The sequence below is a fragment of the Xyrauchen texanus genome, chromosome 24, assembly GCF_025860055.1.
Source record: "Xyrauchen texanus isolate HMW12.3.18 chromosome 24, RBS_HiC_50CHRs, whole genome shotgun sequence".
NCBI lineage: Eukaryota > Metazoa > Chordata > Actinopteri > Cypriniformes > Catostomidae > Xyrauchen > Xyrauchen texanus.
The window spans coordinates 16,758,276-16,902,454 of record NC_068299.1 but is presented as its reverse complement, the minus strand read 5'-3'; the positions used below and the strand labels follow the sequence as shown (position 1 = coordinate 16,902,454).

The window sequence follows — 144,179 nt, the reverse complement described above, 5'->3', positions numbered from 1 at the left end:
CATTGCTCTTTTCATGTCTTTTATATGCCCTGTCAAAGTTAGACAGATCTCCAAACCCCACTTTTGACCAAACAACACATCCGTGAGATGGTTTCATCAAGAGGCATGGCCAGCAGTACATTTTATTTGTCACAGCACTTCCAGTCAGCCAGCTAACTTTGTCATACCAGGAGAGCTGAAAAGACCTGTTATTTTTCCCTATTTTTTGCACTAAATCAATCTTAGGTGTTGATCTGCCCTGGTGTTTAATTCTAATTTTTTCTTCGTAAGGAAGACTTTCAAATGGCTTCGCCAAAATCAGGTCGACAATATTAGCACCGTCTGCCATCGTGCGCAGTTTCACCCGTACGACGCTAGCCTAGCCTACTGTATGAACGAACGAACGCTCTAAAACAAAATATATTAAACTTGGTAAAACTGAAACAAGGAATGTGGTGTATAATTGTGTGAAATGTATTATGCAAATTGACTAGCAATTTCACCAAACAAATATAAAGAAATAGGTTGCAGCAGTTTGTCTTTCGACTACACTTGAGAAATCCGCGATGGGACTGAGCGCGAAATAGCTTCAGTGACTTCTTATAGTACAGATTCGCTGTCAATCAAAAGGAGATGCAGTCTTTCGAGACTGAGCATCCGTGGGCGGGACATAATCGCAGCATTTATCCAATGACCGTCTATTTTCGGAGCACTGAAAAAAACTGTTCAGAGCAGCCCCATTGAAGTCAATGGACGCTCGGCTTCAACCGGGAAATGCACTGACGCTACGGGAATGTATGAGAAGTAAATCGAGTCAGCCGACCTGCTATATGTAATGTAGCTGATTCTGAACGAACTCATCTTCGAGATGAACGTGTTCTAACGCATTTTTAGTCAATAAATTGTTTACACAATAGTACATATTTGACCATTATTTTTTTGACATTATAGGGGAAGCTGAGCTTCCCTTGCAGTCTTAAAAAAATCCCCACTGGTATATAAGCGGGTACAAAAACACAATTTCTCAGAATTTTCTGACTGAGGGGCAAAGAGCGTATCGCTTGAACTTCAAAAAACTCTGAGTCTGTAGTGCGGCCAGCTTACGCAATGTCACATTCCCTTCATCTCAGGGAACTGAGGTTACATACTTAACCGAGACATTCCCTTATTACAGTTCACTCAACATTGCGTCAAGCTGATGGGGAACAGATTCCCATCAAGCCACACTACTCGACATAACTCCCCCAGAAGTATATTACTCGAAAGACCATGACGCCGCAGTCCTGCGGGACGGCGACTGACATGACTATGCCGCAAGTGTATAGTCCTCATGGTGAGCCAGGAGGGGAGCACTTAGAATGGATATTTGAACTATAGTCATATAGTATGTATTAAACCCTTCACGAACCCAGTCAGGAAGGAAGTTTTAATTACAATAAAAGTGCTTGTAACTTTATGGGAAATTACAACAGTCTGAATGCAGGCTTGTGTAAAATGACAGAGGAGTCCGTACTTAAAAAGGGGGAATAAGTTTAAGTTTGGCCAACTGTTACGTGTATGTAAGTATATTTTGATATAATTAATTCATATTTATTTAATACCAAGAAGAGGAAGAGTGCTTTTGCGTGCATCTGTTTCTCCATGTCCATGACTTTTCTCTTGTCTTGTTCTCTGGCTGTAATCATCCACAGGAGGGAACACTAACGAGGTATGACCTGATTGGCGCTGGGAGTGGCTGCTTCGGCATATAAACCTTCTGAAGATCCAGAATCACTGGCTTCCCAGTTGTTGTGTAATACTAACTGATTGCAGTGTTACTTTGTGTGTGCGCGCAGTGTTTATAGTGACTATTGTTTTCAACCACCTCTATGTTGACCACTGCTGTAGTTGGGGCATGGTAGGGAAGTGGGTGCCTTTTGTTTGCTGGCTGTTTTTTTTTTCCTAGGTGGAGGGGAGAGAAAGTAGGAACAAACAAATTATGGAGACAGAGGTTGGTTAGTTTCTCTCCAACCCTACTGTAGAGCAATTTGATATGTTCTGTACGAAGGACCTATTACTGATTGCTGAAGATTTAAATATTACTGTGTCAAGTTCAACAGCTAAAAAATTTATTAAAGCCGAACTTCATGCCAAGCTGGTAAAGCACAGGTTTTTTTTTGTCCAGGGAGTGTCATTCAGACAGTGAATCTGAAAAAATGTGAGTTCTGAGGAAGCTGCATAAATGAAGTGTTTAGCTCATGAATCGTCATTGACTAAGTCAGATCCTTTACTTTTGCTCAAATTAAAGGAACTAGAATTGCAAATTAAACACCAAGAATATGAGACTTGTATGCTACAGTTATGAGAGGGAAAGAGAGCGTGGAGTGCTTACAGCTGCTCTACCTACTTGCACTCCAGCACACACAGTCTTTACTCCTGTTCAGTCTGCAGATGGTACAAATCGTATGCCTGTGGGAACCATTCCATTTGATCCAAGCAAGCATATTAAGCTTGTGCCTCCTTTTAGAGGTCGATGCCTACTTCATCACTTTTGAGAGAATTGCTGCTAAGCTTAATTGGCCAAGGGACATGTGGGCATTACAGTGTAGCTTAGTGGGTAGGGCACAGGAGGTCTGTCCTGCCCTGCCTATTGAAGATTCCCTCAGTTATGATTTAGTCAAAGCTGTTGTCCTTAGGGTCTATGATCTCGTCCCTGAGGCATACTGACAAAAATTTTGTAGCTAGCCTACAGCAAAACAAGAAGACAAACCTTTGTAGAATTTGCCCACGATAAAAGAGGGTTTCCTGGAGAAATGGTGTACAGCATCCAAAGCAACCACGTTTTTAAGACTGTTTCCCAGGAAGTTTAGTGATCTATCTAAACGAACAGAAGGTAAATTCTCTCTCCGCTGTGTCCCTGTTAGCAGATGAATATACCCTGACACATAAGACTGTTTCCTTCTGCTGTTCCTCACAATCAAAGTGCGGGGTTGTTTTCCTGCGTTTAGAAACTCCTGGTATTCACTCGTTCTGCGAAAGCTGCAGCTGTGAGGAGGAGGGTAAGAGCATTAAGAATAGACAAGAAAGTTTTTATTGTTTTGATCCTAATCACCTCATTGCTGAGTGTAAATCTTGGAAAAGTATGAACGCTGCAGCAAAACCTAAAAGCGTGGCGCATGCTTTTCTTAAGCCAATATTAGAGGTGGAAGGTCAGGTTTATTCGAATGCCTCTGTGTTTACACCCTTCATTTGAAAGGGCTGTGTGGCAACTTCTCCTCATTCTGCTGCCAAGACAATCTCCATATTGAGAGATACTGGTGCTGCACAGTCATTTATTCTTGAGTTTATTACCTCACTCAGATGTGACTTATACAGGAACAGATGTACTAGTTCGGGGAATTGAGCTAGGCTGTGTAAAATTCCCTCTTCATACCATTTTATTCTGACATCTTATTTTTGGGACAAGGGAATCCTGATATGTCTCAGTGTGCGAAAGAGGTTATGTCCAACTTATCAAATAATGTTTCCTTCCGGTTATCGCTCAGCAATTCTTAAAATCTCCCATGATCATACTCTGTCTGGTCATTTAGGCAGTACAAAGATGTTCACGTGAGTTGGCAAGTATTTCTACTGGCCTGGGTTAAGATCTGCCATTTCAAATCATTTTTGCTTGTGTCATGTCTGTGAAATTGCTGGTAAACCGAATCAGATCATTCGACCTGCTCCCTTGCAACCCATTCCGGTGATGGGGGAGCTGATCCAGTGACTCATTTTGGACTGTGTTGGTCCCCCGCCGAAATCAAAAGCTGGGTATCAATATGTGCTGACAATGATGTGCATGGCTACGTGGTTTCCTGAGGCGATACCGTTACATAACCTTAAGGCTAAAACTATTGTGAGGGAGCTTATAAAATTTTGCTCTGTTTTTGGCCCGCCATGTGTGATTCAAACAGACCAAGATACCAATTTTACATATATACTGTTTGAACAAGTGTTAAGTGAAATCTCTGTTAATCATTGTAACACAGTTAAAGATGGGCAAGGAGGAGGCGAGAACCGGCTTGTCAACATAAATCATAATTTAATGAGGACTTAAACCAAAAGCATAAACAAACACACACGACAACGGACATGCCCGTAATTCTCTCTCTCTTGAACCATCGTCACCGGCCGCCTCGATATTCCGACCCGGCCCCGCCCCCGTCCGCTCCACACTCCTCCCGGCGTTATCTATCCTATCCCTGGGGCGGGGTGTATCTTGCGTCCCGTGTGGTCATCCTCGCCTTCCTCGCCCTGGGAGGAGACAGGAGGGGAAGACAACAACAACAAAAAATAACTACAAAATAGGCGAGGGAAAAGGCCAACACGGTGGGACAGAGAGAGAGAATTAGAAGAAGAGGATCGCCGCCAAAAAACGAACAGCTTCCTCCAGCGATGCCGAGCGGTGGCACTGGACCCACTCCGCCGTTTTCCTGGGCAGCCGTTGGGCGAATTGTTCCAGCACCACCTGATCGATCACTCCCTCGACGTCGCGATGTCTTTGCAGCATCTGTTTTCACTGTTGGGGCTGTTCTGCTTCAAGAAAGTGAAAATGGAGTGGAACATATGGTTTGTTATTTTTCAAAAACGTTTTCACCATGTAAACGCAGGTATAGCACTATTAAAAAAGAAACCCTTGTGTTGCTACTTGCGTTGCAACATTTAGAAGTTTATTTGGGGGGGAAGTTCCTTTCCAATTGTCGTTTTCACTGACCACAATCCACTTGTGATTTTATCCAGAATGTGTAAGTCAAATCAATTCTTAATGTGCTGGTCGCTAGTAATTCAGGAGTTTAACCTTAACATCCATTAAAAAGGCACTTAGAATACTGTTGCGGATGCGCTGTCCTTGTGCTGAAACGTGAGGTGATGATATTAAGTACTTGCGGTAGCTAAAAACATCAGTGTTTGTTTCTTTTGGTGAGGAGGTGTTATGTGCAAGTATATTTTTATATATTTAATTAATGTTTTTTTTTTAAATACCAAGAGGTGGAAGAATGCATTTGTGTGTAGCAGTTTCTCTGTGTTGTTTTTCTCTCATCCTGTTCTCTGGCTGTAATCATCCACAGGAGGGAACACTAACGAGGTACGACCCGAGTGGCACTTGGAGTGGCTGCTTCGGCATAAAAACATTCTGAAGATTCAGACTCACTGGTTTCCCGCTCTCTGGATTTCTCTCATTTCCCTTGTTCAGAAGTTGTGTAATAATAACTGAGCGCAGTGTTACTTCGTGTTTGTAGTGATTGTATTGTTTTCTACCACCTCTATGTTGACCACTGCTGTAGCTGGGGCATGGTAGGGAGGTGGTTGCATTTTCTTTAGTTACCATGTTTTCTCCTGTGTTGGATAGTTAGGGAGGTAAGACGCTGTAATTTTCTATATTGTTTGAAGTTCTAGGTAAGCGTCCTAACTCCGTTAAAACTGTTTTGTTCTTTATTTTGGCCTTGCTCCCTCCCAAAGAGATTGCTCCTTATATTGCTCCTTATGCACTTGTTTGTAAATAAATTGTTCTTTCCATGGGGAAGTAGAGAGAAAGTCGAAAGTGAGCACAGGAACTCCTGGGGATTTTTAGGGAACTTATTGAACAATTCCATCCTCTGTGTTTTGTTACGTGTTTGGTTGTGCCCTAGACTAAAAACTCATTCGTAACACCAATGCTCTAGACAGAGAGGACTTGCGAAGAGAGAGACATTACGTCTAGGTTGTAAAACCTCGCAAATGTTTTGAGAAGACCAACCTGCCGCAAAACATATGTCTTGTGAGGACACACAGTTCGTCCATACCCATGAATAGGCCATGCCTCTAGTTGAGTGTGCTTTAACACCAATTGGGCAATTCGCACTCTGCGACTCATAAGCTAGGGTGATCACATCAACTATCCAGTGGGAAAGTTTTTGTTTGGAGAAGGACATTCCTTTTATGCATCCTCCATAGCACACAAAGAGTTGGTCACAGAGTCTGAACTGCCAGGTCGCTCAATGTACTGTATGTGTTCATAACCAACGGAGTCAGTTCTGGCACGTTTAGTGCACTCTATTCAGGGGACACACATGCAGGTTCCACAGCTTGGGCTGGGCATGCCAGATTTTGCCCTGCGCTTGTGAGAAGAGATCCCTCCTCAGTGGTATTTCCATTCAGAATCTCGATCATTTCTTGAAACCAGGACTGATTGGGCCACTTTGGTGCAACCAATAGAATCATTTCCTTGTCCTCTCTGACTTTGCATATGACAGAGTGAAGGAGGCACACCGGGGGAACACGTATTTGCATTTTGAAAGCCATTTGTGGGCCATTGTGTTCACTCCTAGCTGAGCTTGGGACTTGGAGTACCAGAGGGGTCAGTGGGCATTTTCAACGGAGGCAAATAGATTAATCTCTGCTTTGTAGAATATTTACCAAATTCTCAGGACAGTCTGAGGATGACATCTCCATTCACCCGGCATCGCTCCTTGACATGACAACAGGTCCGCACCGCAATTCAGATGCTGTTGTGCATGCACGCTCCTCGCCCTCGCTGGGGGAAGGGCTGGTAGCATCCTCCATTGACCACTTGCCAGTGAGATGCAGTGAGAGACATATCATCATTCCTAATGTCGAACACCAAACGTGACGAGTTTGTGCACCCTTGCACAACTAGCTCATCATGCACATACTGCAAAGACGCAGTACATGGAGATTGAGGAGCTCGCATGTGCTGGCATTAGGTCCACCTCAAATTCATCCTGCTCGACTTTGCGGCCCCACCATGCCTCCCCATGTGATCCTCTGGAGTCACAGAAGAGGCGGGTAGGAGGGCGCAGGAGGCCGAATCATCCTTCAGAACAAGGCAGATTTGCAAGTGAAGTGCCTTGAGACTCATGTCCTCACAGTGAGGGCAGTCTGTCTCCATGAGAGCTGCTTCTGTGTTGGCACGGCCCAGACAGCAAACGCAGCTCTCATATTGACCTAATGGCGGGATGTGCCCCTCGCATAAGGAACACTTACAGAATGACATATTTAAAAAGACGCGAACATGTAAATGGCTCTTTTAGATATATTAAATATAGCAGATAGCAATAAAGGATACTCAGGCCAAAGTGCTGCGTGGAGTAGGTGTGTTGCTGAAGCAAGGACCCAACAAAGCGTCTAACAGCGAGGTGTAGAATGTCCACCGGAATATTGCAGGGGAGCGGAGAGTCTTCTAAGCTTGGAAAGATTCTGTCTGCTAGCTCATGTATTTCGACTGCAACGAATGTAGAGGGCCTCTAAAATGAGAGATTAATTTCTGTTTTGAAGGAAGAAAATTCTGAGAAATTGTCTTTTCGCACCCACTGCAGATGGTCTAGGTCATCGGAATTTCCCATATGCGTCAGCTTGACGCAATGTCGAGTGAACTGTAATCGTAAGGGATCTAGATTTCTCATTTTCAGTCAAGGAACTTCATATTTCTAATGGATATGACGTTACTTTGAAGAACCTGCAACATTAACTGCAGATATTGTTGACATTTGAACTTTTACACACTCAATTTGCATGGACCAAATAACATCATAGATGTTTTGCATCTGTGCATCAATGCACATATATGTACACAGGTTTGTTCCATGAGAAGTCACATTGAGTCTTGTTTTCTAGAAATATTCCAGGTATAATACAAATTAAGCTCAATCAACAGCCTTTGTGGCATAATGTTGATTACTAAAAAAAACACAAAAAAACGACACATCCCTTCTTTTCTCAAAAAAAGCAAAAATCGAGGTAAAAGTGAGGCATTTACAATGGAAGTGAATGGCCCAATTTTTTGAGGGTTTAAGGGCAGAAATGGGAAGCTTATAATTTTAGAAAAGCACTTACATTATTTATTTTGTCCAAACTTATGGCAATTCAAACAACAGGGCAAATAATACACATTTACCATTGTTTTAGGGTTTAGGGCTTACTCCATTGCATTGTCATGGCAACTATGTTACACAGCAAAGGTTATTAATCTATTTTATCAGTATGTTAATGTTTACGGATTGGCCCCATTGACTTCCATTGTAAGTGCCTCACTTTATTCCAATTTTTTCTTTCTTTCTTTTTTATTTTTTTTTAAGAAAAGAAGATTTTTTGGGTAATCAACATTATGCCACAAAAACCATCGACTGAGCTTAACTTGTACTGAACCTAGAATATTAAGTTGTCACACACTCTGCTCAGCGCTAAATACAGCAGCACATATTTCACTGTAAATTGTCTCTCCTGATGGAATGAGTGTTTGTGTCCTGTAGGTCAACAGGAGGAGAGGATGCTGGGCTGATTGGCAGCAGAGGAATCTACAGTCGCTCCAACACCTGTCACCACAGGCTCAACTCCGCCCCCTGGTGTCCAAAAAAGGCACGGTGGGGGGAATGTCCAGGCCTGAGTGTGAAGGTATTATAAATGCAAATTATGATGCTGCAGTATCTTTTCCGGTGTTTTTAACATGTTTCGTAGCCATCAAACCATACATTTAGTAATAAACATGTACACAATACAAATAATCTACACACATTTTATTAATGTATTTCATGTGCAGGGTGTGATTGCAAAAAGTACCTAGTTTTGTGTCAAAGAGCAACATTTTGTCATAATGACAATGGCAAGAAGCATGAGAGTATTTCAGCGCACCCACTCCCACTGTCACCTCATAAAGAAACAAACACACACAGTACCCTTGCAAAGAAGACCTGCTGCTCTCTCCAACATTTTAATTAATGACAACAGATTTCTCCTCATAAGTGCTTTAATGTGGCTTATTGCTGTAGCAGTCCCCTTGGCCGTGGAAATATTATGTTGACGGATGTGCTGTGTCGCTGGGACTCCCTGGATGGAGGCAGCTGTCAAGTCAGAGATGATAACATTAAGGCGAGGGAAAGTGATGACAAATGCCTGTTATCAGCGAACAAGGCCAGTGACAAATCGAATTGCGGCTCCCAAGAACCCCCATTACAGCGTAATAAAAAAAGATTGATGGTACTCTCTGTCAGGACCTCTGTTAATGCGATTTCGACTGGTCTCTCCGGCTTCCAATTAAGATGGCGAGGGAGAGAGAGAGAGAGAGAGAGAGAGAGAGAGAGAGAGAGAGAGAGAGAGAGAGAGGTGACTAGGCCTACACAAGACCGACTAATTGGATCTGAAAAGCCAAAGGCATTTTTTTCTTTATTTTTCTCTCTTTTGCTCGTTCTTTTCTCTTTCTCTCTCTCTCCCCACACACACTACAAACTCTAGCTGGAACAATTTCTCTCTCTCACTGGTGGCAGCACAGTCTGGAGCGAATGTTCTTGCATTCCGTTATTTCAGGATTTATGGCTGGAAGAAGGGGATGCAGACTGTGCTGGCGGTGATGATGGGGAGTGCTGTCGCACTGCCAGCTCCCACATATAGACGGGCACAGATGGGAGGTGAGATGCAAACCCAGCTAATGATGAAACATCCTGAAATCTGTGGGACAGACAGAGAGACAAAAAGCTCCATGTGAACTGCTTGCCATGCAATTAAGTAAATAAGGATTGACTGTGTCAGTGGTGTGCTCTTCGCACGTCATTCTTCACTGATGTATGTCTGTGTGACCAATGATTTCATTACCCCTGAATGCTTGTTATGCTCCTGAAGGACTTTTTGAAGATTATATGGCAAATGGCACAGTAGTGCTTCAACAAAGAGTTTTAACCACAGTATTAAATAGGGACACCTTATTGAAATCACGTGACCTGGCACATCAGCGTAGTAATCAGACTGACTTATTAGGCCTGTTTTCTTTACATATACTGTATGTGACTAGTGTTGATTTAAGCATACGTAGCTGGGTCATGTCCATGCTGGTGACAATATTGCATCCTCTGGAAGCCAAAAAGTGATACAGAGCAACATCATCTGAAAATTGTAGACTGACCTATAAATGCAAGACCTGTCCATCAGCTCATTCTCAAGAGAGGCTTTCATGGCTCCTCTGTGTCCTGAGGATTCATTGAATGATATAAGAGGTTTTATTGTGCCAAGCTTGTAGTTTTCATCTGAGCTGTGCAGCCAGAGGGGAGCCGTTTTGTCATTTTGACAGAACCTTCAGATCATACTGCCATGAAAAGAGTCATGATCAACCTGTATTTCCACCGTAGTTTTACTTCAAGTCTTTATTTGCCTTTATTGTTTCTGTTTTGTTGGTTTTGATTGGTTCAAACTAATGGTTCACCAGTATGGGTTTTTATTGTCCAATGGTGATACCGAGATCTAGACAGATGGGTGGCCAATGGATTATAACGCTGAATACATAATACTATTCAATGACAACAAATGAGATGCACAAAAATTGCTGAAATGAAATGAACACTTAAAATGCATGAAACATTTTTTTATAATCAATTGACAAAGTTACTAGATTTTGAAACATATAAAAGAGGAACTGCCACTACTACTGTAAACCAGCCGATCAGGCACAGTTAGTGATCAATACCGATTGTCTCAGAGTGACCAAATATTGGCTGAATAATTGGCCTGGCCAATATATTAGTCCATCCACATAATTTTATAGAGATTGCACTCAAAAAGAGCAATTTCTAGCTGATGAAATATTGATATGCAGTCACCCACACACGGTAGTGACGTCACTCTGCTTACATTTTATATATAATTTACCATCTATAAATGTAATTAATGTTAACAAATTATACATCTTTTCAAAGGTCAAAGGGTTCAACATTGATATCAGATCTCTGTTTCATGATAGCAATGCTCCAGAAACAGCAGTTTAGTTATTTGTGCCAGGAGTACAAATGAAAACATGCAATATCAAAACGGGACTTCAAACCTTTGTTATGAAAACGCAGTCGCCAGTTGAATCCAGTTTGCCACACTTGGGTCAATTGTCCATGACAAACGTTCATTGAAAAACATCCAATAGCACTTTTTGTCCATAAAAGCGATAAATCTGAGAAATATTGATATATTCTCCATTGTTTACATGAGATCTTGCCTGAAAGAATTACCCTTCATCGTCATAAACAAACTATGCAATCTGAGCAGCATTCATGTTGTAAAACTGTAGATTATCTTATATATTAGAGTCTTGTAAACCAAAGTCTATTTTTAAAAATGCAGCATAGTTTTATTCGTAATAGCCAAGCAGTGCAGTCAGATTTTGTGTCGTCTTGAAAGGCGGAGCCTTTATTTTACTCTCTAGGCTTCCAGCGATTTTACAGAGAAATAAGCTTGCAGGAACCTAATTTTTGGTTAGATCATCTTCAAATTTGACACATAACTTCTTTAGACTTGTGGCTTTGAGATCATTGTATTTCTGGGTTGTCTTGGTACTTTTATTATTGTTTTTTTAGATTATAATAACATGTTCAGCACAAAATATTTCCAATACTATAAACTTCAGCTTCTCTAACTTTAAAAAATAACAACATATATCCATTCTAATACTTGGGAAATAAAGCCAAAAGTTCACTATAGGAATTTCCTGGCCTGAAAATCCCAATTTTAAAATACCCTGATATTTCCAAGTTTTGGATGATGTGATGGATGACCACAGTCTGGCCCCTACCTCGCCCCCGTCCGGCTGGAGCTCTTGGCAGTCAGGCCGAGGTTAGGGAAACAGTGGAGGGAGATCAATTCTTTTAGCACAGGGAGAAATTAGGCATGAAATTAAAGTGAGCTATTGTTAACCGCCGCCTGATCCTCACTGCAGTTAAGCTTTATCTCGACATCTCTATACGATGGCCACAAAAGCAGGGGGCCACTCGTGTCCATTTGGCAGGGCCCGGGGTGCAGACTACACAGAGAAATACAGACAAAGGCAACAGACGAGTCCAGCCAAAGATGGCTGCCCGTTTCAGCACTGATGACCCGCCATTACTTATACTGCTTGAGATCAAGTGCAAGGTCGGTTCAATCTAGCCCTGCCATAAATCAATGCACTAGTGGAGAAGCCAAGGTTACAGGCCCTGACAGCCATCACTGAGGAGAGGGTATTTATAGACAAGGGGTGAGGAGGGGTAGCTGTGTGTGTGTGTGTGTGTGTGTGTGTGTGTGTGTGTGTGTGTGTGTGTGTGTGTGTGTGTGTGTGTGTGTGTGTGTGTGTGTGTGTGTGTGTAAATCTACACTGAAATAAAATTTCATTGGTTTAACTTAAATAAATTGTGGACATTGGTTCCACACAGTTAAATTGAGTTGCCCTAACATGATATTTATATGTAGGCTCTACTCAAATATTTTTTGTAGCAAAATCATAAATGATTTGAGTTCATCTAAACTAAAAGTGATCTGTTCAAATTACTCTTATGAAATTGTGCTGTTTGTTGCTAACTATCATCAAATACATTAGCATATATTTTAATTTTGTACTGTATGACAGTGGGGCTGTGGAAGACTTTACAGATCCTAAGTATAATGACTGACTTGAATATTATCCCTCAGTATTTGCTTTATGAGAAAAGCAATGCATTGATAGCTCAGCAATAGTTCACCCAACCTCGACTTAATCATTAGTGCCACTCTTCTCCACAAAAATATCCAACATGATAGAAACTCCTCTAAATTCCAACATAACAGAATATTAAACAATACTTGTCTAATTTTGCATAAAAATACAGTAAAATGACACTTTGTACTCTCCCAATTCAGCAATTCATTGATGCAATAAATTGTATTCACATAGTCTTAACACAATTTGATTAAATTAACGTGGATGGATTGTACACAATGCATTTAAGTTGAGACCAAATGCTAAAGAATTGTGTTACATTAACTTATTTTAATTAAGTTAATTGAGCAAGCAGTAAAATCACGTTGAGTGAACACCATCTGTTAGAAATCTGAATTCATCTGAACATTTCATAGTAACGTGATCATATCACTTTTTGATGACTGTGTTGAATTTCACTTGGACTTTGTGCAATGTAATTATGTTCTCATTTCAAATATATATGTATTAAGTAGATTTAAAGTGTACGGGTATAGTATTTTCAACAGAGCTGCTTTCTCTATTTTTTCAGTCTATTACTGTGAATGTCTGTATGTTTGTGTATGTGTATTTGTGTATCACTGAGTGTGCTGGTGCCTGGGTTTACAGGATCAGTCACTCATGAATAGAAGTATGGGAGCAAAATGTGGAAACCTTACAGCACAGGCAATTAATCAGTTCATTAAAGCCTGACTATTGCACAATAAGGAAACAAAATATTATGCAAATTGACCTTCATATAGAAAATGCTGTTACACAGGAAGTAAAGCTCTTGATTGCAATCCCAGCAAAAAGCCTGTTAACATTATTTTGCACAGCCTTTTGGGGAAATCAGATCACAGAGTCTGTCTGGTGTGCCACCTAGAGTCTGCTGTCAATGACAGCACCAAGGTGTGATTACAGTGCTTTGGCAGGGCACTCAAGGTGACACATAGAGCTACTGTTTTGTCCTCCAGAGAAAAGATGTAGAACATTTAATACAATTCCACACTGCTATCAGCCTCATACGACTATAATATGTAACAGATAAGCTCATATGGACTCTATAAAGATTGGCAATCATTGTAAACTATTTTCCAACTAAACGTGGATTAGGACTGTTTGTCTAAAAGCCATAACATACGTAGCAAACACCTGATTCTGCGAACATGCAAATTATGTTAGTCCTCATTTTGAATTAATGGCTGGTGATGTTAGATATGCATGGCTCTATTTTCATCACTGTGAAAGCACAAACAATCATGAGCTATTTCTTATGCAATTTTCGTGAGAGCACAAATTGTCATGTCAGTGCAAAGCGCAAGTGGCCATTGGTGGGAGTGTCTGTGCATAAACTGTGGGTTTATTGTATGTTAATGAAGTGGCACAAAGCACAATTTGCTATTTTCCTGAGAAATGGGTCATTGCGCCAAGATGTCTGTTTTCAGCGCAAAGTCTAAATTCAGTTCCTACATTTGAAGTTTGGTGATTCCACCAGCAGCTGATAATAAAGTTAATGTCCAAAATCTGAAAATATAGTGGTATGTATGGCATAATATAGTGGTGGAATGCATGATATTTTTGTTAAACTATCTATAGTTCAATGTTTATTTTTCAATTATATTTATATTTACAATTGTACTAATGATCTAATTGGTATTGCTAGTTTTCCACCTGTTGTTAGAGAGTGATTTTTTTTAAATCACTTCAAAAGGTGACAGTGAAAGAAGTTGGAGGGGATAAAATGTTTGGATTTGGTATATGATTTATTTATTTGACCATTTATTAATTTAGAAATATTTATGGTTGAATTTTTGAATAAACTCAAAAACTTTAAATGTTTTAAATCAAAATCGACTGATAGACAGGGCCGTAAATCATAGACGGAGAGAGGGACATGTCCCCCATCAATATTCATAATAGTAGTCTACTGATATGAGTTTTTTTTCATGGTTAAATATAAAATTATTACATTTGGTCCCCACCAATCAAGAATATGTGGTAACATCCTTGATGTAGTGCGTGCTGATACAATGGCCATTAATACTAGTACATGTACATGATTTGTAAGCATACAAGCATATCCATATTTACTTTCTTCTAATTCGTTGCATATGGTCCATTTACACTACCAACTTCTTATGAATGTGCTGTTTTTGTTTATGTCACTGGTGCTTGATGGAATGTACTATATAATAGGATGCAGACAGTGAGTGCAATAACTGGAGAAGAACCACAGAATTTACCTTATTCTCACTAGCACCAACTTTGATTTTTAATGGGAATGACAACAAGGCTGTGAGGGATAGACTTACATTATCTTCATTGGGCTGTACTGCAGTTTAAAGTGTTTTTAGATCATTCAGCTGACAAAACATTGATCAAATATATGTCCTAGAACATTCAGTATAAAAGAACTCCGGACAACATGAGTTGTAGAAAATCAGATGTGATCTAGGAGCTTTTACAGCATTATACCTTTCATGCCATTGAAGAGACGGTAAGTCTATCCCTAACAGCCTCATTGTCATTCCCACTAAAATTAAAAGATGGCACTAGTTTGAATAAGGTATATTAGCCTATTGCATGCATGATTTCGCCAAACCCATTTCCACCTAGACTTATTGCATGCTTGCATTAAAATACCAAAACTTCATGGCCATGGCCATTGACTTAGCAGCTAGCACTCTTAAAATAGGGCCCCATCAGTTCAAACCTCTTCTCTTTTCGTGATTTTTGATATGGGCTGTGAATAAAATAAATAAAAAATCATCTTCTGACTTGTGTGACTGGACTGGGGAGCACTACCTCAATAAATAAATGACCAACGTTCAGGCATGAAACTCTATAGGTGGTGTGAGCTGATTGATTCTTTATACTTGTAAACTGTTTGCCAGGGACATATTGAGCCAATCAGCTCGCATGGCGTAAACTGATTGGTCCTTTGAGTTATAATAGGGTAGCCAATCAACTTGCTTCCCCTCTCTTTGTCTAATATTTAAATTGCTCAGTTTTGCAGCTAAGCTGGTTTCACCAGAGTGATGCAAGCTCCTCAGCATCCCAGCTCCACCTCTCTAGAGCAGCTACATGGGGATGGTTTGTATGTTATTTGTGCAGCAGCAGCAGCAGCAGCAGCAGCATGTCTTGCATTTTGTCTTATTGTGCAGCAGCAACAGCATGTCCACATGCTTAACTTAGTATGTCTGTGTATTTTCAAGCACTGGCAATTCCCTGCACTTGCTCAGCAGCGAAGCAGATCTTGTCCACAAATGCCATTATCCTATGTCATATCACCATTAACATGTTAAATCTTTTTGATCTTTGTATCATTTATTTGCATATTTTAAAAGTCAATGCTCCATTCTTTTTGTAAACATTGACACATTCCTGCTACTTAAGTAAGTCCATTAAACAACTAACTGTCTTTTCTCTCTCAGTTCTCAGATCAGTGTTAAGTTTCTCGAAGTCATTAATAAAAGCCCAAGAGATACATTATGTTCTATTCATTTTTTTCCTTCATCTTAATGCACAGTCTTAACCGACAATGCATGTTTATTGATTTAAACTATGCATACAAGTCTAGTTTCATACAAATGTTTGCAAGATAATTTAAATATACATTTGTTGGTTTCTGAGAGATGTTGTTTCTTGTTTTTTAACTGAGAGGAATTTCTTTGTTTGATCCTAGAGTGATTCAGATCTAAAGATATAAACCTGTTTCCTTGGCGAATGTCTGTATTAGAAGTTTAAAACTGATCAGATATGCAATCGGTCTCATCTTTGCAAAGTAAAAATTTCAAGCTGTACTTTTCTGTTGACAACATCATATTGGGCTTGATTTTATTTTACAGTTCTATATAGCAATTGCCAAGAGGATCTCTTACCAAGTGCAAACACTGTAATGTGTTTCTGTTTTCATTTTAGAAAGACAGTGATGTGCATGTTTCAAAGTGTCATTGGCTGCATTATTGATCACATACTAGGTAAACTACAACTTGTTGTTTTGAACAAAGATTCCAAAACCAAAGCTAGGAACTTTGAAATACGTCACATATTTCAGATCATGTTAGAGTTTGACACTTGATTCAGTCTGTTTTAGTTTCTCTGTCTGTGTTTGCTGGTCTATTAATGGATGTTAATGTTTCTTTGACACTGAGAAGACGGTATTCTGGGGCAATGCTAGGAGATAGTGCTAAATAGGGTAAAATAACTAAACCCCTGGTGATTTTTATTTATACTGTGCTTTGGATAAAATCTTTGCTTGTGGTGTCTTACCCATATGGACACTAGAGGGAGCTCAGAGTGCGCTCTTTAAACCAAACGGAGGTCAAAGGTCAAATGTATTTCTCTCTAAGGAACTGTGGCTTAAACTGGTTGTAATAGAAATCTATCATACTGAGTATTGTATAGTGTATTTTGTATACTGCAAAAAATAAATTGGTATGTTAATTCAGTGAGTGCCACCAAGTTATCAAATGAGAAATTAATCAAAATAATTTAGCATTTTTCTTTAAATATATCCGTCAGACTTTACAATAAGTTTCTATTTGTTAATATTAGTAAATACATTGGGTATTATGAATTAACAATGAACAATATATACTTTTATAGCATTAATTAATCTAGATTAGTGTTAATTCAAAAAGGTACAATTGTTTATTCTTAGTTTGTGTTAGGTCATAATGCATTAACTAATGCTAACATATACAACAATTAATTTCATAAATGTATTTGTATACGTTGAAATGAACATGGACCAAAATGAACAAGTGTTGAAAACTATTGTTATTTTGTTAACTAATGTAGTTAAATTATTTTAATGAATACAGCTTTATTGTAAATTGTTACAAACATGTCTTAGTTCTTGGTAGTCTGATCAAAAAATGACTCCAGGAGACTAAAAATGATTGATATTAAATCCAGGTTTTGGAAAAGTTATACTCCAAGTTACTCATGTGTTTCAAACTCACAGCACCTTCCTAAAATACGACTATATTCTTACAGAGGCTATTGTATAAATTTGTAATAAATTACCACAAAAAGAACAGTGATCTAGACTGCTTGACTCTACAGGCTTAATAGTGATATAACATTTTCATTAAGCCTTAGCTTTCTCTCCGGGTCATGAAAAAAAACAGTGATGCCTAACCTTTATTCACTTACAAATGCTGGAAGACATTTTACTGTCCTAATTTACAACGTCCAAACAATAAGCCAATACACAGCTAGAATACACAAGGTATATGTGTCTGAGTACAGTCTTCTCTTTTATACTGCTCTAAAGGGAGTTTACCTTGAAACGTATTTGAAGTCATTGTACTAACATTCTTTTTGTGTAGTGGGCCTAAATTTCAACAATTAGTGATAGTTCGCAACTACCTGTAAAGGTGCAAAAAAATGAACCTTGAATGTCTGCCCTTTACGAATGACAATAAGCACAATTTCCCAATTTGCATTGTGGCCTGTAGACAGCGAGTGTGATCTGAATTCTTTCTCAGTCAGACAGGGAATTTCTTTCACCCCTTAGGTGGCACTTTACAGCTCTTTAAAGTGAAAACAATGAGAAGCTGTAACCAGGTCAGATATATTAAGTGTTCTGGAAGAATAGTGCTTTAACCTTTTAATGGTCTAGGACATCTACTCAACATGACCATTAAAGCATATTCTTATTAGTTCACAAACTCTGCTTTGCAAACTCTCCAACACACCTGAAGTGCCACGTTGTAATTAAGACTTTACTGTAATGAGACACTGTTTTCCCATCATGAGCTGTATCTGAATTCCAGTACTTACAGAGTATGTAGGCTACATTCGATGAATAAATAACTTCTCAGCTGTTGACAAAGTACATTGTTTAGATATGCAGGCGTGTAGAATAAATAAATTCCCAGGAATTCTACATGCAGTAGGTCATCTAGGTATTGTTCACTTACTATTTTCTGTCTTGTTAAAATATCTTAACACCCCCAAACCAGGATAGCAGCAAAATGGCATAAGACATTATATCTTGATTTCAAAGAAGTCTTACAAACTTTAGTGAGGTTTATGCAAGAACAAGAAAAAAAAAATAAATATTTGCCAATGGGGTAAAAACAATAAACTTGTTTTGCCTTTGAATTGTATTGATTTTTCTTCTTGCTCAAAAATATATATATATATATATATATATATATATATATATATATATATATATATATATATATTTTATTTTCATGTTTAAAAGGAAGTTTCCAGGTTCAGTATAAGTTAATCTCTATAGACAGTTTATGTGGCATAATGTTGAGTACCACAAAAATAATTTTGACTCATCCCTTGTTTATTTAAAAATAAATCAAAGAAACAAAAGTAATGTTTATTAGTAATGCATATACAATTGGAATTGAATGGGGCCTGTCCATAAATATTCAAATACACACTTTTTTAAAAGTATAGCTGTACGTCTTGTGGTTATGTCTTTGACACATTGTGTACTTTTAACATTTATGGACTGGCCTTGTTTACTTCCATTGAAAGTGTTTACTGTAACTTTTCTGTGGTAAACAACACAATGTAGAAAACCCTGTCGATTGAGCTTAATTTGTAAATCACCTTTCAACATTCCTTCAAGCATAAATCCTAAAAAAAACAATAAAAAAAAGAAAAGCCTTAATATCTTCATTGTTGTTTTGTTTCTCAAGAAAATGTGTTATTTTAAGGATATTTAAATACTTTTACTGGGAAACAATACGGAGAAAGACTGAGTATTTTATTTATAAATTTTTTTTGTCTATGCATACAATATAGCAGAAAAATGCACTTTATTCAGATGCATGAATGATGTACAGAATGATTAGTTGAGGTTAGTTATGATGCAGCGGCAGATCCTATCATGGGTAAGTGGCAGTGATGAGTGTGAGTGTGTGTGTGTGTGTGTGTGTGTGTGTGTGTGTGTGTGTGTGTGTGTGTGTGTGTGTGTGTGTGTGTGTGTGTGCTGTGAGCTACAGTGTGTTTGGGATTGCAGCTCTGAACATGTTCACAGAGAGAAGCAGCTCTGCTCTGTGAAGTCTGGCTCTAATTAACACAGGCAAATGGGCATTCCCACTGCAGCAGGTGCTGGAAAAAAAGCCCTAATTGTGTGACGATGAATGGCTTGTGTTAAGAAGGACATCATCTGCTGGATAGCTGGATAAGTGTGTTTGTGGGTGTATGTGACCTGGTGAACACTTCACTACGTACCACATTATTGGATGACTTTTTTCGGAGAGGAAAGAAGGATTCTGGGAATTGAGTAAGGGCAAGAATGGGGCTGGGAAAGCTGTTGCTTGCAGGTTCTGTTCACCACCCTGGCTTTTTTTTTTTTTTTTTTTTTCAGAAAGTGACTGCATTAACAGAAACATTCACTTTGCTGCACTTACAAACAACTCCCTAAATCAATCCCACACATAAAGTAATATACACCACAGGGAGTCATGTTTAAGAAAAAAAATTAAGTATTTGTGAAAAATCCATTTTCACATGCAATCGACAGCAATGCCTATGACTTCCACCTGGGAAGCTTGGCAGCTGCACAACATGTTTAATGTCCTACCATATAGATCTGTAGACTTGTAGAGCATAAAAATAATAAAGTGAGTAAAAGCTTGTTTGATATGGGTGTCTGCTACAGCAGACTGAAATCACACTTCCTAAACCCATATAGGATTGTGCAAGACCAACCTCATGACAAGTCACATAATTAATACCACAAAAGAGCTAAAACCTCTATGAATTATTTATTACAACTATTTAAAATTCCCTTTGACCAAGAAAACAAAATGAAATAATTCAAAGCATTGTGCTTATAGCCTCAATTTAGTAATCAATAGTTTGAGTTCTTAACACTTAAAATCTTAAATGTATGGATTTTTAACTTGGTTATTTGAGTTTTGAGCCCAAAACTTTCCAAGTTATTTTGAATTACTACCACTGTAAAACCCTAATTACTGGACAAATCTAGTTTAGAAGTTTTTGACATACATTCATCAGTCATTTGTATTGCACAATAAATATGGGATAAGTAACTAATTTTGTTCATAGAAATGTCCTTTTGTAAAATAAATGTTTGGATTGGAAGCTAGCTAAAATTTGATACCAGTATTGTATTGATTTAAAATTCTGATTGCTGATAGGTTGGTTGGTAAAAAAAAATTTACCTGTTGGCACGAGGCAAGTCGTACAATATCTTACAATTTTACCATCTCGTACAAATTATTACGAGTTGTCATGAGACTGTGTTGGGAGGACACGTATTTCCGGCCATCCACCAGTTCCATTCCAAATCTTTTTGTTTTCCAGATGTTCCAGATCATCTTTGTGTCAGGGGACCCTCTGAACAATTTGTCAAAATAGTGTTTTTTAGACTTGAGAGGCATGAGGCAAGTTGTTTTTATGACAGCTGTGACCGTGGTTTTCAGGTCGAGATAATGTCCATTGTTCTACATCTGGAGCAATCTGAAAATGCAATCCCAGATTAAAAAAAGACCACAGAATTGTCACCGTTCCAGCTTTGGGGACAGCTGACAAAGGCAGTTAAGCACTCAGAGGCACAAGGTTCCTTGAAAAGAAAGGCCTCTCTGCTCAGCAAATGAAAACAACCCAGTAGTAGATGGAAAACATTATTTCCCCCATATTTGTATGAAACAATCCACCAAATTATCACTTCTTTCCTTCCTTTAATTTAATGATCTGTCCCCATTGTGTGGCGGAGGGCATGTCCCCAATGAATATACACTCTCATTGTAATACTCCCAGTTGTCTTTTTCAAAGTCAGGCTAATAACATGTCTTTATACCCAGCAGGAGCCTTTTCATGTTGTATTTATGAGCTAGCTGCACTTTACATATTCATTCCGTGGGTGTTAAACAATTGCTGGCGGGCTGCCTCTCTGTCCCCAAAGCCTTTCCAAAGCCACCTACCACTCTGGTTCACAGCTGTGGGACTGGACCTTTCCACCATTCACACAGTGCACGAGAACCCTCAGGACACTTCTGCAGCAAAGTAATTACATTTTCCTGCCATTTCTTTATCCTCGCATAAAACAAGAGGAGTCTGTTTTTTTACATACCCGTACATCATCAGTGCCCCCCCCCCCAACCCATGTTTCACCCCACTTTAGAACAGCACTCTACTGGAGAGGCCAAACCTAATGCGGTAAACCACTGCGATGACAGTGCAGACATTAGATGTTTTGCTCTGCTGGTCCCTCCCTACCGGGTCAAAGAGAGAAACTTTGGAGTGACATGTGAGTGACATACAGAAACATGGGAGCGCGGAGGCCAGGAGTCACTCGATTACACCTTGCCTGACTGCAGAGAGAACTGTAGGAGCTGGTAAGAGGGATGGCAGGGTTACTGTAACAGCACAGCCCTCAACTCTACAGGCCTTGTTCAACACAAACAGGGCATCCCCAGGCTCCGGGAGATAGGCAGGCAGATAGAAGACCAGTGATTGATTTGCCTCCCCTGCTAGCACATTGACAGCTCGTGTCGAGGATCCAGTGAGTCCCGTATCAAATGTATCAACCTCTCGCCAAAACAGTTCTTATTTCAGTCGGCCCCCCTCCATCCCAGTTCCCTCCTCCCTCTGCCCACTGCCAATACATCAACTTCAGTCCCATTTAGTGATACTTCCAGGTATAATCCACATCTATTTCCTGTCAATGTCCTAATACTTTAGAAACAAATTTATATTTTTAGACAGACATGCAGTTATAACAATTAAGTATACAATTTCTACGAAATAAAAAAAAAAACACCCTCATTGGACACAATATATTTGTAGCCTGTTTCTCAGAGGTGGCCAAGAAGTAAGTGGCAGCAAAGATTCTCATTGACCCCTGGTGTCTATTTCTGGGGGCTTTGATAAGGAGGTCTCTGAGTGTTTTGTTTGGGGGTGGAGGTGGCAATGGGAGAAAGATTTGAGATCCAGAGACAGGGCAGTGTGAGAGAGAGAAAAAGAGAGAGGGACATGGAGGTCCTGCACGGGGTTATCAGGACGTCAAAATATCTGACTCTTGCTGTCAGCAGAGCAGGGTGATTAACACATCGACAGCCACAAACTGGAAAGCAGGCAGGCTGAGGGGTGAGACCAGGGAGATAACAAGACTGATTGACAAATGAAGGGTGTGAGAGAGAGCGGGAATGCTTGTGGAATGTTGTTCTTCCTTTCTGTCTTTGCAATGTCTTGCCTTTTTCCCCTTTCCAATCGCATTTCTGATGGTACACCATTGCGGCCGTGATGATGCAGGGTTTTCTTAATAGTTAATTTGATATTTGCATACATATTGTTCATAATTACAACAATGTGGATTTTACACAATAATGAAGCAATAATCTGAAGTTGGAATATTTTAAAATGTGGTTTCCAAAATGTTTCGGTTTCAATCAAGTTAAGCTTAACAGCATTTGTGGCATAATGTTATTTACCACAAAAATAATTTTGACTCGTCCCTCGTTTTCTTAAAAAAAAAAAAAAAAGAGAGAGCTTTTAGTTATTTAAATCATAATTTTTATGGTCATTTGATGGTTTTCATCTTAAATTGTCATAGCAAATTATATATGAAAAGGTAAGAAGATGTTTATCACTATAAAATCGTGTTAACATAAATATTGTTTACATCTTGTGGCTTAAATTTAGAAAAAAATATATATTTTAATGTTTACGGTTGGCTGCATTTACTTTCATTGTGAGTGCCTCACTGTAACCTTGACATTGGCTTTTTTTAAAGAAAAGCAGGGGCAAGTCAAAATACATTCTTGTGGTAATCAATATTATGCCATAAATACTGTAAATTGAGCTTAACTTGTATTGAACCCAGAATATTAATTTTATTCTATTAACATTAAAAGGGTTCATAACACATATTCTGTTATCTTTTATATTGTTTCAAACTTGTACAAATTTCTTTCCTCCATGCTCAAAAGGTGACGTTAGGCAGCACCACTTGATCTCCGGCCTACATGAATGAGCTAGTTAGGCATATCACCTAATTGAGCCTAATGGAACACGCATCATATCCAACTTTATCACACACAGTATGTCTGCTCAGAAGATAAGGGCTCTTTTGTACTTACTGACTATTTAGTGCTTGTAATCTGCTATTAGAGAGCTTTTACATGCTCTGGTTCATACAGCACAAGTCTGAATAAATGAGTAAGAGTGTAAGCAGTTGACTGCTGTTAGGAGTCCAAAAAAAGAACATTTGTCACAAAACACAGCAAATAAAAACAAAGAGCTGTAGTAATATATATGTTTGTTAACAGTCACAGTAGTAACTTTTTTACCAGATTGAACTAGGTACAAATTTTACATTATAAAATGGATAGATCTGATTCTAAATTTTGATTGGATGAGCCACATTTAAAGACATTTTTAAATGTAGATTAATGAACTGTGATCACGCATTCTATGTTAAATTGCTGAGATGCTAGCAAACAGCCTACAATTTGGATTATGATCTATATAACTTGGCAATAGAATTGTTTATTCCAAGTATTTTTAAAGGGATAGTTCACCCAAAAAGGAAAATTATGATTTTGGGCAGAACATTTCATTGCATATTTTTCCATACAATGAAAGTGAATGGTGTCTAGGCCTAATATTTTTCATATCATCTCCCTTTGTGTTCCTTAGAAGAAAGAATGTCAGGTGGGTTTGAAAGAACATTAGAGTTAGTAAATGACAACCAATTTTTTGGTGAACTATTCCTTACTAACATTTTGGCAACAGCAATATGATAAGACACACATGTTCAATTAACATTTACATTTATTATTAAAGGAATAGTTCACCCAAAAATGAAAATTTTTGGGAACCTCCTTAGAAGAATAACTCTGCTTTGTAGGTCCATACAATGCAAGTGAATGGGTGCCAAATATTTTGAAGCTCCAAAATCCAAGATCCTCATCAGGTCAATACAAAAGTTCTCCAGATGACTCTTGTGGTTAAATCCATATCTTCTGGAGTGATGGGTGTGGGCTGAGAAACAGATAAGTATTTAAGTAATTTTTCTTTCACTTTCTCATTCTCCTTCTGTTTTTGGTGATTTCAAATTCTTCATGCATATCACCATCTACTGGGCAGGGAGGAGAATTTATGATAAAAACAATTACTTAAATATTGATCTGTTTCTCACTCACATCTATCATTATTGTCTCTGAACACATGGATTTAACCACTGTAGTCATATGGATTACTTTTATACTCCGTCTATGTGGATTTTGGATCTTCATAATTTTGGCACCTATTCACTTGCACTGTATGGACCTACAGAGCTGAAATATTCTTCTAAAAAATCTTAATTTGTGTTCTGCAGAAGAAAGTCATACACGTCTGGGATGCCATAAGGGTAAGAAATGTTCATTTTTGGGTGAACTAAGCATTAAACCACTCTAGTTTGTGCTTTATAGTGATTTTACTGTGGGTAAAGGGGTTTCACTGTAATGCACAGCCTCCTGTGGCTTATTGCATTTGTCTTTTTATTTTTTGGCAGATATATGAGAGAGGAGAGCTGTGGTCTTATTTTGAGTTTGGTGAGTGGTAGCTAGTATGTGTTGAGTTTTCCCTGCTGCAGGCCAAATTCACAGCCTGCTCAAAGCGAGATCACTTATTATTTTCGTACTTAAGTCCAGTGGACTTATGCTGAGCAAAGCCTGCACAGCGTCTAATTGGTTCCCCAGGTTGTCTGTATTGGTAACATCTTGTTTCCATGCTAATGATGCTGTAGTGTGGTTTTACAGCTGCAGAGGGACAGGAGAGGTTACAGGGTCAAGGAAGGCGTGAGGGTGGCAGGGGATCCTTGTGCTTGTGTGAGACTGACCTCAGAACAGCGTATATACACTGGAGGTTTTACAGCCGAAACATTTGGGTTATCTGGTGTTAGTTGCACGTGGTGTTATGTTAACCTGACTTATGACTTGAAATGGCATGAGAGAATTGGTCATTCTCCATTTTAACGCATGCATTTTGCAGACTCAAGAACCGTTATTTTGTGAGTATTTCGATTCATAGATATGTAAAGGGAAAGTTCACCCAAAAATCATTTATAATTTAAAATCAAAATCATTTACTCGCCCTCAAGTTCTTCCAAACCCATATGACTTTCTTTCTGTCCTGGAAAATAAAAATGTTAGGCAGAATGTTAGGGACTGACAGCTTCAGTCACCATTCACTTTCATTGAATTGAAAAAAGATGCAATGAACTGAGGCTTATATTCTACTGAACAACACCTTTTCATATTACAAAGAAGAAAAAAAAGTAATATGAGTTTGGAACAACATGAGGTAAAAAATGGCAGAATAATATTTTTTTAGTGAACTAACTTTAAGCTGCAGATGCAAATTAAAAGCACTAAAACATATTTAGGTTCTTCTGTAAATATGATGGGCACAGTGTTCTTTTTTGCACTAACCTGAAAATGACCAAACATTTTGATTTTTAACACGTATAACTGCATCCAATGAACATCAGATGGATTGAATCAATTACAAACAATTCAAACCTGCATATGGAACTGACATCCTTTGTATGGAAAAATAATTACGACATCCTTTGAAGAGGACTATATAAACACAAGCACTCTCTACATGTCGTTTTCTCCTTTCAACTTTCCCTTTCCTTAAAATTCCAGCAAGATTTGCACCTTCTCTGCTTTTTCAATCTGTTCATTCTCTGAGTCTGCCCTCACGCGCCTTCATTCTCTGTCTGTCCTACTTGCGTATGGCCAAACTCTCCTGGCTGCTTTCTCTGTTCATTGCATTTTAGTGTCCTAACCTAAAGGCTATTTCTTCTCATCATTCCCTTGTCTTTTTTCTTATTCGTGCTGTCAGTCGATTCAAATATTTAATTGCAGGACTTTTAATTGTTGTGTGATTAATCGCAGATTTTGAAAGTGCTGAAATTTGACTTTATATATATACTACTTTTCCTGTCAAAATTCATTATTTCTAAGAAAATAAAAGAAAACAGTATGTAACAGTCAGGTTTGAGAGGGTTACTTTTGAAATGTATTCCACTACAGATTACAGAATACATGCTGTAAAATGTAATTTGTAATGTATTTAGTTATTCAAGGTCAGTAATGTATTCTAAATCATTTGGATTACTGCTTCAGCACTGGTCGATTAATTTTTTTTCACTTGTTCTGACTATAAATAATCTGCCAGTACAGTAAGACAAAATATACATGTTAAAATACATAGTCTGAAAAACTTAAATATCTTATGCAGTGTTGTTTCTAAAATAAGATTAATCAAATTGATCTTGTTTTAAGGATTTTTTGATATTTTTACAGGAATACAATACAAAAATCATTATCAAGAATATATTTGCCCTAATATCAAAGGTCTTACTAGAAAAGAATATATGAAAAAAAATAATAATAATGATCCAACGTTACTTTTCTTGATAAAAACAAATATGATCATGCCTGGTAACATGTCCATGTAAGATGGCTAGAAATAGCATTTTAGTTTAGCGTAAAGATGACAATTTAATTAAAACTTAATTTTCTGTCTGCTCGTATGAACACTTCTTAAAGTTTTTCACCTCTGTTTGAATGCACTTTGGATCGCATAATTATATGTATACATTTTTCCATCTGAAAGGTCTAAATATTAAATGAAACAAATGACCATAAAATGCTAATTAATCTCTTCAGTAATCAAAATACATTTTGAAAGTAACTTTATTCTGAATATCAATTATTTAAATTGTAACTGTAGTGGAGTACAGTTACTTATGTATTTTAAATCCGTATTCCCGTTACATGTATTTCATTACTCCCCAACCCTACAAACAGGTTTTGAATGACATGAGCGTGAGTAAATGAGGATAGAATTTTTATTTTGGGTGTACTATCCCTCTAAGTACTGTAGGTATTTTGGTCTCATAAAGCTTTCATAAATTTTGAAATGATCTGGAAAATTCTTCACACAGTGAGACCCTGGAACTGTTATCGCCCTTGGTGTTTATAGTCTTAAGAAAACAGAGCCATATCTCTTCTTGTATCTTGAAGTGTGTGTGTATTGCGGATAGTCTATATTTCTCTGGCTTTATCTGTGTATGCTCAACTCTAGATACTATGAGTTGAAGAGTGTCTCAGACAAGACCCTATGAGGAGAGGCCTCCAGCGGAAACATGATCCAGCATAAGAGAATCTCTCTCTCACTCTGTCATCCTGGCCGGACAAGATTGAGAGAAGAGTTGGATTCCCTGTAGGCCACTGAAATCTCTTTCTTCTTTTTTCCTGCCTTTTCCCTCCCTTTTTCATTCTGCAGTAGTCACCCTTACCCTACCATGTCCTCACACAAAAAGACAAGATTTTTAATAGCCCAGCAGAACGGCTGTTAAATGCATTGATGTATGACAGAAAGAGAGATGGACAAAAAGAGAGACAGAGGAAAAAAGAAACAGAAAAGGTAACTAGGGAAAGATAAGCTGGTAGCTTAGAAAATAGACATTTTTAAAAAGAAAGATGAGTGGTACTGAGAGGAATGGAAAGAGACTGGCCGTCTGACTCCTAATTTACAAAAAACATTTTCAGAATTCAGCATTTATGAGTTTACAAGACTATAAATCATGTTTCGCTTAAGAGATAGCGACCAAGTAAGTGTTCAAAGAAAACAGAGCCAAGAGGGCAATAAATACCTTGTGTTATTCAGATGTTCCCAAGGACATGTAATTTTTTCAATGGCCTTACCACTTGTTGACCCTATTAAATCAAAATTGGAGTTTTATGTCTTTTAGTCAATGTCTAATTGCCTTGAGGCCATCTCCATGCTAGTGTCCTATACTAAAACTTAATGAAATAGACTGTACACTTTTAAAACAAACCAAAAAAGGATATTGATGACATCATCGTACACACAGGGGCATATCCAAATTTTTGTCCAATACAATGCTATCTAGAATGAAGACATCACTGCCCAAATACCACCTGCCAATGACTAGCATGAACAATTAGCAACATCTACTAAAGCCTATTGGCTATTTTCAAAAAATGGAGGAGCCTTCGATATAGCCCACTACAGCTTCCGATTTCGATTGGAAATACGCTATAACAGTTAAGACAGCTGTGCTCATCAAGCAATTTCATGGGGTCTTTCAGATTTAGAGAAATGTATAGACATTTTTTAATTAAGAAAATGTATTAAATTAATGTATATATTCACCTAACATCAACTTATGTGACCTCATTGACTATTTAAAAAGCATCAGGGGCAGCTGGGGCTTTTCAAAAGAGGGGAAGGATATAGAGCAAGTATATCACCGAATGGTCGATTCAGCAGTGCTTTACGTTTCATACTCTGAAATGAAACCAGACTTCCAGGCGGGACAAAAATGCATGGATTGAAAGCCCAATGTTCAATAGGCAATCAGATGCAGATGCATCTAACTTTTGGAGTCTAACCCAAAAAATAAAGCTACGGAACTGGAATCCCAAACATCATGACCACGCTTCCTACCGGACGTCCATGATCACAGTTGCCAGTACGATCACCGGATCTTACGAACAAACTCCACAAACCACAGTCAGGCCACGCGGCAACTCTACATTCAGCATTTACAGTTCCTCTGTTTTATTGTGTTGCACTTATGCTGTGGTGGGTTGTGGCTTCAACACTACAGCAACAAAGGATACAACCCTGATTTAGACTACACTCAGTCAAAGTCTGTTCTCAAAGTCTGCACTACACTTTAATTGTAGGGTTCAGACATATTCTATTACCAACAGAAACTTCTTGGACTTCCTCAGGCTTCTGACTAGACAAGTAGAAAAGTCACAGGACAAGTGATTAACTGAATTTTCAGACCATTTATGATTTTAAATAATGAAATACCTCATACACTACCTCATATTGAAGGCCTGTGCTGGCCTAAAATACGTTTGGAAAGGTACAAAGCTTCCGTCACTGTGTGGCTTTAAAGCCACGCAAGGCTCCAAAATGGCATTCGCCAGCTAGCCAGAAACTATTTCCCACGCTTTTACCCATCTTTGCCTACAGAAAGAGCAGTTGTCGGCTTTGCCTGAATACTGAATCCTTACTCTCCTGCAGCAGTGTGTGTCGTTTTATGTCTAGAATAAGCTTAGGCGGTTATTTCGCCATAAATTTAGTCTGCTTTTAGTCATTTCAGACATTTAGTCACCTCTTTCTGCTAATATCAAGCAGCAGTGACCTGCCAGTGCTTTTACAGCCTCTATGCTATGTTATGTGTGTGTGCTAACCATATATTGTAATAGCAAAACAAAGATCTAAAAAGCAGTCCATGAGGAGGGCAGGGGGAATGGATGGTAGATGGAGAACATGAATGTGCTGGGAGCAGGGCAATGCTTGGAATCAGTCCAATGCAACTTTCTCACTAATGGAGGCCAGACACAAGCACCAGGTGTGAGAAAAGTAATGAAATAGCAACATGGGACGCACAGCTTTCATTTCATTATACATGAATTTAAACACCATGGTATATATCAAAGTACCATGGTATTATTATCTGATACAATCACTGTACCATGATACTGCCACAGTACATTTTTTGTTAGGGGAAAGTGTGACAAACAGACGTAACTCTCTTAACATGACACAACCAAATTTTAAAAGAGTTTGGTTGATGTATGCTTATGAACAGAACTGCATTTGACATCTAGTTGTTGGTCACGTCATTGAAATACATGTGACATAAGTGTGTGTGGGAGAAAATTCCTGTGAATTCATATCTACACTCCAACATGGGCATGACTCTTAGATCTCATAAGCCATCTTTAGGCCTCTTTGTGCTTTTCTTCTTTCTTTTTTAAGAAGGACAATGACAGAACAAATGTTTGGGGACTACATTTCACCCAATTCAGTGAAATTAATAAGTATATCTTTTTGTAATTTAGCCATTTACAGCATGTGATCACTAAACACATTTATATACATATATAAAATACTATATATATATATATATATATATATATATATATATATATATATATATATATATATATATATATATATATATTCCAAAGAATGTTGATGGTGCTCTTTTTCCATTAATTGAAAATTAATGACAACTGAGACTGTCAGTCCCTAGCATTTTGCTTAACATCTCATTTTTTCCACAGAAGAAAGAAAGACAAATGGGTTTGGAAAATGAGGGCGTGTCAGTGATGAAGGTGAACTTTTTTGGGGATGTGAACTATTCCTTAAAGGTCTGCATCTTTATATGTGTTCAGCTATTCCGGGGAATAAAATGTGGAGCAGCTCCAGTCAGTGCATGTGTGTGTCCAGTGGCAACCTAAACCTGGTCTTTGGATGACTGTTGACCTTCAACTCTCTGCTGACCCAGGCCCTCAAACAGGGCGTGACGCAGCTCTTTAAGTTACCACCCAGGAGCCAACGCTGCCTGCAGCTCAGCCGGGCTGATGGATCTGAGAGCAGCCACCAACCTACAATCACCCCAGACATGAGCCCCAGGAGCTCACCCAACAGTACAGCTCTGTCACAGAAAACACATTTAAAGTGGCATGCGGTGCATACTTATGCAAAAAAGGGACACAACAAGGGAATGCAAAAGGATGAAAATCATAGTCTGTGACATACAAGTGAGAAAAGATGTTACAGTAACCTTGATTTTAGAGTGGACAGTCCAAGCAGTGGATTACACCTGCAAAAGTCATGACTTGATGTGCCTAAATGCAAACAGCTGGCAAAAAATCTGTATGAGTGGGCAATAGGTGCAGAGTGCTAGATGCTCAAACCATATTGTTCAACATGTTCATATTACTAACATGTGAAAACGTAAAAAACTTCTATCCATTCGAACCCAGCAAGACTATGAAACTACCACTAACTTTAATTATGTGGAAAAAACTGATGAATTATATGTGTGCCATGTTTTGTGCACTTGCCAGGTTTGCCATTTAAATAGTTGTTCTAATTCTACATTATTCATGATATGTTTCTGCAGCAATCATATCACATATTAAAGACATCCCCTCCCTTTTCAGCAGGACTGTTTAAAGAGCCTCTGTGGTGGTATGATAAGATAATGAGCTATTGGGGGGGCAATTTGGTGATTGTGTATTTGTGCTTTAACCCACCATGTGCAGTAAGGGCCCACAGACACAATCAGACCAACACACACAAACATATGTGACAGACTCTGTCGAATACAATAACTATGACATAAGTCTTTGGAGATCATCAGCTTGTGTAAGGCCAATTACATTCTTTGCATACTGAACTAATCTAGGGCTCTGCTGTCGAGGTCCCTCACTATTAGTTGTTTTGCTTATCCATTTCCTTCCCTCCCTCCAATTATCATGTCCCTCACTCTGGGTTTGTTCTGCCGGTGTTGCTGTGACGCCTGTCCATCACTCTGAGTCCCTCTGAAAGAACACTTTAAAAGTGAGAACAATGCTGCCACCTCTCAATCACTGCGGAGTGGTATTGGTACTCAAATGAGTGTTCTTCCCTGGGGTGTGTTTTGTCTTGAAGGTTTTCTTGCCCCACTCAGTAAGGCCTCTGAGATAAATCTCACTGTAGGCTGTCGTGGGTTACCTTGGTGAGGGGTGAGGCGAGAAAGGTGTCCAGTGCCATCAGTGATGTCGTGGCTGAAAGCGGGTGGATTGACAAGTATGGGGCTCCAGTACACAGAGCTTCCCATCCACCCCTCGGCCCCTCCTGTGCTGTTCTCGGTCCCTCTGGAAGAGCCATCAGGCCCCAGAGGCACACAGCAGGCAGCTTACTCCCTGCAGCCAGGCACAGGGTCTTCCTGCCCTCCTCTTAACCCCAGGAGCATCGACAGCCATCCCAACCACCGCAGGGGTTCTCTGGCCAAGCCCCCTGCTTCTCTCTCTTCTCTGCTTTTTCTTTCCCTCCTTCTCTGTCTTTTTTCTTCTTCTGTCTTAAACAAAAGCTCTGACACTTGTTCTTTGACTCTAACACCACTTCTCTCTCTCTCTCTCTCTCTCTCTCTCTCTCTCTCTCTCTCTCTCTCTCTTTCTCCTTTTTATTTTCTTCCACTTTAATGCAAGTTGTTGTTCTAGCCCTTGGATATTACAAATAAATTATGGAAAAACATAACATGGATTCCACTTGGAATGTTTTTTTTCTTCCAAAAAACAAACAAACAAAAAAATACACCTAATTAGTCTACAACACAAACCATGGACAAACCAATGCAATTCTGGACAAAATTACCTATAAAAAAATGGAAAGCAAACAAAACAAAGGCTAAATATGCTGTCATAACAATATTATTTTTTTCTCTCTCTCTCTGAAAAGTCAGTCTTATAATGTGTTTTTGCAAACATGATGACCCTAACCATTTAGATATTTGTATTCCTTTTTAAAATAAATATAATAAATAGATAGAAAATGAACAAGTAACAATGACAAAAATATTGTACCACTGCATAACTGCCATCAATTTCAGTTATGTCAGTAATTCCACTCTGGCACCTTGCCCACATCAGACATGGTTGTCAACACTAAAAGAAAGCTATGTGCTTTCCAGGAGTGCCATTCTGTCCTCCACATGCCTGCCTGCCTGCCTGCTCCCACCCCCCCCCACCCCTCTCTCTCTCTCTCTCTCTCTCTCTCTCTCTTTCTCTCTCTCTCTCTCTGGGATGTTGAAATCCAATTTAGATTTAATTAGTATCATCTTGTGCTGGCTTAATTGTGATTACACCATTGAAAGGCCTCAAATTATATCCTTGCAACACAGAGAGTTGAGGTGTTCATATTAGAGAAATCATTAGATATTTACTGCAGAAATGCACAGTTTTGACTTGAGCTCTGTATTTGTATATGTATTTGTGTTTGAATGGGTGCAAACATGTACAAATTGCACATGAACTCTCACCCATCTTGCCTTCTAAAATCCTGCTCTTTGTACAGCAGTTGTTCTGTAGGTTGACAGCAGCTCTTCTCAGATTAGTCATCCTGTAGTTGATTAGGCAATAAGCAACAGAGAGTTAGACACAAAGTTAACCTGGAGCCCAGCTCTGCCTCAAGCCATGCAGAAGTACACAGCCATGGAATGAGATGGGTAACTTTTCAATGGTCCGTTAATATTGGTCCACTTAAACACCAAGGTCAATGTATACAAAAAAGAGGGAAGAAAAAACAAAACAGTACCAGAGGAAGGCATTCCACATGTGTGCACACTCAAAAGCAGAGATATGCCCAGGCATTAGATTTGCTCATCCTGTTTCCATGGAAACAAACCTGTAAAGAGCTGTCGTTGGTTATACATATGATGTAAGGATTTATTCTCACTGATACACGTCTCCCAAGACTTTTAGAAGTTTGAGCAGAAGTAGCACTTGATTAAAAGTAGCATAGAATATAGATGGGTTATTGAACTAATACATAAAATTAAACTCTATAATAAATAAAGAAATATTGTTTATGAAACAATATTTAGCTGTTTTACTCTATTTTAGTGGCATGTTTAAGCTTAATATGAGACTTAAAATAAACCTTAACTGCAGCACAAGCTATGAAAGGTTTAAAACAAGTCCTTGCGAAATGTGTTTATTATTTGTAAAGAGTATACATATATATGACAGAAGCATTTGAGACAGCCTAAAAAGAACTGTGGTGAATTCTCCAAGAAGCTTGGGACATCCTATCTGCCAACAACCAAGAAAAACTGTGTCCAGGTGTACCTAGAAGAATTGGGGCTGTTATTGGGACTAAATATTGATTTAGCTTTTTTTGTTTGTTTGTTTACTGGACTTTGTATGATGTTAATTGATAAATGAAAACTTGTTATGGCATAATTTTTGAAGACATCCTCACTATGCAACATTTTTCACAAGTGCCTAAAACTTTTGCACAGTAATATATATATATATATATATATATATATATATATATATATATATATATATATATATATATATATATATATATATGGGCCTCGCTTCATTGCATAACTTACACCTGTAACAGTTCTGGGGTGCGCCCCCGTGTGGTACAAATGTTTGTTGCATGGGATGTCTCAGACTCAGAGGTAATATACCACAAAATAGTGGTTAGAGTTTTTCTAAGTCCATTAAGTCTTATCATTAAGAACGTTTCTTTGTGGATGAAGGTGACAGCTTAAACAAATCAATTTATTATGAGCGCTCTGATGTCATGCCATTTGTTTGAGATATTTTAATTAATTGTTGATCAAATAAGTTTCGCTTGTAGCCTACTTAAAAGTATTTTCATCTTCAACGTTTCAGATTGCATGACGGGCGTCGGCTATAAGGTATTTAACCATTTACAAACCTACATATCGCAAATGAGCGGAGACCTATGCTGAGTGATGGTGGGCCATCAGAGAGCCACTGAATTCTCTGATGTAGTTTTTTGAAAAGTAACATAATGGAGGGTGGGGTTGAGTTATTTTGACGTTTAATTAGTTCCGATTAAAGATTGATTGGCTTGTTTTTTTCTTTGCTTAACTAAATGATCTTTCTATAATGAAGTTGCAGGTCTCAACTAGATATTTTGTTTTGATCTGGATAGTTCATATTACTACAAAAAAGTTACATCTTGTTTGGATAATTGGTCATTGATATATATAGTCTAAATAAAACTATTCTCACCCAAAGGGTTACATGAAATAATATAACAAAGATGATGCATGACATGTCAGAAGGTGAGGTTTTATGTCGCATTTTTGGCCAACTTTTCTGCGACTATAAAGCACATTGCACGAAGATAAATTATACACTTCACACCAGTGTTATCCCTCTTAGGTTTAGGGATTTTTCTGTTCAGGAAAATAAAAACGCTAATCGTCTGTAATCCTTTTAATATGTCTCTCACTTTCCTTTTGCAATACACAAGTCACAAGTCAACCAGTTCTGCAGTCTGTGGCATTGCATAACAGTCTTGGTTTCAGTTTTGAAATCAGAATTAACAACTTTTCTTGATGTTTGGTGGTTATTGAAGGCTTGGAAATGTAAGCATTTTAAGAACGATGTCTGAGTGTCATGCAAGTCTCAGTGAATTCAATGCAATTCTTGCTCATTGTAAAGAGAGTATTTTATTGCTCTGTGCATATAATGACTGCATGGTGCTAAACTCATCTGACTGCTTATGGACACAGGTGAAGGCATATTTGAAAAATGGTTTGGGGTGGGGGTTTGGGTGAAGAGGAGGGGGGTCTCCTGCTTTTGTTCTATTGAAAAGGGGGCTTGTTCCTCCTGGACCTACCATTTTAACCAGGGGTGCAAGCGCGAAAGGGGTTGACATTGGAGACTGACTGGCAATGGGAGAAGAGGAGGGGATAAGAGAGCCCGCCAGTCCAACAGCCCTGTGTCTTGAAGAAAGATCACCAGCACGGCAAGAGATGCACTGTCCTGCCTCCTCTGACTGACATTCACACAGGAGTCAGACTGAATGATCAGGGGGATACGCGTGGATCAAACGTCTAAGGATTCCCCGCTGGATCTATTTCTACTGCGCTAATAATAGACAGCGCTCACCTTCATAAGGACAGCATACGACTTCGAGGTTTCTTGTTTAAGTCTGCTTGATAAGTGCAAATAGCCCTTTCGCTAAAACTTGAAAACTTATCGTTTTACATCCTCCAAGTTTTGCGTGAAGTGCACTTGTTCTTTATTCTCGTTCTTATGAAGGAAATCCAGTTAGTGGTATTACTTGTCAGTGGTGTCAATCTATAGAGTCGACGTTTTGTTTCCAAAAAAACAAACAAACAAAAAAAAAAAAAACACATTTTTCTGCCTCCGGGCATTTTTTTTAATTGCCAGTTGATCTGCTCATCATATGTCGCGATACATATTTTGGATGCCAGCACGGGACTTTAAACCTTTTAACTGGGAAACCAATTTTTTTAAATCTCCGCAAATTACACAAATTTGCTCCACTAATTTTTTTTCCGCTGAGGCCCATCCCCTCCAGCAACATGAGACTCATTCCATCACGACTGAGTTATTTGTGAGTATATTACAATTTTTTCCACGCAATAGCCCTTTTCTTTTCTTTTAAAAGACTATTCTAAGATTTGATCTCTTTACAGATTTCTTCACCTCTTCGCGTTTTGCTACTATGCTCAGGTATGTGCAAAATGTACTTCTTATATTTACAACTTTTGATATGTTACTTATTATTATTATTATATTTAGATCAATCTGAAATTATTTAAAATTTATTTATTACTAAAGATAAAAATGTATAAAATATCAGTAGGCTACTCTAATTGCGTATTTTCTCGTTATCTCCCTCTATTTTATGTCGTGAGGCGTTCGCACGCGCGCTTTAGTCAACTATAATTTAGATTTAGCTAGTTTAGGACATGCAATAGGTTGTTCTGCGTAGAAATGCATATAGCCTATGAAATAACAGTTAATCTAAGAGGCACTGAAAAGCGAGAAGGGCGGTGTTAACATTGTTATCAGATGGGTATCACAGTAGGCGCAGTAACCTGGCAGGTAACAGTAACATAGCCTACTGGCACAGGACGCGTGGGCATGAGCGCGTGAAGTAGCCTATGCCAGTGATGAAACATGTCGTGGGGACATAATAACATAAAAGGCACTAAACTTTTATAGAGGTGTCCCCTGCGCTATACATTAACACCGGCGTCACGAGAGAGAGAGAGAGGGGAGAAGGTTGCGCGTTTAGAACACTTTGGCAAAAAAAAAAAAAAGGTGTATTTTTTTTCATTGAAACCTTTTCATAGCAATACCGTAAGCGCTTTCTTTTGCGATTAAACGAATAGGTTATGAATAGCTTCGAATGCATGACTTTATCTGATTAAGGAGGGTAGCATAATTTATAGGCCCATATCCACGAATGATGAAACCATTTCTGCAGGTATTGATTTTATGGTATTTAATTTCTGACAGGTAACCATTCAGTCCCCGCCTAATTTTACACAGCATGTGAGTGAGCAAAGTAAGGTGACGGACCGGGTCAGCCGTAGACTTATCCGGACCTACCAGCTTTACAGTCGAACCAGTGGCAAGCATGTGCAAGTTCTGGCAAACAAGAAAATCAACGCCATGGCCGAAGATGGTGACGTTCATGGTAAGAGCATCCTCCTTATTTATCTTACACAAGCACCCTGCGTTAAAATAAGTAAGTGCAATTATTACAAACCCGTCGTGATTCTTTAGCTATTGAGGAATGTTTTAAAATACGATTTAAATGCTTTGACAGTTTTTGCAAAGGACTTTGCCCAGTGAAGAAAATATTTTATAAGGCTATTGCCTCTTTATTTTTTTTGGATCTCTTTGATATAGTGTGCATCTGGTCAGTTGAAGTTAAAAAAGCAGTGGAGTGCAAAAAAATGCTAAATGGATTGTAGTTTGTTGAAAGTGATTCTCTAGAGAGACGCGCGGGTCTGGAAGAGCCATTAGAACTCATCTTACTTCAACCTTCTGAACATTTCCTTAAGAACGTTCCCCTCTTTCCCGACCAGCTCCAAGATGAAAATATGTCTAGCCGAATTCTACCTCTTGCGTGTGCTTTCTACGGACATTCAGCCCTGCCGACATATAGATCTGTAAAATCTCTGAATAGCTGTTTTCAAGAATTTCCAATACTAATAATTCTATAAAACATAGATTTGGTTTAATGCAACTAATATTGGCCTATACCATTAATAATAAGGTCTTCTGTTGGTTTAATGTGAATTTAAGCAGCCATAATGTTAGTTTAGATTTTATAAAAGGTCCAAACAAAATGTATTTTCATATAAATAAACATTTTAATAGTAATACAAGCATTAAAATAATTTATTTATTTTGCAACTTTAATGTGTTAGGCTACTCCTTTTAACTTGGATAATCTCTCTTATTTGTAGCTTTCTCTTATGTGGCTTCACCGCATTAAAACCCAATAATTATCGGCTCTGTTGTGGTATTTTTTGGAAGGTTGGCTGTGGCCCTACATGGATTTGGTGACATCCATGTCACCTGAGCATGTTGTAGAGACAGCAGGGCTGTTAGTTTGGGCCAGTGCCTGGCTCTAGCTCTGAGCTTGTGGTTAGGCTCTTCACCAGCAGGTTATCTGACCCCCTCCATTTGAACCATAACTCTTTACGATCACTCAGAGTATGGGGGCTGATTCAGAGAAGTGCAAGTGCTAATTCTTGGCATGTAAAATATACATCATGGAAAGCTGATTTCCCTATTAAACACTTTTCATATTTTCTTATCAAAATATTTTTTGAACTGTTAAATGTTTATTGCTAGATTACAAAATCTTTTTTTCTTTTTAAATTTAAACCTGCATTCCATGAAAGTGAAAAAATATGCCTTTAGATTAAAAATGTAACATTTCTTCATTTTTTTGTTGTTGTTCGTTTTTCTGTATTTGAACGTGATAGCAATGCACACATTGTTTATGTAGCCTTACGTTAAAGGTTAAAAGTCCTGTCAGGAAATCTTTGGTTTATCCCAAAAATCTTTTTTGAAGTGCACATGTTTTTTTCATTTTGCTAGAATTTAAGCTTACATAAATCCTAAAGAGTAGTCCCTTTGGATTTCACATATTTATGCCCATATGTGTATCTGTACATGTCTATGTGTAGATAAGAATTTGTTTGGGCTGTTGCTCAGTGTATATTTCTGATTCACATCATCTGATAATTTTCATCTTTTCTTTCTACAGCAAAGCTGATAGTGGAGACGGACACTTTTGGGAGCCGAGTTCGAATTAAAGGAGCTGAAACGGGCTTCTACATCTGTATGAACAGAAGGGGGAAGCTGATTGGCAAGGTATGAGAAAAAGTCAAACATAACAATAATTTTGATACCGAAGTACTGCTTACAAATTCTACTATATGCACAGTATATATATATCACAGATTTTTCTGTTTGCTTAACAAAGATATTTAGTTACTGGTTGAAATAAATCTTAATAGATAATTTGGAAATCTAATTTACAAATGATTAATATCGCTCAAACGGTCACATAGACAACCTCAATTGCTTGCGGACCTCTTGACTTTATTCTTATCAAGGTGAAATTTCAGGAAATCAAATGAGTGTTGGCCAAAACATGCTTTTATTGGTTAGTGGGCATCATAATTCTTCCTATAGATGCAGTGGGTAAAACTGAGTGTGAAGAATGGCTAATTCTTCCTTTTTTAGCTGGCTACTCTTGTTCCAATGTGGATTTGTGCCTTCTCCTTGCTGTGAATGGTAATAAAGTGGGATGGAGGTTCGGCCCCCACCTCCCAGCACCCTGCCAGGTGGACCATCTGCTTGGCACCCATGATCTTATGCTATCTGACATGTTGTCCGCCCAATGACAGCCTGCATGAGAGTTTATGTTTTTGCTATTTTGTATTGGTTGATATGTGAGCCTTTTTTCCATATTTGATTTGAGATTTTGAACAGGCCATTTTGTTAAGAGGCTGGGGAATAGTTTGGACTCCTGATTTGGCTCATTACCGCATTTATATGTTGTACCATTGCATTGGCCGGGTAACATCTAAAGGTCCCGTTGTTATGCTAATAAGATGATGCGATGCCTATGTTAGGGGCAAAATAAGAAAAGCAAGGGAGACATTTGACTGTGCAAATTTCTTATACCAGATAAGATTAATATTTTCTGCATGTGTGTTCTTGTTATTTATAGTTTATATTGATCAGTTATTACTGGAATCAGTTCTGGATTTAACATCATTCATATTTTTACATTATGCCTGTGAAAGATTTAAACTTACAGCATTAATGACAATTTATCTCATAGGATGAATCAGACTGGTGTTTACTGAAAAGGGAAAGTCATTGGCTTCTTCTGTCATTTCTCATTCCTGATCTTAGACTATAATGACTTAAGCATATGCTGTGTGCGTGTAGGGAAGCCCTTTGCAGGGGCGGACTGGCCGCAGGAAGAACCGGGACTTTACCCGGTGGGCCGGCTGCAAAATGGGGCCGAATGGCCCTATGTACACTGCAGCAGATGATTTTCCAAATACTTTTTGATAAGCTATATATTTTCCATCAATAATTAACAAATGTTTACCTCGGTAGCTAAAATTTTGTCCATGTTTTGTCTTTACAGAGAAATGGTCAGGGGAAAGACTGCATTTTCACAGAGATTGTACTGGAGAACAACTACACAGCTCTACAGAATGTGAAGTATGAAGGCTGGTACATGGCCTTTACACGCAAGGGCAGGCCCCGCAAGGGCTCCAAAACCAGGCAACACCAGCGGGAAGTCCACTTCATGAAGAGGCTGCCCAGGGGACACCAAATCGCAGAGCACAGACCCTTTGATTTCATCCACTACCCTTTCAACAGACGGACTAAACGCACCCGCAACTCAGGAGAGCGTTGAAGAATGAAGCAGGAGAAAAAGAGTGAGACAGCAAATACTTTCTCAAACAATGAACTCTTGTGGACTCCTGAAGACGTTTTTTTGTACTGAGCAACAATATACCTAACTTTTAGTTTTTTTTATTTTATTTTCAGAAAGAAAAAGGTAAAAAATAAACATCTCAAGAGATCTATTTTTGTACCCCTGACTTTTAGTTCTGACCAATGTAAAAGTATAGAAAAGCAAAGCACGGGACATGTAAGTGCTGAATTAGTGAGTGGATTTCATCCATCTTTCTCTCTTTCTGGTTTTGTTTCATTTGGTTTGGATGGTGTTAGAGTAATTTATAACTCTTTGTATTGCTGCTCATTGGGACTTGAAGGGCCTGAGAGAATGCACTGACAACAGTAGTCTGTATTCGGTTACACAGGCAGCCGGGGCACCTCTCGACCACCCAGCGATAAGATACCCACCTCATCTCTCAGTAACCTCTCTGGTTCTTGATCCTGGAACTCTCTAGAGATAAAACACAGTTAAAGCAAACAGAGCTTTAAATGCATATTTAAATATGGCAGCTATATTTTGATTATTACACATTTCCTACCGTGGTTTAAACTGTACATTTACAAGGTGTATAAATGCATTGTATGAAACTGTAGGAAAAGCTTTTGTTTTTTGTTGCATTTTGTTTGACTGTTTTTTTATACAAATATAAATATATTTTTATTTGAGGATGTGTAAAATAATTTTAATGATTGAAATATTTATTTAAAAACGTGTAATAAATTTACCTTAGGAGACTGACGTCCAGCTTTTCTTTTGTCTGTTAAGTTCTTACCTCTTAATGGATTTCAATCCACAATCCTGATAAGCAAAATTAGTTTGAATAACAATCCATTGCTTCTTTAAAGAATTTATAGAAATAATATTCATATGCACCTATTTGTCATTGCTAAAGGATTCAGCTGATGTCTCTTCTAAAACTGTTTAATACCGATTGAATGGCCTCATCCATAGAAAATTAGGCCAGCATAGTCTTTGTATGAAACTTGTCATTATGTAATTACATAACAATAAATACCACCATTGTTTGCATAACCCTTCTGGTTAGTGACCAGTACAGAGTGAGATGGAGATACTGGGTCTCTCCCCCCAGAATGTTTGGAATGGCACAGCTCAGGTCAACAGCTCAGTGGACTGTCTCTCTTGGGGGGCTACACTGTTTGGTCTCTCCTCTGGTTGAACCAGACACACTGCTGCTCCCCGGCCCTTTCTCCTCACCCTCAGTCAGGTGTTTTTGTTTAATCTCAGACCTTTAACTCCCTGTAGCTTAATCTGATTGGTGGGGTATCTTTTTTGACTGAGCAGGGTGGTGTGTGTTTGCGAATGGGGTTCCAGGGGCGAAAGCCAAGATCAGAAATCAGAAGTGAGAAAATATTAATTTAGATTTGTGGTCTGAGATCACTATCACCTTCTTGCATGTGAGGAGAGGGGTTTAAGATTATTAATGATTCATCTGAGATGCACATTACTTCTGTTATAATGCTACATAAATTGTGATCAGAAGAAGAAATATAGACCCAATTGGCAGTTTCTTAAAGATTTTTCTATCCTTTGTAAATCAAATTAATTGCATCATAAAATTCTAAATGATTCTGTCAAAAATCATCCTGTAATTAGTGCTGGCATGATAAAAGTCATGAATCATTCAAAAATGTGTAATACTGGTATATTAGTGAAGGCTGGCATTGTTTGTATGGTACGCTATGCCATGTGTTCTATCTAATGTTATGCTAGTAGCTTAGCTAGGGTGCAGAGGTCAAACTCGTAGAAAGGCCACAACCTCTGAAAGTCTGTTCCATTGTGCAATGGGCCAACAGTGTAATCCAATTCAAGTTAAAGGTAAACCTTTTCTTGATATTTTGAATAAAACTACATGCGGAATAAAAAGACAACGTCTAAGACTGATGACAAAAATGAGTCTTTCTATTAAAAGAAAAGGCACAAATCTGGGTTAAATTGAGGCACTTACAATGGAAGTGAATGAGGCCAAGTGGTAATCGTTAAAATACCCACAGCTTCAAAAGTATAGCCACAAGTAGTAAAAATATGCTTGTTAACATAATTTTTGTGAAAAGATTGCTCACAATTTTGCCATGACGATATAATGCTGCAAACCCTGTAATCCCACTAAAACTTTAAGGCTCAAATAATGCACAAGTTTTAACAGAATAATTAATGTGCACAACCATTCAAATGTTTGGGGTCACTTGCCTGAAATGTTTCTCATGATCTTAAAAAGCTTTTGATCTGAAGGCATACAGTATGCTTAAACGTTTGAAATTAGTTTTGTAGACAAAAATATAATTGTGCAAAAATATAATAAATATTATATTACAAATGTATTTATTTCATTATAAAACTAAAATGTAATGAAAAAAAAAAGTTTTTGAAATGGATGACTTGGACCAAATAATAAAGAAAAGTGCCCAACATAGATGGGAACTCCTGTTTAAAAAGCATCCCTGGGTGAAACCTCAAGAAGTTGGTTGAGAAAATGTCAAGAGTACATGTCTGCAAATTCTAGGCAAAGAGTGACAACTTTGAAGATTATTCCATATATACTTTGTTGTGATAACTCTACTATAATTTTAAAATGTGAAAAATATATATATATTTTTAAAATAAAGAATGAGTAGGTGACCCCAATCTTTTAAAAAGATAGTGTAAGTTCTTTTATAAAATTACAAGATTCACATTTCTGCCTTTAACTCTAAAAAAAATATATAAATCTGGCCCCATTCCCTTTCATTTTCATTGCCTCACTAACTGAATATTTGCTCTCTTTTTTGTTAATGTATTTATTTTGTATTTTTATTAAATTCCCAATGTGCTCTAAGTCCTTGTGGTGGCGTAATCTGACTTGCCTTGGTTGTGGAAGATGAATCTCAGTTGCCTCCGTGTCTGAGACCGTCAATCCGCAAATTTTATCACGTGGCTTGTTGAGTGCATTACCGTGGAGACACAGAACGTGTATCCACGCACAACTCATCATGCACCCCAGAACCACATTTTAGCGACTAAGAGGAAGTTACCCCATGTGACTCTACCCTCCCTAGCAACCAGGCCAATTTGGTTGATAAGGAGAAATGGCTGGAGTCACTCAGCACGCCCTGGATTCGATCTCGTGACTCCAGGGGTGGTAGTCAGCATCTTTACATGCTGAGCTACCCAGACCCCGATATTTGCTTTATATATATATATATATATATAGAGAGAGAGAGAGAGAGAGAGAGAGAGAGAGAGAGAGAGAGAGAGAGAGAGAGAGAGAAAGAAAGAAAGAAAGAAAGAAAGGTAGGGTTAGGAGGGTAATCAACATTATGCAACAAACACTGTTAATTCATCTTAACTTGTATTGAGCCAGGAATATTCCTCTAATTTCCATAAATAATAAAACTTCACAGTAATGTAATAAACATAACATTAGTTTACACAATAATTAACATTAGCAAACAATTACTTAACAGCATTTATTAATCCTGGTTAATGTTCATTCATACATGTACATTGTTAATACTGTTATACAAATGTTAACACTAATAGTAGTCTACCTAAACATTACGTAAAACATTATGAACTAACAATGAACAATGCTATATTTATAAATTAACATTAAATAAGATTAATACATGCTCTAAAAGTATTGGTCATTGTTAGTTCATGATACATAATGCATTATCTAATTGTAATGCATACTGCCTTACAGTATTATCATAATGGTAATAATAATAAAACATTTTAATCTGTTGTAGTTTGGTCAGTGTTAAATGAAAGAGTGACTGGTGACAATTGACTCCCTGCGTTTTCACATTGATGATGTCTGCTGTTGATTAACGGACTATGATCATTTGCCATGGCTATTCTGCATTATCAGGCCTCAGTTTCCCCTGAAATTTGTCTCCATGACCATAAAGTTGTAGGAAACCCAGGGGATCCAGCCGGTTGTGGGAAAAATCGCACCTTCTGTGCAGCTTGTGATGCCATGCAAATGAAGAGCAATTCCACTGAGAAAGAGGGGACGCAAAACTGCTTTCATCCATTTTATTGAGCTGCAACCGTCATCCTTAACCCCTGATAAATGAACAGGGCTACCTTCTTAATTTGCTTAGGGAGCAATTTAGACTTGTACAAGACCCCCTGCTGCACTGGCAGAATGGTAGGGGTGAGAGAACGGGATGACCCAGACCTCTAAGCTGCCTTTACTTCACATTCTGCCTAACCCTGGTCATAAAATCCTTCCTGCAAATTGGAGCTCAATGGAGGAAACATGGTTTGAAATGATGCAGATAAATCCACTTCAAGGGCTCTTTCTAGTACCTATTTAGAGTGCTCACATGAACAAGCAAATAAAAGACTATTTTATTGCAACTTTTTAAGTTAAAACTGCAGATTACAAATGGATTCACTTCATTGGAGAGTATAATAGAGATTTGTTATACGTCTGGGAAGAGATGGACATATTCAAAATACTCTTAAGTGAATATGCATTAAGAAAAAACATTGTGTAAAAACTGAAATACAAATTTGTAGCGGTAGGACAATACGCATTTGTCTTTTACATTTAAAACTTCAGCTGTCCTGATATTTGCATTGTCAGAAAAATTGCAACACAACAAAAAGCAGAATTACTACACTTGCAATGATTTCATAGCACACAAGGCAGCAGCCAAAGTTATAACTGACATGCAAACATTGTTCAAAGAGAAGAAGGGACTTGACAGTTTGGCTGTTTGTATATGAGGCATATGGAAGAACTGTTGACTTTTCCAATTGGAGCTGTAATCTTCTGTTTGCCCATGCATTTCTAAGGCTGATTGTCTGAATGATCTGAACAATTACAGGCTAAATGTGTTTGCCAGTCACATAGAGATCCCTGCAACCCCCTAAAAAGATCAAAAGCGAAGATTCCCCCTCCTACTTTATTTCCTTTCAGTCATGTCAATTCAGCTGGAAAGCCAACCATAAATGATTTTTTAGAACTTGTGGTATCTGGGACACAATTATACAGAGGACCAACATTTCAGTGCACTCACTGAATTTTATGATTTCTAAATCCCAAATGGGAACAACCCATATCAGTCGACCACCAATCAGAATATCCAAGGAAGTGGGGGGTGGGGTTGAGGTTATGTATTCCCCTCAACATCTTTGGTGGTGTGTCCCAGTTGCTGAGGAAATACACATTTTATTTCAAAACTCCTCGTGTTTTTCTATGACAAGATCAAGATGTGGCACAAATTATGCCCTCACTTACATGCCCAGTTCATAGGACATATTGATATAAAAATGACCAAATATCAAACATTTTGAAATTCTTTAAACACAATCAGATAGTGTGCAAAAACAAAATTAAAAATATCTCATAATTTACTCAACCTTATCCAAAACTGACAGATGTTTTTTCTTTCATGCAATACAAAGGGAAATATTAGGGACATACAGCCTCAAGGTCAAAGATACTTCATGTTGTCCACTGTATGTGTGATGCAAATTCCGTTATCAGCATGGTTCATGTGGTTAGATTTTCTGAACCCGCGGGACACGTTCCTAGTCTGTGCGCATCGTCTGTTCATACGCCTGCCAATGACTGAACTAAAAGAGTATCACAAAGCAGTTGGGGATGCGTCGACCAAGTTCATACTCGCTTGCGGTCAGAACAGTATACTTTTAAAGGCAACACGGTCGACCGGGAGCAGGCCAGTCTAGAAGACACAAAAACAAAATATACCCGGGCCTTTAATCACCATTCTCATTTAATGTACTGCAAAAAGATCCCATGAAAGTGAAAGGTGACTGAGACTTACATTCTGCCTCTTCTTTTGTTCTCCATGGGAGAAATAGGTAGTACAGGTCTGGAACAACATTAGGGTGAAAAAAGGATGACATAATTTTGTACTTTTGGGTGAACTATCCCTTTAAGGCAGAAGAGGCTGCTTATAAATCAGTTTAAATATGTAAAGCTATTTATTTACATTGCACACTCATCAGATGTCCATAATTCACTAACAAGCAAAAAAAACAAAAAACAAAACAAAGAATCAAGCCTTTCCTTGTTGCTTTAAATATAACTTTGTTAGGACTCTAGTTTATAATAAACACACCAGTGTCTTTTTGCGACCCAGTGTATTTATAACAAACCCTGTTGTCATAGCTTATGTTGAGACCTAAATACAACTATTGTCAAAAGCAAAGTTTAGACTAAGGTTTGGAAACCAACATTTCTTCAGGGACAGGGGAAAGACTGGATTTGTCTGTTAAAGAGATAATATCTGTGACAGTGTATTGAACTAAACTCCGCTCCGTAAGGGAGAGAGAGAAAAAGCAAAACAACAGAGGCCAGCGTAACTTGGTCACCACACTGAATGGGCTAAGGTCAGGCCACCACTTTGGTTCAAAACAAAGGCAGCCACCAAGTAGTCACATTACTGACAATCACATACCATAACCTAGGATCAAATGGCCCCATTGTGGCGCTAATATAAAAACATGTTGTACAATGACAAGCAGTGAATGCTTACATGAGATGGGGTCCTCTGTCAATTACAAGAGGCTCGTCTACAAAAAGAAGAGGAAGAAGGAGCAAAAACATCAAGGCAATTGAATTGGCTATATAGTGAGGGGTGGAAAAGTTGAGTGATTGGAGGAGAGGCTGAGTGAAGAAAAGAACAAAATTGCATTCCACAAGCAACTGAGCATGTCTTCAGAGAGACTTCTAAAAGATGAGAGAGGAGAAAATGAATAATAACAAGCCTGATTTCTGTGTCTAGACTGTTTGGGGAAACGCTTAATTTATTGTGTTTTAGATGACATTATAAACACTTTCAAACATATATAAGCTAAAAAAGGCAACATTCAGGTCAACCCTTTATTAACACATGTTAAAATGTATTTTATGTTTTTGTTGTGCAAGATAACATGAGTGTAAAATGGCTTGGAGGCAGGGCTGGACTGGCCATCGGGCATTTCGGGCATTTGCCCGGTGGGCCGTCGTGCTTTGTGGGCCGGTAGCCTACTTACTTACATTTTTTTTTTTTTTTTGTCTGAACAGCCTATAAAACTCGCACATCGGGCATACCGATGGTGATTTTTCTTCTTTTGTGGGCCGATGTTTTTTGTTTTTTTTACAACGGTATAAACTATTAAAGGTGGTGGATTGGCCAGTTGGTCATGATCGACTCTGGACTGGACCAATTACAGCCGAGGAGGTCAGATGCACCCTCCCCCTTCAACGGATCAGCAATCACATATCATTGCTGCTGAACAAAAATGGAGAACAAAAAACGTAAAGGAGGAGCCGAAAAAATTCGGGCAAAAAAGAAACTAGCCCTTCAGGCAGATGCTGCCAAATGTGCTAAAATATCACAGTTGTTTGGTGGTGGCTATAGTGGAGCTTCCACTTCAGTAAAATTAGCAAGTGATGGAGGCCAGCAGCAGGTTGAAGAGGGAAAGGGAGGCAGGAGGAGGAGAGACCGAGGCGGCTGCCGGTCCAAGTGGCAGAACTGAACTTGAGGTAAGTTGACACACTTTTTTAATGACGATAACGCGACGATGACTAGCTAAAAATGGCTGGCTGGCTCTAAGGTGACTAAAACATGACGAGACGTTTTCGAGTTTTCGTTGACGAGACGAGGGACGAGGCGGAACGAAAATGATTATAACTAAGCAAGGGCGGAGTGGCAATCAGGAGAGTCGGGGCCGTGACTCGAGGCCAGGTCTGATAATAGTTATACATTGCAAGTCTTAGCAACACCATCCGGCAGCCTGGTGTGCGCCCGCTGCCCTCTGGTCAAACTGTGCAGCCTCTCTCAACCCGTAAATAAATGCATCCATCGATGATCCGAAAGTTTTGTCTGACTTCTTAAATGGTCTAGTGGTAGATATTTTGGTAACACTTTATAATAACTGCACGCTATTAATCATTAAGTAAGCATGAGTAAACAGTTAATTCATCATTTTATAAAAGCATTTATAGACATTAATAAGCAGTTTGTAAATACAGCTATAAATGCTTTTTTCTTGATTTATAAGCATATCTATAATGTGTTTAATAATTGAATTTTCATACTTTGTTAATGATTAATTAATCATTTCTAAATGAAGTATAGCATTATTTACAAACCAGTTATTTAAGAGTTGTCAGTGGTTCATAAGATCACTTAGAAAGTGTAAGTGAATGGAGTAAATTCAGGTAGTTATAAAGCATTTAGTAGTGGTCAGTTAACTATTTTTGTGAGCTCATCTAAAGTGAGGACTATTTATGCCTTGTAAAGCATTTATAAAGGAGATATAAAGACTCAGTTATCTTCTAAACAGAAAAATGAAACAAACACAACACAGTGATACAGAACAGAGAAATTATTAACAGCATTTAAATCTCCTTTGTAAATGCTTTACAAGGCATAAATAGTCCTCACTTTAGATGAGCTCACAAAAATAGTTAACTGACCACTACTGCACTGTTGTGTGCCGCCATGTTATTATTTAGTGTCTGCGTTTTTCCAAACAATTTTAAATATTTTTGGACCTTGATGTTATAACTATGGTATGGTATGGGGCCACTCTACTTGTAACCTTTAATAATTAAAGGTTAAAAATAAATATATTGCATTTGGTACATTATTGTTATATTGATAATAATAATTATATTTCATTTATGTTTGATATTATTAAACAGTAATTAGGCAATTTTATCACTGATTATTGTAGTCTTTGGTCACCTTGTTATTGAGGAACTCCCCAAAATCTCAACAAATTGTGCCAATCCTTACATGTTACACCAGGTTGATCCATCATCACAAGTGGAGAAGTCCGTGACAGAGGAGACAGAAGAGCAGGAGAGAGAGATGGAGCAGGAGAGAGAGATGCAAGAGGAGGAGAGAGAGATGGAGCAGGAGAGAGAAATACAAGAGCAGGAGAGAGAAATGCAAGAGCAGGAGAGAGAGATGGAGCAGGAGAGAGAAATGCAAGAGCAAGAGAAAGAGATTGAGCAAGAGAGAGAGTTGGAAGACCAGGAGAGTGAGAGCCAGGGCATAGATTACTTTGCTCGCCCTGAACCCGCCATATTACAGGCATTCTTAGATTACCACCCACAGCAGAACACCAGCAATGCAGTAGTGATGAGGGTGTTCAGCCGTAAAGATGGCACCAGCAGGAAGTGGCTTACTTATTGCAAAGAACGCCATTTATTGTTCCGCTTTGTGTGTCTGGCATTTACAAGGCGGACTGACACCAGCGCATTTATAACAGGCATGAGTGACTGGCGACATGTACATCTGCACACAGAGGAGCATGAAAAGAACACTACACACCAGACCTGTGCTGAAGCTTTTTTCTTAAGGTGCTCAAAAGGCAACATCAGCAGCTTGTTTGCTGGCAGTCAGTTGTCAGCTCACAGAGCACAAGTGAAAAAGAGACGGCAAGTTTTGGAGCGTATAGTGGACGTGGTCAAAGTACTAGGGAAGAGGGGACTCAGCTATAGGCATGTGGAGAATGAGGCTGCATACACTTTGGGTGATAACACTATCGATCATGGTAACTTTCTGGAATTGATTGTGTTATTAGGCAAGTATGATATGTGCCTTAGAGAACATTTGAATGACTGCATTGAGAAAAGCAAGAAGTTGCATCAGTCCAGTGGATCAAGAGGTAGAGGGTCTCTCGTCACCCTGCTCTCCAAAACAACTGTCAACTCAGTGATTGATGAAATTGGCCATTTCATTCACGAGAGCATCACCAGTGATGTCCAGAGAGCTGGGATGTTCTCTGTTCAGCTGGACACAACCCAAGACATCACAGGTTATGATCAGTGTTCAGTAATTATCAGGTATGTTACTGAGGCTGTGCAGGAGAGGCTTGTCTCCATAGTGAGGTGCGAAGCATCCACGGGGCAGTACTTTGTAAACTTGCTTTCTGGAGTTTTAGAGCATCTGAATCTGGACAAGGCCATGTGCATTGGGAATGCAACAGATGGTGCTTCAAATATGCAGGGCCAGTACAAAGGCTTTTCAGCACTTATGACTGCCCAGTCTCCAACTCATGTGCATGTGTGGTGCTATGCACACATACTTAATCTTGTGCTTGCTGACACAACACAAAGTGTCATTGAAAGTGGATCACTCTTTAATTTACTTAATGACATAGCTGTGTTCATCAAGGAGTCCTATCACAGGGTTAATCTGTGGGAGAAACAAACCCAAGAAGAGACAAGACACAGACGCCTCAGTCCAATAGGTGAGACACGGTGGTGGGCCAAGCATGATGTCCTCCAAAAAATCTTTGGACATTTTGGAAAACCAGATGATGGCCTCTTCATTGATGTAGTGCTCATGCTGGAAGCCATTGAAAAGAGGGAAAAAGAAAAGCCAGCTGTTCGTGCCAAAGCACAAGGCTTTAAAGAGTGTCTCTTGAAGCATAAAACTGTCTTAACAGCACAGATATTTCTTAGAGTGTTTGAGCAAACAACTCCTCTGTCGAAGTACCTCCAGTCAACGGGGATGGACATTCTCTCTGCCCATCATATGGTGACTGCCACACAAGATAGCCTCAAAAGTATCGCCAGGGACTTCCCAACTGTGAAGGCAGCTGCAGACACATTTGTGAAACAGACAAATCAGAAACTCGAGGAGAGGGAGGACAACACAGACATGGAAGTGGAGGCTGCACTACCTGAAAAGAGAGCCAAGAAGAGAAAACGCATGGCCGGAGAGATGACTGAAGATGAGTTGCAAATCAATGCTGAGAAAACATTGGAGGCGAAAGTGCACAACACCATCCTGGACACAGTTATTGAAGCAATCCACAGACGATTTGTCACAAATGGCCCTCTTGTTGCGGATTTGGCATGGTTGGACCCCAGGAAGTTTAGCCAGGTCAGAACAGTTTCTCTTCCTAGTAATGCACTTCAAAACCTCAGCACATGTCTCCTGAAATTTGACAGCAGGGCTACAGTAAATAACCTTCAGTCAGAACTGAAAAGTTTTGCTGGACAGTGGGAAAGGCTTAAGACATCACATGTAGATGACTACAGGACCAGAACAGCAAAGGATAGATCTGAAGAATGGGACGAAGAAAGTGAAATTGTGACCAAAAGCTGTGATTCTTGCAAAAATTGCCCACTGTGCTGCTATCAAATTCTCAGGCGGTTCAACATGCTGTCTGATGCCTACTGTCTCCTTGGGCTGGCATACAAGTACCTGCTGACCCTCTCTCTCACTCAGGTTACCTGTGAAAGAACATTCTCTACACTCAGATTCATTAAAAGCAGACTCCGAAGCAGCCTGTCTGGAAACAGGCTTGAGATGTTTATGCTGATGGCCACTGAAAAGGACATTCTCATGTCATTGGACTCCGACATGGTCATTGACAGGGTAGCTGAGAAGAGTGACCTGCTGAGAAAGCTGCTTTTGTAACCTGGTGGGGTGAAATAAAATTATCAAAACATTCCTAATTATGTTTCAGTTAAGATTAAATTCAACTTTATTATTATTGCCTAAAAGTACAGTCAAATGAATAGGTTTTGTATCTATCTTCACTTCAAACAAGTCACGTGCTCAGAAAATGCTTAGAATGTGTCCATTTTAATAGGTTTTAATGCATAAGACAGTAGATAGAATAAATATTAGAAAATATAAATATGAGAGTTTTCTTACAGCCTTAATCTGTCATTGTTTCGTTTCAGACTGTCAGTCAATTTTGGAAGCCTGAAGTGGGTTCATTTTAAGTAAGTACTATATAGAATATGATTCAACCATTTCTCTAGAGTAAACATACCAGCAGTGTCATCGTCTGAAAAAATCCATTAAGTGCAAGTCTTTCTCACCCTTCGCTGTCTGTCCTTTCACTTCTTAAAGGTTTCCATATTCCATATATTAAGATATGTTCAGTGTTGCTGCTGTGGAAGTGTTGTGGGTGACTTTTTATTGATGCAGTGAGTAAATAGTCTTTGGTGATACAATTCAATCACAATATGTCCTTAATAGATTTTATTATTTATCTAATCGTTGTTCCTCTCTGTCCTGTGTTTCAGGGTCTAATCATACTTTAAGAGGTTCTCTAGACCATGCAACTTTTTAAGTTCCTACTTAAATAATACTGTATATGATTCAGCTATTTTTGTGGAATAAAGATACAAGTAGTGTGATCATATGAGCAAGTCCAACAAATGCCATTCTTTCTCACCCTTCTCTGTCCTTTTTACTTGTGTCCTGATTTTCAGGGTCCCATCATAATTTCTTAAGAAGTAAGTACTGTATATGATGTCAGTATTTTCCAACATTTTCTAAATACTGTACCAGTACTGTGTAAAATGCCATCAAAAAGTCAATTAAGTGTTATTCTTTCTTACCTTTCTTTCTCTGTCTCCTTTCACTTTTTAAAGGCTGCCATGTTAAAAAAAATATTTTGTGCTGCCATGCTGTTTGTTGATGTGGTAAATAAATAGTTTATGAAAATACCACTAAATCTGTCATTTATTCATTTTAATATTCATTATGATCATGTCTCACCTCTAGTCTTCTCTGTCTTAATTTCAGGTTTCCACCATGTGTTGTAGATAGACAGTTCAGGAGGAGGTTAACTTAACCAAGCAGTCTTTTGTTCTCCGCCAATTACTGATTAGAATACCAGAATAGGGAGGATGGTGTAGGACGTTTAAGTTTATTAGATTGATACATATATACCAACAAGACAGTGTACATCGCTGTCAGAACAGCATTTGTTTTCATTCAAAGGCTTTATGGCTTTGCCAATAATACCTGGTGGGCCGGTCTCTAGTCAAAATGCCCGGGCCGATTTTTTGTCCCAGTCCAGCCCTGCTTGGAGGTGACAACTAGCCAAATACAAAAAAATAAAAAAATAATACAAAAAAATTAATAAACAGCACCTATATCACCCTGTGCCAGTTTTAGGGTTCCCACATATTTTGTCCAATAAATCTCCATTACTTTTCCAGTTGTTTATGATTAAACAATGATTTTAAAAATAATTTGATAGCTAGAAATTGCGCTGAAATTTGCATGTGCATTCTAAGGAAATATTTTTGAGCCAAGCATATCTATTCACTCACTAAATTCCATTACATTTTAGGATTTTGTTAATGTGCGTGACATTCCCATGCCTGAAATTCACAATTTAAAAATGTCTGGATGTGTTAACATTGCTGTCCCATATATTCTATGACCATGAGAACTCAAAAGACAAGTTTTTTATTTCAATTCATGATTAAATAAACATGTTAATATTGTTACGTTTGAGCAGCGAGGCAGACTAGGAGATGCGGATCCAAATGCAGTTTAGACTTTTATTAAATGAACAAACGAATAAACAAAGGAAAAAACCCACAAGGGGGAAATAAACTTAAACGGAGAACCAGGGCAAACATAAACAGAGAACTAGGGCAGCAAACATTCATGCACACACATCAAACAATGACCGACAATGACTAAACAAAGAACCAGGGTTTAAATACACAAAGGAACAGACGAGGGAATGAGGGACACCTGGGGCAACAATCAGGGGAAAACCAATCATAAAAAGAAACTACAAAAGGACTACAAAAACCAAACAGGAACTAAACTAAACTTCAAAATAACAGTACAAAAAACAAAAGACAACAAGGAACATAACATAACCCCCCTCAAAAGGACCGGATTCCAGACGGTCCTAAAGAAAAAGACAAGAACAACAAACACAAATAAATGTCCAAGGGGTGAGGGACTGGAACAGGGGGAAAACAGACAGACCAAAGGCGGCACAAGGGGTACAGGGACAGTCCACGGGGGCACGAGGGGCAATTAGGCAGTCCACGGGGGCACGAGGGGCAATTAGGCAGTCCACGGGGGCACGAGGGGCAATTAGGCAGACCAGGGAGGCCAAGAGGGCAGACAGGCAGTCCACGAAGGCGTAAGGGGCCGACAGGTAGACCAGGGAGGCCGAGAGGGCAGGCAGGCAGTCTATGGGGGTGTGAGACGGGGCCAGGGTCAGGTGGCCTGGGGAGCCTCCACCGGGTAGGAACAGGTTTAGGAGGCCAGGGAGGTGGTCACAAGACAAGGACCGGTTCAGGAGGTCTGGGAGGTGGCCACAGGACAGGGACAGGTTTAGGTGGCCTAGGAGGTGGCCGTAGGGCAAGGGCTGGTTCAGGGGGCCTAGGAGGAAGATTGGACACTAGGGGAGCTGGCGGAGCCAAGGAGGACTTCTGAGGCGGAGCAGTCGAAGACTTGGGTGGCGGCGCCGAAGAAGGCGTAGGCAAGGCCGCAGGAGACCCTGGGGCGGAGCAGAGGCAGGCAGAGCCGTGGGAGACACTGTGGGCGGAGTAGAGGCAGGTTGAGCCGTGGCAGACTCAGGTGGTGAGGCCTTGGGTGGACCAGGAGGCGGAACCGTGGTGGGCGGGGCCAAGAAGGACTTTGGAGGCAGAACCATGGAAAGCTCTGGAAGCTCAGGGGGCAGAGCCGTGGGAGACTCAGGAGGCAGAGCTGAGGAAGGCTCAGGAGGCAGAGCAGAGGGAGACGGAGCCGAGGAAGGCAGGGCCGAGGAAAGCTCGGGAGGCTCAGGAGGCGGAGCCGAGGGAGGCGGAACCATGGAAAGCTCTGGAGGCTCAAGGGGCGGAGCCGTGGGAGGCTCAGGAGGCGGAGCCGAAGAAGGCTTTAGGGACGGAGACCTGGAAGGCTCTGGAGGCGGAGCCGAGGGAGGTGGCGCCGTGGGCAGCTCTACAGGCGGAGGCCTGGAAGGCTCTGGAGGTGGAGCCGAGGGAGGGTGCGCCGTAGGATGCTCTAGAGGCGGAGCCCTAGAAGGTTCTGGAGTCTATGGGAGAAGAGCTGTAGGAGGCTCGGGAGGCAGAGCCCAGGAAGGCTCGAGAGACTTGAGGGGCGGAGCCCTGGGAGGCTCGAGAGGCTTGAGGGGCGGAGCCCTGGGAGGCTCGAGAGGCTTGAGAGGTGGAGCCCTGGAAGGCTCGAGAGGCGGAGCCCTGGAAGGCTTGAGAGGCTTGAGGCGGAGCCCTGGGAGGCTCGGGAAGCTCGAGAGGTGGAGCCCTGGAAGGCTCGAGAGGCGGAGCCCTGGAAGGCTCGAGAGGCTCGGAAGGCGGAGCTCTAAGAAGCTCGGGAGGCGGAGCTCTGGAAAGCTCGGAAGGCGGAGCTCTGGAAAGCTCGGAAGGCGGAGCTCTGGAAAGCTAGGAAGGCGGAGCTCTGGGAGGCTCGGAAGGCGGAGCTCTGGGAGGCTCGGAAGGCGGAGCTCTGGAAAGCTCGGAAGGCGGAGCTCTGGAAAGCTCGGAAGGCGGAGCTTTGGAAAGCTCGGGAGGCGGAGCTCTAGGAAGCTCGGGAGGCGGAGCTCTGGAAAGCTCGGAAGGCAGAGCTCTGGGAGGCTCGGAAGGCAGAGCTCTGGGAGGCTCGGAAGGCAGAGCTCTGGAAGCTCGAGGCTCGGAAGGCGGAGCTCTGGAAAGCTCGGGAGGCTCTGGAAGGCGGAGCTCTGGAAAGCTCGGGAGGTGGAGCTCTAGGAAGCTCGGGAGGCGGAGCTCTGGAAAGCTCGGAAGGCGGAGCTCTAGGAAGCTCGGGAGGCGGAGCTCTGGAGAGCTTGGGAGGCTCAGAAGGCGGAGCTCTAGGAAGCTCGGGAGGTGGAGCTCTGGAAAGCTCGGACTCTTGGACAGCCGTGACCACTGGCGCTGGCCTTTGGACGGTCATGGCTACTTGCGCTGGCTCTTGGACGGTCATGGCTACAGGCGCTGGCTCAGGGACGGTCGAGGCTACAGGCGCTGGCTCAGGGACGGTCGAGGCTACAGGCGCTGGCTCAGGGACGGTCGAGGCTACAGGCTGGCTCAGGGACGGTCGAGGCTACAGGCGCTGGCTCAGGGACGGTCGAGGCTACAGGCGCTGGCTCAGGGACGGTCGAGGCTACAGGCGCTGGCTCAGGGACGGTCGAGGCTACAGGCGCTGGCTCAGGGACGGTCGAGGCTACAGGCGCTGGCTCAGGGACGGTCGAGGCTACAGGCGCTGGCTCAGGGACGGTCGAGGCTACAGGCGCTGGCTCAGGGACCTCTGAGGCGACAGGCACTGGCTCACTGACTTCTGGGGCTAAGGGCTCTGGCTCGTTGACCGTGGCTGACGAGGGCCCAGGCTCGTTGATCGTGGCTGAAGAGGGCTCAGGCTCGTTGACCGTGGCTGAAGAGGGCTCAGGCTCGTTGACCGTGGCTGAAGAGGGCTCAGGCTCGCAGACCGTGGCTGGCGTGGGCTCAGGCTCGCAGACCGTGGCTGGCGTGGGCTCTGGCTCGCAGACCGGGGAAGGCGCGGGCTCTGGCTCGCAGACCGTGGCTGACGAGGGCTCTGGCTCGCAGACCGGGGCAGGTGTGGGCTCTGGCTCGCTGACCGGGGCAGGCGTGGGCCGGGAGGCGGACGCCTGTCTTCTCCTCCTCCTCCACCTCCGGGCGGACGAAGTTGGCCGTGCGGGTTCAAGGGAAGCCATAGGCATGGGTGGTTGTTCGCTGACAGGATGGGCTGGTGTGTCAGGGAGTGGTGAGCTGCACGCTAGTAGGGTCGTTCCCAGGTAGTCGTGGAAAGTGCAGCCGGGCGCTGCCTGTGGCACCTGCTCCCTCAGCGAGGGGTTCAAGCTGCTCCTGAAAAAGATCATCAGTGCAGAGTCCGGGAAGTCAGTAGCGTTCGCCAGGAGGAGGAAGTAGCGAGCGTGGTCTACAAGTGGGTAGTGTTCTTGCTGCAGATTGAGCAGCCGACATTTGGCCCGAATAGCTGCTGGATCCATGTGTGGTCGGTCGTTCTGTTACATTTGAGCAGCGAGGCAGACTAGGAGATGCGGATCCAAATGCAGTTTATACTTTTATTAAATGAACAAACGAATAAACAAAGGAAAAAAACCACAAGGGGGAAATAAACTTAAACGGAGAACCAGGGCAAACATAAACAGAGAACTAGGGCAGCAAACATTCATGCACACACATCAAACAACGACCGACAATGACTAAACAAAGAACCAGGGTTTAAATACACAAAGGAACAGACGAGGGAATGAGGGACACCTGGGGCAACAATCAGGGGAAACCCAATCATAAAAAGAAACTACAAAGGACTACAAAAACCAAACAGGAACTAAACTAAACTTCAAAATAACAGTACAAAACAAAAGACAACAAGGAACATAACAAATATAATATTACTTATATTAAAGTAACACTATGCTAATGTCATAATACTGACCTACTTTATACACTCAACAAATATTTTAGCCTATTTTGAAGATTTACATATTCCAATTTCATAACAACATTTTATCAAATTTAATTTTGTAATTTATTTTTTACAAAATAAAAGTATAAAACTTATAATATTTAACTTTTTTGCATTTTATTAAGTTAAAGATGACAGTTCAATTTTATATAATTTTGATATGAAATGTAAATGCCTAAACCTTTAAAAAAATGTGTGTATGATATTATGAACACTACTACATTTACATGCACCCTCATAATGCGATTATAATTGCTTTGATAATTAAACGCTTGATTTGCATTTCTGACACTCTGACCAAAATGCGACTGTGCCAGTGCTGCAGACGTATGATGTTACGTTCAAGCATAGGTTGGTAAACATTGTGAAACAGAAGAAGCTGCACTAACTTACTTCTCTGACTTATGCAAAACAGCATTTTCTTGGTGCTCCCCCACTGCAAAATGTTTCCTTAACAAGGAAACATGTCTTTCTAAGGAGTTTGTCCTCGTGGGTGGAACATAACCACATACAGCGTGTGTATAAATAAAAAAACATTAAAACCACATATCTCAGCAAATAATCAGAGTAATGGCAAGTAGCATGTAAATGGGATTGAAGAGGTTTGCCCAAATCATGTAAACGTCTTAAAGGAATAGTTCACCCAAAATGTTTAATTCTCTCATTATTCACTTACCCTGATGCCATCCCAGATGTGTATGACTGTCTTTCTTCAGAAGAACATAAATTAAGATTTTTAGGAAAATGTTGAAGCTCTAAAGGTCCTTATAAAGTAAGTGAATTGATGCCATCAGGATGCTGACTATTTGACAGTCCAAAAGGCATATTTAGGCAGCATAAAAGTAATCCACACAACTCCAGTCAATCAAATAATGTCTTCTGAAGCAAATCGATAGGTTGGTGTACAAAATAAATCAATAATTAAAACTTTATTAACTTTAAAAAACTGCGTCCTGCCAGCAGTTGACACATCAGTGATGTAAGCGCAACGGCGTGTTCACGCGAGAAGTCAATGGCGTGTTCAATCGTGCGCTTTGTTTACAACAGAAGAACGAACGTGACGTGAGATTCAGTTAATTTCAAACAGCATCCAAGCGCTGGGCGGAAGCAACGATTTAAAAGATAAAAACATTTTAATTATTGATTTGTTTCTTACACCAACCTATCGATTTGCTTCAGAAGACATTAACTGATCGATTAGAGTCATCTGGACTTTTATGCTGCCTAAATATGCCTTTTGGGCTGTCAAATAGTCAGCAGCCTAATGGCACTCATTTACTGACATTATAAGGACCTACAGAGATTCAAAATTTTTCTAAAAATCTTAATTTGTGTTCTTCCAAAGAAAGACAGTCATGTAGGATGTGGGATGGCATCAGGGTAAGTGAATACTGAGAAACTTTACATTTTTGGGTGAATTACTCCTTTAATCTGATTATTCCTTATACCCATATAATTACAATAACAGTATTAGTGTACATGTAATGTACTTTGTACCCAGTGTTGGATAAGTTACAAAAGTAATTCACTACAAATGACTAAAATGTCTTTTAATTTTTTTTATCATATTACTTTGCTGATTACTTTGTTGAAAACATGATCAATTTACTAATTCACTTTTAAATTAAATTCTAAAACACATTTTTGAAAATACAAAATAAAAATATATATAAATAGTATTCTCCTTGTTCATTGTTGCATTCAAGACATACACTTGTTCCTCCCTTACAATTACTCTTTATGAGGTGTATTCCTTTCAGCTGTCACAGAAACGTACATATGAACATAATTCATGTTTTAAATTATATGTAAATAATACCATTTTAAAAATGTTTAGGCCTAAGCCAAGTTGTGTATTTTTAAGAAATTAACTTCAATGAAAATCAGTCACTGTAATCTGATCACTAGAATTTAAAATGTATTGTGTAACTTTCTGACTAAAACAAAAAATTAGATTACACTAATTATTTTATAATCAGTTTACACTACCGTTCAAATGTTTGGGGTCACTTGCCTGAAATGTTTCTCATGGTCTTAATTTTTTTTATATGAAGGCATATGCTTAAATGTTTGAAATACATTTTGTAGACAGAAATATAATTGTGCCACCATATTAATTTATTTCATTATAAAATTTAAATTTAATTAAAAAATAATAATAATGCTTTTGAAATGGATGACTTGGACCAAATAATTAAGAAAAGCGGCCAATAAGTGTCCAACATAATATGGTAACTCCTTCAATACTGTATAAAAACCATTCCAGGGTCATACCTCAAGAAGTTTGTTGAGAAAATGTCAAGAATACATGTCGTGCAAAATCTAGGCAAAGGGTGACTACTTTGAAGATGCAAAAATATAACAGTTTTTATTTATTTTGGATTTTTATTAGTCACAACATAATTCCATTTCTATTATTCCATAGTTGTGCTGACTTTACTATTATTCAAAAATGTGAAGAAAAAAAAATCTATAATAATGAATGAGTAAGTGACCCTAAAATTTTGAACGGTAGTGTACACCCAACGCTGGATATGAATAGCCTATATTTTTTTCCTATTATACGTTTTGCTTATACATAAGGCTATGCATCTTACAGCGGATGTTTAATTTATATCAAATAGTACCACACTGTGTAATGGTGTGATGACTAACATCTTATAGCATCCTCCTCCTCATTGGCAAATTCCATCATCATCATCATGATGATCATGATCATCAACAACAACAACAACAAAAATAGGAGAAAAAAAGAAAGAAAAAAAAAGGATCTCCATATACTGACCATATTTATCGCCCAAGCCAAAACGACAACAGAAAATAAGAGTAAGCAGGCACAAAAACTCTTGCAGGCACAAAACCCAGAGCTATGAATAGCATGCGTGGATCACGTGACTTATGTATTTGTGATGGCTTCCTGCGCGCACTGTGTGTACTCGCTTTGACAAAAACATGGGCTTCTGCATTTTCCTGCGTAACACAGACGAACCTCCTTTTAATAGATTCCTTCATATAAGTCGCGGTAGACGCAGAACGACAAAGAGAAGAGAAGAGGCGCAGGTCTGGAGAAGGAGCCGCAATGTTTCTGTTTCATTTACCCGATGACGTGCTGTTCCTCGTCCTATCCTACCTGGATCACACATCGCTCTGTCGCCTATCTCAAACGTGCAGGAGAAGCTACCAGTTCATCTCCAGAGACGTAATTTGGAGGAGAATAGCTAAAGACATTATCAATACTGGGTTGACACGACAAGGAATAGATTTGTAAGGATTTACACAACACTGACTTGTGTCGTTAGCTTACAGGTTTCGGCCTATGCATTGGACAACACAGCTACGTAGACTGCGTAGGACAACGCTCATTCAAATTAGTCGTGACGTAATATGGAAACAGCGTAGCCTGCGAGTCTCTAAAGTACTTACGCTGGCAGTCATGTGTGTTCTGTTTACAGGAGGAACCTGCATGTGAGAGGGATTAATTACAAAGTTTTGAGAGTAAACGTATTTAGGGAACGTAATTCTAGTCCGCCTGATTTAATATATTTATATTTTACAGTATAAAGTGCTGTGCTATACTGTGCAAAAGGTTTAGGCACTTGTGAAGTTTCATAGTGAGGATGTCATCAAATATAATGCCATAAATAGTTTTCATTCATTATTTAACGTAATACAAACGTAATTAGGAAATGTAATTGCAGTCATCCGGAATTATATATATATATATATATATATATATATATATATGTATGTATGTATTGCACATATACATACAGTGTATTCATAAAGTATTAAGACCCTTTCAATTTTTAACATTTTGTTATGTTGCAGCCTAATGCTAAAATGCTTTAAATATTTTTTGCATTACATCAATCTACACTCCATACCCCATAATTACAAAAGCAAAAACTAGATTTTTGCTAACTTTGCAAATGTATTAAAAAGAAAAAAGTGAAATATCACACTGACATAAGTATTCAGACCCTTTACTCAGTACTTTCATTTGATGTCAGACGTTTACATACACCTTAGCCAAATACTTTTAAACTCAGTTTTTTACAATTCCTGACATTTAATCGTAGAAAATATTCCCGTCTTAGGTCATTTAGGATCACTACTTAATTATTTATTTCAGCTTTTATTTCTTTCATCACATTCCCAGTGGGTCAAAAGTTTACATACACTTTGTTCGTATTTGGTAGCATTGCCTTTAAATTGTTTAACTTGGGTCAAATATTTTGGGTGGCCTTCCACAAGCTTCTCACAATAAGTTGCTGGAGTGTTGGCCTATTCCTCCTGACAGAACTTGTATAACAGAGCCAGGTTTGTAGGCCTCCTTGCTCACAAATGCTTTTTCAGTTCTGCCCTACCGTATTGAGGTCAGGGCTTTGTGATGGCCACTCCGAAACCTTGACTTTGTTGTCCTTGAGCCATTTTGCCAACAACTTCGTAGGTATGCTTGGGGTCATTGCTCATTTAAAAGACCCATTTGCGACTGATCTTTAACTTCCTGGCTGATGTCTTGAGATGTTACTTCAATATATCCACATCATTTTCCTTCCTCATGATGCCATCTATTTTGTGATGTGCACCAGTCCCTCCTGCAGCAAAGCACCTCCACAATTCACGGTTGGGATGGTGTTCGTCGGCTTGCAAGCCTCACCATTATTCCTTCAAACATAACGATGGTCATTATGGCCAAACAGTTCAATATTTGTTTCATCAGATCAGAGGACATTTCTCCAAAAAGTAAGATCTTTGTCCCCATGTGCACTTGGAAACTGTAGTCTGGCTTTTATTTGTCAGTTTTGCAGCAGTGATGTCTTCCTTGCTGAGCAGCCTTTCAGGTTATGTCGATATAGGACTTGTTTTACTGTGGATATAGATGCTTGTCGACCTGTTTCCTCCAGCATCTTCACAAGGTCCTTTGCTGTTGTTCTGGGATTGATTTGCACTTTTTGCAGCAAACTACATTAATCTCTAGGAGACAGAATGCATCTCCTTCCTGAGCGGTATGATGGCTTGGTGTTTTCATGGTGTTTACACTTGTGTACTATTGTTTGAACAGATGAACATGGTATCTTCAGGAATTTGGAAATTGCTTATTTTTTTTCTGAGGTCTTGGCTGATTTATTTAGATTTTTCCATGACATCAAGCAAAGAGGCACTGAGTTTGAATGTAGGCCTTAAAATACACTTCAATTAGTCTATCAGAAGCTAAATTAGGCTTGACATAATTTTCTGGAATTTTCCAAGCTGTTTAATTGCACAGTTTACTTAGTGTATGTAAACTTCTGACCCACAGGAATTGTGAAAGTCAGTTAAATGTGAAACAATCTGTCTGTAAACAATTGTTGCAAAATTACTTTTGTCATGCACAAAGTAGATGTCCTTTAAATGACTTGCCAAAACTATAGTTTGCTAATATGAAATCTGTGGAGTGGTTAAACAATTACTTTTAATTACTTCAACATAAGTGTATGTAAACTTCTGATTTCAACTGTAGTTGAAGCACTTTGGCAATGATTACAGCCTCAAGTCTTTTTGGGTATGATTCAACAAGCTTTGCACACCTGGATTTGGGTATTTTCTGCCATTCTTCTCTGCAGATCCTCTCAAACTCTATCAGGTTGGATGGGGACCATCAGTGGACAGCCATGTTCAGGTCTCTCCAGAGATGTTCGATTGGGTTCAAGTCTGGATTCTGGCTGGTCCACTCAAGGAAAAATCACAGAGTTGTCCCTTGGCCACTCTTGGTTTGTCTTGTCTGTTTGCTTTGGGTCATTGTCCTGTTGGAAGGTGAACCTTTGGCCCAGTCAGAGGTCCTGACGGCTCTGGACCAGGTTTTCATTAAGGATATCTCTGTATTTTGCTGCATTCAGCTTTCCTTCAATCCTGACCAGTCCCCCAGTCCCTGCTGCAGAAAAACACCCTCACAGCATGATGATACCACCACCATGCTTCACCGTTGGGATGGTATAGTGCAGGTGATGAGTGGTGCTTGGTTTCCTCCAGACATGATGCTTGGAATTGAGACCAAACAGTTCAATCTTCATTTCATGCAGCCGAAAGGTTTATGGAGCCTTACCCATATCTGTACCTCGATAATCCTGTCTATGAGTTCTGCTGGCAGTTTCTTTTGACCTCATGGCTAGGATTTTGCTCTGATATGCTCAGCTGTGAGACCTTTGTTGGGGCTTTGTTCAGGAGTGGGTTTGGTTATTAGCAGTAATGAATAATTATCAAAGACCACTATTATTCAAATCAACAGAACATTGATTAGAATCAACATTAGCTTATTAATCCTTCAAATCAAAAATCATCAAATATAACAAAAAATTATCAAGATCAATAGAATATTAATAAGTATTAACGCTACGAGAACTTTGGTACAAAGCTTGTCTCTATCAGCAAGTTATCTGTTCACAAATGTGTGTGCAGGTATTTTTGAAGGGGTCGTATGTGTGTGCGGTTAGTACGAGAGAGAGAGAGAACAGGGTAATGGCACCAAAGCCGGTCTAGCGATCGTGGGAGAGACGGCAACCGTAATTTTATCACTAAGAGACGTGGTGAATGGCTCGTAATCCATCCACCGCGGTCGTTGGTTCTTTACTGTCTCACCCACGATGGTGGAAATGCACAAAAAGCCCTATGTAGTTAGATGACAACACAGCAAATTTCATTCATGGTAACAGCAAGTTACAGTAATATCTTATTAGCAGCAATGAGCGGACTCAGCAGTCCATAAACTGTACAAGCAATAACCTTGATACACAAGAATAACACACTAAAATAATCTATCTCTGCCCAGTAACCCTCTTGAGTCGCATGAGAATGCAGGTAGAATGTGTGTTCGTCCGTCGTTTGACTCCGACTCAGTTCCTCGTAGCTTGGGTGATGATGGGAGGCCGTTTCCTTGCTCTGTTGGTGGGTGGTACGGCAGCTGATTCTCGGCGGGTTGGTGGAGAAGTTGACTTGGTTGAAGAAGAAAGAGAAATCTTCTTTTCACTTCTGCAGTCAAACGGGTGAGACGCAGATTGCTCGGCGGTCTCCCTCGGATCCGTTAGCATGCTTGGTGGAACATGGACAAACTCGGCTCGTCCAGGGAGATGGAGATTGTAGGCCAAAGGTACGCATAAAATGACCAGCTAACATCATTTCACAAATCATATCAGCAGCACCTGGGAATGAGTACTAGTCAGGTGAAATCTCTCTATCATTCACTCTATAAAAGGAGGGAAGAAGTGCATCAAATCATTGTGTTCTTGTTAGGAATGGTTTCCTCTAAAGAAAGACGTGCAGCCATCATCACTTTGCATCAAAATGGCCTCACATGCAAGGAAATTGCTGCAAAGAATATTGCACCTGAAAGAACCATTTATCGTATCATCAAGAGCTTCAAGGAGAGAGGTTCAACTGCAGTGAAGAAGGCTTCAGGACGTCCCAGAGTATCCAGCAATCACCAGGACCGTCTCCACTTGAGGAGTCAGCTATGGAATCGTTTCACCAATATTGGCAGCAGGTTGGTGTGAGTGCATCTGTACGCACAATGAGGCAAAGACTTTTGGACAATGGCCTGGTGTCAAGAAGGGAAACAAAGAAGCCACTTCTCTCCAAGAAAAACATCAAGGACAGACTGAAATTCTGCTGGAAGTACAAGGATTGGACAGCAGAAAACTAGTGCAAAGTAATTTCCTTTGATGATGCCCCCTTCTGACTGTTTGGGACATCTGGAAAATCAATAGTCCGGGGAATAAAAGTTGAATACTACCATGAGTCCTGTGTCGTGCCAACAGTGAAGCATCCTGAGACCATCCATGTGTGGGGTTGCTTTTCATCCAAGGGAGTAGGCTCTCTCACAATTCTGCCCAAAAACACTGCCATGAATAAAGAATTGTATCAAAACATCCTGCAAGAGCAACTTCTCCCAACGATCCAGGAGCAATTTGGTGATGATCTGTGCATGTTCCAGCATGATGGAGCATCATGTCACAAGGCAATAGTGATAATGACGTGGCTCGGAGATCACTACATTGAAATTTTGGATCCGTGGCCAGGCAAATCCCCAGATCTCGATCCCATCGAGAACCTGTTGTCAATCCTCAAAAGGCAAGTGGACAAGCAGAAGCCCACAAATTGTGATCAACTCCGAGCACTAATAAGGCAAGAATGGATCACCATCAGTCAGGATTTGGCCCAGAAGCTGATATCCAGCATGCCAGAGCAAATTGCAGAGAAATATTGACTATTTGTATAATGTTTTTGCCAATAAAGTCCTTTAAACTCATGAAAGGCTTATCATTTTTTTCAAATATACCATAGAAACCTGTGAAAAAAGAATCTACAAATACTGAAGCAGCAAACTTTGCAAAACACAAAATGTATGTCACTGCCAATACTTTTGGCCACGGCTGTAGGTGTAAAGTGAGCAAGGCTTGATGGGATCTGCAATCTGTTTGGACACCCTTTGTTTGATTCTGTCTTGTTATCAGGCTTTGAGTGTTCCTACAGGCCTCAGTCAGGCTTTCTGACGGTGTGTAGGCCAGCCTTTGTCTCCTATCTGAGCACATGAAGCCCAATACCTTATATAGACAAGTGTTTGCCTTTCCAAATCATGTCCAATCAATTGAATTTGCCACAGGTGGACTTCACTCAAAGTGTAGAAACATCTCAAAGATAATCCAGGGAAATGGGATGCACCTGAACTAAATTCCAAATGTCATTGCAAAGGGTCTGAATACATATGTCAGTGGGAGTTTGGAATAATGAACACATTTTTCTATTTCAGAGGGAAATTGTTTTCATGTACAACAGTAAAGAGAAGACTCAGAAGTACGGAACTTATGGGAAGAATTGCAAAGAAAAAGCCACTTTTGAAACAGAAAAAAAAATAAAAGGTTTGAGTGGGCAAAGAAACAGATATTGGAAAATTGATAATTGGAAAAGAGTGTTATGGATCTCTAACCCATTGAGCTTTTGTGGGATCAGCTAGATTGTAAGGTGTGTGTGAGAAGTGCCCGACAAGACAGCCACATCTATGGCAAGTGGTACAGGAAGCATGGAGTGAAATGAGTATCTGGACAAACTGACAGCGAGAATGTCAAGAATCTGCAAAGCTGCCATTGCTGCACATGGAGGATTTTGTTACGAAAAATCCTTGAAGTAGTTTAAGTAGTTCTGAATTTTTTTTTTCAAATTGTAATAGTAATTTTTTCACGTTATTAATGTCCTGACTATACATTTTGATCAGTTGAATGCCACTTAAGTACCAATTTCTTTCCATAATAGCAAAATCTGTACATTATTCCAAACACGTGGCCACATACATACAGTGTGTGTGTGTGTGTGTGTGTGTGTGTGTGTGTGTGTGTGTGTGTGTGTGTGTGTGTGTATATATATATATATATATATATATATATATATATATATATATATATATACACACTGTATGTATGTATGTATGTATGTTGGTTTTATTTGATCTCATTCAGAATAACCCTGCTGAATAGACCAGTTAAACAGCATGCTATTCTATTGATGGTTTAGGCTGGTTTATGCTGGTCAGTGCTGATTATGTGCTGAAATCTTTGATTTTTTTAGCTGATTTAAAACAGCAAAAAAGATTCCATTAAGTTACCTCGTCTTTTAGTCACACAAACTATCGTATGTATTTCAAATGTAACAATTTATACACTTTGTGTTCGTGTGTTCGCTTAACAGTCTTTACTATCTGCTGTAAGGAAAGCATAAAAACAAGAAGCCTGTCACTTTAACGTCCTGTCAGGCTGTTTCTAAGGGTGAACTTAGTTTTGCCAATTATTTCAAATGAACCCAAAATGTACACCACAATAATGTTGTATTGTAATAATATTATTGTAAAACCATTAACCCGTGATCATTTATCACCAACTGTTTCAGGTGTCCCTCTATTCCTCTTAAGGACAGAGTGAGGGTATCCCACAACTGGATCCATGGAGTCTGTCGCAAAGAAGTCCTTTTAAAATGGAAGATTAAGTGAGTGAAATATTATTTAATATTATTTGAACTTTTTTTAAATAAGAAGTGCACTTATTTCATTTAAGCTGCTTCAAACTTGAATGCAAAAACAGTCATACAAAAGAGAACTAGCCATATACAGATACAGAAATGCTCTTGTTCAAGCAAGTGGAATAAAATTAGTGGAAATGTGACCCACCCCTGTCCTTAGAAAGGAAGAAAGGAAAGAATAATTTAAAAGTAAGTTGATGTCATACTATTCATTGTCCAACCCCAAAATACATCTTTTTCAGAAATTTAACCTCTGGCTTAAGGAGTGTTGTTGACCTTGCCAATATGGACAAGACATTATTATGTGTGTTTTATTAGCCCCCTTGTCACCTTAAGCCCCAAGATACAGATTGAAGTACAGAAAATAAATGTGTAGAAGTAATTCCATTTCTTGATTGTTCACCCACAGCTTGTTGCCATGGATACAGCTGGACTGTGATGTGCTGTATATCTCTCAGGCAGCAAACATCAGTGCATACCATCTGAGAGCTGAGGGGGGAAAGTTGCAGAACAATTGCGTGGCCCTGTTCACAGGACACCAAGAAGATGTGTGCAGATTCACCCTGACAGACACACACCTTATCAGTGCAGGAGGGTAAATCCATGTTCTCTGTTTACAGTTCTTCATGCATCATATTTGGTTTTACACCCTTATAATCATGTCCGCGATCATCTAATTTGATGTAATGATAAGGCAAGGAATCTTTTAACAAGAAACTGATGTAATTTCCATTGAAATGGAGTGTACATTTCAACTCCATTACAGAGGTTTCTAAACCTAAAATTAATGGCAACATAGGTAGACATGCAATGAAGGTTTAATTTGGTGTCCAGATTCATGAATACGTTTCTTTTAGAGTCTAGCAGCAGACAGTATTTTTTTGTTGATAAGCAAAACAGGAATGTGCTATTTCTTCCTCATTATTGTGCCACTATTATTTCCTAAATTTAAACATCGTTATTCATTAACTACAGTAGTTCAGCGATTCAGCCAACATTTTGTGGTTTGATTGGGACAGTATGCAATGGAAAAACACATCATTCTGAACAAATGAGGAGCTTTATTATATTTAATTAAAGGAATAGTTAATCCCGAAAATTATCTCATTTACTCACCCTCAGGCCATCCCAGATGTTTATGACTCTCTGTTTTCTGTAGAACACTAACAAAGATTTTTAGAAATATATCTCAACTCTGTAGTGCAAGTGAATGGTGACCAAAACTTTGAAGCTTAAAAAAAAAAGGCACATAAAGGCAGCATAAAAGTAATCTATACAATTTCAGTAGTTAAATCCATGTCTAAATAATTGATCCAATCGGTTTTGGGTGAAACCAACCAAAATGAAGCTCCTTTTCACTATAAGTCTTGACATCAGCAGTCTCCTTGGCGATCCCGATTTCAAGGTCTAGTACACTTTCTTATGGCATCTAGCTCTGCACATGCATCAAGCACTAGGAAGTGTAATCAAGCTTGAAATCATGATCGTGCATAAAGACTGCAATGGCTAAATGCTCAGTGAAAAGTTTGGTCTGTTTTCACCAAAATAGATTGTATCACTTCAGAAGACACATTAAACCACTGGAGTCTTATGGATTAATTTTATGCAACATGTGCTTTTTGTAACTTCAAAGTTTTGGTCATCTGACCATTCACTAGCATTGTATGGACCTTCAGAGCTGAGATATTCTTCTAAAAATCTCAATTTGTGTACTGCAGAAGAAGAAAGTCATTCACATCTGGGATGGCATGAGTGCGAGTAAATTATGAGATAAATTTCATTTTTGGGTGAACTATCCCTTTAATGCTCATTTCCTGTAATGCCTCTCTCTCTCTCTCTCTCTCTCTCTCTCTCATATATATTTATTATAAAAACTAGGGATGTCCCAATCAGCGTTTTTTGTTTGTTTACAAAAATAACAACGTAAACAAAGTAACTAAAAGATGTCTTCAGCTTAATGTATTTAACCTGGTGCAGCTAGCATTTTAATAAAACTCACATATAAAATAAACTTCTACTTAGAATGGTGTAAAAGCTTATTTTAATATTCTGGTACAAAAATAAATCACAAATCCACTGAGTTCATTATATATGAATATATGTTTTACATACACTTACACATGGTGTAAACAGCTTGACTTGAATAGTCACAACAAAAAATTTATTCTATAAAACTCATTCAAATTTTAGCAATTCCACTTAAAAGTGGAGTAAACAGTTACAATTGAACAGGCCCAAGTACAACAATAATGAAACCATTATTAATAGTTCTGTTGTCAATATCAAAATGCCATTGTGACATAATGACAACCACTAAAAACCACGAAAGCATCACACACCGCAGAGATACATTCAAAAATAAGAGCTCTAAAACTGCTCCAGTGAGAAATCATTAATATCTATTGTATGTTTACTGTCTTTGAGTATTTGCTGTAACAGAAATCACTTATTATTAAGCAAATGCATGAAGACGCTGTGTCGTTATTGAAGGTTAAAGAGTTATATTTATTATTAGTGGTATTGTGACCAACATTAATGTGATTTCAATTGGGATGAGTGACTGATGACGAGATATTGAGAGCACCTGAAGTGTGCACGTCTTTGATTGACACAGAGAGCGCTCATGTTAAAGAGAGTAAAGCTAAAAGCGCTCATGATTGCTCAAACAGTCTCTGTCACTCAACACAACGTCTGATTGTCACAACTCGAATCATGTATTTACATATTTGTTGTTTAATTTGTTTTTAAACCTGTTAGCAGCCTCTATATCCTCTTGCTGTTCACTGTGCAATGAGTCTGAATAACTACCGTAACGACTCTAGAAAATGGGCAAATAAATTTTCATACACATGTAATTCTTACACATTTTTAAAAACAAACCGGTATATTCATCTCAATTACATCATGTCTGAAAGTTTAAATTCGTGAATGCTAAGAATTGCCAACAACTCCATAGGCCATTCTGTCATGCTTCAAGGGCTGAGAAAGCACTCATTCATTAGAGGAACAGTGTATGTGTGATTGCCTGCATGCTGCAAAAAAGATCGGCCCTAAATCTAGGCACGATTGGCCGATTGCCGATCACGGATTTAAGATTAATATCGGCTGATTTTGAGCAGCGGCCGATCGAGTGGGACATCTCTAATAAAAGCGTAATGTTATTTCAACATTCTGTATTCCTACCAATAATCACTATATTTCTTTTTTTTCTTCTCCTTTTTTTAGTGATGGTAAAATAATTGTTCATGACAGAGGAAGTGATTACTCTGTTGAGTACTACGGTCACAATCAGGAGGTGAACTGCATTGACTCTAAAGGAGGTGTGATTGTCAGTGGTTCCAGAGACAAAACGGCAAAGGTGAGAGCTGTTCAGGCATTGTTTATCTGTTGGGTCAGTTCACCCCAAAAAATTTATTCTCTCATCATTTACGTGTTGTTCCAAACTCGTATAGCGTTCTCTCCCCTGTGGAATAAAGAAAGTCATATGGGTTTGGAGCAACATGAGGGTGAGCTAATTTTGACAGACTTTTCATTTTGGGTGAACTATTCCTTTAAGTATTTATGGTAGCCTTGACTAAGTTGCCTTTATCCATTGCTATGTTTCATTGGCCTCTCTCCACTGTGAGGTATTCAGTTGATTTTGAAGGTCACTTTATAGAGAAACATTTAGGAACAGTGGACAGTTATTATTCAATAAAGGGAGATAAATCTGAGTGATCACACCCCTCTCCTTAAGTTATCACCTCTTAATTTGGAACCTGTCCAATTCAATCACAATAACTCAATGTAAATTACATTTATATTCAAGGAGGCCTTTATATGGCCATCAATGAAATCTGCTATGTAGGATGACCCCATGCTACTACTTGGCAGTTCTATTTAGTATGATGTCATCCTTTTGCACAGGGCTGTAGCGTGCAATGATGTGCACTTTAATTTGTGAAAAGCCTTGGAAAGACATCAGGAATTCATATGTCCAGTAAAAGCAAAGTTCTGGTTGACTCTAAACATTTGGGTTTCAGTACTGATATTGTTGTATAATGTAGGTTCATGTCAAAATAACTTAAATAGTTTTATTTTATTGTAGATTTGGACTCTGACTCCAGATCGACTCGTACAGTTCTTATATACAATTCCCATGTTTGACAGAGTGCGGTCAGTGGCCATCAGTCCGTCTCTATGGTAAGTCAGTAGTACTCTTATTAGTAACATTACTTTTAATCAACAGTACTTGTCTGGTTTCTGTGGTTAAGAATCTTAGTAATGCCTGCAATAAACATCCTGTTTGCACCTGGTATTAAGATGTGTCTCGGGTGTCCTTGCATGTTGATATCAGACACACAGAAGAAGATCTTTGAATTTGTTACATTTGTGTATATATCACCTTTTTTTGTTTTGTTTCGTAACCGGCAAAGTTTAAACTCTTGTTTTAGTGCAGCGGTTGATTGACAGGTGAGATGTGGTGCTTTGCTGCTGCCGGGATGCAGATAGGATGGATTAGTGTTTACACACCAAATGTGAGGCAGTTACATGTGTTTCTGAGCACATTCGTATATGCTTTTTTAAAAACATTTTAGACCTGTTTTAGTGCTGACCACATGTGATCCGATGACCAAATACACATCTTAATACTAGATTGAAATGGAGTCATAATCTACCAAAGACCTTACTTCCAATATTGAATGGATTTGATGTTGCACATCCTTGATTGTCACTTAAACAAAACTATTGCATTTATACAACATTTCTATTATGAAGTTCAATTCAATTCATTTTAGACACAATATGGCCAGTTGTTTTGTCTATTGTTACTCTGCTAATGAAAATAGTTCCAAAAGAAACCACAGCAGCATCAATCATTGTACGTTTTTGGGCAACTCATTACTGACTGGAATATCATGAACAGATTCATACAGTAAAGCATCCCAGGTGGTGTTACACTATATATCGGCACTCTTGAAAACACTCTGGACCAGAGAACCAGAACTGTCTCTTGTAAATTACTGCAAAAATGTGTACATGTTACTGCATGCAGTTACTTTAAAAGCATCTGATCATGTCAAATTTCTCCACCGTAACTAAGAGTGCACATCCTGTATTTAATATTCTATTACTATATGGCTGTCGGCTAATAAATTTACCACTTTACTATTTCCACGATGCTCTTGTTGCAGTCCGTCTCACTCTTTACACATTAAGTGTTTGATTCCGTTGCAAACTTCATACTCGCTTTCTCAATTCTTCTGACTACATGAATCACCAGTAGACCTGAACATCAACCTTTGCTTTCATCAAGGAGAATTTGAGATCTTTGAAATAATGAACGTATCAGTGGGTTTAAAAGCAAGGAGTGGGGGTGGTGGCATCATGACGGTTTGTGAGGTGAAGTGGTCATAGACAGGGCAACCCAAAGCAGGTGGCCAGAACCTTTTTTAATACATACACTTCAGTTTATTGCCATGCCATTGCTTTGAAGTCAATTAGTTCACACCTCTGAAATGCAGATGGAGAATAATGTGATTCCGGACCCTAAAGGTTTAGAAAGCAGAACTGTGCCCCCTCATGGTGTGGAACAAGACCCTTTTTTGCTGAATTGTACTAACACTTTATCACTTTTAACATAGAATTGTATATGAAACTTAATAAATCATTCTATTAATAATTCGGTGCATATTTTCTGTCCTATTTACTCTTAGGGGTATTCACATTTGGTCACCTCATGTGCTTTTCTTGAACTAATTGCTATCCCATCATGAAAATACTAAGTGTAAATGCCCTCAAGATGAATTCAAGACAGATATAAATCCGATCGCCTCCAGGTGTGGTTTAAGACTAATTCCAGACAAAACTCAGTCATGTGTAAATGCATCTTGCTGTTTAAGCCACATGTGTAAACTTAAATCCACGCAAACTGTACTACGTCAGCATATAGGGAAAATGTGGAACATAACAGCTGTTACCAACTATTTGCTAAGGGCTGGTGTCGTGCAGTAAATCATAACAAAGTAAGAAATGAATGCATGCCGTAGGAGATACAGAACTTTTTTCTTCATTTATTTGAAGCAGATTGCTGAAGAAATTGAAACAAAACACTGACAATAAGTGCAGCTGACATGCATGATTGGTCATACATATATATATTTTGTAGACTCAAGCATAAAGCAAAGAAACAACACAACAAATATACATTGAGTCAACATTTAACCCCCACTATTACACCTCCCCCTCCCCAATGACCAACCCCATCCTAACCCCCAACGAACATCCCTGTGGTCCCAAATAGAATACACACACAAAAAACAAACTCAACCAAAACTCTTAACACATCCCCAAAAAAACTTGGGTTGTGTCTCCATTTTCCCCCTGCAGGCGATACCAATCAGGTGTGTCTTTAAGACCAAGCCTATACAATCTAGAGGGGGTCCAATAGAATCTATGTAAAATCTTGAATTGCCTAAGGCGAACCCTTGCATCTCAAGATGCAGACTTCACGTTTTTTAGAATCCTAGCCCACACACCCTCCAATACCAAGTTTAAATATTTCTCCCATAATCTCTTAAGAGTAATTAAAGTTCCATCCCCCTGACTCTAAATTAGCAGGGAGTAATACACTGATGCCTCATGACCTTTTCCAAAAGCAATAATCACCTCTCCCAGAGTATAGAGGGGTGCATTCTACTCGCAAAAACAATACAGAGCAGGTGGCGCAGCTGTAAATACCTATAGAGTTGAGATATGGGAATCCCAAAATGTTGAACCAAATTTCAACATTCAAGTTCTCAAATCTCTCAGGCCACGGAGTGTAGTAACTCCTCTCGCAATCCAGTCTGACCAGCAGAAAGGGGATTTATTAATACTTAATCTAGGGTTCAGCTATATATTTGAGACAACATTTAAATAAATATTCAAATTAAACACACTGGACACTTGTCCATACCGAGTGCAAATGCGAGATAATGGGGTGTAACTTAACCTCTCTGGTTGGTTTTATAGAAAGTCTTTGCAATGGCGAAATAGGGGTAAGAACTTCCTGTTCAATATAAAACCAGGAAGGGGCTTTTAGGTGGAAGCGACCAATGAGCCAAATGCCTGCGACCGAATGCATAATAATAAAACAATCTTGGGAAGGCCTAGCCCACCTTTGTCAATCAGCCTATGTAACTTAATAAAATGTAATCTAGGACCTTTACCATTCCAAATGAAGGACTTTGTTATGCTATCAAATTGCTTGAAATAAGAGAGGGGGACATCTACAGAGAGAGACTGCAGCAGGTAGTTACATTTTGGAATACAATTCATTTTAATAACATTAACCTTCCCAATCATAGATAAATGTAATGAAGCCCACCTGCCCACTCGCCCCTGTTTGGGCCACTGGAAGGCACCCAGCTGGAAAGCCATTACTGGGCAGTACGCTGTCAGAGCCAAAGCTTTGGGTTTAGACCAATTGGCTCCTTGTATCCTGAGAATTTAGAAAAGGAATTAATAATTCTGTGGTGGAAAGGCATAGATGTATGTATGGTCAGAGACAAATAATAACATATAATCTGTGTAAAGCAAAACCTATGTGCCATACCTCCCTCCACCACCCCTGGAAAATCATCCTCCTTTCTTATCAAGGCTGCTAATGGTTCCAGGGCCAGACAGCACAATAAGGGGGAAAGAAGGCAACCTTGCCGGGTGCCCCTATCCAGAGTAACATAATCTGAAGTTAATACATTTGTTTGTAACGTTGCTACCGGGTGTCTATAAAGTAACTTAATCCATCCAATAAAAGTTTGCCCGAACCCGCATATTTCCAAAATCTTCCCAAAGATAATCCCATTCTACCATATCAAACGCCTTTTCGGCGTCAAGTGAGATGGCAGCAACCGGAGTATGATCATTCACCACTGACCAGATGATGATATCAGAAGAGCTGCCGCCCCGAATAGACACCACCTGATTTATATGTATATGAGGTGTCATAACTTAATCGGTTAGCCAGAATTTTTGACTATTTTTACATCTAGCTGGATCAAGGAAATTGGATGGTAACTCTTACACTCGCTGGGATCTTTGTCCTTTTTAAGAATCAGACTGATCCGGGCTTGCGCCATGGTTGGCGGAACCTTTCCATTCTTTAATAATTCCGTATAAACTTCTAACAAAAGTGGAGCCAGTTCTGTAGCAAAAGATCTATAAAAAAAAATCAGCGGCAAAGCCATCTGGCCCTGTAGGAAATCTTTCCGGTAGGAAAGGCCTTAATTACATCGCCAAGCAACTGATTGGACATATCTTAACTACGAGACGCCCAGAGGGATAAATACACAGTGTGCACACGCAGATACCTGCATGCGAGGCAGTTACTTGGAATCAAATAATAAATAACATCTTTTAATTTCGCAGCCTGGCATTAGCATAATCACAAATTAACCAAAATATTTGTAGCACAGGAATTAAAGATCGGAGTTATATTAGTTTGGCAGAGGCACATTGATGTGGCCAAGTGTAAATGGAATGTGATTATTTAATCGGATTGCAATCTGATCAGTATAAACGCACAAATTGAATATGTGGAAATACACATGGCATGCATCTTGACCGATCGGATTACTGTCTGAGTGGGCAAGCACATTCTTGCACTAAATGCACTTGTGTGATAATGCTAATGCTGGGCAGTGAAATTTTGTAGCACACGATATTGCTCATAAAAACTAAAAACAGCAGGAGGCTTATGCATTTGCACTTATGCTATGTTGGGAATGGCATACTGCTATATTACTCTTACTTTTTCTGCAGTATATAGATAAATAGTATTTATGGTAGTATGCTATTCTGAACTTAGCCTTTTGTCAGATAGCTATCCGATCAGTAAAAATTAATTGAGTGACCAATTGTGAATACTGGGAAATTTCCCAATGTGATGAGCTGTTTAAACAAGTGTGGGATGGAGTGAGACAGGCAGAGAGAGATAGAGAGAGAGAGAGGAAAAACTGCAGGATATTATAGCGAAGCGGGGTTGCCTTTGCTACTGCTGCTGCTGCCTTTGATTGCTCGGCCATGTATACTCCCACACACTTAATGACTCACAGGCACATGAAGCTGTAACACTAGCACAGAGCCTCCACCTGGCCCTGATCTGTCAAACGCACCTTCCCAGCTCAGCTGAACAAATGGAAATACTGTGTGCCGGGAGACACTAAAGGACTGGCCTGGCCTCGTTCTCATCGGCATCTCATCTTTTGTCAAGACAAAGCTTGCGTGTAGCAGAAGCAAAGACTGCTACTTGTGCAGATGCAATGGTTCAACGCAGTTTTAGTCACTCAGCCGAGTTATTAATCCCCACTGCCCTGTCTCCTCAGCCAAGATTTTAGATTTCAAAATAAGAGACGATTATCCACGTCATTAATTCTCCAATTTGATGGCTGAAATAGCAGGCCTCCGAAACAGACTACTGCATCCAGATAATGGACCGCACTTCTTTACATTTATTGAGGGTGGGAGAAGTTAATGAAATCGCAAGTAAATGGAAGTAAATTTAAACACAGAAATCCCTTTGAAAGAGAGAATTTTCACTTCATCAGCCACTGTGGGAATTTAAGTAACCTTTGAGTTGAGTAAGACAGACGGTCTGTGTACTACATTTAATCTAGTGTTGTGTCACGATGGCCGTTCAACAGCTAACTAGTTGATTTTTAAGGTTGACTAGTTTATTTCGATTTTTCTTCTATTTTGTAGGGCTGTCAGTCAATTACATTTTTTAAATGAATTAATTACATGATATGCACATTAATTAATCTAATCACAATGAATTCAATATATAATAACGCTAATTCAATATATGATGATTAAATAATTATAAATAGTTATTTTAAATAATTATAATATGTATTATAAATATGATTAATTCAGATAATTAAAATGGATGAAATTATTGTGGCGTATAGCATTGATAAGACCAAAAGTTACTTTAGAAGGCAATTTATTGTTTATTACCATATTATTAAACATAAGCCTATCAATGGTCTATAATATATTTATTATAAGGGCTTTCTAAGGATGCAGCAATGTGCACATATGTCAGACGGACGCCTTTGTTGCAATCTCACTTGCATTATAAACAGTCAAAATGTAAACCTTGAATGCACTTTAGTCGCTTTGGATAAAAGTGTCTGATAAATGCATTAAAGTAAAAACTATGCATTTATCAGACGCTTTTATCCAAAGTGACTAAAGTGCATTTAAGGTTTACATTTTGTCAGTTTTGTCAGTTTGTGTGTTATCTGGGAATTTAGCCCATGATCTTGGCATTGCTAGTGCCATGCTCTTGCAGTTGAGCTGCTTGAACCCTTGTAAATGTAGTTAAATGTTAAACGTAGTTTGAAACTTATACAAACATGTCTCATGACTCCTGCATTCAGAGTTGCGCTCATCTTGTGCTGTTGCTAGTGTCAAGCAAGCCTGAGTGTGGTTTGTTGTCTGTACAGCTGCACATAAACAGCTGGAGTTTCGCTTGCTGCCCCCTGCTGAAAACAAGCTTAAATTGCTTTGTTGGTTGGAATATTCCTTATTACAGTCCGTGGACATTATCAATTACATTACGTTTTTAACACATCATGTTTTTATGTAATTAATTGCGCTGAATTAATGTATTGATGCATTAATCGACAGCCCTAATATTTAAATTTAGTATACTGCATATTATACTGCATATTGTACTTTGAACTGTAAATATTGGTATTTTAAAGTGGTACTTAAATGGTATGCTGACAGCTTTCTGTGCATTAGTTGTTTACACAGTAAAGCCCTCCTTGAAAAGCCATAAAAGTCATCCCTTTTAAATTACCACCACTACAGATGCACATTCTGATAGACGTCATTGACCATTGTGTCATATCTCGCCTCTGGTCATGAACATTGTGTTTTTAAGATGTCTAGTTCAACTTTAAAGACCCCTGCATTCTGTTCCATTCCATTGCGCTCCATCTAGCTGTTTTTGAACGTATGAACACGTTTTATGTAAACACCCCTACTTTAAAAAAATCCAACTTGCATTTTGTCAAACAAACTCAAATTGAATAGTTGATTAAACTATCAATTGTAGAAAAAGTTAAGATTTCTTGAAAAAATCAGTAATCTATTCCATTCAGTGTGATCAACATTTTAAACAGCAAGAACATACATTGTAAAGTTTGGTCTTGAAGGTAGAACATACAGGCTTTTGAGCATGCTCTGTTTGAATAATTCCCCCTGCTTATCATTGTCATAAGTATTCGATCACTGTAATTTGGCTTTATATTACAGGAATATTTACTTATTTAATGTAATGTATTTATGTAATGTAAATGTTAATAAGTAATATGTTCATCAAAATGTTGCTTGCTGTAATGGCCTTACTAATTAACAAAATAATGCACATTAACTGCATAGGATTGTCTATTTAGTGGATTTTCTGTGGAAACTTTGTAAACTTCAGTGAAGTGGAAACTTCATGTTTACTGTTGTAAGTCTATTAAGGCCAAGGCTCCCACTGGCAAGGACAACCAGGAAATATCAGGCAACTTAAAACTTGTGTTTTGATTATTGTCCAGTTGTCATGGAAATGTCCTGAAAATGCATTGGTCACAATATGCGTATTGTTGCATCTGCCACTGAGCATGCTAATTGGAGAAGCAATTTGTGTGGAGGGAATACCCATAATCCCTTGCACTTTGATTTATTTGTGTGTGTGGTCAAAGCATGGTGACGTATGAGGACAAAAATTGTAGATGCTTTTTTCATCTTCTTTATTTTAGTGTTTTAGTGATGTTTTGCTGTAAAAAGCTGTGCTTTATACACCATCAGGGCAATGAGCATTCTCTTTGGTGAAGTTTTTCAGTTTTCAAGTTGATTTATCGTTGTTTTGTGGTGATCACCTACCCTGCTATTTAAGCCAGCCAAACTAAAAGTGAAAAATAAAAATCTGTTTAACAAAGAATATCTTAACAAATGCAACTTAACATATGAACTTGTACATTTTGAGTGTTTTGTTATTTGACTGAAAGCACAGACAAATGTAAATGAATTTGAAAAAATGTAACGCCGAGTTTACACTACAGGATTTTAAGCCTGATTTTCGCTCACCGAAAGTTTTGTGGAGATCACAGAAAAAAGCCTGAAATAGAAGGGAAATCGGAGCTCGCTCCCATGGGCAACGATCGCAATGTACGAATGATCAAAAATGCAATTTGAGAGAAGTGCCGACACATGTCGCCAATGTCAGCGAGATATCTCGGATGTTAAATATCTGGACTTGTCTGCGATTCCAAATCGCACAATGTGAAATATGTTTTGACTGAATACAACTGCAGCGTTGACCTACAGCCAATGAGAGAGCAAGAAACAGGGCACGGGAAGATTCAGTGGGAGAGGAGTCCTGATGTACCTGCAATAGAACATCAACTAGCATGGCTGCGGTATCAAGAAAGTCTCATTTGACCGAACAAATGAAGGAAAAATTTGTGGAACATTGGCATGAGCTCCAGTGCCTATTTGATGTTTCATCTGAACTGTACCACAACCAGTGGAGAAAGAGAAGAGTTGGAGAGAAATTGTTAATTCTCTTGGACAGTCAGGTAAGCAAATGGGTAGATTTTTCAGTAGGAGGTACTTTTTCATGTTGTAACCAATAAAATATATGATGCCTTTAGGCAATTAAAAACATACACATCATATTCTGAAATGCATAACATATGATCATGCATTTGTTTTTGTATATCGTATCAGTTCTCACATGTAATCTGTTGTGAAACGTAATTTGGAGTCCAGGCAGAGACGTCAGGGATTCGTCAATAGTGAAATGTCTTGTAATGTGTTCACCCCTGTCGCCAATTCGTCGTGTAATTTGAAAACGCTACGACTTCCATGACAAGACAGACAGTTGTGTAATATTAACGGTACCATGATCCGACATCTTTGAAAGTCGTGTAGTGAACTGAAGCTGGTTGCCTTAATTTAAGTAGATTTTTACAGTGAAGAAACATATCCGATCTGGGTCAGTTCAACACATCCAGCCAAATTATACAGTGCTTTCTTTGTTCTGCCAATATCAGTCGATTTTGAAAATATGCATTTTTGCAATTAATCTCGGCCATGTCATGCTCATCAAACCTGTGATTCATTTGCAGTTTTCATTTGTTGAAAAGTGTCCTCTCCAAATTACAGCTGTTTATTAGAATTGAGCTCCTGACTGTCCAACAATTAGAAAGAGCAACAGATGTCCTCTAATTGAGAGTAAGCATGTTTTGCTTTCACTCATACAACAGTCAGTGTAATCTCTTTAGGAGATGAAACCATAGACTGAGAGTTTCTAAAAGGGAGGGTTTCAAAATAGTGATTGCTCAGTGTGTTTTAATTTGGAAACCTGAAGGAAGAGATGGAAACCCCTTGTGTTGCAAATGTAATTGTTCCAGCTTCACGCTTGATGTATCTAAAGGGCAAGGAGCAAGAGAGGAGACGCTGCAGTGAGCAACGGGTCTGAGAGAAGGGGTGAGGGACAAAGAAGAAAGAAAGAACAGAGAGAGAGATGTCGAGAGACTTTGCATATGGTCGCCTCTGACACTCAGGTGTTAGGGGCTGTATAGTTTCAACCCAATGCGGAATCACACTTGTGTATAAAACAAAAGAACTGTGTAAAAAAAAAAAATCTTACCATTTGCTCATGGTTACATTTTTTATTTCATTCTCAAAATGACTCTATTTGTCACTTTTTAAAGAAATTGTTCCCCCAAAAATGAAATTTTCTGTCATCCTGATGTTCCAAACCCACATAACTTTCTTCTGTGGAACACAAAAGATGAATGTTTGAAGAATATCGTTACCACTTTTTGGTCATGTAATTGAAGTAAAAAAGAACTGGGGGTGTCAAGATAAAAAATAATAATAAAATAAACATCATAAAAGCGGTCCATACGACTGTGTTATACTCCAATTCTACTGAAGATATGTGTTAACTCTGAGTGAGGAACAGGACAAAATTTAAGTCGTTATTCACTGAAAATCCTGAAATGAGCCCTGGCTCTCCTGATGTCTAGTTTGCGACCGAATTGTTCTTTTGAGTCAGATCTCGTCAATCAATCGGTTGATCCAGTTTACAAAACTTTTCTGAATGATTCATTCACAAATCTGACTGATTCTGTTCTTAAGCTTAACTCACTCACTCCAATTATCTAGTCACAATGGTTAACAACCCACTAGAGTAGATTAGGAAACACCCCTTAGGGAAATGTTGCTTTTTCTAGTCACAAAATGTGTCAAGGTATTGATGGAGCAACATCATTTGTGTGAAAGTAAATAACAACTGAAGGTAGTTTCAATTAAAATTTGGTTTAAAAAAAAAAAAAACCCTATGGGGTTTGTAGTGATATTGTGTAGATACCGGGGCAATAGTTATAGGGCAACATTTGTCAAATAATGCAAATAATTATGAGACAGCAAGATTATTTTTTAAGTAACAAATTAAGATAATGCTTACTCAAAATAAACACTTTGAAAATTTTTCATAACAAATCTATTATCTCTAATAAAAAAAATTAAATGTGTTTAATAGGGGTCTTTAGCCGCTGCAACAGGGGGACTTTTTACCCCAAATACTATCTTTCACTTATTGGACAGTTATTGATATTTTTTTTAATTTCAGGTATTTTCATTAGCTACATAAATATATATATATATAAAAAAAATATATTAGAATTGTCTCAAAATCAACCTTTAGACACCACACGCAATGAGCTCATGGAACGGGAAAATTTTCCAGTGTATAATGACGGGTGTTTAGGAAAGTACTGTGGTAGTTTTTGTTTTTATTTAGTGTTTTGGAGAAATAAAATCAATGGATCCTTTTACCCTGTGGAGCCTTTAGACCCATTGTACCCTATCAGTGAATAATGGCTTAAATTTTGGTCTGTTTGTCACACAATGCTATTGTTTGGCTTCAGAAGACATGGTATATACTGCACAAATTGCCACTTTTATTATAATTTTACTGTGCTTTTTTGTCATTTTGGAGCTTGAAATCCCCAGTACTCATTTACTTCTATCATATTGAATAAGTGACAGGGATATTCTTCAAACATTCACTTTTTTGTGTTCTACAGAAGAAATGCAGGTTTGGAACAATGTTAGGGTGAGCAAATGATGACAGAATGTTTTGGGGGTGAACTATGCCTTTAACTTCCCTCCTCAACTGTTTCTAAACCTCCCTCTCTCTTTGCGGTCAGTTTTTCCAGTAAATATTATCTCAAGGTCTGTTAGTGGGGTATTCCTGGCTGGAGCGAAATGCCAAGGTTGACTTTTGTCCGTCTTGCACCTTTTTGTGGACAACATCACTGATCCTAACCGTGTGTCTAGTGGCCCTTGTCCTTTTCTGAGATTGCTTTTTATTGTTGAATTTGGGAGCCTAGGTACTTCACACTGTTTTATTCGTTTTATATTGGACCATCTTCTCAGAGCTGTCTCTGGTGTTTCAGAAGTTATGTCAGAGCGTAATATGTGCGAGCAGTGACTGACTCTATGGTGACTACATGTCTTTCACAGGTGATGTTGCAACGTAAACGCTAGTTCTGAAATTCCCTAAATGGTGTCATATGGCTAACGGTCCCAGCCTAGCTGTGAGACCAATCCGAAAAAAAGGCCCCTCTCCCATTGCGAAGGTAATGGGCACTCTGGCTCCCTGCATTGTTCTCATTTCACTTCAGTGGGTTGCTCTTCTGTTCTGAATTCCATTTACAACCTCATATCAAAGAGACAGCGCCCATGTTGGAGAAAAAACATAATTCAAAGCGACCCAAATGATTCCTGATTCTTGATCTGTAACCCGTGAGCTTGACTGGTTCTCCCACCCACCCCCCATCTCAGTCTAGCCTTTGTCTGCCATGTCAGACTTCAGACTCTCCCAAATGTTGATTCATCTGTTCCTGTCCAAGGAAAGGCTCTGATTGCTACTAATGGCCTCTGATTAGCATACATTTTATCTTGAAGACACCGTTTTAGAACCTGGAATGACTCGTTCAGTTGGTAATGTGCCTCAGAGGAGAAAGCAACTCTTTCAAGTCTTTCAGTTGGCCTAATTGGAGGTAGAATTGGTTGAAGGTTTACATAGCAATTAACCAGCATACTCTCTTCCATAATAACATGGTTTGCTAGGAAGTTTACCTACTGAGGTAAAAGCATAGTCAAGTGCTACCAAAGATCTGTGTAAGGAATCATTAAAAATACATGTTTAAAATGAGCATTAGAATTCTTAATGTCATATTCCACAAGAGATGATCCCATAGTTTATGCTCATTTATATTTACAGATGAAATGTGAGGGAAATTAATGGAGGGCAAGACAAAAGCCATGACCTGAATGTCAAATTATCTTCTATTTTCCCATTCTTCTGAACTTTTTAAATTTAAGTGACTGTTTATTTAACTAATTGTTTTTAAAGGTAAACATTGTCATTTCTGTGGCTCTAGGTAGCCCAAATGGGAAAATAACGGTATTGGCTGATAAAAAATATAATAATAAAAAATAAAGGTATTGGTTGAACCAGTGTTGCTGTGTCAGGCTGGACAGGCAGCCCAAAACAAACAAAGCAATGTTTTGATAGTGCCACAGAGCTGTAGTGGCTCACAGTACAAATGGCTTACTAATATATTGTTGTCACTGAATATTATGCTGTGATAGGAGAAAACATCCCAAACATTTTTTACTCTTCACCTTTCAGGAATGGTCATTTAAAGGAATGCTTTGGATTCAATACAAGTTAAGCTGAATTGACAGCATTTGAGGTATAATTCTGATTACCACAAAAACATTATTTTGATGTGTCCCTCCTTTTTAATAAAAAAGAAGCAAGAATCAAGGTTACAGTGAAGCACTTACAATTTAAGTGAATGGGCCAGTCTTTGGAGGTTTAAGGGACAGAAAGGTGAAGCTTATAATTTTACAAAATCACATACATAAATTCTTCATGTCAACCTCATTTATTGTTTGAGCTATAGAGTTGTGTAAATCGTCATTTACTGGGATAACAGGGTGTACGGCATTACATCATTACGGCAACAAAGTTATGAAATTGGATATAACTTTTTAAAAAAAAAGTTAAGCAAGCGATTTTATTACGATAAAATTATGCTAACACGTATATTGTTTACGCCTTGTAAATATTTGAATGTTTACGGATTGGCCCCCGTTCACATCCATTCAATGTAGATTGACCAGATTTTTTTTAAAGAAAAGAAGGGACAAGTCAAATATTTTTTGTGGTAATCATTATGCCACAAACGCTATTGATTAAGCTTAATTTTGATTGAACCTGGAATATTACTTTAACAAAAATTGAAAAAACTTCTCACTTCCGTCATGCAGGGCACTGGCACACAAATGTCTGTCTCCCGCTATTCCTCACAGATACCGTTCTTTACTGCCTTAATGTTTCTGTCTGACCCATCCCATTTAAAAGTCTTTATCCTTTCCTTTTACCAGTACAGTAGATGTATAATTAGTAGGAAGCACTTCTTGTGATAAATAGTTTCCTGTAGTGTCAGACATGACAGATTCTTACCGACAAGATGGGACTTGTTATGTCTGGAAGAATCCATCCAGGACAAGGTAACTCTACCAGTGTGTGTACTTACCATGCCAAATGAAGAGTGTGTTGGCTACTTCTACACAACAAAGCCTGTCAGTTGCCAAAGTGCTGTATATCTCTGCACAGCACTTTGGTTTACTCTTGTGGTTTTGAAAGTGATTTTTAAATAAAGTTGTGTTGAGTTGGTTCAATAAGTGTTTGATATAAAAGCGGAGTTTGTGCAAGTTTATTTGCTTGTTTTTAGTTTAGGGTCAATTATAGGATCACTTCACTTACAAAGAAAGTAGCAAAGATGCACAGATGTTAGCTTGAATTGTGTGATTTGATCTGAGGTTAATACCAGCTGCACATTTCTGTTCTTAAGAGAATTACGTCTGTTTAGTTTTTCAGACTTTGTTTAATTACAGTTTAGACAAAGAGGCCTCACTAGATTGATCAAATGTGCTTGTCTGCATTGGCCATTTCAGAAATTCTGGTTTGTTAATCACCCAGAGAATTTCTAAACATGACTGATCAACGTCCTAACCAGAGAATAAAATGTGTTTAGAGTGAATGACGTGACGTTCATTTATATCCAGATTTAAATTAAATGCGTTAAAAATTTAAGTAAAATACGAATTATTTAAATCCACTTGATATTAATGCAATTTCAGAATTAAATACAGTTTTGATCATTTTAGATCATGTTTGTGTCTATCCGGAGATTGTAAAAATAAAAGTTTCATTAACAGGCTGAAAATTTGGGAAAAGTATGCTTTGCTATAGTTAGTTTACCTTTTGAATAGTTTGGCATATGCTGTGAAGCATCACTTATTTATTTGTTTGTTCAGGTCAAATTAATTAACCCCCAAAAACGTCATGGTATCATTAAGACATGTATTTGAAAAATTATTTTTGTAAATAATAATTCAGTTACTCATGTGTAATTTGTGCCACTAGTGAGTCATTCAATGGTTTATTTTAATTTTTATTAATTTTATTGGTCAAATAGTATTAACGTTTTCCAAAAATGTATGAAACCAACACAAATACAAAGATTACATTTCTAAGAGCTTTCCCCATGCATTTTAAACTATACTTTTAAAATGTTGTTTCCCGTTTGTAATGGGAAAGGTCCTGCCACAGGACAGAAGCTCTCCGTCTATCCATCTTCCTCAAAGAGAACAGTACACACTGCCTCTGTAGCTACAATGAGCCCAGAGCGACCAGGCAGGGGGGATGAAAGGCACAGGGCGCAAGCGTCAAAAAGTGAAGCAACCCCAAGGAGAAGTGAGAAAGGCTCCTTTTTGAGAAGGCCTGTTTTGTTTAGAGTTGGTGAAGCACAACTACAAAGATGTTGCAGGGGTACTGCCTTTGAAATTTTCCAAAGAAAATGATTGTTGGATAAACCGCCCCCAAAATGCCACTCTCTGTCAAACGGAGGGAGCGTGACCTATGACCCCCTGTATGAAAGTACAGCGAGACGTACCCCTCTATACCAACCTAAGCTCACCCCGCCCCAATTTCACCCCCTTTGCTCCACCTCATTCAAGCAAAAAGAGAGAGAGAGAGAGAGAGAAAAGTAAGAGAGAGTGAAATTCACATCATTCATTTTGCTTCTCATCTCTCCCTCTCTCATGGCTTGGAGGGCGAGCCGTGTCTTAGGAGTCAAGAATTCAATTAGTTAAAAACCCAGAAAGAAAGCAAGAAAAGAAAGAGTCTGCAACAATAAAGCGATAACGGACAGAATGTGCATTCCCACACGTTAAATACAGGGTGCTTACTACTGAAAGCACAGCATGGGAGCTATAGCCTCTGACTGCAGGTGGTGGCCTGAATAATTGCAGTCAATATGCCTCTTCTATGCAGGCTTTGCACAAGCAGATCATTACACACATGCCACATACAGGTGTTCCCCAGGCGCATTCGAGATGGAAACTTTTGTTATTCCCTAAAAAGCTTTTTTTCTCAAAAGTTAGTTGGGGAGTTTAACTCTTCTTTGGTGTAATGCTCAACTGGCTGTGTTCTTTCTAACCATAAGGAATTGGAATATTCACATAAAAGGATTTGAACAACTTGGTTAAAATGTATTCCAATAAATTAAAAATGCCATTCGTATTAGTAGAGACCATATCTGAGTTTCATTTTGATTTGAAATACTTTAAAGATAGACTCTTTGAAAATACACTTAAGATGACTTAAAAAGTATAGAGGATAACAATGGAATTTTTTTCCCTCCATTTTACACAAATATTATAGGTGTGTCTTATGGAGAGAAATCGGAAGATACTTGTGGAGCGGAGGGGGGCGGGGCCGGTCGGAATATCGCGCGCCCGGTCCCCAATCAGCCTGATGAGGCGCGCGAGGGATAAAGGCGGCCGGTGACGATGGTTCGAGAGAGAGAGAATTACGGACATGTCCGTCATGTGTGTTTGTTTATGTGTTTTTGAGTTTCTCGTTAAAATATAATTTATGTGGACAAGCCGGTTCTCGCCTCCTCCTTGCCCATCCTTTAATTGTGTTACATTGGTGCCGAAACCCGGGAAGGAGGAGGGATGCCCGTCGCAGAGTCTTCGACACTGCCGTCCACCCAGGGGAGCGCCGCTGCCATCTGCCGGGTGACGGAGTAGCCCGACCGCCCGGATCGCGGGTACGGCCATCGTCCGCGGGGCAAGTGGGGACTGGATACCCGACCGCCTGGAGCGAGGGAGCCGCTGCCGAGGCGGAGGAGTGCCCTGCCGTCCCCAGAGACGCGGAGGGGTCGAGGAAGACCGCCGTCCGCGAGGGGAGGAGGGAAGAAACCCTCCGACCGCCCGAGCGGTAGAGCCGCTGCCAGGGGCGGAGGAGTGTCCCCATTTGCCGCCAGAAAAGCGGAGGCGCTGCTCTGCCCGCTGGGGTCGGCGGTTTCACTCGGTTCGCCCGGTGTTGGAGCGGCTGTCGTCCCGCCTGAGTGTGCAGGAGTGTTCGAGGACCACGCGACGGTACATCAGAGAACCGGTGAGTGAGCTTTTTCTTCTCTCCTCTCTCTCTCCCTGTCGCACCGTGTTGGCCTTTTCCCCGCACCTATTTTTTTTTTTTGTTGTTGTCTTCCCTCCTGTCTCCTCCCAGGGCGCAGGAAGGCGGGATGACCACGCTGGACGCTAAGATACACCCCGCCCCAGGGATAGGGGTGTACGTCATGCCGGTGGCACCTCGCCTGAGATAACGCCGGGAGGAGTGTGGAGCGGAGGGGGCGGGCCGGTCGGAATATCGCGCCCGTCCCCAATCAGCCTGATGAGGCGCCGAGGGATAAAGGCGGCGGTGACGATGGTTCGAGAGAGAGAATTACGGACATGTCCGTCATGTGTGTTTGTTTATGTGTTTTTGAGTTTCTCATTAAAATATAATTTATGTGGACAAGCCGGTTCTCGCCTCCTCCTTGCCCATCCTTTAACTGTGTTACAATACTATAATATTGTAATTGAACTATGGTGTTTTGGGTAGTAACACGTGCAGAAATCCCCACTTTACTTCATCGTAGAGCCATAGAAGTAACTTGGAGCATGGACTTATCAGTATGTTAATCAATATACAATAAATCATTGTGAGGTAAAACATTGCAAAACTTTGCTGTTCCAAATGGGAAGACATGTTTAAAAAATTAGATTTTTTTTTAAACATGGAAATAACGGTGCTGGCGCAAGTTGCCCAGAAATGATCTGGGCATCATAACTTTGTGATATATCTTGTCATGTTATAAGAGACAGGTGACCGTTTATAAGGCGTCACACACAGGTCCATGTCTGCATAATTGGTTGCTGACTTTCTCATTACATTTTTTTGTCTAAATTGACATGGGGCTGTTCCACTCCTCTAAGCAAAAGGTGGTGTGTGTGGAATGTTCCTTTGACCTCAGATGCAGGGGACATGAACAGAAAGCCAAAAGGTCTGTGAACTCGGGTGTGAGCTGAACAGGGGGGGGGCCAGGGGGAGCTGGGCTAGAGGATGGGGCAGAAGGGTCGACACAGAGAGGGAAAGAGAAAAACCCTACCTATTGTCCTCCTCCAGTCAATATAAATACATCATAACCCTTTTCAATTCAAACATATTTAGAGACTAAGATGAAAGAACTTTAACATCCCTTTGAACAAAGCCAGGGGTTAGCTATAACAAATGAACAACATCTACTGCAAGGCTGATGCACGGGTGGTTAAACTCCCTTTGAACCCTGTCTTTACCCATGGGCCTTTAGGAGAGACTGTGATGCATTTGGATATAATAGATGTATTTGACTGTATGTAAAATATTTTCCCAGTGAATAATATTCAGAATTGTCTTATTCATTCTTGACCCTACTTAAATTGTAATTTTAATTTAGTATTATTTATTCTTTTGACCGATAGAAATATTTGATTCAAGATTAACTGACTGCCCTCTCCTAGTTAACTTTTTAATTTAATTTGTTGTGCACATAAAAATATCAGTGTATTTGTCTTGTGCTGTGTTTACTTTTTCCCGATGCATTCACATTGGTTCTCTCTTGTTGTTGGAGCAATTATAGGGGAACAGCTTTATAATACAATATATTCATATTCTATTGCCAGTAGTGTTGGGGAAGCTACACTTTTGAAACTAGGTGATCGTCCCAGGATATTTGATTCCCCTGCTTGAAGAACCTATACATGGTAGCTGGTCCAAGCTTGTTTAGGTGATTGACTCGCCCTACCTAGAAGGGACCATCTTATTCTAGTGGGTTAGATTTGGTAAATCACCTTTGACCAGCCACAAATCCAGCTACCGTTTTAAGATGCTATGACCTGGTATTTCCAGCAGGGTTAACTCAGTTACCTCAATCGGATGTGAAGTTGTATGCATAATACAAAGTCAAAAATATATAGCAGTAAAGAATTTTATCTTTAAATTATCTTATATTATTTAATATGTATATACAATAATATATGAGTGATTTTAAATGTATGAAACACTCTGGTTTGAACAGCACATTTGTAGTTTGTGCAGTTGATTCAAAAAGCATTTGCGGTGGTCCAAATACATGACCAAATACATGTGGTTGCTTGTGTTGGTTTGGCCCTAACAATGTTGTTACTGTGGGGTTCCTCTCCCAGCAGGGGCTGAATTAAAGTTTGTGTGACCCCGGCACTAATTTCATGATGCACAGTTCCTCGAATAATGATGTCAGCTGATTAGGTTACCAAAATGGTTGTGTTGGCAGTAAACCCCTGACATGTTCTAATGATCCTGAGGCGTGCTGGGTTTTTTGGGGCAGATGAGTTGGGGTCCGGGGTGGGTAGCGTGGGGCAGGGGGTTTGGAGGGAGATTGTGTGCATGGTCTTCGTTTTAGAGGGGGGTGTAAGGTCGAGGGAAGGTGGGGCCACATTAGGCGAGAGAGAGGCTTTGACCTTTTACAGCTATAATATCACTAGGAATCCCTTTCAGATCAATCAGAACTTGTCTGGGAGACAAAAATGTATTTAATATTGTGTTCTATTTTTCGCTCCCTCCCTCCCTTGTGTTTTTTCACAATCGGAATCAGTGAGGGATAAGAAATTGAAGTAATAGAGAGTAATAAGGGCTGGGAAGAGAGAGCTTTGGCCTTGCCCCTATTGTATCTTGTGTCACACGTGTTCAAAGGTTAGGGAGCCTGCATATTCTATTAGGGCGCATGGCCTTCATTGGGGCAAATGAGTTTACCCAACAGTAATTAAAATGCCAGCACTGGCCAGGCGAGCTGAATATGGTTGATGGGCCACCGCTAACTGGGTTGACAGCTGCCATGGCTGTCTTTGCCAATATGCTTGGTCCCTCAGTGAACAAACCAACTGAAACCATCACAAATGAGAACACCTGGTCCCTCAACTTTACTAGCATTCTCTCTCTTTTTCTCTCTCTCTGTCTTTGTTTTTTCCCCTCTGTCTGCAAGCATTCACACCAAAAATGGCTTCATATCTGTTTTAGAAAAAAGCTGCTTTATTTTACATATGCCATGTTGAGATCATATGACTTGTCGAATACTACTCGCTTTATCTCAATAATGCCATTTACTGTACGTTTTCACTCATCGAAATAAACACATTTTTGCAATGCCATTGTTAACTGAGAAATTCTGTTTTTGCTCGATGCTACATATTCACCAATAGGTGTGAGCAAGCATAAACACCAGTGTTACTGAGTGCACCTTTAAAATGTGTGGCATTATTTGTTTAATTTACATTTAAGATCATTAACTTTTCTTTTCATGCAATATGTAATTCCTGCTCTGAAATCACCTGTGAGTGATAAACACCTCTAAATTCAAGTCTAACTGTCTCTGCTCACTTGTGTGGGTGTTTGTGTGTGAGAGAGTGAGAAAGATGAGGGGTCACTGTCCCTCTCTGTTTTTGTGCTGGGGGTTTGGAGTTGGACACCAGGCGCTACAGAGCTTATCCACACAGGCTGGTTGTTAATTTGAGGCCACACTGGTATTCCATTGTAAAGCCCATTTCTTTGGTTGATGTTAGTGGGAGGGCAAAGAGCCCCCTGCTCTTTCTCTGGGTTTTTCTCTGGAGGTATTAAAGTATGTGAGAGCGAGAGATGCAGAGAGGGAGATAGTCTGTCAATAGCTGTGATTTGTTTTGTTTTGTGTGTTTTTATGTGTCTTTTGCTTGGTAGGTTTAAACCAATAAGCCATAAGAGACTGTGTGTCACAGTGATTTCACAATTGGGAAAGGGTGCTCTTAGAAAAGACGCAAAGCAGAGTGCTTTAAACCCCTTTATTTGAGGTAAAATTACTTACACATAGACTCAAGTGGCTTATTGCTATTGTAAAATAGTGTCAACAGCACTATAATAATAATTTAAAAAAAACAATGTTCAATAGAAAAAAATTATTTGTTAATAATTATTAGAATGGACCCTTTTTTAACCTTTCCAAATTGTGATCGTGAAAGTAAACTACAAGGGCAAACTTCTACAGTGTTGATAGGGGACCACATCGATTATAATTTTTTGCATTCCAATTTGCTCCAAAAGCAAAAGATAAACTCCACTATTACATTTCCAAGACTTTACAAAAGAGAAAAAAACTGAGAGAGAGAGATTAATTACGACAATCAGAAGAGAGAAAGATGCCAAATAAGCTGTCACTCCCTCAGCAGCTGTATTTCAAACTCCATCACATCTATGTTGACACTTTTTTTTTTATGAATGCCAGGGTAATGTATCACAAAGAATAATGTTATATATTTACTCAAGAAAAATTCAATAAAGTTTGCTAGATTTATGCTTCTTCATAAGGCTGAAGTGCATCATCACAGTCTGTGAAAACGGTCAATAAATGTTATTTTGCCAAGTAATATACTTTATTATCTTAACTTATACTATTTGCAAGTACAAAGCCACCTAGCAACTTGACGCATTAATAGAGAATGTGTGCCCAAGTGTTTGATTATAGTGATTTTACAATGGCTTCAAGTTGGGATCCTCCAATCAGAATGGAAAATCGGAACAATCCATTTTATAATAAGAATGTGCGGTCACAAGTGTGACTTTTATAGTATTTTTATTTTACAATGGATACAAACACTACTGATACAATTCGAATTTAGAGTCAGAACCATCTGTTTTATAATAGTAAGCATTCACTATATACTGTCACCACACACATTTTACATAGTTGGCACAGAGACAAGGAAACCATTCTGTCAATGAAAGAAACCATCACAGCAGGACATTGTAGGAATACCTGAGTGCTAAAACAGGCACATTCCTGTGTGTTCACTAGTGTAAGGGCTCTATTGTTCAGCTCACCACTGAACACAATGCAAGGAGCAGCAGAGCTGTAGTGCCTCGCCCGCCAATCCCAGCTGTCCAGGAGGGCTCTAATCCCTGACAATCACACAGGTCAAAACTATTGCAGTCACACACCCACCTAACAGCCACCCACCCGTACCTGCTCAACTAATTTCAACCTGTCACCCAACTAAAAGGGGTATCAGAGTGTTTTTGTTTCTTTCATTTTTTCCCTAGTTGTCTCATAAATGAAAACTCATCTGTGAACAAATATACGCTCTCTCAACATATCCTTCAGCCACACTTTACACCTCGCTACACAATTTTCTTTATATTTGTTTTTAATGTGCTTTGTGTATTCTCTCTGGGAGCCAAAATATTACTCAACTGTTACATCACTTTAATGCTTCAAGCATTAAATACTGGAAGAACAAAATATTTGAGAAAATGTTTTGACATTGGACGGAAGACTCTAAAATATTGATTTTTAAACCAGGTTTTTTTTTATTATAAATAATTACATTAAAAAAATTAATAATCGTTATAATGATGGTGATAATTATCAATATGAAGTGTTGCTATTGTAAATAACCAAACTTGTATCTGTTCTAAAACAGTTTTTTCTTTTTTTCTTTTTGCAGCAACTTTGTGACCGGAACAGCCTGCTGTGAGAATTTCGCTCCTCTTCGAATCTGGGATATAGAAAGGTACCTTTCTTTATATAATCTTAATTCTGTTTTTTTCAAATTTTATTGTATGTGATTATATACAGCTGATGTATGTTATAGTGTTTGCTACTCCCAGTAATTCCCCCCAAGGGAAGGTTTAGTTTACCCAAACATTTTTATTCTCTCATCATTTACTCACCCTCATGCCATCCCAGATGCATTTTACTTTCTTTATCAGAACACATTTGAAGAAGAATAGAAAAAAATCTCAACTCAGTAGGTCCTAAAAATGCAAGTGGCTGGTGATCAGGAGCTTTTGAATCTCCAAAAAGAACAGACAGTCAACATAAACATCATCCATACGTCTCCAGCGGTTAATATCTTCTAAAGCAATATGATCGCTTTTGGTGCAAAAAAGATCAATATTTAGTACTTTTGAACTATGAATCGTACTTCCTGTCAGTAGCGGTATGTACGTGTGACGTAATCGAATTGGCATGTTCATGTGAGAACTGACGCAGGTGTGGCAAACCAGCAAGAGTAGAGCGGTTTACAACTAAGCAAGAGGAGCACTATACAGAAGCTTTGTTGGTTTTGGATTAGATCTTTATTTGTATCTGATTCTTTACTCACAATAGTGTTTGAGATTATGTCCGTAATATGCCAACGTGAATACATCACACGAGAGACCACGTGAACACCGCCCTCTTGTGACATGAACACGTATACTGCTGCTGACCGGAAGCGATGATTTGATTTGTAGTTAAAAAGTACTTAAACATTGATATTTTTTGCACCAAATGCGATCACATTGCTTTAGAAAACATTAACCACTGGAGTCATATTGTTGACGTTTATGCTGTCTGTGATTTTTGGAGCTTCAAAGATCTGATCACCATCCACATACATTTCAAGGGCCTACTGAGCTGAGATATTTTTCTTCAAATGCGTTCTACTGAAGAAAAAAGTCATACACACCAGGGATATCATGAGGGTGAGTAAATGATGAGAGAACTATACCTTTAAGCAGGTTCCAGGGGGTACTTGGAAAGATTTTGATTTTGCTTTTGTAATCCTTTAAAACAGAAATTACAATTTTAAAGTCAAATAAGAACAAATAACAGCAAATTCTGTATGTGTAGCCAATATATTATGAGTTAAAAGGTATGCAGGTTTGATTGCATTTCATACAGGTTGAATTTAAATGAAGGGGTAACCCAATAGGGCTGTGGGGAGAAATAATACAAAAAGGTTAACCATTACATTTTAAATGGGTTTTATAATTTAATGCAAATGCTTTTTAGCAGCATTCAGTTTGATGCTATATGATTTTAAACCATGACATGTGAACCCAGATCTGTTACTATTTGTCAATGTAATAAATTGCACACAAAGTGACAGTAGAACCTTATCATGATGATAGTTGCTGCACCATTATCCCCTCAGCTCACAGTCTTTTCTCTTTGGGAAGTTCAAAGCTGACTTAAAAATTCCTGTCATGAAAGACCAGGCTTAAACCTGATACAACCTGACTGGTTTCTGTAATTCCACAGCTTTACCTGCTCAATTCAGCTTGCTTGCAAGTTGTCAGGCGAGGGAAAGTTAAAGAGAGGGAGGGGGACAACGTGAGTTCCGGCATGAAATGACAAGGAAATTTGAGATGAGGAAAAATTGCAGGGAAGTAGTCAAGCCGATTCCACACAGATTTCCCTGGGAATCACATATTCTAGAACTCCGGAACACAAAAGTTGAGTCAAGATTTATGTGACCCACAATGTGCCTGATGTTTTTTTTATCTGTGAGGCGTGGATAGCCAGTGTCAGATTGATGGATACGTGGCTGGGTAGCTATCAGAATGCAGATGCATGCACAGGTAAACAGGCCATTGAATCACCAAGTCAGACTCACTACAACCCTGTTAAACTAGCAACCAATTAAGGTTACACAGAGGTGTGACAGTCAGTGAACAGCCAACACACCATTAAATCTGTTTGCTTTTGAAACTTTGATTGTTGCTTTGATGTAACACACAGGGCAATTTTCCGGATGATGTGTGTGTGTATATATATATATATATATATATATATACACATACACACACACACACCAATCAGCCACAACATTAAAACCACCTGCCTAATATTAGTAGGTCCCCCTCGTGCCACCAAAACAGCGCTAACCAGCATCTCAGAATAGCATTCTGAGATACTATTCTTCTTGCCTGTTGTTTGTGAAAATCTCAGGAGATCAACAGTTACAGAAATACTGAAACTAGCCCATCTGGCACTAACAATCACCCATGCAATTATCTAATCAGCAAATCGTGTGGGTGCAATGTATAAAACTATGCAGATATGGATCAGGAGCTTCAGTTAATGTTCACATCAACCATCAGAATGGGGAAAATTTTTATCTCAGTGATTTGCACCATGGCATGATTGTTGGTGCCAGATGAGCTGGTTTGAGTATTTCTGTAACTGCTGATCTCCTGGGATTTTCACACACAACAGTCTCTAGAATTTACTCAGAATTGTGCCAAATAAAAAAACATCCAGTGAGTGGCAGTTCTGTGGATGGAAAGATGAGTGAGGTGAATGGCCAGACTGGTTTGAGCTGACAGAAAGGCTACGGTAACTCCGATAACCACTCTGTACAATTATAGTGAGCAGAATAGCATCATGGAATCACGAACCTTGAGGCAGAGGGGCTAAAACAGCATAAGACCATCTTGGGTTCCAATTCTGTCAGCCAAGAACAGAAAACTGAGGCTGCAGAAGGCCTACCATTTGTGTACCTCAGTAGAAATCCAGATTCGTCAGATCAGGCGATGTCAATCATCTACTGTCCAGTTTTGGTGAGCCTGTGCCCACTGCAGCCTCAGTTTCCTGTTCTGCTGACAGTAGTGGTACCCAGAGGGGTCTTTTGCTGCTGTAGCCCATCCTCAATGTTTGACGGTTGTACATTCTGAAATGCCTTTTTGCATAGCACTGTTGTAACACTTGATTATTTGGGTTACTCACCTTCCTGTCAGCTTGGACCTGTCTGGCCATTCTCCTCTGTCATTAACAAGCCGTTTTTGCCCACAGAACTGCCACTCACTGGATGTTTTTAGTTTTTCGCACCATTCTCTTTACAATCTAGAGACTGTTGTGTGTGAAAATCCCAGGAGATCAGCTGTTTAGAAATACTCAAACCAGCCCGTCTGGCACCAACAATCATGCCACAGGCTAATAACTGAGATCACATTTTTACCTATTCTGATGGTTGAAGTGAACATTAACTGAAGCTCCTGACCCGCATCTGAATGATTTTATGCATTGCAACGCTGCCACACGATTGGCTGATTAGATAATCGCATGAGTAATGGATGTACAGCAGTACCTAATAAAGTGGCCAGTGAGTGTGTATATATAGAATTTTAACAGTTTAGTTTCCAAAAAACGTATCACTCTCTGCAAATTCTTGCCAGTTTTGATTTAAAAGGATAGTTCACTCCAAAAAAGAATTCTGTCATTGTTTTTGATGTAGATCCTGTATGACTTTTTTGCTTATAACACAAAAGAAGAAACTTTTTTTAAGAATGTACTGGTTGCTCATTTCCATGTGAATACAATGAATGGGGACTGGAGCTTTTAAGCTACAAAAAGGACACTAAAGCAAAAAAGAAAAATCATAGAAGTAGCTCATACTACTTGTGCACTCTATTCCAAGTCTTCTGAAGCATTGCAATAACTATATGTGAGGAACAGACAGATATATCCATAAAAAGTCGTTATTAACTGATAATCTTCCCCACCAGTTAGCTGTTCTTTAAAAAAATATATTTTATCTTGCATGTAAGAAACAAATTCATGCAGATTGGGAACTACATGAGGGTAGGTAAATTATGATAGAATTTTTATTTTGGGGTAAACCACTCCTTTTATGTTTTACTACCTTGTAAAGAGCCTTCTGTTGATTCGTATCATACACATTATGTGATTGTTTGGATGTGCAAAATAGATGCATTTTATCTCTGAAGGCATTATCTGATTTTTAAGTGTGTGAAAACACAGATCCGGTCTCAGGTGCACAGTGACCTGTGCTGGAGCTTGTCGTGTTCTCTTTCCTCCTGTCTTTGTGTGGCTGCACTAGGGTCAGTTGTATCCTGCCACAATGTGTTCCCGTCTAGTAATCAGGTGCACCTTGTGTGAGGAGCACAATGCCACCAGTCACAGGAGGGAGAGAAACCGACTGATGAGTGGAGGGGTTTGGGCGCTGACAGGAATGGGGGCTGAGTGTATGTGTATATCTGTGTGTGTTCCTATGTCGCTTTTATAACATTTCCCATACAGGCCACCAGCATAACCCTAAGATAACCAGCAAGAACATGAGGCACATTTGAGTGGTTACATTTACCCCGTTCTTAGGAAAAATCTGAATAAACATTTGTATCTTTCTGAATCGAGATTGGTAATGATAGACAGCCAAATACTGCCCAGTTTGATGTTTAGCACAGAAATGCTTCAGAATAATAATAAAAAAGTCACTGTACTACTAGAGGGAATAACTAGACTCTATAATTTGTATGTTATTTTATATTTGTAGAATTAACATTTTATAGTATTTTTACATTCCATTTATTCACTTAGCAGCAGACACTTGTGCAAAAGCGACATAAATGAGGAACATCGCAAGCAATTTGAGAGATTTTCTGAAAATGACTACTCATTAGAGCCATTCCAAAGCAAAACGCAGTGTTGAGATACAGTAGTTACTGTGTTTTGCTTTTATAGAATGGAGCTTTTCAGAGCGATTCTTCACAACAACAAAAACATTGATGCCATAAAATGTATTTTTGAGCTCAGTTATTTCATATACTATTTGAGATTATATTTCATGTACACCATTTTCATCTTGACGTAAGTTGTTTTTTAAATAGTTTTTTAGAGGATAGTAGAAGCACCTATGATCTTAATAGGTGTTCTGATTTCATGATTTTTGTTTAGCTGTGGACTTCCATGTTCTTTGCAAATACTGATGAGATCCCCTTACATTTATTTTCTTAACATGGATTTGAAAGATCAGGGCTTATTTTGAGTCGCACATTTTGACTGGGTGGCAAAATAATAGAAAAGCATGTACAGACCGAGATCAGTCGAACCCTCATGTCTCAAAGTACCAGCTGACTAGCTGCTTAGTGAACTAATTACAGCACTATGAGGGAACGAAAGAGTTTGTGTATGAGGGATATAAAGATTTCTCGACTGTTAGTCAACCCATTAAAGCAAATTTTCTTCTGATCTGTCTTTTAAGTGAAGTGCTTGAAAAAAAAACATTCTTTACAATGATCATGCTCAAAATACTCAAAACACAATCTACCATCCCCAGACACTAAACCAGCACACTGGGTACAGACTAATGTTTATTGTTTTATGGAAATGGGTATACACCAATCAGCCACAACATTAAAACCACCTGCCTAATATTGTGTATGTTCACCTCGTGCAGACCCACATCTTAGAATAGCATTCTGAGATTCTATTCTTCTCACCTCAATTGTACAGAGCGGTTATCTGAGTTACTGTAGACTTTGTAGGTTCAAACCAGTCTGGCCATTCTCTGTTGACCTCTCTCATCAACAGGTCATTTCTGCCCACAGAACTGACGCTCACTGGATGTTTTTTGTTTTTGACAATATTCTGAGTAAATTCTAGAGACTGTTGTGCGTGTAATTCCCAGGATATCAGCAGTTACAGAAATACTCAAACCAGCCCATCTAGCACTAACTGGGTATAAATAATTTATGCCAGAGAGAAAGTATCAGGGGTCCTTTGCTCATGGAATACCTGGAAGTTCCAGTCATTTTCAAATTGTGATTTCCGGGTCATTTAAATAAAACAAATCTTAATTCATGGAAATGTCTTGGAAGTTGCCGTAGTGACTGTACATTTGTCTAGTTATGCTCCGCTTTAAAATGTTTTGTTGGCTAGAAATTGCTCTATGTAAAAGGATTTTTAAAAATCCTAAAAAAGAAAATGCATTGAATTGTTTAGATCAATGGGTCTGGGAACGCTGTTAGTAATTTTGTCTGTGTCAACTTTAACCTTCATTATACAGAAATCAGAAACATTTCTAATTGCACAATGGTTCAGTTGCACTGGACATGGCAATTCAGTTCTTTCGTTAAAGCCTTTCTCCTCTTTAAGGTGAAAAGCCTATGATCACCCAGTCAGGGACACACAAGTGGTGCTTGTAAAGGACCCCTAACTTTTCATGAGGCTTTTGCCATCAAAGAATCACACAATTGCCCTGAAATTCTTCAAATTTTTTCTCTCAAAGAAAAGGTTAAATGCCTGGATCCTACCAAGAGCTGTGTTATACAAATTGCTATCTCATTGTTTTTAAGAGAACGCGTGTGACATTTCAAAGTCTCCATTGTCCTGGTCCGTATCAATATTTTAAAATAATTTCCTCTTTTCCTTGTGGTTATTTTGACTGTGGTCTAAATTGTTTGACATGCATATGGCGCAATGCAATTTCGGTTTGTTTTTGGTCATGAAAACCTCAGCAAGTTTCATTTTGTACCTGTCTCTTCCTTTCAAGGCACTGGCTGTTTCCCATAGCTTCCCTGTGCCAGTTTACTCTCTACACTTTACCTTACAAGAGCGTTAGCTCAAACTGACCTTTTCCTGTAGATCTAACACCCAGAGAAATGTCTTCAGTATTGCCCTTTTTCAAAATCTATCAATTCATTAAAGTTCCCTTTCATAAAGTGTGTGTGTGTGTGGCCCAAATGTTCAAACAGAGACGAAGTACTGTTAGGGAGGCCAGCCCCACCATTTTTCTTGATAACCCTGGGACCATAACTCACAACTAATTACGAACACATGCCATTCTTTATAGTGCAGAGTAGGGATTTAAAAACTCCTGAACATTATCAGAACATAGACAAGGAAAGACATTTATTTGCTACTGTCTTATGGGGCTGTTGGAAAAGTGTGGAAGTTTTTCACTAAAGTGAAAAGACGTTAAGAACTAGTTGGTGGTCTATTGAGAAGCAGGCAGTTAAAACTTAATGTAACTATATAGACAGACTGATCAAATCCCCCATCACTTCTTTATTTAATGAATACTTTGGCTAAATTAGTTGTACTTTTTGTTACAATAAGAGTGTAATACTAGCTCTGTTTAATATATTCAAACATTTATAAATGTTATTATATATTAAACATTTATAGACTTTTCCTTAAAACCACTCTAGAAAGGGCATAATAATTCTGCAGATATGTGAAGCACACAAGAACAGCCGTGATATTGTGTGTTTTTTGCTTGTGCTTAAACATATACAGGGGTCAAAGAGGATTCTGTCAGTTGCCCTTTGAGGAGTGCTTTAAAAGGATGTAGAAAATAAAGCATTTTCCCTCAAGTTTGTCTGTCTATATGTGGTGGCTACACTGTTCATGTCATCATTTTAGCAGATTGCAAATATCTCAGCTTCCACATGTCTGAACATTAGATACAGGTGAAACTCGAAAAATTAGAATATCGTGCAAAAGTTCATTAATTTCAGTAATTCAACTTAAAAGGTGAAACTAATATATTATATAGACTCATTACAAGCAAAGTAAGATATTTCAAGCCTTTATTTGATATAATTTTGATGATTATGGCTTACAGCTTATGAAAACCCCAAATTCAGAATCTCAGAAAATTAGAATATTACATGAAATCAATAAAAAAAGGATTTTAAATACAGAAATGTCGGCCCTCTGAAAAGTATAATCATGCATATGTACTCAGTACTTGGTTTGGGCCCCTTTTGCATTAATTACTGCCTCAATGCGGCGTGGCATGGATGCTATCAGCCTGTGGCACTGCTGAGGTGTTATGGAAGACCAAGATGCTTCAATAGCGGCCTTCAGCTCTTCTGCATTGTTTGGTCTCATGTCTCTCATCTTTCTCTTGGCAATGCCCCATAGATTCTCTATGGGGTTCAGGTCAAGCGAGTTTGCTGGCCAATCAAGCACAGTAATACCATGGTCATTGAACCAGGTTTTGGTACTTTTGGCAGTGTGGGCAGGTGCCAAGTCCTGCTGGAAAATGAAGTCAGCATCTCCATAAAGCTTGTCTGCTGAAGGAAGCATGAAGTGCTCTAAAATGTCCCGGTAGAGCGGCTGCGTTGACTCTGGACTTAATTAAGCACAGTGGACCAACACCAGCCGATGACATGGCTCCCCAAACCAACACAGACTGTGGAAACTTCACTCTGGACTTCAAGCATCTTGGATTGTGTGCCTCTCCATTCTTCCTCCAGACTCTGGGACCTTGGTTTCCAAATGAGATGCAAAATTTGCTCTCATCAGAAAAGAGGACTTTGGACCACTGAGCAACAGACCAGTTCTTTTTTCTTTAGCCCAGGTAAGACGTTTGACATTTGAAGCCCATGTCCAGGACCCGTCTGTGTGTGGTGGCTCTTGATGCAGTAACTCCAGCCTCAGTCCACTCCTTGTGAAGCTCCCCACACATTTGAATGGCCTTTTCCTGACAATCCTCTCCAGGCTACGGTCATCCCTGCTGCTTGTGCACCTTTTTTTTCCACACTTTTCCCTTCCACTTAACTTTCTATTAATGTGCTTTGATACAGCACTTTGAGAACATCCAACTTCTTTTGCAATTACCTTTTGAGGCTTTCCCTCCTTGTGGAGGGTGTCAATGATGGTTTTCTGCACAGCTGTCAGGTCAGCAGTCTTCCCCATAATTGTGAATTCAACTGAACCAGACTGAGAGACCATTTAAAGGCTCAGGAACCCTTTGCAGGTGTTTAGCTGATTAGAGTGTGCCACTTTGAGCCTACAATACTGAACCTTTTCACAATATTCTAATTTTCTGAGATTCTGAATTTGGGGTTTTCATAAGCTGTAAGCCATAATCATCAAAATTATATCAAATAAAGGCTTGAAATATCTTACTTTGCTTGTAATAAGTCTATATAATATATTAGTTTCACCTTTTAAGTTGAATTACTGAAATTAATGAACTTTTGCAAGATATTCTAATTTTTCGAGTTTCACCTGTATCTCCTTCAGCAAGAGCTGTGAAAAAAAGCAGCAAAGGGACACACTCATTGTTATGTAATTTCTAGTTTTGGTTGCTTAAAGGAGGAGAAGGCAAACCACTTTTCTTTGGCTGCTGTTTGGTGTAAATGTGCATTCGAGACAGAAAGAGTGTGCATTGTGAGTGCTGCTGGCAAAGGCACTCTATATGTATTACTCCACTGGGACGGTCCAAAGTAGGAACGTTGACTCGCTCTCATGTCTTAATTAATATGTCTATTTCACACTCTGACCTTAGTAAAACATGTGTCATCATCTGGTAAATCACTCTTGTACTCTGAGTTTAAATCGAAGATCAGTTTCTCCTTAGCAGCCTTCTAACCTTTTATTACTTAATCAAAAGCTCTCGTTTAACCTGATTTGCACCGTTTGCCATGATCAGACAATGTTTAGAGAAGGGACAGTCTCCCCACAGGTTCACAAACAGCCACACCGCTGTAAGATCAGACGCTGGGCCGGCCGTGAAAGAACAAGGTCGCCTGCCATGCAGATGCAGTAATTTAAAAGATTATATGGTTATCCTCCATCCTGTAATCTTCACAGGTTCTCTCTAAAAAGAACAAAAAAACATGGGACACATAAAACCTGTGACCTAACAATTTAAGAATCCTGGGTGTTTGCTGTTATACTTGGAACAGTGCTATTACTGGCTTTAAAATCAGAGCACAGATGTGAGGACTTCTTTTACGATGCTTGTTTTTCTCACTTCACGCTTTGACATTTGCAGAGGCCCTGACAGACGCTGGATGCTCTGTCCTGACCCGAGTTTAAACAAAGAAAAATATTTGATGCAAATTGCTGGCATGAAACAATACTTTGTAAACAAATGTTTGACATCAATTAATTGATTGTCCTCATTGTTTAGCACTGTCATCAGTTGAAGTTGTTGGTACCATGTTATTTTAACAGCAAGGGGTAAATTATGGGTTCTTGCTTATTGGAGATGCCCAAAGGCTAGAGGAGAGTTTGTCTTTAGGCCCACTGGGGTCTTGGCCTTTGGTTCTGCTGGACTATCTCTTAAAGAGCCTGTGTCTAAGAAAGAGACCCCCCTTGTCTCCCCTAGAGCGAAGGCTGGGGATTACCAGCCTGCCCTCGATGAACAAGTTCACAGGAGACCTCAAACGTGGGGGGCGGTAGCTATGGCCATTGGGCTCCACTAAATGGTTGCTAGGGACAAGGTATCAAAGGTCCACAAGTCGCACACAGTCACGGTCATGGAGGGAATTAAATAGCAACAAAGAAATTGTGATTTTACAATAATCTAGCCTCTGCGGAGTGGGTGGGGGTGGAGAGCTCTGCGGGCCCATTCGGTCTGTGATCATAGGAGCGTGGTGCTAGCCCAGACAGCCCCCCTCTACCCTTTATCTCTTTCTTTTTCCTCCTTTCTTCCACTCCTCTGAGTTTTCCAGCTTCTTTCGTTCCCTCACGTATATCTGGGAATGTACCTTAAAGACAAACTAATCTGCTTTGCCAGAACATTCAAAGGCAGAAAGGTGCTTACTTTTTTCTCCTTGTCCTAAGATTTAATTTAGCTTTTGTGTGGTCTGTGGACGTTGGAAACATTGGACTATAGTGGGATTTAAAAGTAATGAGAGATTAAGCGAGCAAATGAAGGCGTTTGGTTAGAAATTAGATCTCCCTTGACTCAAGTAAGTTGTGAAGACTGGAGACGTTCCAATCTCAACAAGTAAACAAGAGCTGTTTAAAGAGTCTTCTTATCATGAAATCACTTTTATTTAAATGATACTCAGATGTGAGACAAAGATGACCTCACTTGTCCAGTCACCTTTCAACTTGTGCTCTGGTACGATTGGCCTCCAGCAAGCAGACGTAATTTTCTCTCAGGTGCTTTTTAAGTCTCTGTCTGTGTTTTTATTAATGTATCAATCTTCTTCAAGACAAGGTATAATCTGTAACCATCTTCTCTTATCTCTTGTTCTTTCTCCCAGGTGTCACCTGGTGTCGTGTCTCGGTACAGAGTTCCGCCGAGGTGCAGGTGTGTTGGATATTGTCTACGAATCTCCCTTCCAACTCCTCACCTGTGGATATGACACCTTCATCCGTTACTGGGATTTGCGCGTCTGCTCCAGGTACCTAGCTGGGTGGCAACAGGTCTCCATATGAAAAACCACTTAGTGGGAACCTGCACCAGACCTCCAATAGAAACATTTCTGCACTGTTACGATTCAAGTTGAATTAGGCTTAGCATTTGCATTGACCTTTGCTGTCAGCAAATTTGGGCTTGTCTGCAAAGAGTAATAAAGTTAGCCAGTACATCTTGGCGTGCCTGTGAGGAAGATTAGTGTTCTCTGTTAATCTAATAAGCCCTCCTGTGCATAGAGTACCATTTAGATAAAAAAGAAAGCAGACTTGAGCGTACTCTTGGGTCTGTGGAGACAATTGTTCCTCTGAGAGAGTGAAAAGGACCCCCCCCTCACTGAGAGCAACTCTTGCGGTGGGACTCTCACCCACCCAAATCTGCACTGGTTGGTGGCCATATTGATGTGGCACAGCGTGTCTCCAGGACAACGGGGCGGGTGCTGGGGATCAGCGAGCTGCCTGTGGGGTGGACTGGGGCTCTATGTAGGGCTTTGGGGAGGGGGTCACCCTCACAATCGCACATGGGCAGTCAAGTAACACAAATCAGAGGTGATTGAAAGAGGGCCCTGGAGAGTTTGGGAGGGGCAAATGTCCCCTCTTAAGATATCAATAATTCACAGTAAGACCAGTCAGGGCCCAGTATGTGGTACGTCTTGATTCAAAGTGGTTAGTCATCGGAAAGTCATCATCATGTGTAAAAAAGAGGGCACTTAAATTCACTTATAACTGTAGATGATGGGTAAGTGTGTGAAACAAATTTTTTAATTAATTGTGAATAATTTATTTGAATTTGATTACTCACCCCCACAGGCTCTGTGCAATGTTACAACAAACTTATTACAAGGGTATTATCACTATGGGTTCAATGTTCTTCCAAACCCATATTACTTCAAAAATAAAAATTTAAAAATAAAATAAAAAATATTAATGAGAGATGACTGACTGGAGGTTTGCCACAAACCTCTCCCGTCTCAAAATTAGCAAAATCGTATGCTTATGCTTCCATTCCTCTTTATTTAAAGATGATGGTTGTGTTTACATCTTTGTGCATCAATTTGCTTTCTGTTTTCAATTAAATAACCAAGTGATGTTATTGTCAACTTTGTCTTGATGTGTGTGTGTGTGTGTGTGTGTACACATCTGTGGCACAGCGAGATGCAATCCAGACATCTCCCGCATGCTCCTGCTGCCCTGCTGTCTGCCACACTCCCTCACCATGATTTATTCAACACACCATTAATGGAGAATTGATCTCTATTGGCTCAGCACAAGCGCAAATACTTCACAGCCTGCTCTAAAACAAGAGAGCCCCTTTCCGTAAACAAGGGATGAGGTTTCACCCTTGTGGCCTTCCAGCGTAAATAAGACACTTGCCCTTAAGCCGCTCAAAGCCATGGTGGCTTTGGCCCTCTGCTTTAAAACTGGTCTAATATAGTTGACAACTTCAGAATGTCTCCAAGTCTCCAATGCATGGCTCATGACATATTCATTTGAGTTGGTAAATTTTTTGTGATGTACATGCTAATGCTTTGAGATATAGTCACAAAAGGAAATTAAATAAACTATTGTTTTTTTAAGGGGTATTTCACCCTTTTTATTCCAAGGAACAGATTTTTAGCTGAATGTTCACGGTTCTCTTTTCCATAAAACAAAAGCCTATGGTCTCAAGTTGTAAAAAGGACAGGAAAAAAAAGGCCTCAGAAAAGGAGTGCATATGACTCCTGTGCTATACTCTCAAGCCAGTCTTCTCAAGCAATACTTTAGCTTTGTGTGAGGAACAGACCAATATGTAAGCCATTACTCCCTGAAAATCTTCTCTTCAGCCATAGCTCTCAAATCTCATTCGCAATTCTATGTAATCAAACATGCCATGTTGTAGTTGGTCACATGGCACTAGAGACCCATTTGGATTTGACATTAATGAGAGCTGTTTACATGCACATAAATACACTTATAACTACCAAAAATCGGCTTACTAAAGAAGTCAGACAACACTCAGAAATGTTTTTGTTTAAATGAGATGTGAACAGGCATGTGCGCAACACTTGCACTCATTGGATAAGTCAGTAAGAACGCTGGTAAAGGTGTTTATGTGCAATGCAAAAGTAAAAACCGAGTGTTGATTTGTTTATACATAAAAATGACCTTAAGGATAAAGGAAATCCATTTAAAACACTGTACATACATGCAGCGACTTTATCACTGTATGTTGTTAAACTCTGTACTTTGAAGTTGCTAGTGGGTGTTCCTACTGCTATCGTTTTATCGTTATTGGTGGACTGCACATCTGGCCATATCTCTTCGAAATCTGATCAAATGGGAGGCATTTTGCCAGTAAAACTAAGATATCATTCCTATTTGACAAGGAATCAGTTTTCTTGTCCCTAAAATTGCACATTCTGCAGGGGAAAGTGTTTTAATATGAACTGCAGCAGTGCGCATTGCATCATATGATAAATAAGACGAACAATCTATCAATGTATGCCTCAAACTCACTCAGACTGCTGACCATTTCTGTTCCACACATAATTTTTTATTTACCATGTATGTAGTAACACACAAATCCCATAGAAAATCACTTACAGAAACTTCTCATCTGTCTTGGTTGAACTTGACTCCATTATCTCAAAAGAGACGGATGACGTGAGCTCCACTGACATCCACTTCACTCCTATTGGTTGTCGCTCCTGAAAGTCACACCTAATTTGCATAAAGTTATTTTTTAACTTCCGAGAAGGATATAGCTGCAGGCATTGCTCCAAATAGGGGCGGAAACTCCAAACTGCCATTAAAGATATAGGGAGACCCTCACCTAACCCTAAATATGTTTTAATAATTACACTCTGGTGTTCCTAAAGAGGCAGGGAAGACATTTGCTGACCCTGTAAGGGTTTTCGACTAATGTTATACATCGTAAAGTGAGAAATCTGAGGTCAAATGTTGGCCTTAAAGGCTATGGATGGCTGCTTGGTCTGTGCCAGAGCAGACACCTGCAGAAGGGGAACAGAATAACCAAAGACTCAAAGATGGCGGCAACATGCCTCTTCTTTCTCTTTTTTTCTTAAAGCACTGTGTTACAAAAGGAATTTGTGATCTTCCCAGAAGGAAAGATTATCTGCAAAGAGTGACCAAATGTTTCTTTTGTGTTGATTTATTTACTTTAAACTTTTTTGTGAGTGCTTCAACTGAGCATTGTACTTCCTCTTCTAACAGGAAGTGTGTGATGGAGTGGGAGGAGCCTCATGACAGTGCCCTGTACTGTATAAAGACAGACAAGAATCACATGATTGCCAGTGGCTCATCATACTATGGAGTAGTGCGCCTTTGGGACAAACGGCAAACCCGCTGTTTACAGGTATATATCTTAAGCATTGTTTTCAGCACCTTTCAAATGGATTGTTCTTTCTTAAATTCATATTTGCTAAATTTTTCTTTACAGATGTTCCAGTTGGCACCCACCACTAGCAGCCCAGTGTACAGTCTGTGCTTCAATACCTCTCACGTGTACGCTGCCCTGGCCTCTGTCCTTTACTCCCTTGACTTTAGAACTACAGTGTCCCAGTCCTGGAAATAACCATATTTTTATGTACATTGTTTATGCATACTTTTAGGCTCAGATATCATTCTTTATCCTCAACATGTCCTCCAAGCCCATGGTGAAGTACCCATCTTGCCTTTTGAATTATCAGTGCAGCTAATGATACAGTTAAGGCCTAGTGAACATTTCCCCTGGCTTGCTCAGAGCTCCTGAGAGCGAGCAGGGTTCATGACCTTCTGTGGCCCAAGTCTTAATGGACTTAACACATTGCCAGCGACCTCTGAGATGTCTAAAACAAACACTGCTTAGAGCTGCCAGCACCCACTGAGGGGATATATGCTAAGCCGCAGCTCATATGATAATAGATATATTGTAACTGAAAGTATATTTTTCCAACAATGAGTCAATTAAATGTGTTTTGTTTTCTTTTGTTTTCTTTCTTTGGTCTCAGTTAGCTGAGGCTATGCTTGCTCAGAATTTCTTGGTCAGTTACTGTTTACATTGATCCTATTGGCACTTTTCCACTGCACGTTACGGTTCGACTCGCCTCAAGTCTACTCACTTTACTTTTCTGAGTTTGCATTTCCACTGCAGTTTAGTGCCACCTCAACGTGGGTGGGATTATAGTCTGATCGTCATAGTTGCGCCGCCTCTACTGCCGTGACATCATCTTAAACACAACACAAACTGACCAAAAAAATAACACGATCGCTAGCTATTAGCTACTAGCTCATTGTGTTGCATAAAGCAGTTTTTGCATGGTGATTTTACACAAGTGTAACAGTTAAATTGGCCAGGTTGTTTTAGAAGCAAGCTTCCAGTAGCTAGTCAACTAAATAAAGTGAAGCTTTCAAACAGAGTATAGAGTTAATATAACAAATCATACCATCCTCCATCGTGGATCAACGTTAGTCCAGAGCACTCTCCCTCCCATTGCTCGCCGGTTTAGTTAGCGTCCATTAGGTCAAACCACTTCCACTTTTCCTTGATGGTTCTGTAGTCACTTTGAATTTTTGTATGCCAGTGTATCAGCAGAAAATGTTTTCAGCTGAGACACTTCCTGAGAGTCTTTTTCGTTTCGCTCATCGCTAAAGAGTGATGCACCTCATTTATTGACTACAGCGTGGTTTTGCGCACAGCCATTTCTTTTTTCACAATTCGAAAGTCGCATGAACAAATTATACTGTTATCACTGTTGCTAACTTTAAAACTAGCGGGTTGATGTTGCGTGTTGGAAATCCAGTGACGCTGGTAGTGAATATTCTCCCTGACCAATCAGTGATCTGCAGGATTTTTACGTCACATTTAGTATCAGCTCGGCTCGCTTGGAACCTCGACCGAGGTGGTACTAAAAAAGGTCCGGTACCAGGTACTATCCACAGTGGAAACCCCTAAAAAACCAAGCAGAGTTGAGTTGAGTTGTACCGTGCAGAGGAAAAGCCCCATATGACACCTTAGTAGTGCCCTGTTCACACATACAGCGATTACTTGAATCACTGGAGGATGCAGAATGGCTATATTGTTGGTCGCTAGTTGGCATTCCTACTGATAGATATAATGCACCAATGACCAATGCATCATATCATGAACAAGATCAAAGGTTATCAATGCAGGAATCAAACTCACAATTGTTTTCCATGCATAATTTCTTTATTATTTCCCTGCATTTTGGTAGACAAAAATCATATAGAACAGTGGAATCTCTCACAGTAAACTTGCTTTGCACTCGACTCCAGTATCATATTGAACACTATGCCTGTCGCGATTATTAAATAACCGTCCGTTCGCGGTTATTTGATCTTACCCCGGTTATTTGAGACAACCGCGATTATTGGGCATTCAAATTCCAATCACATTTAAATGCCCAAGTTAGGGTATTTTAAGCAAATATGCTGTACTTTATAAATACCATGTATGGTGCGTTCACTGGTCATTCACTCCGAGTCCAAGCGTCCTGGGCCGCAACATCAAATAGCTCCTGTCCAGAAGAGCGTGTGAAGCGCTCTGTTTTGTGTTTAAGTATTTAGAATTATTTTGATATTATATATTTGAATTTAAATATGTAAAAATGACTTGAGGTGTATGAAGCACACCTTAAGAAATATGACAATTTATACTTTATTATAATGAATTTTGAAAGCCATTAAAGAGACAATTAATCGTCTTAGCCCTAAAGCAGACAATTCATTGTCATAATCGCAGTTATATGTTTGACAATTTATCATCAGACAAATGTCATAATCTTGACAGCCCTCCAGGAGACTGATCACAGGAGCTTCTATGCCTTCTGTTAGTAGTCGCTAACTAATTATTGAACCACAGTCAATTTCTCACTGCAAATCGCTGCATGTGTGAATGCAGCTAAAGACTTAAGTGTCATAATTGTTTGTGTTACATATGTTTTAATAATTGCACTCTGGTGTTCCTAAAGAGGCAGGGAAGACATTTGCTGACCCTGTAAGTGTTTTCGACTAATGTTATATACATCGTAAAGTGAGAAATCTGAGGTCAAATGTTAGGCCTTAAAGGCTATGGATGGCTGCTTGGTCTGTGCCAGAGCAGACAATTGCAGAAGGGGAACAGAATAACCAAAGACCCAAAGAAGATGGCAACATGCCTCTTCTTTCTCTTTTTTTCTTAAAGCACTGTGTTACAGCAAAGAAATAGCTTAGTGCAGGACCATCCAAAAGCAGCTAGCAATGGCCTGCACTGACACAGTTAATCCATTCCATCCCAAACACAAATATCTCATCCTTCTGTTGTAAAGCCCCCTTGGATTTGACTCCAGGCAGGTCTCTCTTCCTTTGGAATTCCTCTGTAATACCTCATAGGAATATATCCTTTATTCATCCTGAACAACTCAGGGGTGTAAAAGAAAAACAAATGTGTGTATTAAAAAAAGACAAAATAGGCTGCAGAAGTGAGAGGAAAAAAAAAAGGGTTATGTACTAAGGAATTATTTTAGCTAAATCTGAATATTCAGAGGTATTGATGATTGTGGCCTTGTTGGACTCATAACAGATTAAATATCTGACTGTGTTGACAGATTAGCTTTGAAACCTTATAAAAGTTTTTTTTTTTAATGACCTTTGACCTTCTGCCAGGTCATAGTAGCAGTATTTATATTTATGCTTATCTTTATTTTAATATATATTGTCATCTTTATGAAATATTGAGTTATAGTCTGAGTACAGGTGGTCGATAGTGTGTGAAATGTCAAACTTTGAATACATTTCAAATACAAGATGGTGCATTTGTGATTAGCTTGTAATTCATTTACATTTCACATTGGAAATGTTGCCATTTTAATTGCAGGCAAAAACTATTTGTCTCAGGGATCAATGTTATAAACAAATACATATGTCTGGGTGTGAAATACATGGTTTTAATGGAACTTTTTTATTCATGGTTTCAGAGTTGCTATTTTGAAATGGGTTAGAAGTTAACCTGAATTATAATGCAATTCTTTAAATGCATGGCATACAAGTGCTGAACAATGTTGGAGAGCAAATAGAGATCCTCCTATCACTCATATAAGCCACCCAACATAACATATGTTCACCGTACCTTGTTTATATACTACTGAAGCAATACAGAGGACACATTTAACAACTCTAGAGACAATGGAACATTTGCTGCCCATTGCGATTCTTAAAAGGTGGGACTTTTATTGGGTTGATGTGATTTATGGTCAATCGTGGAATAAATTAGATCATATGCAATGTAGGGCAATCCATTAGCTGATTTTGTCATTGGGTATAAAAGGAATGCCTACACCTCCGTGCAGATATTGTACAATCATGCAGGAAATATGGCCTCCTGGGACTCAAAGACGTGGTCAGTTTAATAAATAATAATCCATAGGTTTGCAGCTCAATGGGCACTCAGTTATATTGAGGATGACATTGTGGATGTTCCTAAATAGAAGGCAGTGAATTTTAGACTAGATGTGGCTTCTGGAACCGCATGTACCATCATGTTAAATTAGATTTACATTAATGAGAAGGTTTCTTAGATGTGAGTTTGACCGAATAAAATAATGTTTCTGATTCTTTTTTTTTCTTTTTATACACTCTTTTTAAATACTGTTTTTCAGTTTTCTTATATCAAGACTTGATGTTATTTGTCATGTACACATGGTAACAGGTTTGTGCAATGAGTTTATCTATCTATCTATCTGTGTATCTGTCTGTCTATCATCCATCCATTTACCTATCTATGCATTCATCCATCTATCTGTCTGTCTATCTACCTGTCTGTCTATATCATCCGTCCATCTGTCTGTCGTCCATCCTTCTATCCACCCATCAGACTGCCTTATCCATCCATTTCCCTATCTATCTATCTATTTACCTATCTGTCTGTTTTGCCAAGGTCATTAACAAACAGCCCTTGGGGAATTGCTCACAGTTTCTTACAAAGGTAATGAAGACCTTTAGAGTTCAGAGGACATGAGGAGGGGTTGAAGGCGCCTTATGGGAAGGGGATTTGAGGATTACATTTTTGGGACCTACAGCGCACAAAGGAACACACACAAACATTGTCCAAAGACCAGCCAATGTCACGTCTGCTATAATGTGATTATTTTTGTCTTTTGTGCTCTCTGATCTTCACACTTGCCAGTACATGCAGCACAGATTCAGAGATGCTGGTATATTAAAAGGGAATGATTACACACACATGGGATTAAAAGCACTTTGCATGCTTTGCACCTGCACATATTACTGTAAAATCATACTGGCAATTAAAGCTCAGTAAGAGTACAAAAGGTCTGCATTACTCTTAGTGCACCAAGGTTTACATTTTCCACCAGTATTACACAACAAATATGTTTACATCATCAGTGAACATTCCAACTTTGATCTCAGAAGAAACATCTGGCTGCCAAGGAGCTCTCACGAGAAACCGCTGATGACATTTTTGAAAGCATTATGATCTAATTTGTTTTAATTCATGGCTCCAGTTGTTTTGTTTGTTTGTACAGCATCTCTTCCCATGCTGGACACATGCTCTAGCATATCAACAGTGATCACACTTCACAGTAAAGAGTGTAAACCACTGAAAGAGACCTGAGCGAAGACCGCTTTGTAAATTTAGATTTCAAAAGACAGGCCGAGGACTGTAATGATGCATCTGGTAAGCTTTCTGACATGCCTTTTTAAAGCCTCAATTACACCGTGATTCTAGTGGCAGATGTTGGAAGAATAGTGGAAAGCCAGGCTATTTGGCTGGGAGAGCAAAGTGTTTAGCAGGTGAAACAGTATCCGTCATGTTACATTAGACCTTTTTAGAAGGATGGGAACCCTATATTTAGCCACTGACCTCTGCTCACATTTTATTATTTGTAGATGCACAAAGGGATAACCGAAAATGTTTAGAGATGCTGTTTCTTTACATTCTCCCTTAACATTTCTCAAGGTTGTGAGCAAACGGAGTACTTTTCTTAGTTTGAGAATGACTATTTGACCTGAAACCACATGGTAGTTAAGTTCAGGTGAATTCGTCAATTTCACACATTATTCACTTGCACAATAAGTTCTCCACAGCAGTTCTCTTTATTTACGGACCAGACTAGAAAAGTAATGTGAGATGAAGTTAAGAGTTAGCCCCTGTTTTGCTTGGCCAAGTTCACTAGACTTAAATGGAATCAAGGACTTCCTTTTCAGCGCAGGTGACCCTTGTTTCCTACAGGATGATGCCTTTCCCAAGCTGCATTAGCTTGTGGTTAAGTATCAAGTGTCACAGTGGCTAATCACACACTCTTGAATAGGCTTCAACCCACAGAGACGTCTCAGAGGATTCCAGAGTTACACCAATAGTGCCATCTAAAGGTCACAGGGAAGACACTACTGGTGCATTTTACTCTGATTCACTAACACACAGGCAAAATCAATTTAGGGCCCAACATGGTGACCTCTGAATACTAAATTATAAAATATCATTGCAATAGCTTTGCTAATTATATGCACAATATTTTATGTTCCATATTTATAGGCAGCCTGTGCCTCAAATTAGAGATCAAAAGGCCATCTTTCAGGCTTTTTATATGCATCAAGTGTAAAAATATATAAATTAGCAACAGACATTCATGTTGTATGAACAAGGCTTTAAAGGTGCACATAGTTGTTTTTTTTGTTGTTGTTTGTTTCTTTGTTTCTAAACTTAGTAGATAGTAAAGAGTAGAATAGGGTTTTTGAAAAATGTTTAAACTGATGTTCACTCACATGAGATGAATACTCAGGAAATATCAGTCTTAGAAGAAAAAGCTGCTTTATTCTACATTCACCGATCAGCCACAACATTAAAACCACCTGCCTAATATTGTGTAGGTCCCCTTCGTGCCACCAAAACAGCACCGATCCACATCTCAGAATAGCAATCTGAGATGCTAATCTTCTCACCACAATTGTACAGGGTGGTTGTTATCTGAGATACTGTAGACTTTGTCAGATCAAATCAGTCTGGCCATTCTCTGACCTCTCTCATCAACAAGACAGAACTACAGCTCACTGGATGTTTTTGGCACAATTCTGAGTACGTTTTAGAGGCTGTTGTGTGTGTGAAAATCTCAGGAGATCAGCAGTTATAGAAATACTCAAATCAGCCCATCTGGCACCAACAATAATGCCACGGTCCAAATCACTGAGATCACATTTTTCCCCATTCTGATGGTTCATGTGAACATTAACTGAAGCGCCTGACCCGTATCAGCATGATTTTATGCACTGCTCTGCTGCCACACGATTGGCTGATTAGATAATCGCATGAATGATTGTTGTTGCCTTTCTCGCACATTGCACATTCTTACAATTACATCTCTAATTGATAACAAAGTCAGTGCACCTTTAAATGTGATGCAAAATATGTTACAAGGCTGGGGGAAAACAAGAGGTACAGGCAGCATACTGTATCTCAAATTGTCATTGTCATTTAGCCTTGTTGATCTGCTCTCATCACTGAGCAGGGGAATCTGATCCATCTGTCACACACTTTTAAAGGCATTACAGTTTGAATCATAAAGGGGTCGACAGAGGGTAAAGGGGTGGAGGTGTAGCCCAGGCCAGTGGTGCTTCCCCACCTCTCAGCCTCTGCTGTGGGAGAAGCTCAGGACCTGTCACTCATCTGTGTGTGCTGGAAGTGAAGAATACATGCCTTTCATGTGGACCTCCAGCATCTCTCCTAAAGGGATCCCACCAGCAGTTAATGAAAGGCACCCTTTCCCTAGAGGAAAAAAAAAAAAGCTAATTTGAAGAAACTCGACCCTACTTTGCAGATCAGTCAGTAGATATCTGATTGTCACTCCAAGAGCTGGAGTCTAATCCTATTGTTTTTTCTATAGGATTACTTGTGCTGGGTACCTCTCCCCCTTTGGCACTGCACGGGAGAATAGACAGATTAAGGGGATTAGCTTGTATCCTCCTAACTTGTCAAGCTGGGATGTAAGGATCCATTGACTTAACTGTTCTGAATGAGAGAAGTGCCTAAAAAAGAGAGAAATGAAAGGCAGTGAACAAGAAAAATTCCTGACAGAACAATGCGATTTGTTTGCTTTTGTTCCTTTTAACTCGACTTGGTTCAAAGGGCCTCACCTAAGAATCCGCAGTCCAAAGTTGGAAAGATATGTTGCAGGAATAAAGCAAGTAAGAGCCCTTAGCTATGTCTGTCAAAATAACATTTAGCACAAAACAAACAAGTTTACTTGAGAGATTAGACTGATTTTTTAGGGATCAGTGGTTGTCACTTTTACGATGACAGCATAGGATACATGGATTGTGCAAAGAGAACCTGCTGGAGGATATTAAATAATTTTACACATTAGAACTCTAAAATACTGAAGAACTTATTCCTACATTTTATATTACTTTATAATCGGCCCTTTCGGATAATCTTCAATAGTTGTAAATGTTTGAATTGTAATGGAATGTCTGCAATTTTAATATTCCAAAGTGATCCAAATTACACATCCAAATTTACAGTGGTATTTGGACATTTAGTTATTTAGAAAAAGTATTTGGACACTTAAAAGAAGTGTTAAAATAATCCATTAGACATCCAAATTTCAAAGCCAGTGTGGCATTTACTGAAAGAAAGAGAGTACCAGCACTTTTCAAGCATTTCATGTCATGCAAAAATTACAAATAAATAAAAAGATACAGAGTATAAAGTTCAGTTTAAAATTATAAAACAATAGATTTATTATTCAAAGATAAGGCAAAAATTATTTGGACCCTTTCTGTTTGTCATAATATGTCCTTAGTTAATGTGACAAACTACACCTGTGCTTACACTGCTATGTGTGAACTTGAGAGGGACTGACTTCATACAGTAAGCCTACATTCACTGCAAATCATTGTGGGACCATTTGTTTTATTATTAATTTAAGTAATTAAAGTAAATTTCATAATTTACCTTTCCTCGTGTTGTTTAAAATCAGTATTATTTCTTTCATCCATTTTAAGCAGAATGTTTAAGTCACTAATCACTTTCATTGAATGGGAAAAAGATGCAATGAAAGCGAATGGTGACTGAAACATCTTTTGTGTATTGACCTGTTTCCAGTGACATCCATGTATGACTAGCAAAATTTTAATTTCTAATTCTAAATCTTGAAAAAGTGATGGTGTTTATTTACTAGATTCAAAAAATTATTTTTCTTTCAATAATGTTTAATTTCAAGTGACACGGCTTCATTTCGCCAAGATTATGAAGCAAACACTTTATTCACATCACCAGATTACAATGTAAACATATTAGTCATACAGTGTACACTTATGTATATGCCTCGGTTGCTTTTTGTTAAATGTTTTTATTTATATTGTTTCACAGGTATTTTTCATTCACAGCCATTGCTTCCTATCACTGATGGTCTCAAATATCAATCAATATAAGTAACATCAATGAAAAAAGTAAATACCTGCTGAAGGAAAGTCGAGAACATCATAAGGGTGAGTAAATTATGACAGAACTGTCTTATTATTATTTGCTATAATCTGCTCCTCCAGCATTAACCACATTAAGTGCATTTTATATCATGTGTCATACTCTTTCTAAAACAGTGCAGGCTCTACTGCAATACAGCTTTGAAAAGAGGAGAACACAATTTAATAAATAGGTCCATACTAACAATCCATAATTTTTTATTCCCAAAACTGGCATGGATAACATGCATGGAAAGTATTCAGTTATGAATAAACCAAGTAAATTTTACTATTTATGTTCTTTCTTTCTTTCTTTTCTTTCTTTCTTTCTTTCTTTCTTTCTTTCTTTCTTTCGCTATTTCCTGTCCCTTTAAATTCAACGTTAGCTGATTTCTTGGTCTCAGCTGGTGAAAAACAACAAAGTCACGCCCTATTTGGAGATGACGTCGCTTTTTAAACGACAGATAAATCAGCCACTGCAATTTGTCAAACCTGGAAGTGTTCGCTTGAACGGACCAATAACAGCAGCCCATTGCAAGGGGCGGAGCTTCTTAGACATTCAGAGTTTGAGAGAGAGTTAAAAAGAAAGAAGAAAGAGACGGAACTGAAGCTAGCTTGCAGGCTAGCTGAATGTCCTACCTTGTCGCAGATGTTTCTAAGGCCACGGGGAAGGGCGGAATGTGGGGGGTCGAGTATATAAGACTAGGCATGGGGTTGTTTGTAAGTAACGCGGTTATTGCACCTGTCGGTTCGGTGTCATTGGAGGCAGCGGTGACCGAGGTAAATACTATTAGCATCATTAGCCTAGCCGGCAGACTGTGGCTGCGGCTCAATCCACAGTGAGCTGCCTAAGTAGACAGCATTTTGGGGCAATAAAGGCGCGTTTAATCGCGCTTAGGATGCCTAAAGATGCTGTCTAAATAGGCAGCACTCTAGATTTGAAACAGCCCTCGTGTATGTTTTCACTGTAAAAGTAACTAAGATTGTACTTTGTTTTTATATGCGACATTTATCTTTTTGGTACTCTTGATCAAAATAGGCAGTGTTTACGCACATAGGTTTGGCAGAGGAGACGTCAACCTGGAGGGCTGATCTGAACGGCTTCAATCATGTTTAGCTGCAACAGACTCGAGTCCCTAACATGACTTGAGTGTGAATTAGGTTGTTGTTGAATTGGGTACTGTGAACGGTTGTGATGATATGTGTGTGAAATCTGAGATAGTGCAGTTACCTCTTTTCCACCTTCTCAACTTGGTGTGTGTCAAAGAAACAACGGTGTTTTCATAATTGATCCATAGCCTTGTCTTTTGTCAGATGTTGCTTTATTCTTAGTAATTGTATGGTTTGATGCAATAAAGTTAACAATTCACACCATAATTGCTTTCACTTAGATCTCTTCTCAGACCAGAGCAATTGAAAAGCTGCCAGCAATATGATTGAAGAGAAACATTAAAGACCTTCTACAAATACTACAGCTGGCATAATTACTGATAAGATCTAAGTTTTGAATAATACAGATGACTGTGATTAACAGGATATGTGATATATGGTCTCTGTATCTAGAAAACTTGCATATCTAAAAGGTTTCTTTGGTAATGGATCAAGGCTGTTTTGAGTCTTTGTGATTTCACTCTTGCCTTGACTGTGAAAGGCATGTATATAGGTATGTGCTCTTTTTTTCTGTTGTGACAGGTGTTAGGTCAAGGTCAGAGAATGAAAATAACATGGAGTGCGCAGATTGTTCTTTAAAGTTGTTGTCTCAGAGGGAATGTTGGTGGAATGATAAAGGGATTGTTCACCCAAAAATAAAAATGTTCTCATAATTGAATCACCCTCATGCCATCCCAGATGTGTATGGCTTTTTTCTGCAAAACTTGGATGAAGATTTTTAGAACAATAATTCAGCTCTGTGTGTCCATACAATGCAAATCAATGGGTGCCAAAATGTTGTTGCTCCAAAAAGCACAAGGGTTTCATGAAAGTAATCCATATGACTCCAGGGTTTTAAACCATATCATATCTTCATAAGTGATATGAAGTCATTGATTTAACCATTGGAGTCTTCTGGATTACTTTTATGCTGACTTATGTGATTATATTTTTTTTTTTCTCTCAGAGCTTCAAACTTTTGCCACCTGTTCACTTGTATAGAACTTCATTTGAGATCAGCAGATGAAAGTCATACACATCTGGGATGGCATTAGGGTGAGTAAATGATATGAGAATTTGTATTTTTGGGTGAACTATCCCTTTAATGCAAGTGGCCGACAATGTGAAATAGATAAGCTGCTGATGTCAAATCTTGTCTGCTTGCCATCATGACAGAAACCACATGCTTTCAAACCAGGCTACTACAACAGTCCCATTCTATATTTTTAAGATGGACTGGCTTGAATTTGTCTCTGTTATGTTGATTTAAAGTCTGTGTTTTCCAACCTTTTTCTTCAAGGGAGCCCTATTTGAATGAAGTGACCCCCTTAAACACGCATTCAACACCACGCATTCTAAGAGAAAACATTTAACAAACAGGCTATGCATTTTACACATTTTAATTTCATGTTTTTTTTCAATGCTAATTAAGTACAATATGGCACTAGAACCTAAAGGAATGTTCTGGGTTCAATTTAAGATAAGCTCAATCGACAGCTTATGGCATAATTTTGATTACCACAAAAAGAAAAAAAAAATCATTTTGAATCGCCTCATTTATTTAAAAGAACAGAAATTCCAGTTACAGTGAGGCACTTACAATGGAAGTGAATAAAGCCAGTCAATTACATTGATACAATATAGGTGTACACAACAATCAGCCACAACATTAAAACCACCTGCCTAATATTTTGTAGGTCCCCTCATGCTGCCAAAACAGCGCCAACCCGAATCTTATAATAGCATTCTGAGATGCTATTGTACTCACCACAATTTTACAGAGCGGTTATCTGAGTTACAGTAGACTTTGTCAGTTCGAACCAGTCTCTGTTGACCTCTCTCATCAACAAGTCATTTCCGTCCACAGAACTGCCCCTCACTGGATGTTTTTTGTTTTTGTCACCATTCAGAGTCAATTCTAGAGACCGTTGTGTGTGAAAATCCCAGGAGATCAGCAGTTTCAGAAATACTCAAATCTGCTCATCTGGCACCAACAATCATGCCACGATCCAAATCACTGAGATCATATTTTTCCCCATTCTAATGGTTGATGTGAACATTATTTTGAACATGATTTTATTCACTGCACTGCTGCCACACGATTTGCTGATTAGATAATCGTATTGATGATTGTTTGTGACAAACGGGCTTGTTTGAGTATTTCTGAATCTGCTGATCTCCTGGGATTTTCACACACAACAGTCTCTAGAATTGACTCTGAATGGTGACAAAAACAAAAAACATCCAGTGAGGGGCAGTTCTGTGGATGGGAATAACTTGTTGATGAGAGGGGTCAACAGAGAATGGCCAGACTTGTTTGAACTAACAAAGTCTACGGTAACTCAGATCTGTACAATTGTGGTGAGAAGAATAGTATCTCAGAATGCAATACCGAGATAAGGGTTGGAGCTGTTTTGGCAGCACGAGGGGGATCTACAAATATTAGGCAGGTGGTTTTAATGTTGTGGCTGATCTGTGTATGTGCTAACATGTTTTTAGTGTTATAAAATCAGATTACAGGGTTTATTGCTGTTGCTTTGACATGACAACAAAATTGGAACATTGAATATAACTTTATAACTCTAAAATAATGTATAATGAGTTTTGTCTTGTGGCTTAACTTTTTAAACAATGTGTATTTAATGTTTATGGACTTGCTCCTATTCACTTACATTTTTAGTGCCATATTCTAACCAGAATTTTTGCTTTTTCATTAAATGAATGAGGGACAAGATATACACATTATTTTGTGGTAATAAGCAATATACTGGTGATTGTGCTTAACTTGTATTGGACCCAGAATACTAATTTAACGGGATCGTTCACCTCACCCATAATGAACATTCTCATTTACTTATCCTCATGCAATCCCAGATGATTTTTTAGAATATCTCCTATCTCATATATCTCAACAGACCGCAAGTGAAAGCCAGTGGAATTCTGACTGTAAATTAGGAGTACTAAACATTGCTCATCATCAGGAAAGCTTTCAATTTCACAATCTTTTGCAAGTGTGTGTTGTATCTAGCTCAACACTCAAAAGACATCTGTCAGCCCTGCAGTTGTCATCATAGTGTCTGTGTGTCTAAGTGTGTAAGGGAGTGAGACATAGGGAGGAGGGTCAGACCGTTTGTCTGTTCATCCTGTTTACTTGCATTCCCTGGCAGAGCTCAGCTCACTCTTGAAATGCCATGAGGGTGTTTAATCTGAGACCGCCAGCCAATAAACGGGGCAGTTCATGTCGCACTGTACCATGTGCGGATTGAGGGTAGCCTCTGTCTTTTCCTTGGTCTCTGCAGTTCAGTTTGTAATACAACTGTCTCTACTGAGCTGATTGTTGATTTTGCTATCAGAAGCCTATCATGCCTTTTCTGCTGGGGTTTAGACAGGTAATGCAGGAACTCAATAGAGCTACGAATTCTGCATTCTTTTTCAATTTAACAAATTTTTAACTTAACTTGCTTTACTTATAGTACAATCTTCTCACTCAAGGGATTGTATAATGATTTGCCTCTCCTCTCAATTGTATTTGTGATTTATGTGCTTTTATTTAAGTAATCTGTAGATGAAGTCAGTCTAATGTCACTGCAGACTTTGAGGTCATTTATGTACTTTTTTGTTTTGATTGTCTTGCATTGAAAACGTCTGCATTTATATTTGATGTGGTCTTTGAAGCATCAAGAATATTCCCATTTTTGTTATGCGAGGTTTATTTAAATGCTATATTCTCCATTTTTTATAAACTGAAAGCAGCCTAAAAGAGTGTGTATGATCTGTGATCAGGATGTTTTTAACAACACTAGCATCGTGGAAGGATTCAAAAGCCTTTTATCATATTTAGGCTGATGTTGTGTGTGTACTGTGTGTTTGGTTTTGCAGAACAGGCTGCTGTGTTTCGGAGTGAACAACCAAAGCTACATCTGTGATTCGGGCCACTGCTGTGGAGAGTCCCAGTGCTGCAGCTATTACTATGAAGTGTGGTGTAAGTATCTCAAGATCATGACTAGTTAGAGTCTGGAATCCTCCACACAGTGGTGGTGTAGTGGTCTAAGCACATAACTGGTAATCAGAAGGATGCTGGTTCGAGCCCCACAGCCACCACCATTGTGTCCTTGAGCAAGGCACTTAACTCCAGGTTGCTCCAGGGGGATTGTCCCTGTAATAAGTGCACTAAGTCACTTTGGATAAAAGCGTCTGCCAAATGCATAAATGTAAATGTAAGTCATTGGAGCATCCATCAGTCATTCCTGAACTTGTGGATAACCCATTAGGTCTGTGTCTATGTCCAATTCCAGGATAGTCTAATGTCTAGGGGAATAAAGTGCCACTTGCATTTGTTCTCAATGAGCCAGACATCAGTTGGACAGGAGGCAGCATGCCTTATGAGAATAATAATAATAATTCGAGACTCCTGTTTGACAGTGATTGTTTTGTTATCGTAAATGGTAATGAGAATTAAGCATTCATTCACACCACTTACTGGAACTTACATCATTTTAAAAATAAACACAAGTGACCTATGTCGTAACAGACAACAGTTAATGATTTCATAGTTGGATTGGACAAGCTTCATTCATCTTAAACAAATATCTCACAGAAACTTTCTCATCTGAATTTTTAATTACAAGACTGATTTCTGTGTTATAACTTTTGTGTCATTGTCGGGCCCTGATCTAGTTGTTGTTCTGCCCTATTCACACCCATTGGCAATGTTCCTGTGTTATCAAATTACCTCTCTCCTTCTGGTGTTCCATCTATTTTAAAAACTGAGGACTAACATCATCTCCACGGTAATTACAGCACATCTTCTGCTGAGTCAAGTGCCTGCACTTGGGATTTTTGCATTGTGCCAAATATGTGCGACCCGAACGCGCACAAATGCAGTGTAACCAGATCAGGTCAGCTCCTGTAAACAGCTGCGTTACATTTTTCTATTAGGAAAAGTAGACCCCCTTCTGCCAGAAAAGGTCTCTGCTTTATTTGGGGCGAAGTTTCACACACTTGGTTCTCACATGACTTTGACTTAAACGGCTCTTTCTGTTGGCTTATGAGTGTCCCACCCTAAAGTTTAACACATTCTTCTCCTCTGATCTGATGCTACATTTTAGGTTCTGTAAACTGGTCTGTTTTGTGTTCTACCTCGACATTTAAAAGCAGAGAAGTGTAAACACGCGTGTGTGTGTGTGTGTGTGTGTGTGTATATTACATGTGTATGTGTATATATGTGCAATATACTCCAAAGCTTACTGATGTTTAGATTCATTTTCTAAATATTTGAAAGCACCAACATATTTTAGGTGATTATGTTGCTTTTTAAACTCATATATGATCTCCAAAAATCAGTGTCAGAAAGTAATCCAGTGTTCCTTTTGTAAATGTTTTTGAAAACTTTTAAACCGTGGGATTTTCTTTCCAGTTAGCCTTCATATTGGTCATATTTCAATTCTAACTTTGTAGATTAAACGTGATGAAGCAATTTTTCTGTCTGCACTGAAATACTGGCTGAACTGACAAAATCACAGCCAAACAGAACTTTGGACACAAGGCATTTCACTGTCTGGTCAGTTTGGCTCCCAAGCATGACAAGACGAAAATGGAAACCAACTGACCAACAAACTTTCTTGTCAGGCAACGCTGTTTGGAAGCAGAAGAGATTTGCTTCACTGATGTGATTAATATTGCTGTGTTGTCGTGTGTGTTCTTTTATCAGGGTTTTGGTTGGTCTTGACACTCATCATCATTCTGGGCTGCTGCTGCCTGTGTCACCACCGCAGAGCCAAACACCGACTGCAGCAGCAGCAACGGCAGCACGAGATCAACCTTATCGCTTACAGAGAAGCCCATAACTACACCTCTCTACCCTTCTACTTCAGTCAGTACCCGCTATAATACTCTCTCTCTCACTCTGCCTCTAACCCATTCTAACTCTATTATCTGTCTTTCTGCTTTTCTAGCAGCTTACCCACTTTTCTTAAAGATTCATCCAAAATTGAAAATGTTATTGTCATTTACTCACCCTCATGTTGTTCCAAACCTGTATGACTTACAGTCTTCTGTGGAAAACAAAAGGAAGTATTAGGCAGAATGTTGACTTTCAGTGTATCTTTTTTCCATACAATGAAAGTGAATGGTGACGAAGACCAGCATTGTGCCTCCCTTTGTGTTCCATGGGTTAAAGGTCATCACACAGGTTTGGAAAAACATGAGTAAATGGTGTTGCGCTGAACTAACCCTTTAATAATAATACATACAGTACTGTGCAAAGGTTTTAGGCACTTATGAAAAACGTTACATAGTGAGGATGTTTTCAAAAATAATGGCATAAATAGTTTCCGTTTATCATTTAATGTCATGCAAAGTTAAAGCAATATTCGGTGTGACCGCATTTGCCTTTAAAACAGACCCAATTCTCCTAGGTACACCTGGACACAGTTTTTCTTGGTTGTTGCTGATAGGATGTTCCAAGCTTCTTGGAGAAATCACCACAGTTCTTCTTTCTGTTTAGGCTGTCTCAATTGTCTCTTTATGTAATCCCAGATTGGCATGATGTTCAGTTTGTGGCTTTGTTCAGTGGGGGGCATCTGTTGCAGGACTCCCTGTTCTTCAATTCTAATCTTTTTTTTTTTATTTGCATAAGTAATGTTTGTGAGTCTAACATTTTATATTTCCTGAATATATAAATAACTATTTTAAGATTAATGCTTTTTTAAACAAAAAAAGTACATTATGTGCCTAAGACTTTTGTACTGTATATGATAACTAAAGCTTGTTTTGGATGTCACAGTGGATCAGATTATGTTTATATGCAAATCACTAATCATCCCTAATTATCTGTCTCCCTCTCCTCCAGGGTTTCTGCCTGGCTACCTCTTACCCGCCTACGAGGAAGTCGAGAACAGACCTCCGACACCCCCGCCTCCATACAGTGCCTCTCAGCCAGGCCAGTCCACCATCACTGTCCCCCTGTGCTCTGAACAACCAGATGAGCTCTGCCCCCCACTGCAGTGCAGCCCTGTTGCCTCTGCATCAGAAAACTGTTCCCCAGGGCCATGCATCGAGCAGCCCCACTCTCCCACCTCACACTGCCCAACCAGAAACACCCATAAACCATACCTCAGCCTAGAGGAGGATGGGCAACTCCAGCAGGTAGCATGTGCTACCTCACACAGCCTGGTCAAACAAAGCAGTGAGGATCTGACTAAAGTTGGAGAGCAAGGCTTGGACTGTTCTCCTGACATCAACGACAAAACTCCAGGGCGTCATAGGCGCTTCACTGGGGACTCTGGGATTGAGGTATGTGTGTGCAGCCAGGGGCCTGGGGATGGAGAGGAAGAAGAGATGAAGGAGCTAGTAGGGCATTTGGAAGGAGGGTTGCTTGAAGAGCAGGACTTCTGTGATAGCTGCAATCCCCGCAGTAGTAGCCTTCGTGGTTTAGGTGTCGAGGAGCAGGGTCTGGCTACCTCAGACAGGGAGCCTCCGCGACCCCCGGTCTGCCTTCAATTGCACACCATCAATGAACAGGAGGGTCAGTTTCATGGCAACAATGATCCTCAGAGTTGAGCACAACCAGTTCCAGCAGAGACTTGTTTTACAGTGCTGGTTCCCTTTACTTTTTCAAAGTACATCAGTTTTTGTACTGTCAGCAATGTCACTTTGGGTGTTCTTTTTTGTGAGTGTGAAAGAGACTGTGTGTATTAGAAGGGTGTTAATATGCAAATCCTTTACGTTTTTTATGGATTAATAGGATCATCTTATTAAGACATGAATGGGTCGGTTGCCTCAAAGAGAGGTCAGGATCAAAGCCACGGGAAATTCTGTTCACTGGTTTATACTCTTATTGTGTTTTCACACAGCTCTGAATGTCATGACTGTAGATTTTGAGGCTTTTTGTTTGTTTTTGGAGGCAGATTGCCTCCTGAGACATTAGTACATCCAAAAAGGAAAATTGTCATAATTTGCTCACCCTCATGTTGTTTTTCTTCTGTGATAACACCAAGATAAAAGTAAATATGTTAATGAATATCCCAGTCTGTCTTTTGATTTCAATGACAGTCATTATTTATATAAGTCAGCATAAAAGTAATCGATAAGTGATCTAATAGCTGTGGGTGAGAAACAGATCAGAAACCAATCTTTTTTTTACTCTTAATTCTCCTCCCTGCTTAGTCAATCTCCACTTAAGCTTTCGCATTCTTCTTGTGTTTTCGATGATTCACATTCTTCATGCATATCATCCCCTACTGGGAAGGGAGAACAATTTCTAGCAAAAACTTAAAGCGACACTATGTAACTTTTGGCCCTCTAGCGGTTAAAAAGTAAAATGTGTCTTGCAGGAAAACATTATGGTAATGGCTTAAGTTGTGGTTCGCTCTGCTCTGTGCAGATGAATGTGGTTTGAGGCCCCGATATACGCAGGTGTACAGGCCATCTTATCAGAGCGAATGGACAAATAAATAACAAAAGAAAGGAAAAGACAGATATATGAAAACATCTAGGATGTAAGTGCCATAAATTATGCTGTTGTTTTGACATTGGTAACATTGATGTTTTGAAATAAATTACGTTACAAAAGTTAGGCAACGTTCGTTAACATTAGACAACGATTGCTAATGTGGTAAAGTCAAACGTAAAGTTTTTAGAACTGCATTATGATATTCTGTCCAAATAGACCACGGTAGTAACTAATTAATAGATTGTCATCATTACCAACCAGTGGTCAACGTGATTTCAAGACTCATATGTCCTTGGCTTGCCTAGGACTAAAGGATTTATTTATATAAATGATTGCCTTTATAAAGAAAAATAAACATACTTGATGGCAAGTTAAATGTTATGCACTGCTTACAGTAAAATTATTTAATTTCACTATACACACACACAGTTGTATGATTACACAATTATTCATAAACCATATCAATAAAATATCTTGCCTGTTGAATAAGAAAAAAAAACATTGCTGGGTCTTTTTAAATCCTTTCAGATCTCGGAGTTGTCGCCACCTCTGAAAAGCCAAGCCGATGTTGATTCAAGTTTTATTACGGACTCTCCCTTTTTGCTTGAAGACTCTGCTCTGTTTGGGGTTTCTTTTGTTTTTACAACCGGTGGTTCCCCAGAGGTTTGCCGTTTTGAATGATCCATGGTAAATTTTTCTTGCTCATTGTGACACAAACAAACTTTCAGCTACTCTCACACCATACACGCTACAGTAGCCGGAGCTTATTGTCTCTGTGTACGGATATGACATCAACACGCAAGGGCAAATTACATATGCAATTTCCCGCTAAATCCGTCTCGACAGCTCTAAAATGTAAATTATTATTCTTATAGGTTTATCAAAGTGTATTTGGGAAAAGACATGGTTTGGAAGATGGATTTTTGTTGCACTCTCTCATTAATAACATTTTGTTTTTGTTTTATACAACAACAAAATAAGGTCACAGTGTAGCTTTAAATATTGATCTGTTTCTCACCCACACCTGTCATATCACTTGTGAATATATAGATTAAAACACTGGAGTCGTATGGATTACTTTTATGATGCCTTTATGTGCTTTTTGGATTGTCAAAATATTGGCACCCTATTCACTTGCATTGATGGACTGTAGAGCAGAAATATTATTCTAAAAATCATAGTTTGTGTTCTGCAGAATAAAGAGAATTTTTCATTTTTGAAAAATCCACTGTAGGCCCCTAACAGTCCACTGTCTTATATAGAAAAGCTGGACTGGGATATTCATTACAATATCTACTTTTGTGTTGTGAAGAAGAAAAGTATGCAGTGTACATGACATCATTTTCATTTTTGGGTGAACTGTTTCTTTAAGGTCTGAGTTAATTATCTGTGGTTGTTTTTGGTCTAACATTTTTATCATTAATGTAATTTAAAATACTTGCTCTCTCAAAGGGACAAGATTTCACTGTGCAAACAGATTCCAGGAAAAAAGGGTAAAGAGTGCCATGACAGGGCAGTCTACTGACAATTCAGTTCATTAATTGTCTTTTGCTGGTGATGTTTAGTTTTTTTTCTTGTTTTTTACTTTTCCCCCAAAATGTTTGTCTGGAATATCACTGCATGATGCTATTCAGAGAATTGAATGCAAGTCACCTAAAAGTGCCCCCTACCAAGCAGTTAAACATGATAGGGTTGTCATTCTCTTTGTTTTGTCCTGTTCTTGTATTACATGGTTTTGCCTTGATCCAAAACTAAGCGATATTTTGCATGATTATTTACATTGATCCACAAGCAGATATCCACCGTTGTTGTTATACCACATGCTTTAAATTAGTGAAATTTGAAGTTCATTATGCAACAACTCTTCAAATGAAGGCCAAATATACCTTTTGTATATAGAATTAACCCATCTTGCATATTTACAGTAGGTGCCTTTGTTGATATTACTAGCTTTCATATGCCTTAAGTATGTGTGTGGTAGGATTACTGCATAAAATAATCAAGGGCCAGTGTGTGGAAATAACAGACCAAGTGCATACTAATGGGTGTGACATTTTGGTCAATGTTAATTACTTGTTTGAAAGGATCACTTGATAATCCTTCCATCAAAACATATAATTTAAAAATATGTTAGTAGTCTTTGCCTTAATTCAATTTCTGTATTCACCCATAGTTCCTTAAGTTATTTTTGTATCTTAACACTGTAAGGGAACTCTTGCGCCACTAACAGTAAGGTGACTTGTGTATAGGCTTTATTACATAGAGTAAGCTTTTTATGTAAGTTTTGTTGTAGCAGATCAGGTAAGGTTACTGTTATTGCTATGTTAACATGTTCTTCAGAGTAGCACTTATATATCTGGTTAATGAGATACAGTGTGTTTTTTGTTTCAATGGCAGTGAGACTGCGCTAAGCTGCTCCACTGCATTCCTACACTATGTTTGTGTGTCTCTAAGTAGGATTGTTCTTCAAGCCACTGTTTATTTGACCTTTGGTTCATGTTAGTAGTTATGCTTCCTACAATATCAGAGTCTATTGGGCATGGATAGTTTGTCGGCCCTGTAGATCACCAGAGCAGTGTGTTCCTATGTGAACTGAGGGCTTATTTCTTTAAAACTTGATGCAGCAGGAACATGAGGTTCAAATAACTGGTTCTGGAGGCAGATTCCAACAAAGGCTTGGTGCCTTCGCAAACATTCACTGAGCAGTATTGTCTGACTTGAGGGTTTGGAATGAATTGGACCATTTATTGCATCATGAATGCGTCTATCAAAATACTTAACTGATTTTGGTTTAGTCATGGCTTATTAAGTTTAAGCTTTAAAAGTTATCTGTCACAACATGGGTGCTCATGAAGTTCTTTCTCTAGCTCTAGTTCTGAAAGTTTTCATTGGTTCTTTGATGTTTAAGACCAGCGGTATTGATTTAAAAGTAGTCTCGGTCACAATGTTGGTTACCTTACTGTAAATGAGATTGTGAAAGTTTTGCCTGAAAAGTTGTCATTGCACTGTTTTTACACTGATGCATTGAGAGTGCGTGCTTGAAGGTGACGAAGGCTTTGCAAGCCAATTGCTTTTGATTATTGATTTTAAGCCTGGTACAATGTTTTAGTTTTGTATCCGTAGTCACTTTCTTTTTATATATAAAACTGTATTTTAAGCATTTTATAAGACTCAACCAAAATAATGAGTATCAAAGGATGTTCCATATGAATAAAAAAGCGTTTTAAAGCCAAAGAATTTCCTCTGTGACTAGTTCAATTACTCACCAAAATGGCTGAATGTCTTATTTCATTACAATCAGAAATTGAGTCACATTGTCAAGAGATTCATTTTATTCATGTTTGATTTGAGATACAGAGTTGTATTTATTTTTTCTGGAAAGAAGGGCTTTAAAATAAAAATATTCACAAATGTCTTAAGAGAAGAAATGACAGAAAATACAGTTACTCAGCAATGCTTGGTCTCTTCTCTGAGTCTAGCAATGACTTGAAATTTCTTCGGTTGAAGAACCACACCAAACTTTCCCTGCAAGTCAGGCAGAGGCTGGCCAGCAGGCATCTCAAGTGTGAACCTTTGCAAAATCCATGACAGGAAGAGAAAGAGCTCCATTTTTGCCAGGGCCTCGCCAAGACAAACACGCACCCCTGCGCCGAATGGCAGGTAGCTGGCTGATGGGCAGCACAAACCATCCCCTGCCTCGTTTAGAAATCGTCCTATCGGATTAGAAAAGCATTGTATAAGTATTTGTTTCTTTTTTTATATATATAGGGGCCATCTATTGGAAAATTCTGTGTAAGTTACCTGGTTCAAACAGCTCAGGATTCTTCCATTCTTTCTCATCATGATGTAAAGACCACAGGTTAATAATAACTCGTGTCCCTTTCTGCACAGTGTACTCTCCCACACTGCAAAAGAGTAGAGAAGGCATCAGTATTTTCCAAACTGTCATGCAAATCAGTGTAGTAATTATGAGGTTAATACCTGGTATCTTGGAGTGCCACATGAGGGATGAGGAGTGGGGAGACGTTTCGAATTCGCAGCACTTCCCTAATAGTGGCCTCTAGATAAGGCAAAATTCCTCTTTCATTGAGCTGAGGGTGTCTGTCTGTTCCAATCTTATTTTCCAACTCCTCCTGAATCTTTTTCTGCACCTATAAGTTTAATGCAAAGGACATCAAGTATGTTTTTCAATGTAAGTGTTATTGATTTAATACATCAAGCAGTATGCAGCTCTGTAGTTACCTGTGGATTATGTACCAGGTAAGCAATTGACCATTTTAATACAGTGGTAGTGGTTTCTACCCCTGCTCCGAAAATGTCCCCCACAGTCATTAGCAGGTGATCTTCAGTTAAACCAACATCCTGAGTGCTGTTGTTATTCTCTGAACTGCGTCTGGCGCTCAGCAATGCATCGAGCAGGTCCCGCTGGATATTATCACTGTAATCCACCTATAGAGAGAGACAAATGGCACGTTATTGACAGAGAAATGAATGGACGAAAAATAGAGAGGGATATAGCTGCAGTCATTGCTCCAAAAAGGGGCTGGAGCTCCAAACCACCACCAAAAACATAGGGAGCCCCTAACCATAAGTGGAGGTGATGCCCCCTTTTGGAGATTCTGCCCCCATTTGGAGGTCTCTGGCCTACAGCTACACCTACTTGGAAAAATGGGCTACCACACTGAACCCTAAAATACAACCTTTACTCTAATTATACACATGCTAAGGACATACAGTGAGGTCTGCTTGTAAAAATGAAGGTGTGCATTTACCTTGTGCTCTTCATATTTCTTTTGAAGCAGTTTGTCTCTGATGGCAACACACTGTCTTAAAATTCTGAGATCTTTATTTGGGAAGATCTTGGAGGAAAAATAGGATTGTTATTTATTTTTAGATTTCTAATAATAAGAGAAAACATTTAGTGTGAATGATTTTAATGGACATTTTAAAGACATAGTTCACCCAAAAATTAAAATTATATCATCACTTACTCACCCTCATGTTGTTTGGAACCAGTCATGTGGGTTCAGAACAACATGAGGATGGATAAATAATGACTGAATTAATTTTTTTTAAAAGACACGTATTGAATTAAGGTTTACCTGCAGCCATGGAAAAATGTCCATCAAGCTGTCCTTTGCTACTGTGTCCACGATTCCCTGGCTGTATTGGAGCATAGACTCAAACTCCGCATCTCCACGTTTGTATGAGGAGTTAAAACATAGGGCACACACCACATTTGTGACCGCACGTGTCAGCTCTGGGGCCAGATCCACTGCACTGTTCTGAGTTTCAGTCAATACATCACACATAGAGCTCGCCTCCTTGCAAACTGCAGGGGAAAAACAGAAATATGGTGCCATAAACTGAAGTAACGAACACAACAGTGGATTAAAATATTTTAAACAAAACTCCTCCATTGACTGCTTTGGACTCCTCTCCCAACTGCTGGTTCCGTCACTCAAACTTTCACTGTTTTTAGGTTTAAAGCAAGGCTACTTAACTTCGGGAATTGTTAGGGCCTGCAAAGCTGGATCGCTGTACCCTTGATGGCCACACTCTTAATTTTTTATGATTATTTATCCCAGAAGTGTACGTTTCTTTTGTCTGCTGAAGATAAATGATTATTAAAAATCTGTGGATGAGTGACAGTTGATATTTAAGTCCTTGTCTTTTTAACTATAAATCTTCACTTTCAGCTGTGAAAGTGAAACAAAACAGGTGCCACCTGTGGCTTGCAGATGTAAAAGTGAAAGATTTATAGTAAAAAACAAAATGTGGGCTTAAATATTGATCTGTTTCTCACCCACACCTATCATATCACTTCAGAAGATATAGATTTAACCACTGGAGTCATATGGAATACATTTATGCTGCCTTCATGTGCTTTTTGTAGCTTCAAAGTTCTGGCCACCATTCACATGCATTATATGGAACAAAAGTGCTGAGATGTTCTAAAAAACATCTTCTAAAAATAAGTTGTGTTCTGCAGAAGAAAAAAAGTCATATACATCTGGGATGGCATGAGGGGGAGGAAATGATAAGAGAATTGTGTTTTTGTTGGGTGAACTATACCTTTTATTTTAAGCACAAGGGGAGTAAAGGCTAATTTATACTTACTATGCGAACAGGCTTCGCTTAGTTCGCCTACAAATTATGACGAAATGCGTTTTGTTTTTTCAGATTTCTCCTTTTCGCGCACATCTCTAAATGTTTGACCCAAGAGAACTCGGCTGGTCGAAGAGCGTTGGTGATTGGTTAACTATTCGTGGGCGTGGTTTTGACGTGGCGCATTTTATTTACGATCGCGCGTGCCAGCTGAGGAGTTGTTACCTAGGTTACTGTCATTAAAATGGATAACTTTGAAGCATGTCTCTCAGAGATTGTGCGGAAGTATACTTTTTACATGATTTGCAACACAAACTCTACAAAAACAGCACGGCCACGACACATAAGTGGAGATAGATTTGAGTTTTTAAAAGTGAAAAGGGCCGTGGCAAGTTTAGTAAATTGGCGGTCCACGGAGATAAAACCCTGCTGTAACAGTGCCTTAAACGCAGTGACATCACCCTAAACGAACTAATTTTGAAAGGACGTTGCGCGTAGTATAAACAATGGCTTTAGTTCGTCCAGGAGAAAAAAGTTCGTCTTCATAACAGTTCGATTTTCTGATATACAGTAGATCAGTTATGTTGTCACTGTGATTGTAAAATAATAAACACAATGAGTGTTCAACATCACTTACACCAGAGATGTGTTCAAAAACGAGCGATATAGCATATTAGCACCAAAAGTCCGTCAGTGACAAGTCATGAAAATCTGTTCAACTCTTAGCATTTCGCGCAGAAGTAGATCACTGATGCGTTCACACTGCCAGCTACTTTGTCGCTAGTGGTGTGTATGGAGTCTAAACAGCACTGTTTCTTTACAATTTATATTATTATTAAAATATTACAATCACGTGAGCTCTACCCTCTTCTCTCGTATTTGCTGTCGCTCCCGAAAGTCGCTCTTAATTTGCATAAAGTTAAACATTTCTCAACTTTGTCACATCGCTGGTCACGCCCACATCCGGTCGCCATCGCTCGTGTCGCCAGAATTCGCAAGCTCTCATTGAAAATGAACGAGATTAAGTTGTTTTGTCTCTGCGTGTTGCTGGCTTTGTGAACGCAGCTTAAGTCTCAACACAGTCTCAATGCCGTCACTGCAAGAACATTCTTGAAAAGTTATTTTTCCTGTAAATAATGTTGTCATGGCGAATATATATATTTTTGATGAGCTATTCAAAAGATTGGACAGATTTTCACTGTGTGGGGTAAAGGCGTTTTTACTCTCAAGTGAGAATGCGAGCACACGTGTTTGATTGACAGACCGCGCATGAGCGCACATGTACTGAGTAACGTACGGGCCGCAAAAGATCGCTCGAGGTCGCGGGCTGTGTGTTGAATAACATTGGTTTACAGAATCCTCCCTTGATCATAGAACTCAAAAATGCATGTAACCAAGCTTAGGATGCATGTACAAGAAGTACATGATATTTATTGCTCTCTTTGAGAGTTTGTTGTGCTAACCAGTCACCAAGCTCAACTATCTGCTATCTGCATATTTAGCGTGCTAACATTCACTGTCACTAGTTAACATAAATTAAAGATATAAAACAGATTATTTTGAGTTACTTCGACATGTTTTAAGTTGTTGGGTTTACCCAATTCAATTAGGTTCCCACAAGTATTTGAGTTACAATTACATTGTTATTTTAAGTTAGGAAAACTCATTTTAAACATGTGAAACCACTGTTCATGACTGAATCAAGTTCAGCCAAGGAGTTAAAGTATATTCTGATTTTATTCTGTACATTTTGTTTTTAATTTCGGATGTTGTGTGTTATATGGTCTAGATATTATGTGTGCAACTTTATAATTATTTTAAATATAATGATTTGTAAAGACAGGGCAGTGATACTTACTTATCTTCTCAATAGAAACTGAACCTTCACCAAACATGCACAAAGCCCCATGCACAATTTTCCGATGGAACTTCCATGTGGCACTGTAGTCAGCAAATGCTATATCTTTCCCATCTCGAGTCAATATGTCTGTTGTAACCTTAAAGAGAACCAGGTAAAGCCTAATTTTAAAAAAAGTAGCCATTTTTATTGAAATTCAAATAATGAGAATGATACAGTTTACTTACAGTTCGTGGCCTCCCTGCAAATATTTTCCCTTTTTTGATAAGGACCTCTTTTGCATGATGGTGGTTGTTCACAATAAGGACTTTGTGGGAGCCCATCATGAGGGAATAAAGAGCTCCGTATTTCTTTTGTAGCTGCTGAAAGAAGATGTGAGGTGGACTGTCACTCATGAGGCTGAGAATACTCCCAATGATAGGCAACGAGGGGAGGCTGGGAGGAGATCTGTCGCCTGGCAGAAATCCATTCATTTTCCTTTTGAGATACAGGACTGCCAAAGCCACTGCAGAAAAAAGACATGGACAAAAAAGCCATGACATGATGTGGAGTTCAGACATTACCAGCTACATTCAAGCAAGTGTCCACCAGCTCTCCAAATCACCATTACCTGTATGAGCAAGCCAATGGCATAATTTTATATGAATTCTTCAATGCCATCTCCTTGACCCTGAAATAGTTTAGCTTCAACTATCTAAGTGTCATCAATGTGGTTTTCAACAAAGTTGCTGATTGGGTCCTAACATTCGAAGATGCACAAAACTGCACGTTTGAGCATTTGGTTCATTTTGCACAGCTTTGTGCATTTTCTTTCTATTATGCCTTCGAAATTTCTTCCAAATTGTTACATTCTGGCAGATACTGTCTTGGACCATTTTGAAATTGCTATACTAATTTTTGCTCACTTTATGATAGGTTACAAAAATAGATTTAGAAATTATTTCAAACATTATAATATTAAACTTTCTTTTGTAAAGCAACTTGAGTAGAAACAAAGTTTTGGTGAGCATTTAAAATATTGAATGCAATGCTGAAAATATGCATGATAAATAATCAAATCGGCAAAAGCAAACAAGTGAACAGGACAAAAGTTGCTAAAAAAAACATTTTAAACAAACACTTAAATACTTCAGTAATAATAAATGTACTGCACTTTAAATGTCTTCATATACTGTTTTGAATTGCATTGCATACTGCACTATTTATACATTTTAGATGTATTATACAATAATATAATTCATCTTGCTTCTGCAATTTAAAATGTTGTGTATATGTTCAATACACGTTGTCTAGGACTGACTTCGCTTTACTGAATCAAGTTCTTCGTGTTTTTCGTAGTTTTGAATCTGTTCCATCCTCGCACTTTAAATTGTCCCTTACCAGTGTCCGTAGTAAACAGTTATGGCTTCCTCTGAAACGCAGCCTCGCTTCGGTCAATCTGTGAAAGGGTTACTGTCGGATAAGGTCACTTCTTGCAATGGAGATGTGATCGCTTTAACTCGTCAAGTGGTAAAAGGATCCCGGAGCCAAGAAGTAAATATTGAACACAATATATAACACGATGTTCTTTTAACTGCTATGTCGAAATAGCCGTCTGGCAAGCTGTTTCCTTCTTATAGCATAAACATAAGATATGCCTACTAACCAAGAAACCAGCCCACATAGACGTCATTTTTGGCATTATAAGCCTATATTATGTAGGGTACAACGGGGCTAAAGGATCTGTGGGGTAAAGGGCTCCTTTAATTTAATTTTCTCCCAAAATATCAAATAGCATCAAAAACTGTCACAGTACTTTCCTAAACGATTGTTTGACACTATGAACTGCAAAATTTCCTGTTTTATGAGATAATTGTGTGTAATGTCTAAAGTTTGTTTTTGATATTAATTGATCTAATATTTAATATTTTTATATATATATTTATTTATGAAGCTTGTGAATATCCTGGAAATGATCACATGTATTTCGTAACACAATACTTAAGGTGATTATCTATATAAAAAAAATTGAATAACTGTCCAATAAGTGAAAATTTTGGTCACATTGACTGATCCAATCACAGTGGAGATCAATTAGTTTATAGAATATTTGAGATGTATCCATCCATCCATCCATCTTCAACCGCTTATCCGAAGTCGGGTCGCAGGGGCAGCTGCTCCAGCAGGGGGCCCCAAACTTCCCTATCCCGAGCCACATTAACCAGCTCTGACTGGGGGACCCCGAGGCGTTCCCAGGCCAGTGTGGAGATGTAATCTCTCCACCTAGTCCTGGGTCTTCCCCGAGGCCTCCTCCCAGCTGGACGTGCCTGAAACACCTCCCTAGGGAGGCGGCCAGGGGGCATCCTTACCAGATGCCCAAACCACCTCAACTGACTCCTTTCAACGCAAAGGAGCAGCGGCTCTACTCCGAGCTCCTCACGGATGACTGAGCTCCTCACCCTATCTCTAAGGGAGAAGCCCGCCACCCTTCTGAGGAAGCCCATTTCGGCCGCTTGTACTCGCGACCTAGTTCTTTCGGTCATGACCCAACCTTCATGACCATAGGTGAGGGTAGGAACAAAAATTGACCGGTAGATCGAGAGCTTTGCCTTTCGGCTCAGCTCTCTTTTCATGACAACGGTGCGATAGAGCGAGTGCAATACCGCCCCCGCTGCCCCGATTCTCCGGCCAACCTCCCGCTCCATTGTCCCCTCACTCGTGAACAAGACCCCGAGGTACTTGAACTCCTTCACTTGGGGCAAAACCTCATTCCCTACCTGGAGTACGCACTCCATCCGTTTCCTGCTGAGAACCATTTCATTTGAGATGTAATGAAATGTCAAATGTGAGTGAAATTAACAAGAAATGACACCCTTTTCTGAAATTGTTATTTTGAATAAGCATTATCTTAAGTTGTTACTAAAAACAATGCAGTCTCAAAATTATTTGTCTAAGTTGACAAATTGTGCAATATAACTATTGCCCCGGTATTGGGGGCCTTTTACCCCATGTGAGGGAGTTTTTTACCCCAGGTATGGGGTAGAATGCTCCCTCACCACATTTAAAAAAAAAAAAACATGTATTTCTTGAATATTGAGACACTTTAGTGACCAGAAAAAAGCTCATTTTCCTTAAAGGTTAGTTCTCCCAAAAATGAGAATTATCCCAAAATTTACTCACCCTCAAGCCATCCCAGGTGTATATGATTTTCTTCTTTTAGCCAAACACAATCGGAGTTATATTAAAAAGATATCCTGGCTCTTCCAAGCTTTATAATGGGAATGAATGGTTCCTTAGATTTTGAAGCCCAAAAAAGCGGATCCATCCATCCTTCAAAAAAGTAATCCATATGACTCCAGGGGATTAATAAAGGCCTTCTAAAATGAAGCGATGTATTTTTGTTAGAAAAATATCCATATTTATAAACTTAATGAACTATCATCACTGGCTTCCTATATCCTCTGCACTTCGGTGTTCGTCACTTCTCACTGGAGCTTACACTATGCCTACGTCATATGCCGGAACTCGACTCGGATGGCCGTTACCGGAAGCCAGTGATGATAGTTTATAAAGTTATAAATATGGATATTCACTTCAGAAGGCCTTTAATATCCCCCTGGAGCCATATGTATTACTTTTTTGATGGATGGATGGATGGATGTGCTTTTTTGGGCTTCAAAATCTAAGGTAAAATAGATTTACCTTAATATAACTCCAATTGTGTTTGGCTGAAAGAAGAAAGTCATATACACATAGGATGGCTTGAGTAAATAATGGGATAATTTTCATTTTTGGGTGAACTAACCCTTTAAGTTGTGCCTTAAGCCCCATTGTACCCTATCATATACTGTATGATGTCCAAATATGCTGTCTTTGAAGGTGGCTCACTAGGTTTGAGAAGCAGCCAGAGTTAGACTCAATTATGCAGTTGACAATTACCGAATTAATATTATGATTATTGTAATTCTATTATTTGTTATTATAAATACATTGATATATTTTAATAAAAACATGTCTTTCTTTGCAGCTGCTTTGTCAGGCTGCTAGAAATATGGTAATTCAAGAAGATGCAATTTTGCACTCTGAAGATGTAAGTAATGATATATAAACTGGCTTTATTAGCCTATATTACTGTTATTTTTATTAGTTTAGCCCTTTTCCATCTGTGTACTTAAGGAAAGTGTAACTTTGAAAGATTATTTATGTTTACAGAGTCTACGGAAAATGTCTATTATAACGACCCACTTGCAATATCAGTAAGTATATGTGTATGTATAGTATTTATCTACATTAAGTCCATGCATGTAGCGAATTGTGATGGAAAATAGCCAGTGCCAACTGAGAATTGTTGTCTGATTTAGACATTGCACGCATAATAGGGAAGATTTCAGTTGTGAATAAGAAACACTGAAATGTATCTTTGTTTTGTTCTCCAGGCAAGAAGCCATTCAAAAGAAGTATGTCATAATCATTCAAATGTTTCAAACAATTGCATGATTTTTTTCCTTTTTTTGTCATTGTTATGTTTATTCACCTTTCGTTTCTTTGTACATGTATGTTACAGTGTAGAACGCTCAAAAAACCTGCAGGACCAGCTGAAACACTTGATGAAATAATGGAGCTGTGTGCATACACAAGCCGCTGCCTCTGATTTTTTAATTGGCTTTCAACAGTAGATCAAAAACTGTGAAACACACACTGCTCACATTATTTGAGACTGCCTGAGATTTACTCCTATTGCAAAGCAGTTACACTTTCAAAAGATACAGACTTACCTCTTCCTGTCCTTTATGACCTACTTTTGGGTGGCCATTGCAAAACAGCTGCAAGACCTTCAAGTGAAGGCTTTTCTGTTAGAGATTGTTTCCAGGGTTCATATTTGTCTTTTTGTATTGGTTTAAATACAACGTGCAAGATTTGTTTTTTGTCTGATTTTTAAGTGTTGATTTGCTTAAGAATATTTACTTTTAGATCTTGCTTAAAGAAAGGTCCCATTCACTGTTTAACAAATGTGTAAAAAAAAAAAATTTTTGTTTCAATGTGTATGTCTTGTTTTATGGTGTTTTTATTGTGCCACATTTATTTGAATATACAATGTTTGTATGGAATTTCACACAAAAACATTTCTGCATGATTTGTCAGTTAATTAATGAAGGGTATTTTTCTGTCAAAGCTTGATTCAACTCCATAAATGTTATGTGGACAAGTAAGACAAATGGAAGTATCCTGCCCTTTGGCAAGTGCAGCACAGGGATTCATAATAAAGTGTATCCCACAGGCAATATCAGCCGCTCCTCTGCAAGGGCAAGCAGATGGATGTCCTAGAGCGAGACCTTGAGCATAAGTCCTCCGGCTACAAAGTTTTGAATTATGTCTGCAAGATGTGCGCATAGATTTTTACATGAGTCAAAATATAAGCATGAGGATAAAAGTCTACAATTGATTCAATGTAACATCAGATGGAAACAATTCATTTATAATGTCTTTATAATTTCATGTTTCCCTTGATAATAATTATAGACAATGATGAAAAGTATTCATGCACAATTGTTGCATTTGCAGCAGGTAGACGGCTAATAAAGGCCGAGCATTCATTTTAAGTGCTTGATAAGTGGGCTGACGTGCGGAGTCCAATACCATTCATACTCACAAGATCATGGGAGCTAGTATTGCAAACCTTGAGCTGAAAGAATGTTCTGTACCTCCCTTTGTTCAACTTATCAGTGCCCAAGGTTTCTAATAATGCACTCTTATAACCCACAATTAGGTGGTAAGAAAGCATGTCCTGAGGTAGGCATTAGTATTACTCTTGTGTTTTTGTAAAAAGATCATGTCTTTTGACCTTAAACATCCTGTGTGAATCATTCACAGCAATCTCTCAGTGCAATTGATTTTTGGGGGGGAATGATTATCTCCCCTTTTTCAGTTTGTAAATCAAATAGATTTTTGTTGATTATTTTAGGTTTAGAAAGATCAATATTAGTGACAGTTATATGGTGCCACTAATCAAACACATTTATGTAATTATATCTAATGATAATACATAAAAATATTTTATTATGATATTTTATTATTACTTCAAACCTGCAACATCTTCATGCACACATTTTTTGCCACATAATGTAATGTTCTGCACAGCTGAATTTGAATATAAAACTATAAGTACTATATTCGTATGTAATGTATGCTCTGTACTGTAAGCCCATATCATGACTTTAGTGAATCCCATTATTTTAAATACATTATATTGCCCAATGTGACAGCATCAGATAACAGTGTGCTGTGTTTCGTTTAGAAGGCTGTGTGCTAGGTGGGACGCGTCCTGTGAAAGCTGCAGTATACCAAACGTCCTCCTTTAAACAAATCTCGTTTTAACGAGACGGCCTTCGTAGGACAAACGGAAACGGAACTTATCATGGTTGCTATGACAGCACGCCACTCTTTGGCTGTGTCTCGTTTGGAAGAATGTGTCCTCCGTAGGTCGCATTTGTCGGCCGCAAAAGTTACATATTTGAGGATTGTTATCTCAAAAAATCAATTTGAATCCCATTCTTCAGAAGACTAAAGCACAGTTGATTCACTGGCTTTTGAGGGATTTATCCCTAAAAGGTTTAGTTTTGTTGTGTAAATCTGAGGGACTGTCAAGATTAGTCTTATGCTGCCACTTCACTCGATGTTTCTAAAGATATGTGTATTGATACTGCTTTATTTCAATTTCTTTGGAGAAACAAAACACATTATATTAGGAAATCTGTGATAATGAATATTTATGAATCGGGTGGGTTGAACTTCCTTGATTTCTGTACTCTAAATAATATTTTTAAAATTAATTGGATTAGACATTTAATTCTAAATCCAAATTCTCTTTGGACTTTTATACCCAGTTTTATTTTCTCCAAAATAGGTCTTGAGTTTCTCTTGATTTGCAATTACAAAATCTCTCTGAACGTCCATTCATAAACAAATGTTGCTGGCTTGGTCCATGCATATAAGCATAACTTTTCACCCCATATTAAATTTTGAACAATTACAATATATTATTGAAAAATAAATCTTTAGGCATAACACAAGTCTATTATTTATTAAATCAAGAAGGCATGTTGCTCACTTATTCTGAGTTTCTAGATGTCCATAAAATCCCAGTGACACTAAGGGAGTTTTCTATTGTCATGGATGTGATTCCCACAGGGGTCTTGGCACTATTCAGAGCTAATACTCAAAACAGTATTGCGCCCCCTCCTGCTTGATTTATTTGATACTGCATTTGGGAAACTTTGTTTCACTATGCTAAACTGTATTGTTTATTGGAATAGACTGGTGGAAGGTTTATTATGGAAGGCCATCTGGACTTTACCAAACAAATATTTATTAGTAAATAAAGTTAAAGAAATAACTTTCAAAATCTTACACCAATACAACCCAGTAAATATTTTTCTTTTTAAATTTAAAAAGAATATTGATTTTAACTGTTCTTTTTGCAATGCATTGGCTGCGACCTTGTTTTATTTATTTTAATTGATAATATTGACCCAACTTTTTCTTTGTGTTTAGAAAACGTTATATGTGGTTTTACTAATATCCCCTCAAATAAAAGGACAGTAAATCTCAACCTTTATTTTTGGTTCTTGAACAAAGTCATTCAATATATTTAGATAATGTTTAGCCTTCCCCCCTGGCTGTATTTTCTCTCTCTCTCTCTCTCGTTACAGCGGTGGCAGCGTTATTAGGACAAAAATCTATGCGACAAACATCCACAATCATAAAATTATGGAGAAAAAAACTGGCAGCAGAGGAGTTGTTACTTCTTGAAAGATATAAGGAAGGTTTTTTGCTTCCTGATAAGAGAGACCCTTTTCCCAAGCACTGGATTACACCAGATTTAAAGGAGATGTCTGGTATTTTGTTAAATTTGAATGGACTTCAGGATTTACTATTAGGTGAATTGAGTGGTAAAGTGATGTATAAATGTTTTGTTAAAATATTGTATAAGTCAACACTGTGTGAGAAAATGGATAATGTCTGGAGAGAGAAGTTTGATGTAGGAGACGAAGTTAAACCACATTGGAGGGCCTTATATAAACCACCATTGATGAAAAAATCGGGAGATCTTCAGTGGAGAATCCTGAAGGGGGCTGTTGCTGTGAATGCTTTTGTTTCAATCATTAACCCAAATGTCAATGAAGGTTGTGTTTTTTGTGGTTTCAGAGAAACTATTTATCATTGTTTTCTGGAATGTAATAGGCTGAAACCACTTTTTGATTTACTAGAAAAATTGTTTTTGGGTTTTAAGGAAAGTTTCACACCAAAGGTTTTCATCTATGGGGCAGGATACAACCGCAATCAGAGATTCAAATGGCAGTTGATAAACTTTATAGTTGGCCAAGCAAAAATGGCAATGTATATTTCCAGGAAAAACATGATTCAAAATATGCATTGCCAGGATAGTGTACTGTTGTTTAAGGCATTTATTAGATCTAGGATCTCAGTCGAGTTTAAGTATTACAAGGAGATGCAAGATTTGGGAACCTTTATATTGCAGTGGTGTTTCAATGAGGTTTGTTGTGCTGTGTTTGAGGGGGATTTAACTTTGAGCGTTTTACTGTGTTGATTGTGTTTGAGAGGATGCAATGATGGATTTTTGTCACTGACCTAATAAAAGTGTGGGCTAAAAATAAAAAAAAAATCTCTCTCTCTCAATTTTAATTTTTAAAAGTACTTTATTTGCATGATTGTGTTTAATGACAGATAATGACAAGACAAATCATAATGATAAGATAGAATTAAAATAAGTTTCCAGGTAATTAATCAAATAAAATAAAAACTATAATAACAATATTCACTATACAACATAAAATAAAATATGCATTTAACAGGACATTATGAACATAAGAAAATAAAAGTACTGTGAATGAAG

At 39.0% G+C, this 144,179-nt stretch overlaps 5 protein-coding genes across 7 annotated transcripts; 4 read left to right on the top strand and 1 right to left on the bottom strand.

The window, feature by feature from the left end:
• The first annotated feature begins 35,680 nt into the window (after window positions 1–35,680).
• LOC127618002 (fibroblast growth factor 8-like) lies at window positions 35,681–41,525 on the top strand. Its single transcript, XM_052090208.1, has 5 exons — window positions 35,681–36,397; window positions 36,480–36,516; window positions 37,309–37,489; window positions 39,077–39,183; window positions 40,478–41,525. The coding sequence occupies exons 1-5, from the start codon at window positions 36,366–36,368 to the stop codon at window positions 40,751–40,753; spliced, it is 633 nt and encodes a 210-aa protein (XP_051946168.1). The 5' UTR covers window positions 35,681–36,365; the 3' UTR covers window positions 40,754–41,525.
• Window positions 41,526–60,930: 19,405 nt separating this feature from the next.
• Window positions 60,931–112,177, top strand: fbxw4 (F-box and WD repeat domain containing 4). The gene is made up of 9 exons (XM_052090307.1): window positions 60,931–61,278; window positions 67,930–68,025; window positions 68,468–68,653; window positions 71,284–71,416; window positions 72,146–72,240; window positions 94,042–94,107; window positions 105,113–105,253; window positions 108,477–108,618; window positions 108,703–112,177. The coding sequence occupies exons 1-9, from the start codon at window positions 61,094–61,096 to the stop codon at window positions 108,835–108,837; spliced, it is 1,179 nt and encodes a 392-aa protein (XP_051946267.1). The 5' UTR covers window positions 60,931–61,093; the 3' UTR covers window positions 108,838–112,177.
• A 6,130-nt stretch (window positions 112,178–118,307) lies between these two features.
• On the top strand, window positions 118,308–130,627 carry LOC127617734 (WW domain binding protein 1-like). Of its 2 annotated transcripts, none has more exons than XM_052089820.1 (4): window positions 118,308–118,499; window positions 122,748–122,850; window positions 124,579–124,740; window positions 125,719–130,627. In XM_052089820.1, exons 1-4 carry the CDS (start codon window positions 118,350–118,352, stop codon window positions 126,426–126,428), a joined length of 1,125 nt encoding a protein of 374 aa, XP_051945780.1. In that variant the 5' UTR covers window positions 118,308–118,349; the 3' UTR covers window positions 126,429–130,627. The 2 variants fall into 2 exon arrangements, with proteins under 2 accessions (XP_051945780.1, XP_051945781.1); XM_052089821.1 differs by lacking the exon at window positions 118,308–118,499 and adding an exon at window positions 122,109–122,257.
• Window positions 130,628–130,645: 18 nt separating this feature from the next.
• On the bottom strand, window positions 130,646–136,703 carry LOC127617733 (steroid 17-alpha-hydroxylase/17,20 lyase-like). 2 transcript variants are annotated; one of them, XM_052089819.1, is made up of 9 exons: window positions 136,667–136,703; window positions 135,514–135,791; window positions 135,287–135,425; window positions 132,423–132,652; window positions 132,093–132,179; window positions 131,563–131,769; window positions 131,302–131,471; window positions 131,122–131,225; window positions 130,646–131,033 (listed from the first exon to the last, which is right to left on the bottom strand). In XM_052089819.1, exons 2-9 carry the CDS (start codon window positions 135,757–135,759, stop codon window positions 130,768–130,770), a joined length of 1,449 nt encoding a protein of 482 aa, XP_051945779.1. In that variant the 5' UTR covers window positions 135,760–135,791; window positions 136,667–136,703; the 3' UTR covers window positions 130,646–130,767. The 2 variants fall into 2 exon arrangements, with proteins under 2 accessions (XP_051945779.1, XP_051945778.1); XM_052089818.1 differs by lacking the exon at window positions 136,667–136,703 and having other exon boundaries at window positions 135,514–135,846.
• Window positions 136,678–142,158, top strand: LOC127617735 (BLOC-1-related complex subunit 7). Its single transcript, XM_052089823.1, has 5 exons — window positions 136,678–136,819; window positions 139,293–139,355; window positions 139,478–139,521; window positions 139,702–139,722; window positions 139,830–142,158. Exons 1-5 carry the CDS (start codon window positions 136,688–136,690, stop codon window positions 139,879–139,881), a joined length of 312 nt encoding a protein of 103 aa, XP_051945783.1. The 5' UTR covers window positions 136,678–136,687; the 3' UTR covers window positions 139,882–142,158.
• Window positions 142,159–144,179: the final 2,021 nt, after the last annotated feature.

What these genes read in the sequence shown, in the direction of transcription:
- fbxw4 (XM_052090307.1), top strand. Translation starts at nt 61,094, where the DNA reads ATGTTTCTGTTTCATTTACCCGATGACGTGCTGTTCCTCGTCCTATCC. An exon ending in CTTTTAAAATGGAAGATTAA is followed by an intron (nt 68,026 to 68,467) that starts GTGAGTGAAATA and finishes GTTCACCCACAG; the next exon opens with CTTGTTGCCATGGATACAGC. An exon ending in GATTTGCGCGTCTGCTCCAG is followed by an intron (nt 105,254 to 108,476) that starts GTACCTAGCTGG and finishes CTCTTCTAACAG; the next exon opens with GAAGTGTGTGATGGAGTGGG.
- LOC127617735 (XM_052089823.1), top strand. Translation starts at nt 136,688, where the DNA reads ATGGCTTCCTCTGAAACGCAGCCTCGCTTCGGTCAATCTGTGAAAGGG. An exon ending in CAATTTTGCACTCTGAAGAT is followed by an intron (nt 139,356 to 139,477) that starts GTAAGTAATGAT and finishes TTATGTTTACAG; the next exon opens with AGTCTACGGAAAATGTCTAT. An exon ending in ACGACCCACTTGCAATATCA is followed by an intron (nt 139,522 to 139,701) that starts GTAAGTATATGT and finishes TTTGTTCTCCAG; the next exon opens with GCAAGAAGCCATTCAAAAGA.
- LOC127617733 (XM_052089818.1), bottom strand. Translation starts at nt 135,846, where the DNA reads ATGTCTGAACTCCACATCATGTCATGGCTTTTTTGTCCATGTCTTTTT. An exon ending in GTGGCACTCCAAGATACCAG is followed by an intron (nt 131,226 to 131,301) that starts GTATTAACCTCA and finishes ACTCTTTTGCAG; the next exon opens with TGTGGGAGAGTACACTGTGC. An exon ending in TCCTGAGCTGTTTGAACCAG is followed by an intron (nt 131,034 to 131,121) that starts GTAACTTACACA and finishes CTAATCCGATAG; the next exon opens with GACGATTTCTAAACGAGGCA.
- LOC127617734 (XM_052089820.1), top strand. Translation starts at nt 118,350, where the DNA reads ATGTCCTACCTTGTCGCAGATGTTTCTAAGGCCACGGGGAAGGGCGGA. An exon ending in CTATTACTATGAAGTGTGGT is followed by an intron (nt 122,851 to 124,578) that starts GTAAGTATCTCA and finishes TTCTTTTATCAG; the next exon opens with GGTTTTGGTTGGTCTTGACA. An exon ending in CTCTCTACCCTTCTACTTCA is followed by an intron (nt 124,741 to 125,718) that starts GTCAGTACCCGC and finishes CCTCTCCTCCAG; the next exon opens with GGTTTCTGCCTGGCTACCTC.
- LOC127618002 (XM_052090208.1), top strand. Translation starts at nt 36,366, where the DNA reads ATGAGACTCATTCCATCACGACTGAGTTATTT. An exon ending in CCATCACGACTGAGTTATTT is followed by an intron (nt 36,398 to 36,479) that starts GTGAGTATATTA and finishes ATCTCTTTACAG; the next exon opens with ATTTCTTCACCTCTTCGCGT. An exon ending in CGTTTTGCTACTATGCTCAG is followed by an intron (nt 36,517 to 37,308) that starts GTATGTGCAAAA and finishes AATTTCTGACAG; the next exon opens with GTAACCATTCAGTCCCCGCC.